Source organism: Mustela erminea, chromosome 5 (genome assembly GCF_009829155.1).
Source record: "Mustela erminea isolate mMusErm1 chromosome 5, mMusErm1.Pri, whole genome shotgun sequence".
Taxonomy (NCBI): Eukaryota; Metazoa; Chordata; class Mammalia; order Carnivora; family Mustelidae; genus Mustela; species Mustela erminea.
The window spans coordinates 135,767,389-135,896,020 of record NC_045618.1 but is presented as its reverse complement, the minus strand read 5'-3'; the positions used below and the strand labels follow the sequence as shown (position 1 = coordinate 135,896,020).

The 128,632-nt window shown below is 49.4% G+C and overlaps 1 protein-coding gene across 3 annotated transcripts; it reads right to left on the bottom strand.

Annotated features, from left to right (window-relative positions):
- Nucleotides 1–43,624: 43,624 nt before the first annotated feature.
- Nucleotides 43,625–117,620, bottom strand: MAP3K9 (mitogen-activated protein kinase kinase kinase 9). Of its 3 annotated transcripts, none has more exons than XM_032345084.1 (12): nt 116,877–117,620; nt 109,113–109,526; nt 74,456–74,636; nt 64,732–64,880; nt 63,655–63,830; nt 60,480–60,720; nt 58,941–59,063; nt 57,223–57,376; nt 54,559–54,627; nt 53,032–53,144; nt 51,301–52,104; nt 43,625–49,971 (listed from the first exon to the last, which is right to left on the bottom strand). In XM_032345084.1, the coding sequence occupies exons 1-12, from the start codon at nt 117,277–117,279 to the stop codon at nt 49,487–49,489; spliced, it is 3,312 nt and encodes a 1,103-aa protein (XP_032200975.1). In that variant the 5' UTR covers nt 117,280–117,620; the 3' UTR covers nt 43,625–49,486. The 3 variants fall into 3 exon arrangements, with proteins under 3 accessions (XP_032200975.1, XP_032200977.1, XP_032200976.1); XM_032345086.1 differs by lacking the exon at nt 116,877–117,620 and adding an exon at nt 116,197–116,765; XM_032345085.1 differs by lacking the exon at nt 54,559–54,627 and having other exon boundaries at nt 116,877–117,619.
- Nucleotides 117,621–128,632: the final 11,012 nt, after the last annotated feature.

The window sequence follows — 128,632 nt, the reverse complement described above, 5'->3', positions numbered from 1 at the left end:
ACAAACGCCAGAAGCATCAGGTTAAGCCAACAGACCGGGCATTTGTACACTGGGTTCCCCCCACCCCCCACCCCAGCCACCTCAGCCCCTGCCTCCCTCCACTTGTTGTCTCGGCCTGGCTTTCTCCTCCCCCACCCCCTCGGGGATCTGAGACTGCCAGGATTCACATGCCTCTGAAACCCACTCTCAGTGCCCTCGGGTGACCACACATACCATTCTCCCATACTCCCACCCAGCAGGCCGCTGTGACAGCAGAGGGACAGGGTGAGGAGGGCCACAGGCTGAGCACGTAGGTGACGGAGGGGAGGGGAGATGACCTCTAGGGGAAGGAGCATTGTCTAGCCTGCGGCGTCGAACTGTGGACTCAGTCAGTGTAAATAAAAATAAATTCACAGGCAACAGCTCCTGTCATTTCTGTTGGAAGCAGCCCACTCCCTCGCTGTCACTCCCTCCCCCAACTCTGAGTCAGAGCTACTTACAGCTTCCCCCAAAGCGAGGGCCCGTTTGTCCAGGGGTAAACAATGTTGGCTGCCGCCTCTGTGCGTTGGCGTGGGCTGGCCTTGCGGAGACTGGCCGGGGACTTGGCCTTGTGGGAACTTGTAGAGCCTCCTTTTGATGAAATTATCTGGACTCAATATCTAGCACCTAGAATGTGTTCAACAAATATTTGTTGAATGAATAAATTATGACTGCAGACTAGCTCTCCTGCCTTAAACTAATTTTAGCCCAGCCTAGTCTCCTGATATCTATGCTCTTTACGCTCTGCCGTGTTGCTTTAGTCAAATAAGAAACATTTACTGAGGGCTTATCATTTGCCGATCATTGTGCAATATGCCGTGGGACGGAGGACACCGTCCCGGTCTTTAAGGGGATGGAAGAGTTGAGAAATACTCGTATGAGATTACCACCAATGACACCTTTGATTTATATGATGCTTTAAATTTTTCAAAGCACTTTCGTGTATTTTTTTGTGTGATTAGTGAGACAAGATTGTACAAATTAAAATATATACAGATGCAATAATGTTAATAGTTAGCATTTATTAAATGCACTATCCTCAGACATTTGCATGTATAATCTCATTTCTTTCCTGCAATTACCCTCTGAGATACTATTCCCATTAGGTGGGTAAGGAAACTTAAAATCCAGAAACATTCCCTCCCCCAAGGTGATAGGGCCTTAAGTGAAGTGGCTAGGATCTGAACCAGGTCTGTCTACCCAGAGCTCTAAATGCTAACTACTCTAGTTAGCTGCTCTCTACGAAGTAGTCTATCGAGCTGTTACGACCATTAGGGAGCAGGACAGTGCGTATTCCGTTGAAAAGCCTTACTAGGCCAATGATGGTATGTGGGCTGCCTCTGTATTTAGCCCAAGGTTTAAAAAGGTCCCTAACGCCGACTCCCTAGTGGTCAAGGCAGTGACAGGCCAGAAAAGACAGCTGAGACCTAGCAGTTACTTCTGTGTATGATTCATTGTACTTTCTGATGTCAGCGCATATCCAAACCCACCCTCCATTCCTCCAGCCTTGGGGAAGGTTCACAATTATAGGTAGAGATGGAAAGGAAACACAAAGTTAATTATGGGTTCTTTGTTCAATCAGAGACTCCACCCCTGCAGGATCCAATCACTGCTGAGAGGCCCAGAAGCCAGCAGTCCAGGTTATAGTCCCATAGCTGCTGAAAGCCTTCCAACAGCGGTGTTAAGAAGGTGCAAGAAATACCCAGGGGCCCGCAGTTGCCTGTCTATAGCTCACTTCTGGGGAAGAGGAAAAGGAAAATGCTGGTATCGCTGCCACATTCTCCCCCCACTCCCCACCAGATCCTTCCCTCTGCCCTTTTCTTCCAGAACGGGTTCACATTTACCCAACTCAGAACCATCCTGCGTCAGACACAGCATAGGCATATGTGCAAGTCTCCCCCGTTCCCAAGCCTCCAGCCCAGGAAGCTTGTGAGTTGGCAAACTGCTTGTCAGGGTCTGAAGGATGCGGGTGATTTCAGAGAGGGGAGGCAGAACCGGTTCAAACCAGCAGGGTCTTCCTTTCATCTTCTTGCCATCAGGAAGGACTCAGACTAACTATCTCCAAACCAGAGCAGGAGAGAGGTCTTGCCTCAGTGAGTAAGTTGGGGCAGAGCTGGACAGATGTGGACAAGATCGTCGCCATCCTTCTAAAGAAGAAGGTGGAAACCCGGAACTAGATGAGCACATCCCTGGGCACAGATCCCCTGCCTGTCTGGTGGGTTTGCGTACACTTGCTTACTGGAATCCGTTCAACTGTGACCCAACGTTAAGTGATTCCCAAAGTAAAAATTTGCCTGGGAGTGTTGTCCGATGTTTGGGGTGGAGGGATTGAAATTGCTGTGCATTTTGTCTGACAACAATTTCAGAAAGCTGTTAAGCAAGATCAGGTCTATTCACCTTAGATGACCTTCAGCTTCCTGCCCCCCATCCCTCTTCAAAACACAGACTGTGATTTCAAGACACCCTTTGTTTGCAGACGTCACTGCTGACCTGGAGACTAATCCTGGATCTGACCTGCTGTGTCATCTCCTGCTTGGACTTTTGTGATAGACTCTTTGGGGAAAAAAATTATACTTTCCTTGTTATTGTTATGAAAGCCTCACATGTGTATTATAGAAATTTAGCGGGGGTGGGGGGTGGGTAGTCCTCCTACTACCCAAGACAAACATGACTGTCCTTTTAGACTTATCTTTCAGTTCTTTGGGGTATAAATGTACACAGGCACAGGCAGGGTTTGTTTGTTTGTTTTTAACAAAAACTGGATTACACTGTAAATACTCTTTAGTAACTTACTTTTCAAAATGTGTATTTATATTTTAGAATATGTAAGACACACACAGGTAATGAAATTCAAAAAGGACACAAAGCTCTAGAGTAAGAAATAAATCTCCTTCCCACCCTGTCTGCCAGCATCTAGTTTCCCTCCAAATACTTGTACTGTATATTCTTTCAGAAACATTGAAGCTTTTTCGAATATATGTGTATATATTCTTTTGTCACAAATGGTAGCCTATCAGACACACCTTTTTGCCTCTTGTGCTATTTCACTTACTCGATCATGAACGAAACGTTTTGGGTGGGTGTCACTCGGACTTTTTCAACAGCATCTTCATTATACGGACGGACTCTCACGTGGTAGCCTGTCTCTTTACACGGATTATTTCATTCGTTCCCATTCTTTATTGTAAATAATGTTGCAGCAGACATTCCTGTCGCTAAATTTTGCACACACCTATGGCTGTTTCCTTGGGATAAAATCCAAGAAGGAAACTGCTTGGCTCTCTTTAAGAATTTTGATATATGTTGCCAACTGCCCTGAGAAAAGTTTGTACTAAACTTCGCCCCCTCCTCTTTGCGGGCTTGAGATCGCCCTGTTCCCTGCACCCTCACTAACGGTGGATATAGTCACTTACCAAACCTTTACCAGCCCGGTAGGGAAATAATAGTATGTCAGTGTCACTGGAACTCACACTTCTTTGATTATGAGTGAATAACGTCTTCAAACGCCAATTGACCCTTTGTACTTGTTTCCTTGTGATTTTCTGTTTATTTGATATTGGTATGTTTACCTTTATTCCCAATATGTAATTTTATTAAGAATATTAATTTTGTCAAGAAACATTGCAAATATGCTTTCCAAGTGTTTTGCTTTTGAATTTTGTTTATGGTGCTTTTGGACACACATAAATTCTTAATTCTGCAATTAATTTGGATCTCTGTTGCCAGCTCCTTCTACCTATGGGTCACCCTCTCATTGCTGTCACAGCTCCCCCTCTCAACACAGTCTGATTCTGTCACTCCACGTCTTAAATATCTTTAATGGCTCCTCACCACTTTTAGGATAAAGGCCAAACTCAGCATAACACACAAGGTCCTCCATGTAATTTCTCCCGCGGACTCTTCCTGGCTTCCCTCCTGGTCCTCTTCCAAAGGTACCCTACATTTCACCATTGTTCAGCTCCTTGTGAATCCCCAAACCCACCTCTCTGGGTCTCTGGGTCTTTCCATGAGGTTCCCTCTGCCTAGCAGGCCAAGCCTCACCCCTCCGACCCCCTCTTTGCCTTGCTAACTCCTATGGGACTCGACCAAGGAATCACTGCTCCAAAGCTTAGCTTGACCCCATGGTTTGTACTCCTAAAGCAACATGAGCCTGCCTCTGCATAGCATTTGCTCCAAGGAATTGGAACTTCCTATTTATGTTTGTCTCCCCCACTAGCTGACCGTTCCTTGAGGCAGGCACTGGGGTTTACTCATTCTTTGCAGCCAGCATCTTGAGCACAGTGTCTGGCACATAGTAAGTACCTGATAAATGCCACTGAGCCCTGAATCTGAAACGAATGAATAATGGCAAATGAACAGCAGCAAATGCTACTTGGGGAAAATGCAGGGTTGGACTGGATCTGTGCTTCTGAGAACCGAGAAACCCTAGGAGACTCGGTGTGGAAGAGAAGCCACGTGCTCCAGTGTTGTGCTTTCCAGAACATCAGAATCACTTGGAGTGGCTTTTTAAAAATACACAATCTCAGCCCCTGCCTTAGACCCATTGGTTCAGACTCTCAAGACATTATAGTTTTTTTTTTTTTTAAGATTTCATTTATTTATTTGACAGACAGAGATCACAAATAGGCAGAGAGACAGGGAGAGAGAGAGAGAGAGAGAGGGAAGCAGGCTCCCCGCTGAGCAGAGGCCCGATGCGGGACCTGATCCCAGGACTCTTGAGATCATGACCTGAGCTGAAGGCAGCAGCCCAACCCACTGAGCCACCCAGGCACCCAACACTATAGTTTTTTAAATGTCCTGAAGTGTTTCTGATGACCAACCAGGTGAAAGAGTGCGGTGAGGTAGACCAGCACACAGTGCAGAGCACCCGGCATTTCTAACCATGTGATTTCTAGGAGTGGACTGATAGAGCTTTGTTTGAATACCAGCTCTGACATCCACTAGCTGTGTGACCTTGAGGCTGTTGCATGACTTTTCTGATCCTCATTTTCCTCCCTTATATATGAGGATAATTTTATATTCTTTAATGGGCTATTGGGAGGATTAGGGAATAACTTGGTTCCTAGCTCAGTACTCGGCACCGAGGAGGCATGAAGTAAACATTCATTTCCTTCCCCGCCCCCGTCTCCTGAGCCCCCAGTTCCTCAGTTACACTAAAGGTAATACCTTGACATTCATCCTCCGTTTTCCCACCCTGCACTCTAGAAGGAAGGACCTTCCAACAGGCCTGCGAATTACTCTCTCATCAAACAGGACAAGGACTTGGTTGGGGGGGAGGGGCAGAGGAAGCCACATACTCTCTCACGTGTCTTCTCCCAACATGTCAGAGACTTCCCAACAATCATTTGGAAAAGTTCTGTTGGTTGGCAGAACCAAGTGTTTTCTAGTCGCATCCAAAGATCAACCTAGTTTTCCTCCTGTGGTAGCACACAGAGGCCAGTGCCTTCTGTGCTGCAAGAGGAAGGCGTCCATCAGGAAACAGAGCAGCCATTGCCAGCTTCTTCCCAATGCCCTGGGATCCTACTCACCTGCCTCAGGGCAGGAAAGACGAAACTGGCTGTAAGGCAGAAATAGCTGATTTGCACTTGCTCTGATTAAGGTGCCCCTGTGTCCTGCTCCCAATATCTACTTGCCCTCTCCCCCCAGCCCAGAGCGGACCACACAGACAGGGAAAGAGCATTCAGCCCATCAGGCATGACAGAGTTCAAATTACCAAGTCAGCATGAAAAGGCCCACTCTAAATGGACTGAAATTGGATTCTATTAAAAACCACACTCAGTGAGGCCCTTGGCTATTAATATTTGTGAAGACAGGGAGGAGGGGGAGAAGGCAGAGGCCCCTGCAAAAGGTTGGGGATCTCAGCTGTTCAGTTGAATTGCTTGTCTGGAAGCAAGCCCACAGCTGAAAGCCAGTTTGCCCTGTTTTCAGCATCTCACGGCGTATTAGGACCAGGAGGAACCTGAAAGCTCACCAGTTTAACCTTTCATCTTACAGCTGAGGGATCAAGTCCAGAGAAGGTGAGTGTTCAAGGTCACATAGCTCATCACTAATAAAGACAGAACTGGAATTGGGTCAGTTTTCTGACAACAAATGTAATATTCTGTCTACAGAGCCAAAATACACTTACACAGCACCTGTCTTTAAAAAAATAAAAATTGGGGCGCCTGGGTGGCTCAGTGGGTTAAGCCACTGCCTTCGGCTCGGGTCATGATCTCAGGGTCCTGGGATCGAGCCCCGCGTTGGGCTCTCTGCTCGTTGGGGAGCCTGCTTCCTCCTCTCTCTCTGCCTCCCTCTCTGCCTGCCTCTCTCCCTGCTTGTCATCTCTCTCTGTCAAATAAATAAATAAAATCTTAAAAAAAATAAAATAAAATAAAATAAAAAAGTTAAAAATTAAAAAAAATAAAAATAAAAAAGTAGTGCTGTGAAGTTATTATCTTCTAGAGAAAGAAGGAACAGAGCACACATTCATTCATTTATTCCTTCACTCGGCATTGATCATTCCCCTCACTTCATTATAGGTGGTTCCAAGGTCAACGAAGTATTTTTCTTGCTTGAGAAACTTCGAGTCTGTAAAGAAGAAAGGAAAATAGAGAGACAACTCTGAATCTGTGTATGCCAAGGGCATACATGGAAGAGGCATCTGTACCAATCCTAGGAACAGTGAAGATTTTCCTGAGGGGGTATCGGCTAGGAGAGCAGAACAGATGAGAGATGAGTGAACTTCAGGGTCAATGGCAAGGCTCTACTGCTCCTTTTCTTGGATATACTATGAAAGGATTTGAGACAGTCATCACACGCTATCTTTTCTCACCCTTTTCCCAGTGTTCCAAGCCTGGGCTCATGTCGCCCTCGGCCCGCAAGGACGACAATGAGCCTGGTATGGTGTTAATGCTTCATTTCAGTTTATTTAATCAACTTCCTTAGCTTATATACAGCAGGGTGACCAATAAGGGGCCAAGCAATGGGGAGAGCCAATGAGAGTCCTGTTACTATGCTGATTAAATTTGATACAGCCAATAACTATGTCCTCCTTTAGGCGGGCTTCACCAGAAAGTTCATTGTATACTTGCAGTGTATTTTGCTAGCAGTGAGCCAAGCACCTTCTTGTAATGGCGGGGACTTTCCCGGCTGGAGGCAGTCCCCGACAGGCTCAGTCAATGTCACTTTTACCACCTGAGTAAGCCCAAGGGCTGAGAAGTCACAGAAGACCTTACAGGTTGTATCTGATTAAATCCCCTCTGTGCAGAACAGGGATGAGAGGCTGCATATGCTATCTGTGATTACAGTCCGAAGCTCCTCAAGACTTGTGGCTTCCATAACAGGCAGAAATTCTACATCACGTTTCACAAATGTACCTCCAGAGGCATATATCATGGGTGCCCTGGGTATACTCCATTGTCCTGTGTTCTTTCCTTTCCTCTGATCTCAGCCTCTTATTCTACAGCAGTGCTGTCTGTGCAAAATGAAATGTGAGCCACCTAAGTAATTCTAAGTTTTCTAGCAGCCGCATTTAAAAAAGCAAAAGAAGGCAGAAAAATTACTTTTAATAATATACCCTGAACAAAAATAAAGTTAAGAAAATAACCAGAAAGAATAAAACACTCAGACACTGAAAAAAATAAAGTTAAATTTAAAAAAATACTCAGGAATAAATTTAGCAAAAGAAGTACAAAGCTTAAACTCTGAAGACAAAATACTGTCGAAAGAAATTAAAGACTTGACTATATGGAAAGATAGCCCATGTTCATAAATTGAAGATTTGACATTGTTAAGATGTTAACCTCACAAACTGATCTACAGATTCAACACAATCTTTATCAATGTCCTACTTGACCTCTTTACAGAAATTTACAAACTATTCTTAAATGCTGTATGGAAATGCAAGGGACCCAGAATAGCCAAAACAATCTTAAAAAAGGAGCAAAGTTGGAGGACCCTCAATTCCTAATTACAAAAGCTTACTTACTACAAACCTATGGTAATCAAGACCGTGTGGTGTTAGCATAAAGGTAAATAATGGACCAATGGAACAGAAACGATAGTTCAGGAATAAGCTCTCATATTTTTTTTTTTAAGATTTTGTTTACTTATTTGACAGACAGAGATCACAAGTAGGCAGAGAGGCAGGCAGAGAGAGAGGGGGAAGCAGGCTCCCTGCCAAGCAGATAGCCCGATGTGGGGCTCAATCCCAGGACCCTGGGATCATGACCTGAGCCAAAGGAAGAGGCTTTAACCCAGTGAGCCACCCAGGCGCCCCAAGCTCTCACCTTTATGGCAGATTGATTTTCAAGGATACTAAGATATTTCAATGGAGGAAGAAAGTGTCTTTTCAACCAATGGTGTTGAGACAGTGGGGTAGCCACATGCCAAAGAATGAAGGTTGACCACTACCTTACATCATACACACAAAAAATTTACTCAAATGGATTAAAGACCTAAATGTATAAGCTAAAACTTTCTAACTCTTAGAAGAGAACGGAGGTGTAAATCCTTGTGATTTGGGGTTAGGTGATGTTTTCTTGGACGTGAAACCAAAAGCACAAATACAATTTTTTCTTTTTTTAAAAGACAAAATAGATAAAACTAACTTTTTTTCTATTAAAATGAAAAACTTTGGTGCTTCAAAGGACACCATTGAGCAACCCACACTATGGGAGAGAATCTCCCACTTTTGCAGTCATATATCTGATATTTGTATCTAGACTCTATTAAGACCTGTTTGTTGGTCTTCCTGGCTAAGCGGGGTGCAAAGCCAGTAGAGGTCATGTCAGAAGTGTCTCCAAAGAGGGAGGTAGACATGGGGATGGAATCCTAGCTGTTGCACATGACCATGGCCAGGTTGTGCAGGTACAGTGTGGTGCTCACCCACAGGAAGAGCGAGTCCGTCAGTCCCATGACAAGGAAGTGGACGACTTCAGTCTTGCACTGAAGTTATGCCAGGCGATGTCCCCACCTGTGGAGGCTTGCGCCCCTCCGTGCCGCCCAGGCAGGCCCCATCCCACAAGTGCGGAGACCCAGCCCTGCTGCCATTGGCTGCGGGGCCTCACCCAAACAAGCCTGGAACCCACCTTCTTATATTGGGCTAGAACCTGTCTTGCAGTAGTTTCCATCCAGGACCTGCCTTTGGCCCTCTTCAGTGCCAGCCAGGTCTTCCCTCCAAAATGACATTCCCCCATCTGGACTCTTTCTAACGTCTTCTATTTTCTGGCCTCTATGTTCCAGTTCCTTCAACTATTCTTCCCTCACGGGCTGTCCAGCACCAGCCCTTGCTTTTCCGTCTATTCGTGTTCCTCTTAAAATGCGACACGCAAAACCATACTGGCCAGCAGGAGAACAGGGGACCCTCACTGTCTCTCTACATCTGGACTGCAAAGGTGCCTAGCTTTTTATCAGGTCACTTCACAGCTGGCTAGTGGTACACACGTGGCCCCATCTTCTCATTACACCACTGATTTCAAAATTTTTTGTTATCGAGTTATAATTCTGTATATAAAATGCACAGATCTCAAGTGTCAGTTGTTACATCCTAAAAATAAATACACTCCTGCAACCAGCACGATAATCATAATATAGAACATTGCCTTCACCCTAGAAAGTTCTCTCGTGCGCTATTCCCAACAGTCTCCTTCCTGAAACCCTGGAGGTAACTGCTATTCTGACACTAGCCCTATAGATAAGTTTTGAAAACACAAAACTTGTTTTTGAAATTCATATAAATGGAATAATATAGTATTGTGACATTGTATTTTTATCTTTACGCACAGTTTTATTCCTACTCAGTTTAACTACATTGATTTCCGTCTGTCCTTTCCAACTTGTAATGTGTGCTTTCATCATGATTCTGTCACCCGTATCTGCTGATTTCCCCAATTTCATGCCATGTACAGATTTGACAACAATTCCTCTGTCCTGAATCTGGCATAAAACCAGAACAAAGATGGAGAGTGCAGCAGCACACAACTAGAACCCTCCCTTCAATTTTCAAGCTTAGGAGATTGACCACAAAGTGGGAGCAATGGCCAACAGGAGGCATGGGGAGATGATTCATGTGGGTGGGGAGGATTGCATTGGAATGCATTGAAAGAGGGAGTTGGGGGGAAAAAAAAAAGAGGGAGGTGGGGCACTGGGGTGAGTGGATTGGTTAAGCATCTTCCTTAGCCTCAGGTCATGATCTCAGGGTTTCAGATTGAGTCCCACAGGGAGCTCTCCGCTCCCTTTCCCTCTCCTCTCTCTGGAGTCTGCCTCTCCCTCTCACTCTCTGTCTGTGTTCTCCCTGTCTCTGTCTCAAGTAAATAAAATCTTTTAAAAAAAAAAAAAAAAAAAAGGAGGTGGCCACAGGACATTCTAGTGGCATATGTGTTGGGAGGGGGCAAAGATGCCGAGGAAGGTCTGAGGTCACATGCATAGCTGGGACCACTGAGGTGAGGGGGAAGATAAGAGCTCCCAGGGAGGCCATCCCAGGGCCTGGTCAGTCACCTGGAGTTAGAGGGCCATGAAGTGAAATTTCCGTGGTTGCCTCAGGAGTCCTGAGCTAAGGTTATCGGTAGGTCTGTTTTTATGTTTTGTTTTGTTTGTTTGGTAAGTCCTAAGTGGAGTCTGCCAGCTCACAAAGAAAATGATTTTCTCGGATTTAGAATCTGCCACGATTGTTAAATGGCAGGGAACTCTTCATCTCTCCTCTCGCTCCCTCACCTCGAAAGCAGTGAGCGAGGCCTTGGGTCCAGGCTGAGTGTAAGGCGGAGGGTTGGGGCTATTGACACATGGTGGCTCTTCTCATCTTCCAGCCAGGGCATGATTCTGCCACAATGATGTTCACCTTACCAAGATGCCGCTTGCATTTTTATTTTTTGATTACTTTGGATTCAGCATGATAGGATGAGACACACACGTGTGCTGGGCAACACAGAGAAGCACAGAGCTGTGAATAAGGAGGCCTGACCCACACGGGATCTGCCTTCACGGGCTGCAGGGCCCTGAGTCTGCGGTGCGCTTCCACTACCTCATTCCCATCTATAAATGGGTGGAGGTGGGTCAGAAATCTCTCTGAGTCTCCAAATCACCCCGCCAGCATTTTCAAAAATACAGATAGTGGGGTTCAGGAAATGGCTTTTTTTTTTTTTTTAAAGATTTTATTTATTTATTTGACAGACAGAGACCACAAGCAGGCAGAGAGGCAGGGAGAGAGAGAAGGGGGAAGCAGGCTTCTTGCTGAGCAGAGAGCCCGATGTGGGGCTCGATCCCAGGATCCTGAGATCATGACTGGAGCTGAAGGCAGAGGCTTAACCCACTGAGCCACCCAGGCGCCCCCAGGAAATGGCATTTTTTAAAAGCTAAAATTCTGTTACCTGTTCAGAGACTGATAATTGGGAATCACGCAATTGTGTTAGAAGTCTATAAATATGTAGCAGGATATCTTCGCTGATCCCACACAGAATTGGCCCTTTCTGATCCATGCACTTATTTCATGTATTTGCTTGAGTTAATAAACATATTAACAAAAGATAAGAAAGCCTTTTTTTTTTTTTTTTTTTGGAGAAGCTTTAGAGAAAATCGAGGGGCAGAAATAAAGACACTGGGGTGTCTGACCATCAGGCATGGTAGAAATTTCTATGATAAGGGAATGAAGAAATTAAAAAAGCATTACCAGCATCCCTATTTGGCACACAATTCAGTGTAAGGAAGGTACCAACACCTCATCACTAGTGGCCTGGATTATGTAACCCCTGGGCAACCTAGGGCTCTCAGGTACTATGAGAACTGACCTTGAGCTTGTAGGAGGACAAAATTCCTTTGCTTCCTCCATTTCCCTTCCATCACCTCGAGACCACAGCTACCTTTTGAGCCACTAAGCCCTGCTGTCCTGGCCTGGGTCTCATCCTGCACTTGCTTGGGCTTCTACCAGCTTCTAGTTAAAAGAACCTGACGTCTTAGTTGAATCATGTCCTGAGATCCAAAAAAGGAAGCACAAAAAGAAAGAGGTGAAGGAGCTGAGAGCTGTTCGATGAGCCCTCTTTGTCAATCATCTTGATCATTTTGCCGGCGAGAAACTGAGGCACAGAGCAGTGATGTGTCCAAGGAGCCACGATTGCCAGCCTGGCCTTCACTCCGTCAGGGATTCACTGCACAGAGACCTCAAGATCTCCCTTCAGGGTTGCTGGAGGTTGCTTGAATTGATTTCCTGTATCCCCTGGCAGGTGGCAATAGGTGAATTTTAAATAAGACTATTTATAGAAGTTATCCATTAGGGAATGTCTAGTGAATCCACTAATAGAGAAATTATGTCTTGTGTTTTTTTTTTTTTTTAAGAAAAGCTCATACTGAATATTGCTGATGTTAACTTGAGTCTATAAGCCAAGGCAGGAATATTTGATATGCCAAAGGCATATCGGTGATGTGGTTCCCTCTTGCCATTGGTCTATCTACAAAGACTTTATTTAAAGATGAGCCCACTAAAGTATAAAGTTAATTTACAGTTAATTTAAATTTAGAATGGAATCTGGTTCTTAGCATCACATGATGGTGCTCTGTGCTGGAACAAAGAGATTTAAAATCCCAGCAGCTCACACAGCTTGCCGTGGGACAGTCTGGGACTGAGCTGGGTGATTGGGAATACTAGTACTTCTCACACTGTCACGGGCCCACAAATCAACTGGGAATCTTGCTAACAGGCAGATTCTGATTCAGTAGGTCTGGAGCAGCGCCCCAGATTCTGCCTTTTGAATAAGATTCCAGGAGAAGCTATGCAGCCGGAGCATGGACCACGGTCTGAGTAGGGAGAGAACAGCACAGTCTGATTCCTGAGCAGAGGCAGCCAGTCTGCAGAGTCAACTAGTTGACCCTGTGTTCAGATACCCGTTCTGACCATATGTTTATCCAGCCACATATTATTTACAAATAAACCACCTTATTCTTAAGTGTTACTGAGACTTTTGAGTACTCCCACTTCTCCAAACGTCTTGAGAACCAGGAAAGGACTCCACGGTCCACCTCTACCTCCAACCCCTTCTGCTAACCCCGAAGTCCTTCTTTTGCACAGGCACCCCCAATCCATCTCTTATAATTCATACTTCCAAATTGCTTCAGTCTCATTTTCCTCCCTCCAAAATAATCGCATGCTGTACTGAGCATCTTTGGCACGTGAGAAGTTGGCTACAGTGATCTCTGACACCTCTAGCCTCTCCTTCCTCAGCCTGCCCGCTACCTTCCTTGGGGCCACCTTAGAGCCCCCTCCTCTACTCTCTTCAGGAGCTTCTGTCTCCTTTTGTTCTCTAACCTCCTTTCCTTCCACTTCAAAAGTGGCTTTTAGGGAAAGATCTGAAAGCACTTATTAGTGACCCCACATGCATGAGTTTTTTGAGGCAGTTTTAATCAAGGGAGAGAAGTCTCAGGGAACTTAGGTCTGAAGGATAATGATTGCTTATCAGGCCTTGGCTGGAAAGGGAAGTAGGAGAAGGAAAGGGATTCTGGGCAGGGGGACCTATGCTTGCATGTTGTTGTTACTCAGTAAATGTCCATTGATGACACACTGAGGAGGAAAAGGACACGTTTAGGTCCCCTGGGATCAGAGAGAGATGTCCCTGCAAGAACCCTAGTTTATCCTCGTGAGTTTTTTGTCCAAATCTAAGAGAAAGGGCTGGACAAAGAAGGTTTAATATATAGTGTCTTCCCTGTGCACCTGGCCGTGCAGGTTGATTTTTCCTGAAATGAGTATTCTAAAAGTAAAAATAATAATCCCACCAGATACCACTTAAAGAAGAGGGAATCTATGACTTCCAACTTTGGCAGAACCAGTTGGCATGGCTTCCCTTCCCCCTCCCCCCACCAGCTCTTTTGGTTACTTAGGCCCCCATACAGTTTCTCCTTCTGGGATTGCTGCATAGTCATTCGGAATCTGGCCTCTGATCTCTGGGGCACTGTCAGGAAAGGGAACCCAAACCTAGAGCTCTACTGGGGAGGCCACACGTCAACCCAATGTGTGACCTGGCAGCTCCACCCATTTTCTTTGTGTGGATCACAAAGAAATGCTCTTCACTCTCCAACTCCTTGGCTTATCAGAGTTATGGGGACCTGGGCTGCTCCTCTAAGAGAGAAGCAAGCAAGAAGTCAGTTGCAAATTCAGCTCTGGGGCAAATTTCAGGCAGCTAGAGGGATCCAGGATGAGTTTATGCTTTTTACCTTTGAGTAGAAGTATCTTAGATGAGATAGAATAGAAAGGAGACGTGTGAGGGCTGGGAACCTGGGGGGTGCCTTAGAATCATAGGTATGGGCCAAGGAATAAGAGCCCAGACAAAGAGCCAGTTCCCTTCTTATCATCTTCTGAAACATCTCCCTGTTATCTCTTTGGTTGGGAACCAGAGCTGCCTCACCAGTAAGAGCCTATGTATAAGAACAAAGAGCAAAAAAAAGTGTTAGCACAGACATTTAGAAGGAAAAGCCTGACCGAGTGGGATAAGAGCATCATAAGTATGTGAACCAAGTCTTTTAACCAGCTGAGCATCTTGCCAGATAAACAAAAGCAAGGTTCTCATGCACAGAAGGTTTAGACAATGGCCAAAGAACTAGCTATCCTAGGGGCAGCTGGGTGGTTGAATGGTTGAATGGCCAGCTCTGGATTTCCACTCTGGTCATCCTCTCGGGGTCCTGAGATCGAGTCCATGTTGGGCCCCGTGCTCCGCAGGGAGTCTGTTTGAGATTCTCTCTCTCCCTCTGCCCTCTCCCCACCACCAAAATTAATAAATAAAATCTTAAAAAAAAAAAAAAAAGGAATATGTGTTTTCTCATCACTGGCTTGAAGGAATATAGCTCCCATGCTGGCTTCAAGACATCTGACAGGCCCCGTGTTGCCACAGAGCAGAGATTCACACCCCACCCCTATCGAAGTGAGGAGAGCTCCAATTCTTTTTCTACAGCCCCTCCTGCTATGCTAATGGCTCCCAGCAGAGCTAGTGAGGGGATGTGATGCCCAAGAAACGGAGGGGTCTGCATCTTGGCAACCGAAAGCCGTTCTTCTGTTGCCTAGATGTCATGCATACAGCCCTGGAGCTTACAGAGAAGTTTCATTTGCTTTCCGAAAGACAACTCAGGAGAAACATGAGAATAAAGACAAGTGGGAATGCGGAAACTAAACTCTGCAGGTGTCACCTTCTCTCACCCCTCATTTCTGCTGACTCACTCCTTCTCCCTTCAGAGATGAGTATGTTTAGCTCAGGCTCCCGAGCGAGGCCCACTGGCAGGAGGGTGATGAGCTTTTCAGGGCTTAGCCTGGTCACCCAGTTCAAAGGCATCCTCTCTGTCATCAGGCCGTTTTGCAAAAATGTCATTCACTTATCTCTCTTGATTTATAGTAAGTGAAACTTAAAAGAATGAGGACTTGGAGAAGCCAAATCCAGAGAAGTAAATATCTCCGATAGCAAAATGCTTGCACTGCATGAATTTCACAGGCCTTCAGAGCTCGAAAGGAGCTGAACATGTCTGTGGAGACACGCATTGGAAGGACTGGCTGGCAGGAAGAAGGCCCATGTGCCAAGGGACGTTCTGGGGCCCGGAATTGGAATTTATGTCACTGTTGGCAGAACAAAGCAGTAGTTAAGCCGGGCAAATCCTGTCAGTGATACTTGCAAAATATATATGGACTCTGACCACTTCTTTCCAGTCCTGTTATGACCACTCTCATCTAAGACATGAACTCTACTCCCCTAGCAATACTTGAACTAGACGCGCTACCTCTGTCCTTGACCTCTTCAGTCAATTCCAAAGTGTCTCTGTTAAAACTTGGTTCTCGGGACGCCTGGGTGGCTCAGTGGGTTAAAGCCTCTGCCTTCGGCTCAGGTCATGATCCCAGGGTCCTGGGATCAAACACCGCATCAGGCTCTCTGCTCAGCGGGGAGCCTGCTTCCTCCTCTCTCTCTCTGCCTGCCTCTCTGCCTACTTGTGATCTCTGTCTGTCAAATAAGTAAATAAAACCTTTAAAAAAAAATTAAACAGTGCTCACTTCGGCAGCACATATACTTAAAAAAAAAAAAATTAAACCAAAAAAGACAAAAAACTTGATTCTCCTCTGCTTAGAACCCTCTAATGGCTTCCCTCTCACTCAGAGTAAAAGCTGAAGTCCTTACTATGAACTACATAATCCAGGAAGATCTGGTCCTCGAATCCTCTGACTTCATCGCTACCATTCTCCATCTGTTCCAGTGATACTAGCCTCTCTCCGATTCATTCCCTCGTGGTGGCAGGCAGATTCCCACATCAGGGCCTTTGCACTGGCTGCTCCCTCTGTCTAGGATCCTCTCCCCCGTCTCATAACATGGCTAGCACTATAGCTTCGTTCAAGGTTAATCAAAAGACACCTCTTAGTGAAGCCCTCCTTGACTACCTCCATTTCAAATGTCAACACTCACCCCACCGGCCTGACGTCTCACAAACCCTTTCCCATTTTATTTTTTCTCTTTAGCACTTGCCTATAACCTATGACATGTTCAATTTACTTATCTTACTCATTGCCTTTTTCTCCCACTGACCGCAAATACCACGAGGGATCACTGCCCTACCTCCAGCAACCAGCACGGTACCTGGTACACAGTAGGTGTTCCACGGACATTGATTAAATGAAAGAATGAATGAAAGCACAGTTTGAGTGCTTAAGGCCCCTGACATAGTTGCACTCACTTGCCCTCCAGCTGGGAATCAGGAGTCAGGCTTCCTAAAACAAGAACATGCGAATATTCCCATCCCCAGGCTTGCTGCAACTCTGTCTCCCCAAATAAGGGATGAATGGGGACGCCTTCCCCATACTCAACGCCCTCAGCCCATCCCTTCTGAGCTTCCCTCCCCACCCAGACCCAGCCCCGCTCAGAGACCCTCCACCCAAGTTTAGAGAACCTTACCTTGAATAAGAGCAATTGTTCAGCAAGTGACAGAACTTCCCGTGTGTCAGCATGACTCTAAGGGTTCTACACAGAGTGCTTCAACCTTATGACGTCGGCAACATTATTCCCATTATCACATGACAAAACTGATGCTAAGAGACCACAACCCTACTTTTTCTCTTCTCTGAGAACCTTCCATCTCCCCAGGAGCATGGGCTCCCACTGGCATGTTGTTCCTAAGCACACACCAGCAACTCCTCAGGCCAGGGGGCCTAGGGGAGAAATCTGTCCCCTGGGGAGGGTTTCTTTTCCCAGACTTGGGAATTTGGACATAGAGACGCTTGTCCTCACTGTCAGGTCTCTCTAAAGGTGGGATGGGGGTGTGCACCATGAAGGCCAATTAAGACAGAAGAAGGAGGGGTGCCTGGCTGGCTCAGTCGGTGACTCTTGAGCTCAGGATTGGTAAGTCCGAGCCCCATGGTGGGTGTAGAGATTACTTAAAAACAAAATCTTGAAAAGAAGAAGAGGAGGGGGAGGGGAGAAGAAGGAAGCAGGGGAGGAAAGAGGAAGAGGCAGAATCAGATCAGATGTGCTGAGACGAGCAGGAGCCTGGACCGTCACAACTCCAGAGAAGGAGGGAGAGGTCATGCTGTGGCCCGCAGTGGCTCCTCCACCAGCGCCCAGCTTTTCTGGAAATCCGTCCTAGTCTTCCAACTGAGCACTCCATTTCAATTAAGACAAGCCAACTGGTGTTCAATTATTCATAACCAAAGGGACTCAGAGAAGTTAAATAACTTTCCCGATGCTCCAGGGCTCCAAAAGGGTGCCGCCAGAGCTCCAGAGCCTGGACGCTTCTGTACCTGCAAAACCACCCGGACCCCATCTCCCTCCCAGAGGCGGGAAGGGCAGACAGAGGGGCACTCCCTGCCAGGTCACGCTGTGTCCTTGTCCCTCCTTTCACACCCAATACATTTTGCCCAAAGAAAAGTGAGGTCACAGTAACCTCCAGGGCAGCCTCAAGTGGGGAAGGAAGTCCCTCAGTGATCTGAATGGAGGCAAAGAAGAGAAGGCCGGCACCATTTTGGTGGGTAGGGATGGGGCATCTTGGTTAACCTTATGTTCTTGTCCAGTCTCCGCTCTTTGAGGGAGCAGGGGGAGCCCTGTCCTTCACTCCAGGAGCCCCAGCAAAGCCAGCGGCTGGGAGACAGAGGCCAGGAAGGAGTAGGGGCATCGCTGAGCGTTACAGTGGGGATCTTGTCCATGAGACCTCCGGGCCCAAATCCCTCATCAAGCGACTGCATTTAGACTTGCCCCGAGTACACAGTCAAGCCAGGTGAAGCCCAAAGGAAAGTGGGTCAAAAGCTTCTCTGGGCAAATCCATTCGAGGTAGCCGCTCCCTTGGAGCCACTTGAAGCCTGCAGCTCCCGGGCCTCTGCTTATTGACTCTGTTTATTTCTCTAATTTGTCAAGGACTGTCTGCAAGCTCGAGCTTCGGCCTCCTAAGTGCTCAGCTTCTATCCTGCCTCGCAGGCTTCCCCAATTTGATTAGCGTCCTCTGCTCTCCGTCTTTGGAGTCATTAATGAAAACACTGATGAGTACTGGGCACGTGTCAGAGCCCTGCGAGGCCTCCCTGGGCTGCAGAATCCTCTTCCCAGGCCAGCAAACGGGCAGGGATGGCCCCGCTGCTCGGGCTGCCTTGGCCCCGCCAGTCGAGAGTTGTGTCCCCTCTCTTCATTCACTCATTTGTTCCATCACTCATTCGCTGGGAGTGCCAGGGCTGGAGACTTCCCACGGTTCCTGGCAAACACAGATTCCTGGAAAATGCTTAACTGAATGTCATCTGTCACTTCTGGGAGGTGCTACGGGGAAACGAATGCACGGACAGTCCCCAGCCCCCAAAGCAGGAACGGGAGTAAGAGTCACAGCTGCCACTTACAGAGGCTCACAGGTGCGGAGCTGAGTGTCCCACAGATATTGCCCCATCTGCGCTGCTCGCCCTTCTCTCTTGAGGGGCAGGGGTTGGCAATGGTGAGGAGTAAAGATCCCGAAGACCAAGTTCTTCTGGCTCTTCCGCTTACTGGCTTAAACCTTCTTAGCCTTGGATTCTCCTGCTATAAACGACCCCCCACCACCACCACCGTGGGGTTGTTATAAGGTTTTTGTTTCTTTTTTTAAGATTTTATTTATTTATTGGACAGACAGAGATCACAAGCAGGCAGAGAGGCAGGCAGAGAGTGGCGGGGGTGGTGGTGGGGGGAAGCAGTCTCCCTGCTGAGCAGAGAGCCGGATTCGGGGCTTGATCCCAGGACGCTGGGATCATGACCTGAGCTGTAGGCAGAGGCTTAATCCACTGAGCCACCCAGGTGCCGCTGTTATAAGGATTTAAATTATGAAGGGGTTTGGAGCAGCACGGCCCAGCACATGATAATCATTCGGCAAATGCTCGTTGTGAGCATTATTATTTCAGGCGCTACAATGACCCGACGTGAAAAACTACTGTCCCCATGCAAGCCGGGAGGGAGAGACGTAAAGCCGTTTGCCCAAAGGCCTGACCCCCTTAACAGAACTGGGTCCAAGCCCAAGTCCGTCAGATCCTGAATCCCACTTGCTTTATGATGACAACTTAGAAAGGAAGAAAATGCAGTAACCATTTGACAAGATGGAAAAGCAAACGGCGATGGGAAACACGGACGATTTCCTGACACACAGCAGACCATCCGCAAATGCTATCACACGATGGCGAGATTGTAAGTGCCGTCCTGAAGTTTCAGAAAAAGGAGCTTTAGGGTGTCACGGAGGAGAGAAGTCATTTCTGAATGAGGGGATAGCCGGAGCCTTTCGTGAAGACGGGGCCGTGGGGGCAGCTTCAGCAGGTGGGTGTGAGCTGGACACAGTGAGAAAAGAGAAAGAGGCCTCCCAGGTCGGGGAATGTGGAGTGAGGGGCCCCTGGGTGGCCCAGGCGGTGAAGCCTGTGCCTTCTGCTCAGGTCACTATCCTAGGGTCCTGGGATCGCGTCCTGAATCAGGCTCCCTGCTCAGCGGGGAGTCTGCTTCTCTCTCTGCCTCTCCCCGCCTCATGCTCTCTTTCTCAAATAAATAAAATCTAAATACATACATACATGCATTCATAGGGGCACCTGGATGACGCAGTCAGTTGAGAGTCTGACTCTTGACTTCGGCTCACGTTGTGGTCTCAGAGTCGTGAGGTAGAGACCATGCTGGGCGTGGAGCCTCCTTGAGATTCTCGGTTTCCCACCCCCCACCCCTCCCTCATGTGCACCCTCACTCTCTCTCTCTTTCTTCTAAAAAAAAATTTAAAAAAAGGAAAGTAGAAGAGCAAAGCCATAAAGATAAGGATGTTTAGGATATGTGTGAAGAAAAAAAAATAGAATTCCATTTAGACCGTGTGTGGCACAGGAGAGGAAATAGTTGGGAATGAGCTAGAAAAGAAAGAGACACGCTGGCTTTGACAAATGAGGCCTTCACCAAAAAACCAGCCAAAGCAGAGAGACGTCCCACACTCTGAGAGTCTCTGGAAACTCACACTAGGGAAAGAACCATAGGAAGGACTTGGAAACGCGGAATAGGATTTCTTTAATATTCAGGCATGAGTAACTTCCAGAACTCCTGCGCAGTTGGGTGCACGTTTGAGGTAGGAGCGAGGCAGGGCTGTCATTCAGCCAACACCTGTGCACAGATCCACAGGATTAAAATATTAACGTGCTTTGAGCCTCGAGGACATTGTGCTAGGCAAAATAAGCCAGTCACAAAAAGACAAACACTGCGTATTCTACTCCCATAAACTATCTAAAGTAATCAAAAACACACAAATAGAAAGCAGAACGGTGGTTGCCAAGGGCTGAGGAGAGGGAGACGGGGATCTTATGCTCAGTGGGTATGGAGTTTCAGTTTTGCAAGATAAGAAAGTTCTAGAGATCTGTTATACAACAATGTGAAATATACTTAACACTACTGAACCCGTACTCTTAAGAAAAAAGTTAAGATGGTAAATGTAATGTTATATGTTTTGTATAGTCAAGTTAAAAAAAAAAAAAAGTGAACACTACGCTACCACCCTGAATATGATAAAGGTGTGTTCCTTAGAGCTGGTACATGTCGCTGCCCTGAGCCACGGGAGACCCCTTCCCTGGACCCCTGAACCTCCCTGACACGCTATGAAATGATTAATGTTTGGCACTCTTGAACATCACCCCGGGGCTGGAGGTCTTGGCTTTAAGATGCTTTTGCATACATTTTTTTTTTTTTTAAGATGGAAAAACACAAGGACTGTATGGGTACATGGGGAAGGCGGGCAGGGTGGTTGCTGGAGAGCGTTAAAAAGCCAGCGGACCACCCCCCCCCCCAACCCCATGACACGCGCTGGCCTCAGATCTTCCTCAGGGCGGGATCCCTGCAGAGGAGAGTAAGCCTTGCCCCTTGCCCAGACAGACTCCGGCCTTGCTGAGTCATGGGGCCCCAGGCCCGCCCAGCGGTCTGGCTGGGTGATTTGGGAGTCTGGATGTACAGATCCTATAAGAATCCCGTCCTGAGTCAGGGAGACTGCAAGGTTCCACACTGGGACATTGGGCACTGCCATCACACAGGCACGCACATGTCTGCTTGCCTTGCGGCACCCCCACACCCGTTTTCCTCTTCCTTCTAGCATCGGATGTCCTTGATCCCTCCATTAGCCTGGCAATGCCGTGGAAGGTGCCAGAAAAAACAGTCCTAAAGAGTCAGTTCTTGGCAGCTTTGGCCCAGTCATTTCTCTTCCTAAGGAGCCAGCGGAGAGCCCGTTTTGTTGTATCATTGTTCCTTGGTCCACTCCCAATTCATCATGTGCAAGGCAGGTCAGCTCCCCCCAAAGCAGGAGGTGAGAGGGGGCGAGAAGCTGAGGCTGGCTCCCTGCTCTGCGGCAACGTTTCTTCTTTTCGCCCTAAACATCATGTCTCTCAGCCCCACGGTTCAATCTGATTTCTCCCGTTCCCTGCAATCCCCTTCCCTGTCCCCAGCCCTGAGTTCACAAGAAAGAGCCAAGAACAGGGAACAAGAGATCAGGGTCCCTGATTAGAGAGGGTCCACGGGCGGGCGACTCCAGCTGTGGGACATGAGGGGCGCTCCAGGATGAGTGCGGAGCCCTGTGCCCCGGGGCTGCTCCTCACTGGGGAGACGCCCTGCCCTTGAGCCTGGAGCTGTGGGCAGGGGCTCCTGGACGTCCACCACCTGCCCTCCTGCTGGGTGATGATACTGTTTCTTGAACAAACACCAGAGCCTGCCAAATGGAAAATACTTAGAAGAGGCACAGACCACCTTAGCTCATTTCCCCTCAGGGGTGGCTGCTATCAGAGGCTTTTCCAAGGGGCCTCTCCCAGGAGAAGAAAGGAGAGACGGTGAATGTGAGCATGGGAGGAAGCGCGCAGGAGGGGGAAGGGGGGATGGTGACCATTACAACGGCCTTTACTGGCCTCCAGATGCAGTGGGTCCTGCCTACTCGTACCCAGTGGGTTCCTGGGGAAGCATTTCCATTTTAGCCATTTGGGTCCCTCAGCTGCAAAGACAAGGGCTCCCTGCTCTGATCGCTGGCCTGATGCTCATCCCGGCCCCCTGCCCGTCCCTGGAATGATGGCGGCCCGCCACTTGCTGTCCCTACCTCCACTCCTCTTCTGCACACGGGCCGGAGGCTCGGGCCCACTGTGCTAACAGGAGATTGGACTCAGCCCATCCTGGGCACTGGCGAGTGCTCGCCCGGCCTCTCCCATGGCGTACTCACCCAGGATGGCCCTCAGTCCAGCTCGCCATGGCTGGAAGGGGAGGCCTGTCCTACATGCAGAACTCTTACTGAGCGACAGAACACCAACCTGTATTCCAGAAGGATAGCAACACCTAATTTCCATAAAACTTCTCAGGTACCAGGTGCCTTCTGAAGTGTTTACCCGCCGCATTTACTGAGCTCTCGCAACCCCTTGAGGTTGGTGCTACCCTTAGCTCCGACTTCCGGACTGAAGGATCCAGAACAGAAGTTTAGTGACGCACGCAGAGCTGCGTGTGAGGAGCAGAGCCCGGGTTCCAGGCCAGGCTGGCGGGGGTCTCCCGGCCAGCTCCCACGGTGCTTCTCGGGGCGGCTCTCGGTTCAGCCCGTGTGCTTTCCTCGCCCCTACGCCCCCTCTGCTCTCCCTCCTTCTGCTTTCCTGGCTTCCTGTCCTCCCAGCCGCAGCCCCTTCTGCCAGCAGAACCAGGGTCAGAACGGAACCAGCTCAGCCCTCAGGACAGCTTCCAGCGAGGGGGCGCTCCTCCCTACTCCCCTCTTCCCTGTCTCCCCAGCCACACACGTCTGGCCGCCAGCACATCCTTACTCCGTGAGAGAGGAGTCTGGGGTGGGGCAGGGCCTGCTCGCTTCACCCCAGGAGGCCAACCCTCTCCCCAGGTCTAGGACATTTTTGGGGAAAAAAAAAATGGGGGCTTCCCTTCTCCCCTGGATCCTCTTCAGTTCAGCCAGATGTTTCCTATGTACATGTTTTCTTCTGCCTGTTCATTTTGGTGGCCGGCCTTTCCTCTCTCTGCCACCACCCCTGCCCTATCCCGGTCAGCCCCTGGCCTCCAGCCCTTGGGAACAGCTTCGGGGGCAGGGGGTGGTCCCTGGGTCTCCCCTCATCTTCTTCTTTCTTTCTGGTGGTTGTCGCTTTAGCTGGCTGGATTGCTTTTTAACACTGCATCAAAGGTTTCTTAAATAAAGTGGGTTTTTTGTTTTGTTTTGTTTTTGTTTTTTTATTTAAAAAAGGACAAACCTAAAGAGGGCAGTTCTCTTGAGCCCCTAGTGCTGACCCCTCTGTCTGGATGACGGATTCTGGCCTGGCCCATCAGCCTCCGACGTTAGCTGTAAGGCCTGAACGTGAGTAAGGGCCGGGTGGGGCCAGGTTCAGAGAGATGGGTAGGTGGCTACGTGATCAGGCTCACTGAAAATTCCAGAAATGCTGAGGCAAAGGAAACCAGAGATAAGGGACTAGAACCAGACCACCTCACTTGTCTTAAACATCAGAGATGAGATACTCGAAGAAGTAATCACGGTGCTCTTCCTGGTGATGTCAAGAAGGTCTCAGTTCCCTGGTCAGGCTTCCATAAAAGCCTGACCATAAAAGACCTCAGTAGCAACCCGCTGGCTCAGGATCCCTCTCACTCTGGAGAGCTTTCTGTCTGTGCTCACCTTTGCTCAATAAATTACCACCTCGCCCTTTTGTGTCCACGAGATTCATTCTTTGACCCCATGAGTCGAGAGCCTGTGACTAAAGCCTTCAGGTCGTCAGGGCAGCCTTCTTCCTGACCAAGGCTTCCAAACGCGAGAGATGCCAGTGACCTCTCCACAGGGCTCCCCAAGGCCTGGGGAAGAGAAGGCCAGGGAAGCAGACCCAGAGAGCAGACACTAAAGCTTCTGCCAGCAGGGCTCCAGGCCTGCGGGGCGGTCCCCTGGCCCTGAAGCAGGCAGCAGCTTGCTGGCACAGGCACAGGCCAGGGGTGAGGAAGAGGAGGAAAACCATCCCAAGCCCCTCAGAATATCTTGTCAGCAGGCCCGTTGTTTTTGAAAAACACTCCCGGGAAAACAGCAAAAAAACGAGACAAAGGATTTCCTTCCTCCTCTGGCATGTCAGAAATTCCCTTGGGGGTCTTTTCAGGAGCCATGTGTCTGTCCTTACAACCATCCTAGACACTGGTCCAATTTTTCAACCCACCCTGCAAACAGGAAATGGTGAAGGAAGCAAGACTGAGATGCGTCAGTCTGTCCCTGTCACCGCAGGAGCTTGCCGGTTCGAGGGGGATACGCTGAGGAAATACAGATCTTTCCGCATTGTACCTGATGGAGGGGGGAGCTTGGACCCACAGCTTAGAACTGGGGGTCAGGGGAAAACAGAGTACACGGCTAGAGAAAGGGGCCAGTGGGAAGGAAGAGGGAGAGAAACAGAGGCAGTTGGGGGAGGAGACTAGGAAGAAGAGAGGGAAGGAAGGAGAAGGGGGGGAGGGGTAGGAGGAGGAAGGGGTGGGTGAGATGGGCAAGGAGGGGAGGCGGGGAGGGGAAGGCAGGGAGGAGTGGAATCGTCCTTGACCAGCCCTTCCTTTCCCCCTGCCTCTCCCATTCTCTAGATGCTCCTGGTGAGCGGGTTCTGGCATGGACACTTAGATGATCTTCCCTCTGTGAGCCTTACCCCAGTCCCTCAAGCCCTACCCCTCGCCTGGACCAGGTCAGGGGGGGCCCCCTGGTGTCCTCGGCTTCTGTGTCCCTCAGCTCGGCTCTTCTCAGTTTCATCAGTTCCCCCAACTCATCTCTTCACCCCTCTAGGTTGGGTCCCCCAAATAATGCTTCCATGCCTTTCTTCTCCTCCCTTATCAGCTTTTCATAACCTCTCTCTAACTCCCGCCCCCCAGTCTGGTCTAATGGAAAGAACATGAAGCTTTTGTAGAACACGCCTCAGGGGTTCTCACCCTTGGTGCTATGAACATTTTGGGGAGATAATTTTTTATGGGGGGGGTGGTCTTGTGCGTTGTAAGATGCTGGAGACACAACCCTACCCACCCCCACAGCACCACTCATGACAGGAAAACATTTCTCCAGCCAAATGTCTTCTGGGGAACAACATTGCCTCTGGTTAAGAACCACTGACCCAGATTCAAATCGTGACTCTGTCACCTACTCATTGTGTTCCCCTGGAGAAGTGACATAACTTCTCTGAACCTTAGTTTCCTGCACATTAACAAAGGACTAGTAATACCTACCTTATAGAGCCATCATAAGAATTATACAATAACTGTAACACATAACACATACTTAGCCCATGATAACACAATACCTAGCCCATGATAAGCACTCGGTAAATATTTATTCCTTTCCCTAATCTCTATTTCTTCATCCATAAGGTAATTACCATTGCATATGGTGCAAAGCAGAGGTTCCACTGTAAGTATTAGTTAGAATATCTCTTTGTCATAGTAAGGGATAAAATAATGATGGGTTAAACAAGACAGGAATAGCTCTCAAATAACAGGCCAAATAAAGGCCATCCGGGGCTAATGTGGTGGCCACATGTTGTCAATGTCCAAGGGAGAAGGAAAGAAAGGTGACGGGGGAGAACACACCTCTCTCTTATACGGGCACAGGGGGAAGTTGTTGGCGTCACTCTGACTCCCATTCTATTGGCTGGAACCTAGTCACATGACCACACCTAGTGTTCAAGGTGGAATATGTGACACTCTTGGCTGCCCCAGAACAAAAGAAAGGAAAAACAACGGGTTAACTGATGGAGATGACAGTCATGTAGGACATGAGTTTCCCTCAGTTTGCAACTGTCTTAATGATTTACAAGAGAAAAGCCATGTCCAGAAGCCTATAGATTCGATCTTGGAGCCCTAACATCACCATCCCCTCCCTGGGATAGAAAATCTTACATAATCATCCTCACAACCCCAATGCTGTGCTTCCTGTCCGCGGGTCCTATCCCTGTGCTTTAACTAAACTACCTTTTTTCAGAGACGTCTCAAGAATTCTTTCTTGGCCATTGGCTCCGAACCCCAACACCTCAAACCACATCCAGTTGACTTTGGGGCACTCTCCGCTCTCACTTAGATCACAAAAATAACCTTCTTTCCAATCCTCCTACCTTTAATACACTCTCCTCTCTTCAACCGAAGTGATTTTCGAGAACAAGTAACCATGACATCACTTCCTGATTAAAACCTTTTTTAAAATTTTAAAAAAGATTTTATTTATTTATTTATTTGACAGAAAGAGATCATAAGCAGGCAGAGAGGCAGGCAGAGAGAGGAGGAAGCAGGCTCCCTGCTGAGCAGAGAGCCTGATGCGGGGCTTGATCCCAGGACCCTGAGATCATGACCTGAGCTGAAGGCAGAGGCTTAACCCACTGAGCCACCCAGGTGCCCCCCGATTAAAACCTTTTAAGGCCTGGGCACCTGGGTGGGTGGGTTAAGCCGCTGCCTTCAGCTCAGGTCATGATCTCAGGGTCCTGGGATCAAGTCCCGAATCGGGCTCTCTGCTCGGCAGAGAGCCTGCTTCCTCCTCTCTCTCTCTCTGCCTGCCTCTCTGCCTACTTGTGATCTCTCTCTGTCAAATAAATAAATAAAATCTTTAAAAAAAAAAAAAAAAAAACCTTTTAAGGCTTTACCACTGGCCTTCCAAATTCCTTAATCTGGCAAAAAAAATTCTTCATGCACTGAGCCCTTCTTTGTTCAGCCTCCTGCCTCACCTGTCCTCCAAACGCTACTATATTACATTACGTTATTATATCACGTTACTCACAGTTCCCCAAAGAGTTCTACACTCTTCCAGCCTCAGCTTTCACACGTGTCTCCCTCTGCCTCAACTCTGTTACTTCCTCCGCTTCTCCTCCTTAATTCTTGTTCACATTTCAGGTCTCCGTGTAGACATTCCTTCCTCCAAGAAAACTGATCTTCCTTTGAGAAACAACTCCTCCACACTTCCTTCCCAGGAACCAATTGCCTTCCCAACCTACGAACACACGAACACCCTCCCTAGCAGAGATCTTTCCTATATCCTAACCCCTGAATTCTTCTTGTACTTTGTTCATAGCGTATCAAAGCATTTATCAGGCTGTAATCTACTTTTGTATTCCTGTCTTTCCTACTAGTACATAAGCTCCTTGAGGACACAGGCTGTGTCTGATTTCTGTCCTAGACGTGTGTTTGTCCTTCGTGCTAGACGTGTGTTTGTCCTTCTCTGCTCTGCTGTGTGAGCCCCAAGGGGCTGGCCCATCCCAACTACATCAGTGGAATTCAGCCAATGGAGAGAAGAGAGGGAGACGAAGATGTTTGTTCACCAGCTGGATACATCTGTTAATCAAAGGTCACAGAGCTCCTGCCAAAGAGCCCTATCCACTAGGCTCTCTCCTGGATTCTGGAAATTTTCCTACTCTTATCCCCGCAGCCCAGGACTGATAATCTCTTCCTGCTGTTGCCAGCAACCACGTACGCCTCTATCCCTCGCTTTCCTGTACTCTATCCTCACTGTTGAACATAGTCTCTTTCTTAGACGCTCCTCAAATTACAAGTTACCCAATTTAAGTTTGCCACAACGTGACTAATTTGCTCTTTGAATCCCTAGCAAAAAGTCTATCACATAAATATTGAATAAATGAATGAATGAATGAATGAATGAAATGAGAAAAATGACCCAAGCCACTGGCTAGCTCAGCTTCCTCCACTTCACCCCCATTTCACAAGGAGGGGGACAGATTCCTAGCTTAGAAGTTGGAACTGACGTGAGGCAGTTTCGGGGTTGGCAAATTAATGGGATGGTCGGGACTCCTTTGGCAGGAAGTGCGGTAGGAATTGGAAGGGGCTGTTGGACAGATGCCCGCTTACATACGCAGTCCCCCCGCCCTTCCGCAGAGTTTCCAGAGGGCCGGGGAGGTCTCCCCTGTGACCACCCCAGCAAGAGAGGTCTGTTTACTGCAGTGACCGTCCCTGGTTGGGTGGGAAAGCTCTCAAGTCTTCCTTATCTTTCTCTTGGTCTTGCCCCTAGAGAAGTGCTTAGAAAAATCACTGGAAATGCTGCCTCCTATGGCCTCCCACTCAAATCCAGCAGCCTGAAACCCAAGCTCCAGAGCTGTGGGAAGGGCAAGGAGGGTAGTCATCAAAGCCGGATAGACTGCATTATTAAGCAGAGTGAGGTCAAGGCTACAGCCTGGGGGCAGGATCCCTGAGATGATTCATACACCGCACAACCCGGTGGTGTCCTCCCTGGGTCCAAGGCTATTACGGTACCAGAATCTAGGTCCCCCGGAAAACAAACCTACCATCTCATTGTAAATGCAACACAACACCTTTTTCTTTTTTCGTTTCACATCTTTATTTAAATTCCAGTTAGTTGGGGCGTCTGGCTGGCTCAGTGGGTTAAGCCTCTGCCTTGGGCTCAGGTCATGATCTCAGGGTCCTGGGATCGAGCCCCACATCAGGCTCTCTGCTGAGCAGGGAGCCTGCTCCCCCGCCCCTGCCTCTCTGCCTACTTGTGATTTCTGTCAAATAAATAAAATCTTTAAAAAATAAACAAACAAATAAATAAATACCAGTTAGTTAACATACAGTGTAATATTAGTTTCAGGTGTAGAATTTAGTGAGTCATCACTTACGTACAACACCCGGCACTCATCACAAGGGCCCTCCTTAATTCCCATCCCCCATTTAACCCATCCCCCACCCATGTCCTTCCAGCAATGCTGTTTGTTCTCGGTAGTTAAGAGTCTCTTTCTTGGTTTGGCTCCCTCTTCTTTTTCTCCCTATCTTCATTTGTTTTGTTTCTTAAATTCCACGTATAAGTGAAATCATATGGTGTTTGTCTTTCTCTGACAGACTTGTTTCTCTTAGCATAATACCCTCTAGCTCCATCCACTTTGGTGCAAATGGCAAGATTTCATTCTTTTTTATGGCTGAGTAATATTCCACGGTATATATAGACCACATCTTCTTTATCCATTCATCAGTTGATGGTCATTTGGGCTCTTCCCGTAATTTGGCTATTGTTGATCATGCTTCTGTAAACATCAGGGTGTGTGTATCCCTTCAAATCGGTACTTTTGTATTCTGTGGGTAAATACCCAGATTACTGGATTGTAGAGTAGTTCTATTTTTAACTTTTTGAGGAAGCTCCGTATGGTTTTTCAGAGTGGCTACGCCAGTTTGCATTCCTACCAACAGCATAAGAGGGCTGCCCTTTCTCTTCACCCTCACCAACATCTGTTGTTTCCTGTGTTATCTTAGCCATTCTGACAGGTGTGAGTTGACATTTCATTATAGTTTTGATTTGTATTTCCTTAATGAGGAGTGATGCTGAGCATCTTTTCATGTCTGTAGCCATCTGTATGTCTTCTTTGGAAAAATGTCTATCTGTTCATGTTCTTCTGCCCACTTTTTAACTGGATTATTTGTTTTTGGGGTGTTGAGTTTGATTAGTTCTTTATATATTTTGGATACTAGTGCTTTATCAGATATGTCATTTGCAAATATCTTCTCCCACTCTGTAGGCTGCCTTTTAGTTTTGTTGGTTGTTTTCTTTGCCGTGTAGAAGCTTTTTACCTTGGTGAAGTCCCAATAGTTCATTTTTGTTTTTGTTTCCCTTGCCTTAGGAGATGAATATAGTAAGAAGTCGCTACAGCCAATGTCAAAGTTATTGCCTGTGTTCTCCTCCAGGATTTTGATGGTTTCTGCCTCACATTTAGGTCTTTCATCCATTTTGGATTAATTTTTGTGTATGGAGTAAAAAAGTGGTTCAGTATCATTCTCTTGCATGTTGCTGTCCAATTTTCCCAACACCATTTGTTGAATAGAGTGTCTTTTTTCCACTGGAAATTCTTCCCTGCTCTGTCGAAGATTATTTGACCTTACAGTTGTGGGTCCATCTCTGGGTTTTCTATTCTGTTCCATTGATCTATGTGTCTGTTTTTATGCCAATACCATTCTGTCTTGATGGCTACAGCTTTGTAATGTATCTTAAAGTCAAGAATTGTGATGCCTCCAGCTTTGCTTTCTTTTTTAAGACTGCTTTGGCTATTCAGCCTCTTTGTGGTTCCATACAAATTTTTGGATTGTTTGTTCTAGCCCTCTGAAAAATACTGGTTGTGTTTTGATAGGGATCACATTAAATGTGCAGATTTCTTTGAGTAGTATAAACATTAAAATTATTTTTTAATTTATTCATCTGAGGGAGAGAGAGAGCATGAGCAGGGGTAAAGGGCACAGGGAGAGGGGGAAGCAGACTCCCCCCGACACAGGGCCAGTCCTAGGACCCCAGGATCACAACCTGAGCCAAAGGCAGACACTTAACTGACAGAGCCACCCAGGCACCCCTAGCATTTTAAAAATGTTTATTCTTTTGATCCATGAGCATGGAATGTTTTTTTCCATTTCTCTGTGTCTTCCTTAATTTCTTTCATAAATGTTATATGGTTTTCAGAGTACAGATCCTTTATGGCTTTGGTTAGGTTTATTCCTAGATATCTTATGGTTTGGGGTGCCATTGCAAATGGGATTGATTCTTTGATTTCTCTTTCTGCTGCTTCATTGTTGGTACGTAGGATATGCAACAGAGTTCCGTATGTTGATTTTGTATCCTGCAACTTTACTGAACTTGCGTAGCAGTTCTAACGATTTTTTGGTGAAGTTTTTCAGGTTTTCTACTTAGAGTACCATGTTGTCTGCAAATAGTGAAAGTTTGACTTCTTCCTTGCCAATCTGGATGCTTTCTGTTTCTTTATTGTCTGATTGCTGAGGCTAGGACTTCCGGTATTTGTTAAATAATAGCACCACTTTGGGATGCCTGGGTGGTTCAGTCGGTTAAGTGGCTGCCTTCAGCTTGGCTCATGATCCCGGGGTCCTGAGATCGAGTCCCACGTCAGGCTCCTTGCTCACTGGGGAGCCCACTTCTCCCTCTGCCTCTGCCTGCCGCTCTGCCTGCTTGTGCTCTCTCTCTGACAAATAAATACAATCATTAATAATAATAATAATAATAATAATAGCAACACATTGTCTCCTGAGGACAGAAGATACTTCTGTATCAGGCTTCAGGGGAAGGGACTGTGTGTCCTTCAGTGGAAGGTTCACACACACACACAGACACAGACAGACACACACTCACGAAGAGCAGACTACCACAGGTGTCACTCCCTGAGTGATTTGGAGAAGAGAATTAGCGCTGGTGGAGCTGTGGCTGCGAACAGGCCCTGGGCACCGTGTTGGCACGGTTGAGTCCTGGCTTATGGCTCAGACAAATGTGGACATGAATCTTGTGTGGCTCTGGGGAGGTGACACAACTTCTCTAAGCCCCAGGATCCTCTTCTGTAAAAGGAAGATAAACAGAATTCCTCACAGGACTTGGGAGAGGATTAGATAAAATAATCCATGTGTAATAGTGAGCACCTGGAACATTTGAGCTCGGGCACTGAGAAAGATGTAAGCTAGCTTGGCTGTTATTTTTATCGACAGCAGTTGTCTTATTTAATCCGTCACACCTTCCTTCCAAGAGAGGGAGGACACAGGCACGGCGTGGTAGGTAACTTGCTCAGGTTTCTGTCTTCACGCAGTCATTAAGCTCCTGCCAAGGACCAGACACTGTTCTAGATGCTGGGCGTATCCCCGTGACCAAAGCTGATGAAAATCCCCGCCCTCGTGGGGCTTCCGTTGTGGCTGGGAGAAGATAGACAATAAACAAAAGTGCGCACTCTGCTCGGCGGCCACAGGCGCTGTGGAGGGTAAAAGTGAAGATGGAGACGGGGTATGAGCGTGGAGGACGGCACAGTTAGGGACTGGCCGTGAAGTCCTCCACCCGACACCGACCAGACGTTTGAAGAAGGCAGAGTAGAGGCATGTGGGTCTCTGGGAGAAGAATTCCGGGGCAAGGGAAGCGCAAATGCAAAGGCCCTGAGGCAGGCACCAAGTAGTAGAGGGACACACTGGGTAGTGCTCAGAAGCAGAGGAGTCCAGGGAAGAGAAGTAAGAGCTACAGTTAGAAAACGCCGTAAATCATGGTGCTAAACCCATGCTCACACACACACACACACACACACGCACACACGCACGCACACACACACACACGCACGCACGCACACACGCACACACGCACACCCTGCCTTGCTGGGCCCCATCACAGGCTCCCTCGAGGACTGGCTGGTACGATTGGGAGCAGGGGGACACAGGCAGCAGGGTGGATTCTATTCTTTCCAGAGAGGGCTTTGTGGGGTTCAAAGTCAGACACCAGAAGGGGACAAAGAATTCCATTTCCAAACAACCTCTCTATCTTCAGAACTCCAAATCAGAATATAAGTTTCAATAAATCCATGAATGTAATAAAGAAGGTAGGATGGAGATCTGAGATCAGGGCACCCACGACTCCCAGGAACACGGTCACCTTACACAAAAAGCACCAACGCTCTTTCATCCCCGAGAGCCCCGGCCGTTTCCCTTCCATCCATCCCTAATAAGGAGCACCAGCCACACTCCTCCTGCACTGGCCTGGGGAGCGGAAAACTGGAACTCCCTTGAAGGCTCCATCTGCGACAGTAACAGCAAGGTCCAAAAGGACAGAGTGTGGGAAGGCAGGCCGGGGGGGAGGCCGGGGAGGTCGGGGGGCCGGCCGGGTCCTGACTTCTCGTCAGTCTCAGCAGTGCCTTTCTCTTTCCTCTGCCTGAGGGACTTGCTAAGAAAGGATCAGAGAGAACTTCTTGAAAGGGCTGGCCCTCCCCCCGGTGATTGCCAGGTAAGCACGGGGTGTCTTCATTATGTGAGGGGGCCTGTGCCGGCCCCGGCCCCGAGGAATGGAGGAAACGGCTCCCCGTGGGGAAGGGCAAAAACTCTGCAGACCCTCACGGCCCACTGGGAGGGTCGCCTTTGCCAAGGTGCAGTGGTCCCCTCGACACGAAAAGTGACCACTGGACCATTTCACAAAGCATTTCTGTTACCTGGCTCGTCCGTTCCTCTCCTTTCTCGGTCAGACCCGGCAGCCGAGTCACCACGCTCCAGGCACCAAGACGCGGAAAACTGGACTCACGTGTCAGAGGGCGGGAGTTCACGGCCAAGGACAAGAGCCCGCGCTGGAGTCACAGAGGGCCTCCGGGCCACCTCAGAGAGGACCCTGTGCGGGTTCCGTCCTGCTCATGTTCTGATCACGCCCACCAGCTGAGCAGCCTGGAACAAGTCCGCTCCCCACCCTGGCCCTCAGATTTCTCATCTATACAGTGTGAAGATAAAGGCGAAGTTCACTTTGGGCTCTAAAACGCTGTTGGTTTTAAAGCCGAAGAAGAGACGGCGGGGCATTGGTCATGCGTGGGATGGCTCGTGATTGAGCTGAGAGGCTGCACCTTTGTTTCAGGTCCAGAAACCCTTTCAGCTGAGGGTCATGGCCGCAGGCCAGACTGAGACCTAGGTGGGGAGGTTCACACGGGCCGCCCACAAAACCCAAAAACATTAAAGGGGCTGGTCCTTTTCAGCTGGAGCTTGGAAGCCCCAAGGAAAAACAGCAAATAGGGCACACACACAGCCCCTGCATTTTAATATCAGAAGATCACTCTCATAAGCTGCCTCAACAACTTGGTATCCCAGTTGGTACCCACTAAGCCATCTCGCTTAATTACATGCCTAGAGCACTACCATTGAAAATCCTGGCAACCACGTGCTATGCAATTAAAAACAAACGAACAAACAGCCTCCTGATATTTTGTTAGAATTTCTCCCTGCCCATCTCCCACTTCCCTGGGAACACTAAGGCTGGTCACCCAACAGTCCCTTGTCCCCTAATGCCTGTCCATCACCCTCCAACTTCCGCCAAGAGGCCCTCCTTGGTCAGCTGCCATTCACACCAAAAGTTTTCCTTGCTTCCAACCTGCGCTTCCTGCTCCCGGGTCTATCAGTTTTCCCGACGGAGAAATGCAAGATTCCTGGAGTGCCTTGTGGCTACGAAAGGGACTTTTGCATCATCACTGGCTTTGAAAGTTGAGAGTAAGAACAGTCTTGATGACTTCTCATTTAGAAATCAGCTCTGCTTCTTCTGCCTTTCCAGTTTTATGAGCAAAAATTGGTGCCTACGGGATGTAGCCCCCAGAATAACAGGGGACAGGGAACCCGAACCCACTGCCCTCACGTTTGCCCATCATCCCAAAAGAATGTTAGCATCAACTACACATTCTTTTTTTTTTTTTTTAATTTATTTGAGAGAGAGAGCATGTGCTTGCACACCAGTGAGGGGTGGGGAGGGGCAGAGAGAGAGGGAGAAGCAGATTTTCCACTGAACAGGGAGTCCTTTGTGGGGCTCCATCCCAAGATCCTGGGACCATGACCTGAGCCAAAGGCAGACGCTTAACCAACTGAGCCCCCCCTCCAAGGCGCCCCCATGACACATTCTTATGAGAGCTGGAAGCAGCTGTATGGGCAGGATTCTCCTTGCCCCCTTCCCCCCTACAAATGCTTACCACTTCGCCCAGAGCAAAGAAAGCTCCACAGGAATGCTTAGGGTTGGAGTCTCCACATCATGCGGTCAGCAACCGGGGTGTTGCACCTCAAAGATGGTGAATGTTTGTCTCCCTCTCTCAACTTCGAGGTCATCACCCCAGTCCAGATGACCCTCTCTTCCTGGGTATCAGGCGGACAAGCCTTCCAGGCTCCTTTGACAGTCATGACCTTTCTCGTCCTCCAGGCAATCCTTTCTCCACTCCACAGCCTGAATGATCTTTTCGAAATTCAAAGTGGATTATGTCACCCGTGATTGAAGGCCTTGGTTTCTTTCCACTTAGAATAAAATCCAAACTCTTTCCTATGGTCTGAAAGCGCCCCAGGGCAGCCCCTCTTGATGGGTTCCTCATCTTTCAGGTCTCAGCTTCAAGCAATGGTTCTCAGCCCGGGAGTAATTTTGGCTCCCAAGGGACTTTTGACAATGCCCAGAGACTTTTCTGGTTGTCATGAATGGGGGTGAGAGGTGCAACCAACATCCGGTGTGCAGAGGTCAGGCATGCCTGCTAGACTTTCTACAGCGTGTAGGATGGCCACTGCAGCAAGGAGCTGTCTGGCCCAAAATGTCAGTAATGCCAAAGGTGAGAAATCTTGGCTTAAATTCACTTCTGTAGAGAGGCCTTCCCTGACCATCTCTGTCTACAGTGATTCCCAACCCCCGTCCTTCCCATGGCTCACTACAATCTGTAAATATATTCTTGTTTACACACTCGTCATGTACTCTGCCAGGTTGGAGACGGAGCATGGCTTGCTCAGCTTTGTTGCCTCAGCACCATCACATAGTAGGTGCTCAATAAATATCTGTGGCAAGAAGGGCAGGAAGGAAAGGAAGGCGTGGAGGAGAAAGGGAAATCAAGTTCAAATAGCACCCACTGGAGCGCCTGGGTGGCCCAGTCGGTGGAGTGTCCGACTCTTGGTTTCAGCTCGGGTCATGATCTCAGGGTCATGAGTTCAAGCCCCACATCGGGCTCCAAGCTCAGCTTGAAATCCTCTGTCTCCCTCTCCCTCTGCCCCTCCCCTTCTCACGTGTTCCCTCTCTAAATAAATAAATAAAATCTTAAAAAAAAAAATAGCACCCCACCCACTCTTTCTGAGCTGTATAATGCCCAGCTCCATCTTCACAAGGAAAATCGACCATCCAGCTTGGTGGATTGCACTAATTGGTTTTCCTAGAGAACAAGTTGAGTGGACTTTCAAACATTTTAAGAAGTCTGTGGTGGTGGTGGTGGTGACATGAGGCTGTCAAGATTCCTTCAGTTGTGACTTGTTTTTTCAAACAAATCCTCCTGAGGGTATGAACCATGTCTGTTTCAGCCTCCCCTGTAGACCCAGCACGTGGCATGGTGCCTAGCACCCAGAGGGAGCAGGTTCCGACCGATGTGGAAATGAGTCAATGAATGAATGAATGAATGAATGTCAGAAGATACATGTAAACCCCCAGCCTAGTGGGGAAGGAGAGTTGATACCACAGTACACCCACTTCTCTAGCAGCTGACACAACCATTCAGAAAGCCGCCCCGGTTTAGGCTCTACTCCTTTTGTTGGGGACCCTTAAAAGAGCGCTGCCATTAAGACTTCAACTCTGGAAGAGGCTTCTGTCCTTTGTCGGCTATCTCACACTGCCCTTGAAAGGAAAATAAATTTGGCTTCAAGTTTTCCCAATGCCCATTTATAGTTCCTGACACAAAGCCCGGACGTCTGTACTATTTTGTCACCAGAGGCCACTTAAGTCCCTCGGGGTGACCTTCTGTCCGCCCTCACCCCAACTACCTCCTCCACTCAGGGCTTTCAGGGACTATGAGAAGACGCAGCGGGCTGTAAGGCTCCCTCCACACAGCGCTCTTTGCTGGAAGGAATCTGCCTCAACTTCACTCTTAAACCCCCGAGATTAATGTTATCTTATTAGCAACACAAAATGGAAAAGACTGAGCTCTTTCAGTATAATCTGCTTAGTTTCCCGGGGTTGCAGGGAGCTTCTCCAAGGAATGTGCTTGGCTTTTGTTAGGGGACGTAAAAAAAAAAAAAAAAAAAAAAAAACCACTTCTAACTCATGGTTTGGCATAAATCTGCCTATCTAATTTAGATTGTGAAAACCCACTGATGAAGTCCTGGGCCTTTTTCCTACGGAGTCTACAAATATCAGTGTTATTGGGAAATCTCATACAATGAAACTCGCTACTGCAGATCCCACTTTAAATCTCTCCGTCCCTCTATCTTTTTCTCCCTCCTCCCCTCTCTCCTCTCCTTGCCCCCAACTTTCTCCTTAGTCTCATTAGCGCCATCTGGTGGGCATTCGAGTCCTCTCCTCCTTTCAGACCCCAAAGAGTGCCTGCCTACGTACGCATATTACACCTACAGTATTTATCTTATTTGAAAGTAAAACCAAGAAAAAAAGTTTTGATTTGTTAATTCATCTTAAGGTGAAAATAATTATCCTATTAAATGTTTCCCATAAATAACATATTTTAATGAAAAATAACCATATTTTCCCAAACAAAAATATTCTATGAACAGAGTGTTGATACTCACATTTTTGCACATCTCTTTAATGTCTGGCTTAATAAAAGACAGCCAAACTCTCTCTCTCTCTGCTTTTGCATTCAATCTGTTGCAATATCTTGTTTTGGTTGAAACATATGAAGAAAATCTGGTCTCAGACAGATATGTAGTTGGAAAAAGGAGTGTTTTAATAGCTTTTTCAGATAATTGTGGTCATTCTTTTTTGCTACTACACCAACACTCAACAAGTTATGGTTTTTTAAAGGTTAGTTGAGTTGTGAAATCTGAAATCATATCCATAAACTTTTGTAAGATGCTATATGAAAATCCATTGGTCTAGGGGCACCTGGGTGGCTCAGTTGGCTAAGCGTTTGCCTTCAGCTCTGGTCATGATCCCAGGGTCCTGGGATCGATGGACTCCCTGTTCAGTGGGGAGTCTGCTTCTTCCTATCCCTCTGCTCTTTCCCCCGCTTGTGCTCTCTCTCTCTCTTCACTGTGTCAAGTAAATAAATACAATCTTAAAAAAAAAAAATTTCCATTGGTCTATCTTGGACTTTGAATAGATTTTTGATGCATGATTTTATAACTTCATTGTCATATGGAGACTATCAGTTTATGAGTTATGGAGAACTTCCAAATGTTGACACATTACATTATAGAACATCAAGAAAAAATACCCTACATTCATTAATATCACTACTGATCTCATTAGAAAATTTCTTTAAGTGTGGGGAAGCTGTCAAGCTTATGACAGACTCAAGTTTCCTAAAATCATAATTTTCACTTGAAAGCTTGAATTTTGTCGTCGGGAAAAATAACATCTCCTGTTTTCTCTGAATAGTCCCACTTCCTTCATTTTCGGAAAAATATCTGCCAAGCAGTCAAGCCCGAATAACTATAGTTTGCTTGACAATCAGTCTTTCGAGTAAAAACAGCATTCTATGGAAAAAACAGCAGCTCATTCAGCAGACAATCCTACCCCTGCTTTCCCTCGAGATAACCCTGGGATTTCCGTCTGCCACAGAAGGGCTTTCCATGAACTTTACATTTCTTCCCATAGGGTGTTAAAAAGATGGACTCCTGAATCAAGATGCAAAATAATTAATGTTTCCTGTTTTATGAAGAACATCGTTCAGTGAAACTGGCATTTCTGTTCTTGTGCATGCGTGGTGGGGACTGTCTAGGTTGGTGTCCCCACCCGTGATAGGAGCAGGTTCTGGGAGTTCATGCACTGCTGTTTTGCACCCCTGGTGCCAGCATAAACACAGCGAAGGGGTAAATAACAGTTTAATATCATTGGGAAAATGGGTTTGACCTTGAAGATCCCCAGGGGTCTATGGACCACGCTTTGAAGATCAATGCTCTACCTCCCGACATGGGCTGCCCGAGGAAGGAAGGAGGGGCTGTTATCACATGTCTTTATTATCATTTATTGGGAGATGGGGTCAAATAAAAGACCCCCCGTGCCCCAAACCCCTCCCCGCATATGCTATTCTCCCCTGCCCGCACCCTTTCCTGGTTCTCCACAGAGAGCCTCTTCCCAGACACACCGTCCCCCTCACCGTCCCCCTCACTCCAGCGCAGACTAGACAGCACGGGGGATCCCAGCCGGAAGGACCCAGTCCTCCTCACACCTGTGCTAAAACTTACCTGTGCTGCTTCTGGCCTGGTGATCACCTAAGCCCAACACTTACGATAAAGAAAAGGCTACAAGAACAGAATGCCCTGTGAGGGGAGGAATGTGGACTGGCAGACGATGGAAAGCCCCCTTTGCAGGGGCTGCTCCATGAACCAGACGGGAAACAGCACATGCTGGCGAGGATGTGGAGAAAGGGAAACCCTTTTGCGGTTTTTGCAAAACAAAACCCTGTTTTGTTGGTGGGAATGAAAGCTGGTGCAGCCACTCTGCAAAATAGTACGGAGGTTGCTCAAGAAATAAAAAACAGAGCTGCCCTATGACCCAGCAATTGCACTACTGGGTATTTACCCCAAAGATACAGATGTAGTAAAAAGAAGGGGCACCTGCACATTGATGTTCATAGCAGCAATGTCCACAATAGCCAAACAGTGGAAAGATCCAAGATGCCCTTCAACAGAAGAATGAATAAAGAAGATTGGGGCACCTGGGTGGCTCAGTGGGTTAGGCCTCTGCCTTCGGCTCAGGTCATGATCTCAGGGTCCTGGGATCGAACCTCACGTCCCTCTCTCTGCTCAGCAGGGAGCCTGCTTCCTCCTCTCTCTCTCTGCCTGCTTCGCTGCCTACTTGTGATCTCTGTCTGTCAACTAAATAAATACAATCTTAAAAAAAAAAAAAAAAAGAAGAAGAAGAAGAAGAAGATGTGGTCCAGAGGTGCCTGGGTGGCTCAGTGAGTTAAGGCCTCTGCCTTTGGCTCAGGTCATGATCTCTAGGTCCTGGGATCAAGTCCTGCATCAGGCTCTCTGCTCGGCAGGGAGCCTGCTTCCTCCTCTCTCTCTCTCTCTGTCTTGCCTGTCCGCCTACTTGTGATCTCTGTCTGTCAAATAAGTAAATAAAATCTTTAAAAAAAAGAAGAAGAAGATATGGTCCATATATGCGATGGAATATTATTCAGCCATTAGAAAGGATGAATCCTCAGGTTTTGCATCAACATGGATGGAACTGGATGGGTTTATGCGGAGTGAAGTAAGACAAGCAGAGACACACAACTGTCATATGGTTTCACTCAGATGTGGAACATAAGGAATAGCATGGGGGACCACAGGGCAAGGGAGGGAAGCTGAATGGGAAGAAATCAGAGAGGGAGACAAACGGGGTTCCAGAAGGGAGAGGGGCCGGGGGATGGGGGAGCCGGGGGACGGGCATTAAGGAGGGCACGTGTCGTGATGAGCACTGGGTGTTCTACGCAACGAAGGAATCATTGAACACCACATCAAAAACTAATGTTGGCTAATTGAATTTTAATTAAAAACAAAAAAAACAAGGGCTGCTGGAATAATCCTTGGGATCCCAGCTGCCATCACCACCTAGGGACTCGGTCGGCCTTCCTCCCGCTTAGACATGGCTTCCCCCCTCTCCCCCATCCCCCCATCCTGGAGTACCCCCCGCCCCCCCCCCCCCCGTGCCCTTCTTGTGATTTTCCCCAGTGCACTGTGAATTCCTAAAAAGGCAGCAGCTCTTTTCTGTCTTGTCCTTTCACTCTCAACAAGTTTAAAGCACAGAGGGGATGTGTTCATGCGCTCTTTTATTAAGTGGTTGCCCTCAGGCGGGGCAGGCCTCTCCGTCCACCGCTGACCCCTACCACATCCCCACCATCTCAAGAACGCGTCCCTCCTTGACCTGCCGGGGCCCGAACAGAACTGGAATTTGCTGGTCACACTGCGTCGCAGGCCCGAGTAGGCCCTCTGTCATTATGTGTCCCAAGGATGACTTCTCTTTCCAGGTTGGGTAAAGCCCACAACAAGATGGGAGTCGGGGTCTCTTTAACTGGCTGCTGCTCGCTGACCGTGGCCCCCAGAACTGCCTTTGTCACAGGAGTCCTGCTGTGCTTGGTAACCTGCATCAGAGCGCCCCGGTATCTTCTGTCTTCCGTCTCTCCAGGGAATGCGTGGCCTTCCCGAAGGCAGGGTCCTGTCTCGCTTCCTTTCTTCTCTTTCCCTCCTTCTCTGGCCTAAGGATCCCTGGCATTCTCCCACCGCAAATTCAAGCCCTTCACTTGCCAACCCCTTCATCAGGCTACAGTCCGCTTAGACACCTGGGGAAGTAGCAGAGCCCCTGCTCAGAAAGAAGATAATGGTCCCTCCAGCAGGAGGCCTCGGCTGGAAGATCAAATCTTAGGGAAACCCAGAGGGGTACAGTCTTAGATGAGGCGAAGCTGTGGGCAGGGAAATTGCGCTAGGAGCTTGGGAAGGGAGTCTGGGACCAGATCGTTGAGTGCCCTCAAGGCTGTGCTGAAGAAGGTGGGTCTCTTCCTACAGATATTGGGATGTAACGTGACCAGACCTGGGTTCCCTGAGCACATCTCCTTGGGCTGATCTGTCCCTACGTCCCCTTTTCCCTTGCTTACAAAGGACCCTCCAGCATCTCCCTTTTGAGACTGTGCGACAGGCTCTCCTGATTGGGTGGCCACCGTATGACCAGTGTCTGAGGGGAGGAGCAGGGCTGAGCAGCAGACAACCCCCAACTCCACCCACCTGGGCCAAAACATGTTCCCCAGCCTGAGCTGGTCAGACTAGACTGGGTGGGGACTGCAAGGAGGGGATTAGCACAGGGTCGCAGCCTTGAATGAAGCACATTCCACAGTCAAGTCAACAGGGTGTGGTTGTACCCAACCCCCGCCCAACTCTGGGCACCAACGGTTGTGTGCCTGTGTTGCAAATGTCAGCACACCGTGTGTGTCAGCCCGGGACCTGGCATTCCTCACCAGCTATGCCTTCTAGGACACTTCCGTGCTATTTCCTTCCAGAACTTTCTCTGTTCATGTGTCCTCACTAGATTCTGCTTGCAATTTGCAGGTGACTCACCATTTCAGCATCATTGCCCAGTTGGGAGGAAGTAATGAGAAGAGGGGTCAGGGGAGATTCCATTAGGACCTGGAAGCTTGTCCTGGTCCTGGCTCTGTCCTGCAGTCACCTTGCTCTATCACCCAGGTCAGGCAGCAGCCCTAAAGCAATTGGCCTAGACTTCTGGAACATCTGCAGGAGAACCCGGTATCTGGGAATACACCCCAAACTTCGGAATTCACCATTCTTTCACTGCACGTAGAAGTAACATATATTCACCATAAGAAAAAAATTCTAAAAATTCCAAAATTAAGGAACACTTTTTTTTTTTTTTTTAAGATTTATTTAAGAGAGAGAGTGAGCAGGGGGAGGAGCAGAGGAGAGGGAGACAAGCAGACTCCCCGCTGAGCCGGGAGCCGATGGGGGCTCAATCTCACGACCCTGAGATGGTGACCTGAGCCAAAATCAAGAGTCAGCCGCTTAACCACCTGAGCCACCCAGGCACCCCACAAAGTGATACAAGCAGGGATGCTAGACTCGGAAAAAAAATCCCAGCTCCCCTATTTGATAGCTGGTGGCCTTGAGTGTGTTACTTGACTCTGGTCCTCATTTGTCTCGATGTATAATGGAGATAAAACGGGCTCTGCTCTTAAGGATGTTGAGATGTTGTGAATAGAACATAGGTCAAGTCTTCACCCACATTGGCACACTGTAGCTGGTGTTAATGACTAAATGCAATTTCTCGGCCCCTCTTATGGAATTAATGTCGCATGGCCAAACTGCTTTCCAGAGACGTGGAGCGAGTGCCACGCCTTGCACAGGGCATCTGGTCTCTTTCATGGCATCTTCTCCAGCAAGGAGTTTGGTCATTTTTTCATCGTTGCTCAATCTGCCTTCCGAAGATGACGTAGGCCCTGGGCAAACCTCCCTCGATGTCCTCTTTCTTCTCCGCCTCAGCATCAAGCACAGAAGCCCGCCTCCGTCAGCCCTCCTGGGTTGCAGATGATGGAAGTCACAGCATTAAAGCGGGAGAGTGTCCGTATCGAAGTTTCACAGGCCGTCTTCCGCGTGCAGCTGAATGGCGAAAAAGGGGACTAAGGTGGTGGACGGTAGCCCCCATGTGCGCCGCCGCCCCTCCCCCATGTGCGCCGCCGCCCCTCCCCCATCTGCTCCTACCCTCATCCCCACCCAGTTTGTAATCCTGGAAGCGAAAGCACAAAGGCAGCTGGGCGATCAGCTTTTTCCATGAGAGGCCCAGAGAGGTGAAGTGGCTTGTCCAAGGGCACACAGCTGGCCAAGTGCCCCTGAGAGTATCAAGACAGTGAAGAACCCAAGATTCCCCTCACAGCCACACACCCCTTTTACTTCTCTTGGCCCCATTTACGGCTTCACCAGGAACATCAGAGGGGAGGGGCATAGGGCTGGGAGAGGGCACAGGGGGCTCTGAAGGTCCAAATCCGTGGCCCCTGCGAAAGTCACCTATGAGAAGAGACTGAATCATCTGGGCGGTGCTGTTCTCAGTGCCACCTGCCGGAAGTGCCCCTGTAGTCCACGGGGGGGGGTGCGTGGGGGGGTGCGGGAGGGGCACCAGGGAACCTCCTCACCCACCTCCTTTTTCCTGCACCATAGACATAGCTTTTATTTTTTTTACGTACAGAAATTCCCCAGAAAGAGCCAGTTCCCTGGACATACTGTTTAATTAAAAAGAGGTTGGAAAGGATAAGCTTACAAAGTACAGGGCAAACCAGAGGTCATTGTTGTAACAGTTTTATTCAAGTCTGTGTGTGCTCTGGTGGCGGGACCAGGCTGAATCAGCATTACACTGTAATACGGTAAGAGGTTTAGCCATTGAACCAAGCCTGCTTGGCATCCCTAGTTAACAACTTACAGTACCTTGAAAAAAAAAAAAAAAGCCAAAGAAAAGAACCTGGTAAGTTTCCTTCTGGGCTTTTCTAGTCTTAAATATTGTTGACAAATTACAATAACTTAAATCCCAAAGCAGAATGGGAATTCAAGGACACAGGGTCAGGACGTGTGGACAAGACACTGGAGCCTAGGGATGAAAACGAATAGCTAATTCCAGAGAAACAAAACGAACACAAATGTGAACTTTCACTTTTTTCACCTAGACTCAAAGGCTTGAACAGGGAGGAAAGTCCCAAAGAAGGCATTTCTGCAAACCAAGTAAAACCCATCACCAACCTCTTTCCTTAATCCTCCAGAAAATTCGGTTTAAATCTGTGTGCAAGCATGTGAGTGTGCGAGTCTGTGTGTTTAGGGTGGACAGTGAGAAGACTCAGAGGAGAAAGAGGACGAGTTCGTCACCTCCCTTCTTTGCTACAGCTGGGGACCGAGGGCGTGTAACTCACTGCAAGGGCTTTTCTCTGGTCTCACTGCAGCGGGGACCGAGGGACCCAGAGCAAGGCTACAGGCGGGGAATGCAGGGAGCCACAGGCAGGAAGCATCAGGAAGGCCAGTCCTCCTGGCTCTAAGTTAAGGAAGGAGCCCAACCTTCAGAACGACTATCCCTAGGGCTCCCTGAGCAGCCTGGGGGGACATGGTGCTTCCAGGGCCCAAGACAGGAAAAGAACAAAGGAGGGAGTTGCTGCCGGACCGGGACGAATCGGAAATAGTCATTAGGCGGAGAGGCTGATGAGAGGCTCCCCCGGCCTGCACAGCCAACCAGACGCCCAGAGCGGGGTCAGCTTAACTAGGAACCTAAATCCCGGGACTTCGCTTCATTAGCCAGGACTCGGGTCTCTGCGTCCTGCCTTCAACACCAGTGCCCACGAAGGCGAGCGCCCAGGGCGCCAGGCAGGGGAGGAGCTAGGGACCGAGGACTCCCAGCACGGCAGCGCGTTTTCCTTTCTGGTGTGGATTTTCACTAATCTGAATTCCTGACCTAAGAAAGCAAGGATTCGTCTGAAAGAAGAGAGCATTTGGGATTGTGTGCGAGTAATAAAAGTAGCCTGACAAGAACTCATCCCCAGGCCTGAAGCCAAGGAGAGAGGCAGGTGGCCCAGTATGCTGAACCAAAGGGAACTGCCAAGATTCGACTGGTTTTGACCTACAACCACACACACACACGCGCACGCACACACACGCACACACGCACACGCACACACACACACACACGCACATATTTTCTCCGCAAAGAGAAGCGATCCAGCAAGGGGAGGCTCATCCGTGCTGGACCCTGGGTTCCAGAATCACATATTTTGAAGTTAAAGGGCTTTTTCGTGCTTCGGGTAGGGAAGGTAGCATCCGGCTTAGTTCATGGTTGGGCTCGGAGGTCCAGAGAGGGGAAGAAACATTTGCAACTCCACACAGCTAGTACGGAGACAGCTCAGGTCAGCATTAGTCTGCCACTTCTGCCACGACGGTCACCTGGGACCACAACGTGATGTGGGCTGCTCTCACCTCTGATCCAGGGCACCACAGACTCCGGCAGAGCTTTCTGGAAAAGCCTGGCACTACAGCAAGGACATCTGCTTCTTCCCCAAAATCCTTCAAGAGGCAACGGAGTGTTTCTCACCTGCCTGAGGGGGGCCCTCACCTACCTGAGTCAAAAGCACAGGCTAAATAAACACGGGAGAAAAGGTCAAGGCTCCCTGAAGCATCCCCTTCACAGCCGTCCGGACTTCAGAGTCCGCTGCTCTCTGCTTTTGTGAAACGTGTGCTGGAAGAGTTAGCAATGCTCGGCGCTGTCTCCCGCTTGCAGGGGGACGGAGGGAGGAGGGGGCCTCCACTGTGGGAACTGAGGAGCAAGAGTGTGGACCATAAGCCACACCTGGGTACCCTTGGGGTGTCTTGTCGTGTCCCTGAGCAACCGTGGCCGGAGGGAATAGGGGCTTTGTAAAGAGCCTCACGCCGGAACATGGATCTTAAGGGCCGGCGGACCTTCTCACAAATTTTCTTCCAGGAACTGGTCTGATTTCAGTCTCTGAACAAAGCAGACTCTGGGAATGACGCCTAAAAAAATCTGAGACCCCAAACTGTCATTCTGACGCTGCCTCCAGCCTCCCCATCTCCTCGGTCCTCCTTCCTTAGATGGTGACAGTGAGGACCAGCAGGACAAGTGAAGGGGGCGGGGAGTAGAAAGGGCGCTTACAAACACCAGGTGCCACATAAATGCAGAAGAACACACCCCTGACCATGGCCCCCAGACTAAGCCAACTCCAAAGCACTACTCTTCCAGAAACCAAAGGAACAGGAGGCAAGACCCTCAGAGGCAGAAATGGTGAGAACCACACTGCTGACGCCAGCAGTCCGTCCCGATGGTCGGCAGGGAGTGGTGGGCTTCGCTGACCAGCTGGGATACGTGTCTTCAAAGCCTTGTCACAGAAGCGGGTAACGGTGGCTTTTACAGGAAGGGAATGTGAGAGGAGCAAAAGACCAAGCCCAAGGCCAGAGAGCAAAGCAGAAAGCGGGAGAGAGACACCTCGCTCAGGGCTCAAGAGCTCGGTGCCCAACTCAGCAGCCAGCCCAAGCAGCTTTTCAATTTCTCTTCCCTTGAATGTCTTCCTCCTGAAGCACTTCCTCTTCTGTACCAGCAAGTGTATCAGGAGGACAATGATGCAAGTTTGTAGAAAGGTTAGCATCATTCCGACTGGACCCTTGTGAGTTATCGTCACCATCACCCCTGGACCCAGGGGTACTACAGGATGCGAGGTGAAGACCACCTCCAGAGCCTCTCAGAAATAACACTTGGGGACAATGGGGACATCCACTCAGGCCCTGGCAGTGGCCTGGATCCCCAAGGGGGTAAATAGAGGATAATCCTGTTTAGAATCCGTGGAAGGATCTGGGGAGAAGGAGCAGAGAGCAGGACCTGCTTCCCGTCACCGCATTCTAGGTAGTGAGCACCTGCCAAGAGCAGAGGGTAAGTGTTCCTGAGGAAAGAGAAGGAAAGAGAACGGGAGATGCTGGCTAATGCCACGGCCGGGGCTGACCCCAGCTTCAAGGCCTGCTCCTGACCGCGGCCACAGAGGCCGGGGAGCCGAGGAGGACAGAAAGCAACTCAAACCCATTACTACACAGGATCCTTATTCAACCGAGCCTTGCCTCACAGAGAGAGAGTGTGTGTGGGCAGCAGGCAGAGGCCCATCAGAGACAGGGTTTGGAGGAGCTGAGAAGGAACTCCTCTGTCTCCCCGGACAAGCTCCCCGAAGCCACTTCAGACTAAACCTGCTTCTGCCTCTCGCAAGTGCAATTCTACCCTCAGCGGACCCAGGCGTCCCCTGTTTTCCTTCCGGGCGGGGAGTAAGAAACAGGTTCCACCTCTCACTCAAGGCCAAGTGGCCACCATTCAGCCGGCACTGCAACAGTCACGCTACCACTCCCAAAGGAGTTGGCTGCCTCCCCAAGAAACAACGAAAAGTAGAGAACGGTCAGTTTCCAGTTGCCTCACCGTGCAGAGCAGCCAGAGCCAGAGGTTTTGGATCTTGCTGTAGGCTGCGCCCCACTGAGGGGTCATTCAGCGGAGCCAAGGGTTTGCAAATGCGTTAGTGACCTAGGACTTAGTTAGTGACTTAGGGGCTATGGAGAGTCCCGGGGAAGGGCAAGGAAGAGACCACCTGCGGCCCTCTCCCCATCAAGAACAAAGGGGAGTCACTTGGTGGGCTGGAACTGTGGAGAGGTTTCACATTTTTCCCCCTTCTGAACAAGGAGTGGGGGGGATGGGGACAAAAATGGTCTCTCACAGTCTTTGCTGCACAAAGGAGAGATGACACAGGACAGCCAAGTCCCGGGGCAACACACCGAGGGCGCCTCCCACCCGAGATGAGGTGGCACTCTTGAGCCAGAGCACCACTGAGCTCACCAAACAAGGAGCCATTTGGAAGCTAAGGTCACCCCTTCCTTCACTCCCAGGTTGGGACTTTATCAGTTACAGGGAGAGACGGAGCAGGGACCAAAGTCATCACCTGAGCCAGCTTTGTTGCTCCCCCGCTCCCCCCACTTCCTGGCCCCCAGGCAGCAAACACAGGAAGCCCACGGGCTGTCCGGCAGCATCTCCAGGGAACTGTTCTGTGAGAGAGGACAGTGAAGCAACGTTTGGAGAGTCTGGAGGGGAGAGGGGCATGACCTAAGGCTCTGCTCCCCATCAAGTTCATGTATGCGTCCCGCACAAGACAACTGTTCACAGTTGACACAGGAGGCCTCAGGGTAAGCGGAGAAGTGAAGGTACACAGGAGAAAGCTCTAGAAGCAACTCAACATTCAAGTCAAGGAAACGAACTCCAGGAAAGTAGGGGTTGGCCTCTGCTCTCCTTCCAACCCCGTGCAGGGTCCAGAGCCCAGCATCGGGGCCACCTGTGTACAGTGACAAGGGACCGTGGTCAGCCTGCGGAGCCCGGGGCTCGAAGCTTGGGGCACAATCATTAGGGGCTCACTGAGCACCTTACAAACATCATGGCCTCACCGTGTCCGTTTGCGGAAGGTACCACTAAGGCTCCGTTTTCCTTCAAGGGCATCCCGGAACGGACGGCCTGGCTGAGAAGATATCCCCCCAGTGCCGGCTCCCAGTGTCCAGGAGCCCCCACTCTGCCCCCACCAATAAGCTCTTCTGGAGCGGCACAAAGTCTCTACCAACCACACACACAACCCAAAGTCCACTGATCCCAGGATGGGAGGAAAGGTCAAGGGATGGGCGGGCATCACACATAAAGGTCAAACAACAAAATGGACAAGCGCAGGAACTTCGTCTCTGGCTTCAGAACTGGCACCGGTGAGTGAGTCTCCCAAGAAATGATCCCTGGGATGAGCATGTTTGGGGCAGAAACTGGTCTGGCCACGTCCAGACCCCAGGTAGGAGATGGATGCCATCAACGGTGCTGGTTTCTGCCCTTATTTGCATGTTTCCAAAAGGAACAAGGACAGACTCTGTGACCCTCTTGGCTGCCACTCAACTCTGGGTTTCCGAACTCCTCCCCCTCCCCCCAGTTCTCACTGAGGCAGGTCCCCTCACCCCTGCGAGGCTCAAATAAATGCAGGGAGGGGGCACCTGGAAGCACAGGCAGGTCAGTGCCGGGTCTGGCAACTCCTGTGCCCCACGCCGGGGCACCATGCCCTCGGTCCTCCGGCTGGCACATAACGGCTGAGGACCCGGAAAAGCTCCTGTTTCACCCCAGCTGAGATGCGGATTCATGGGTGTTGGGGAAGGATGTGGAAGAGGAGCAAAAATCAATCACAGAACATCCAATACTGGTGTTTGGGAACTCAGGGCTAATACGAGGGCTCCAGGACAGGCTCTGGGCTTACCCAGGGGACTCAGGAGAGGGAGCAGCAGACAGATTTGGCTGAGTGACCCTGCAGGGACACCCGAAAGGCGAGGAAGACTGTGGAGGATGGGGGACATGCACGCACCCCTCTCTCCCCTACACAGCCAGAGCTGATGGCCACAGCCCCTTCCAGTGGACGTGGGTAGAAAGGCCCTACAGGGCAGGGGACCCTCTGAAGTGGCCCTGCTTCCACCCCTTCCATCGTCAAAGTGCATTATCAGTGCAAGAAGTAGGGCTGGATTTCAGGGGGGTCCAACTCTGAGAAAGGGCTGTGCCAACCAGCTCCCCCGATCTCCTCCGGCTTCCCCCTTGGCCGCCCCCAACCCATTTCACGCTAAGACCAGAACTCTTGCTGAATCTCATAAGGGGCAGGCCTGTGTGTGTTCAGTTCAGCTCTGCACAGCGGCACGGTGCTGTCCTGACTCTGGCCCTCCGCGTCCAGATCCAGAAGCGTCCGCTCGGCGGGGGGCAGCGGCCCCGCCTGGAACGGCAGCAGGGCCGGAAGTGCAGGCCGTTCCTCCACAGTGCTGCTGCTGCTAGCAAAGCAGGAGTCCAGGTTGCTGGGCGTCTCCGTGCTGGAGCTGTTGGCTGGGGAGGTGCTACGGGCGTGGCTGGGGGACACAAACCACCAAGGGTCCAGACGTTGCCGGTTGGCAGAAGGACGTGGCCGAGGCAGAAACTCCAGAGTCTTGGGTCTCTCCAAGGTGGAGTCCTGCTGTGTGTTCCAGCGTCTTGGGGTTGGGGGAAAGACCACATTGGGGTCTGGGAGACGGGGGAATTCACCTGGGTCTCGGCTGGGGCTGGGGGTTTTCAACATTCCTGGTCAAAGAGATAAAGGGAGAAGCATCAGATGACAACACCACATTCCTGGGCCGGCTAGACACTGGCTGGACACTACTCCCTCCCCACAGCTGTCATAGCCTTAGTCACTTGGACTAACCCGAGTAACAGATAGTTAATGAACACCAGTGACCTGCCAGGCAGTGTGCTGGGAGGCACTGGGGATACAGTAGTGAACCAGAAGGCCGTGATCACTGTATCTGATTAGAACAGTAATCATGGGACATAAGGAGGTGACATCTGTAATGAAAGAGCTTAAGGCAGAACTATGCCCCATGGACCACCCTCTGTTGGCAAATAAAGGTTCAGTGTAACACAGCCACGTCTACTGCTCGCTCTCCCACTACAGCAGCAGCGTTGAGTAGTTACAACAAACACCACAGGACCCACAAAGCCTCAAATATTTACTCTCTCGCCCTTTACCAAGAAAGTTCGCTGACCCTGACTTAAGGAAAGATCTGCTTATTCTCAGTTCATTCGGTGAATAAACACGTGAGGCAGGAACAAATCAAGGTAACCAAACTCTACAGAGGAGGCATAAGGTCTCTCCCCAAAGAGGACACACATCTGCACAGCAAAAATAAAATCTAAAGAGGGGAGGGGGCGAGCGGAAAGGAAAATAACTGTCGTTTACACTCAAGTATCACTCAAATCTCAGTCACCATCTCCTCGTCTTCTGCAGGGTGAGGGGGGTTTCAGAGTCAGATTCAGGTCCCCAGGGGGTTGGGGGCTGCTGGTGGGAACGACATGAGATTAGGATGGCCAGGTGGCTCGGTGTGAGACGGAGGAGGCAGACACATGCTGGGCCCAGTGGTTCACCGGGATCCCTCTCCACGCCCAGGGAGTCAGCCACGAGTAAGGGATGACTGATGCAGGGCAGGACGCCCAGGAGGAAGCTTGCCTGTGAGCAAGACTGCACCAGCGCAATAAAGGCAGGCCGGAGCCCAGCCACGTGGCACCAGATGCCCCTCCTGGGGCAGCACGCCATTCCTTCCGGGAACTTCCGTCTCCGCTTCTGGGCACAAGCAGAGCTAGGCTCCCGCCCCACCCGTACCCTGCAAGCACCGCACGGTGCACTCCAAGACGCAGGGCCTGAGTATCTCCCGGAGCCCCGGGTCTGATCCTGCCTAGAACCTTTCTGTCTCTCCTGCACGAGAGAGGGCAGCCGGCCGGGCCACCCCCCCAGCTAAGGGCAGCATGTCCTGGTGAGCGGGACAGAGGAGGAAGGACACCAATACGGCCACTCTTGGCGGGGGCAGGAGGGGCACAGAGGCAGGAAAGAGGCAAGAGGAGGAGGGCCGGGCTCACCTGCTCCAGGGCTGGGGCTCAGCCCATTGCTGGAGGGGCTCCTGCTGGCGAGGAGAGCCGCTGGCTTGAGCGCCCCGTCGGAAGGAGTCCGCCGGTGGCCGCTGGGCTGCGCGGGGGCCGTGAGGGTGACGTGGGTGGGAGTCAGGGACTGGTTGGGGTCCCGCTTGAAGCGCTCCACGCGGACGTTGACCAGGGGGTTGCGGGTGCAGGGGCTCAGGGGCGGGGCCTCGGCCGGACTGACGGGCATCTCGTACACCACCATCTCGTCGCTGTCAGAGCGCAGCAGCGAGCGGGTGGAGTTGCACTCGGAGATGGACGAGAGCGACAGCAGCGTCAGGGAGGCGGAGGGGTCTCCCAGCAGCAGCGTGGGCTCCTCCTTCTTGAAGAGCTTCCGGGAGGGGGGGCTGGTGCTCCGACGAGGCCGGCTGGCCCTCTGGAAAAGACCCTCGCGCCTCTTCTTCTCCTCCCGGGCTGGGGGCTCGGGCTCCTCCGGGGGAAGCAGCTGGTACTTGCCGGCTTCCAGCAGGTCGAACCCCAGGCCCGTGGCTGCGAGAACAGCCCCACAGCCGAGCAGGGCCACCTCACAACGGCGGTGGTGGCCGCCGCCCCGCTTGAGGCTGTTGGTGGGCGTCAGCTGCGGGGTACTGGTGGCCGAATTGACCGGGGTGGGCTCCTCGTGGACTGCATCACTGGAGGGGCCCTCTCCGTCCTCTCCACGAGGGAATGGGATACAGAGGTAGGACTGGTTGGGTGGCTGCTGTAGACGACTCTCCCCGCTTCTGGGGCCTTCACTGTCCTCATCCTCTGTGCCAACGAGAGGAAGGGGACACAGGACACAGAGATGAAGCAGCAAGAGAATCTTGTCCTTCTCTCCTACCCCTGCCTCCCGGCGGAGCGTCAGGAATGCAAAGATGGAAGAGCCTAAGGAACCCGGCATTGACCCCCCGGGGTTTCAGCCCTCCACGCTCAACTGTGACCAACCCGAGGAAATCACTCTCCATTCCACAGCCTCCTTTCCTGTTTTCTGAAGAGGTCATCTGCCGCTTTTCTACTCCTTTCATAGGGACCCTCAACACACGAGGTAGAGTGTGAGTGTCCTAGAATAGTGGGTAGAACAGAAACATCCCTCCTTTTTTTGCACCTTAAAATTGGAAGAGACCTTGAATTTCTGGGATGGCCTAGAGGCCGGTCCTTTGACCAGTGTCCTGCAAAGGACCGGAATGCCCTCCACGGGTGAAGGTGCATCTACTGTATGAACTGACCCACTATGACCTTGGAAGTCTTCAGAGAGAACAGCACCTGCTGTCTGAGCAACAGCCTGGAGGAGACCTTACCCAAGCAACTGGAAAGCTTCCCTGGAGAAAGACCACAGTGTCCCCCGCCACCATCTCCTGGTTTGCAGACTCCCCATATTAAGATACAAAGGGAAGCGACCCAGCAAAGGGAAGTGCCTGATTCAAGGCCTCACCCTCTGCACTGCCCTAGGTGACTATACCTGGCTCCCTCGGATGGGAGGCCGCGGCCCCGGGGCAGCAGGAGGAAGAAACTGTGATTGGGGAAGGTTCAACAAAACGGGAGCAGAGCGAGCAAAGAGGGCAGGAGGTGGGGCCTGGGAGTCGGGGAAAGAGGAGATGCCCATGAAGGGGCACCAGGGGTCCTCAAACAGTCCCAGAAGCTTGACCAAAATTTCCCTGAGGGCACAGGGAGGGTCAGAACAAGGGCAGGGCTCACCCATCTCCATAAGGCTGGTGAACCCTGGCAGCGCTGGGCTACTCCTCGGGCCCTTCCCCAGGTTGGGGGCACTGGACGACCACTGTTTGTATCCATCTACCAGGGACTTGAGGCTGATGGGAGGAAACGAGGAAACTGTGAGAACCGGTTACTTCCCTTACTCGACCCTCACCTCCACGGGCCTGTGCAAATGTCTCTCCCTGGGAGCCTATTAATTCCACCAAAGCCCACGAGCCTTGGCGTACAGGCAACAAACCCCGAGTCCCCTCGCATTGCAAACGGAAGTACACATGCTCTCGGGAAAGAAAAGCAGGGCCGTGAACCCACCCCTCCACATGCTGCTATGGAGCGGGGGAAAGATCTAGCAGGCAGGCTGGCAAGAGGGCAGAAGAGCGCGGACTGCCCAGCACTGGCCCGGGTCTTGCCCGAGCCCATCTTCCACAAGAGGCCATCGCTCCGGGACACTGTCTACAGCACAGCGCTGACATCAGGGGACACTGCGATGCCAGGCAAGCCCCGGGCAGGGGAGCTGGCAGACACGGACGGGCCAGCCTGCTCCACTCAGACCGTTTCTCCACTCCTTCCCGGCGAATGGCATGCTCAGGCAACTTTCAAAGCCAGACACTTTTATCAAAAACAAAAACCAGCCAACAAAGCTGCACCAACCCAGTGCACTTTGGGACAGACCTATGTGCAGAGTACATAATGCTATACTGGAGCCCCTGGTTTGTCTGGGAACGGAGAGGAAAAGAGCAGGAGCTCACTTTCAGACCCCTGTGAGGAGCTCACACCTGCAAGCCAGTAACTCAGGGGACCCTGATGGGGGGACCCCTCCAGCCCCCTTATATGATGGGGGAATCAGAGGCCCAGAAGCACTGGTCTTTTCTCTAAAAGACAATAAAAAGGGAAGACTGAGGAAATCTGTGGGTTATTGTTACCTTGGAAATACCAGGATAATAATCAGCGGTGGCTCTCATTTTAGGATCAGAAAAAGCTCCTCAGATTAAGCCCACTCTTCCCAGTCCGTCCCGAGGGAGAGAGAAGGACCAACGTTTCCCCTCATTTCAGACCCGTTTCAAAGTGTTATCAGAAATACCAATGAATTCAAGTACATTCAGCCACCAGTGGTTTCCACTAAAATACACAGCCAGAGATAAGCATGCTACTCAACCCACAGCCTGGGACTTCTGACTGACAATCCTCTAGTATCTTCTGGGTTCAAGGGGATCCGGATTAGCAAAGTCAGAGCCAAGGCTGAAGATGACGAATAGCCTTGTGTCATCCCCCTATAGCTAAGGGTGCCAGAAGAATCCCAACCATGGGGGCGGTCAGGGAAGGGAGGAACGGGAGAGCCAGACCAACACAGGAAGATCCCAGGGTGCACAGGGGTACTGCTTTAAAGGAAAAAAAAGTCAGCACAGCCTTGGCAATAACGAGGCTCGGTTCTACGGGGTGTGCCGTGAGAAGGAGGAAATGGAGGGGAACTGTTACGAACACACTTGATGGAAGGGTGCAGAGGAGACTCACCCCAGGTGGAAATGTGGAGACTCTGATGGGGTACTTAAACCATTAGCTTTCTCACGTCTCTGAGGGGATCTTCAATGAATAAAGAAAATCAGTAGTGGGCGACAGTGGGTACATCCAACTCAGCCTCTCCCACATGGGAGCCCTCGAGGCTGGACTCGATCACGTGGCCAGCCGCCCTCCTCTTGCTTGCTCAGCACAGCCCACACCATGCGGGAATCTTAACGAGGTGACCGTGCTCGAGCTGCCACAGGCCCAGGACCTCCCAATCTGTGGGGCAAAGGTCCCTGAGCCACCACAGCGTAACTGCGGAGACAGCATGAAGCCACATACCCAAGCTATGAGCAAGTATATGTTTCCTATAACATATATACTATTTTTTTTAAAAGGATGGAGATGCAAATTCACTTAACATTACTGAACTTAACATAACTTCTTGCTGTTACATATTTTCTTCCGTTGATAGGGACTAAAATTAGAAATACAGTCATACAGAGCCTCTCAAAAATTTCCGACATTTGACTTGAGAATGAACGGAATATACGTGATTTCTTGACTAGGAATTGAGAATCAATTATAAGTCATATTTTGAACTGTTTTAACAGTTTTGAGGACAAATCTATGGAAGGGAGAAGAAATGCCAAAATAAATATTTTGGAATGTGAAATAAAGTTAATTTACCAGCAAGACAAAAAAAATATATATATCTATAAATGAAACAGAACTATAGAAACTACTGAAATCCACAGCCAACCTGCGAAATCCTGTCAGGCAGGAATCAAATGAAAGTCAGAAATACCAAGGGATTCAGGGCGACTGAGTTTCTCAGACCCACCACAACCCTACTGGACCCCAGGGCTCAAGCGCAACCAGACTGTGGAGCTCTTGCCCCTACAGAACCAACCGCAGCAGAACAATTTACCATTCCTAGAGGGCTCAGGCACTGAACTCTCAGCTTAGGCAGTTGGCCCTACATACCTAAAGTTTCCTGCCTGCCTGCCTTAGTTTCTTCCTTCTCTCCCTCCTCCCCTCCCTTCCCTTTCCCTATTCCAAGGCATCTAGTGATTTCTAAAGCCTGGCTTCAAAGAGTCAATCCTTTATGCACCAAACTGACATTTTCGCCTTCAGCTCAGATCTGACAAGAGAAAACAGACGCTGAACCTGAGATGGTCTAGTAGTCAAACGAATACTAGAGCCAGGGCCAGAGCCAGAGCCAGGGCCAGGGCTAGGGCCAGGGCCAGAGCCAGGGCCAGAGCCAGGGCCAGGGCCAGGGCCAGAGCCAGGCACAAGCTCAGAAAAGTCACTGCAAAGGGAGAAGGGGGTTGCTGCTGCTTCTCACTCAGAAAAGTCAAGAAACGGGATTCTAGGTTTTAACACCAAGAAAAAGAACCATAAACCACGACGCTCATTTTTCAACGGCGACATGGAAACGGCACAAGAGGCGTGCCACGGCACAGCTGTATTTGCGCAGGCTCACCAGGAGCCAGCGAATCCTGCCTGCACGTCCCAAAGAGGAACTTAGTTAATCCTCGTCTCAGCGGGGAGACGAGGGGCTGGGAAGGCCTGGGGTCAGCAGGTGCGCTCGCCGCTGCGGACTGCACCACGGGGCACAGCCTCTGAGGAGCCGGAACCTGAGAGAATCTAACCCGTGAGGCTCAGGAAGACCAGCACGTCCAAGACGCAAAGCCGGGTCTCGTGCTTTGCCCAGAGTGGCTGCTCACACACTCAGTGTGGCCAGGAGGTGGGGCTTAAAGAAGTTCTGGGGGCCCGAGATGTCACAGGCACTGGGTGTTCCAGGAGACTGATGAACCACTGAACTCTATCTTGGAAACTGTTAATTAATTGAATTTAAATAAATTTTTAAAAAAAGTTCTGGGGGCGCCTGGGTGGCTTGGTGGGTTAAAGCCTCTGCCTTCGGCTCAGGTCATGATCCCAGGGTCCTGGGATCAAGCCCTGCATCCGGCTGTCCCCTCAGCAGGGAGCCTGCTTCCCTTCCTCTCTCTCTCTCTGCCTGCCTCTCTGCCTACTTGTGCTCTCTCTCTCTGTGTCAAGTAAATACATAAAATCTTAAAAAAAAAAAAAAAAAGTTCTGGTGGCCATGCTGTTACATCTGAGCGCACAGACTGCCAACTCTGGGTTATTGCAACCACCCTTGCTTCGGGATAAGCCTCCAGGTCAAGAGGGTCCCCTGCCCTTCCTTCTCTTTGCTCTGCGCGGGTGTTTGAAGGGAAAGAGGCAGACGCCGGCACGGCTCGGCACACTCAAACGGGAGGGCTAACTCCCATCCACCGCCTGTGTTGGCGAGTCTTACTGAAAGAACACAGGCGCGCTCCTTCAGTTACGTGTCGCCCGCGGTCTGCGCCTGCTTTGGCGCCGCAACAAAGCAGCGGAGGAGCTGCAAAAGAGAAGACAGGACCCGAAAAGCATAAAATAGATACCAGGACCCGCAAAGCGTTAAATAATTACCATACACAGAAGTAGGCTGAGCCCCTTCCTAGGGGAGGTCCAGGGAGCGAGCATATTGGAAAACCACTGCAAAGATCCACAGGCTTGTAATTTCCCAGCAAGCAATGAAACCCACAACAGGGAGAAAGTATTTCACATCATAGTTCTAAGAGGCAGCACCCGTCTTTAAGCGGAAAGAATCGCCTGCGTTCTGGATCTTACCCTTCATCTCCGGAGGCAAGCTCCTTCTGACCAAGCGTGCTTGGCCCCCACGTCCGTCCTTTCTTCTTGGGGGCTCTCTTCTCCTCCTCCTCCCCTTCCTCTCTCAGGATGACTGAGTTCCGGCCCCAGGTTTTGCTGCTTTCACCCGGTGTCACTGTGAATAACAAAAGTTGGATGGGACCTGGAAAAAAGATAGACAGGGTCCCCCCCAAACTAGCCTCTACCTCACCAGACAGACACAGACACACATACACACACATATGGAGTGGCAGGGGAGAAGTCAAAAACTCTGTGCCCAAGTGGAGCCTTCGAGTCCTCAGGCACCAGTCACCGAGCGCTCTCAAAGCACCCAACACGGGAAACTTCCCCGATTCTCCCAAGTCCGAGGCAAAGCTGGTGCTCAGGCCAGCCGGACACTGGAGTTCCAAACAGATCTCGCTTACGGGACTTGTTTTGTTCCAGTGGAACTGGAGTCAGGGTAGGTAGGGAAGGAGGTAGGTAGGAAGGAAAAAAAAGGTAAGGGTGAAAGGGAAGACTCAGAGGTGCAGAGAATTTTGGTAAGAAGGGAAGACAATGAGGAGGTGGGGACGGAACGGCCTAGAAAATTATAACCGGTAAGAGAGGAGGAACGTTCTTCTAACATTACTGCCTTATAGTAGAAGTTCAAACCCAAATGCCTCAGAGACTAGGCTTGTATCATAAATGAGCAGATGGTTCCAGACACCAAAAATACAGGAGCTGAGGGGACTGAGGTAAAATACAGAGCATATGGAAGTCGCCATTGCTTCCAGCCAACGGTGGCCACATGAAAAAAGGGAATCCACAGATATGAATGGGTTTTTCAAGGAGAGCCAGCCAGAGCTTGTCTTTTGTTTGTTTTTAAATGAAATCTCTATCTTTAAGTTAGGGAAACGACTCCATTCATACACACACGCGTGTGTGGAAATTCTTTTTAATAAACACTAAAATTGTAAAAATTTGAAAATTTTTTGTAAATCTTGTAAAATTGTAAGAATATAATTGGTCCAGGGGCGCCTGGATGGCTAAGTGGGTTAAGCCGCTGCCTTCGGCTCGGGTCATGATCTCAGGTTCCTGGGATCGAGCCCCACATCGGGCTCTCTGCTCAGGGGGGAGCCTGCTTCCTCCTCTCTCTGCCTGCCTCTCTGCCTACTTGTGATCTCTCGCTGTCAAATAAATAAATAAAATCTTTAAAAAAAAAAAAAAAGAATATAATTGGTCCAGACTTGACCTATCCCGAAGTATGTGGCCAGTTTCCTTAGGACCTACACTTTGAAAACACCCTTCCCCTGGGGAGCATAAATGATAACAAAAAACAATGATGCCCTGAACACGGCAGAGAGCATACAAGGTCCCCAGGCCAGGGTACCAACCAGCCCAGGCCAGGTCCCAGACTACCTATAGCACACGCCAGTTTCTGAATTGCTCTGTAGTTCACGAAAGATCCCATCAATGCCCACAAACCCCTCTGCTGGTCTCTAAGAGGAGAAGTAGGGGAGGTAGCAGTGTAAAGCTAACGGAGAGAGACAAGAAGGAGCGCTAAGGGTTTGCGTACATATGTGCATGTATATACACATTGCCGAGGAGAGGTGGCAGAAGTTATGGATGGAGCAAGCCTGGGCCAGTCGGTGGCTGGACAGAGCAGGGGACAGAGGCCCCTGGTGTGTTCTGGCCCCAACTAATTTGGGAAACAGTCTCACACTGGATGGCCCGAAGGCGAGGAATGACGGTGGGGCTCGCGGGAGGACTGGAGCGGCTGCTGACGAGACTCTTCCTTTTATCCATGGTGGGGGAGGCCTGAACCGTGAACTTGTGCTGGAAATCTGCTTGGGGAAAGACAGACATGCGTGCGTGTTAGAATTTTCCATGATCCAGTTCCTACGAGAAAAGTGACACTTCCCAGCAGGCTGGAGGGACAGGCCCCAGTTTCCTAAGAAGCAACTTGTTCACCTGGGAAATGCTTTCTCCCCGAAGATGGCAGGACAGCAAGCTGAATGTATGAGAAGGAAAACTCACTCTCCGAGTCAAGCTCATCTGTAGCTCGGGTAGGTGTAGCAACTACAGATTTATAGCAGTTTTCTTAAGATTGTGAGACTTGCTAATTAGTCTAGGAAATCTGACTTAAAATTCGGTTTCTTACAATCGATGAGGAGAGGCCCCCTTTTCTCGGGGACCAAGGCAGGGAGCCAGAAGCTTCTCACTAAGGGCAGGCAGAGCAGAGTAATAAGGACTCATCCTTGGTGGGAACCTAGGGAAGCGAGCGTGATGGGACTAATGGTCCAAACTGTGGTGTTTTCCAAAGGCAGCTATGGTACGGCATAAAGAAGGGAAACCTTACAGCGCTGGTTTTCTAAGTCCCAGTGTCCTCAGCTATCAAAAGGTGTAATAAACAGATGAGTGTCTGCACCGAGGTCCCTTGACTACACGCGATCTCCCTGGAGGTGGGAACTACTGCTTCCCTCCGAGCTTCCCCAGCTCACAGCAGCAGCCACCGCACACAACACGCTCAAGAGGGGCTCACAGACGGTGCTGCCGGCCAGGAAAATGTACGACGAGAACACTAGGAGACACGTCCCACAAATCCAGCCACGGAATTGCACTGGACGAATTCCCGTGCTTGCACTGAAGCCATCATCCCAGGGCTTAAAATCCTCCACTGTGTCCCCCTGATGCTATTTTCCCTCGGTTTCCTCCCACCTCCACTGAGCTTGCTTCCCAGGACCTTGTAGACATAGAATACAACAAACCCGCAGTGAGCACCGCCTCCCTCCATGGGTCCATTACAACCTACAAAGATTCTAACTCGTGGTTTTGTGTTGATTTGCATTTTCCCAAGGCTGAACATAGTACAGATGTACCTCTCCTCAACCAAAGTGCTTCTGAAAGGTTGTGTGCAACTCAAATTCCTACCCGTGAATCCTACTCTCCACTGCGGCCAGAGAACTGGTTATTCAAAGAAACCCTGAGAGGAGTGATTCCGCAGGGCCCTGAGTCCTCTACGGGAGCCACGAGGCTGCTGGCTGCTGGACGGGGTCGGTCAGGTGTGCCCGCGACCCGCCTGTCCTCCCCGCGGTCTGTTTAGTCACACTCAGAACCTCCCCTGGGGTGGGCCAGCTTGGCCGCGGGCCAGTGTCCCCCCGAATGGCCAGCCCACTTCGAGCCCACCCCGATCTGAGACCCACAGCGTCCTGCCTCGCGGAGCTGGGTCCCCGGCTCCCCGCAGGGCCCCGGCCACTGACCGGAAGGGAGGCTGATGCGGTTCCCGTCCTTGAGCTTCAGCCGGCTCTTCCGGAACTTGCCCTTGCGCTTCTTCACCCGGGGCTTCTCCTGGCACAGCTGGTGGATGATGATGTTGAGCTCCCGCTCCAGGATGTCGATCTCCCGCTCGGCCAGCTCCTGCTCGCGGCGCCGCAGCAGCTCCTCCTGGGTCTTCTGCTGGAGTGCGGCCCGCGTCAGCTCCTCCTCCCAGGTGCGCAGCTCCTGCAGGGGCGGAAGCACGGCGGAGAAGCCGGGGTGCTCCGGCTTGGAGGGGAGGCCGAGGGCCCTCGAGGGCCGGTGCCTCCATACTCCAGGTCCCAGACGGGGCGCGGGTCTCCCAGGGGGCTGGTAAAGGAATCGCTGACCACCCCAGGAACTGAATGCCTGGGAGGGGCAGGCTCAGCTCAGCCACCCGTGGACAGAGCCATGGTAGCCCTGGAGATGGGGGCTGAGGGTTCCTAGATTACTGATTAAAATTGCCTGTGACTGGAAAAACATGGGCGTTTGGGTAGAAAATATTATCATGTACTTAAATTTTACAGACTTGGTTGTATTTTCATTTTTTCCCATTCTATAAAGGATGTGACTTAAACGGTGCCCACTATAAATGAATCGGCCTCCAGGTATCACCTAATAGTCAAATAAAAATGTATTTCCAGAGCGATTGCTCAAAAGGCAGTGAGGCGTGTCTTCTGCACCTCTGTTCAGTTGGTGAGTGACTCCACAGAGGCATGTGGTTTCCACTCTCATCTTGAAGGAAAACGCTGTGCTCCAGAAGGATCGTGGCAGGACAGCAAAGAGAAGAGAAAATATTTCCCAGTCTTTGCCAGACGCTTGCTCTGGTACCACGGCTGTATTAGATGGGCAGAACCTGCTCTCATCTACGGGATGGTGTGGGTTGTAGCCCCTTCCTTGGAGGGAACTCAGACCCCAGTCCAGAGACAAATCCATCATTGCTATACTGGAAACAGTAAGTTGAGACAAGCTGGGAATGAGCTGACTCATACGAGAAACCAGGACACTTACGGAATACTGGCCAACGGCACCATAAATCCCCAGCCTCTCAAACATGGTGAGTGTCCTCCTTCTTGTGAAGCACCGGTCTGGGGAGCAGCCTCGTCTGGGGAGCAGCCTCATCTGGGGGGCAGCCTCGTCTGGGGAGCAGCCTCGTCGTATGCAAATCCCCTCACTGCACACAATGACTTAGGAGGCGTCTCCCCGGAGAGAAAGCTCATTATCCATCCCTCACCCTCACTTGCCCCACTAGGAGTCTTACCATGGACAGGCGTCAGGGCGCCGTGGTTAAGAGCAAGGACTCTGGAACAAACTGCCTTATAAGTACCATGGAGTTAACTGCACTGACATCACAGTTGTTTACATAAGACAATTATTATCTTATTATGTGAGACTATATAAGGATTCCTATAAATCGCTTTGCAACAGAGCATAGCACGTAGTACGTGCTCTACGAATGCGGGCTGCTACGAGAATTGGTTTGGCTTCTCCTAATAACTACCTGTGACAATTTCCCACTTCCATTTTTCGTACTGGCAGATACCCTTATAATTTCACCAACCGAAAGCAAGAAAACCATGAATCAAGTGATTCGACAACCTCAAGAGCCAGCAACACAAGGTTCTTCTACTCAGAACATCACTAGTAACAGGAGCACCTCCTCTTCTTTTTCTTTTTTTAAGATTTCATTTATTTATTCATTTGAGAGAGAGAGAACATGAGTAGGGGGACAGGGAGAGGGACAAGCAGACTCCCTGCCGAGTGGGGGGGGCTCGCTGTGGGGCTCCGTCCTCCTGAAACCATGACCTGAGCCAAAGTCAGATGTTTAACTGACTGAGCTGCCCGGGGGCCAGAGGAATGGCCTTTTTCAATCATTCAGTCAGTGCTGGTCCCTTCCCCGCACCCAGGGCCCAAATGATCTGTCATGACCTCGGTCCATTCCCCTGTGGAACACTCACTGACTTGCCAAGTAGTACCAGGTTGGGAAGTGCTATGTGGCATAAGAAGAGGTTAATCTCTTCAAATGAGCTTCAGAAATTATTTTTAAGTCATTTGTTGAGGTAAACAATGATACTGGAGAGAAGATGGCTTTGGAATCAGATGACCCAGGAGGAAGATTCTGCTTCCCCGCTTACTGGCTATGTGACTGCAGACAAGTCACCGACCCTTTGCCCTGGATGAGAAAGACAGTGACACCTGCCTACATGCTGAGGGGGTAGGGGTCACAAGACTGCAGGATAAAAAGGATGAAAGGTTCTTCCATCAACACATCTTTCAAGGGAAAGAACTGAGAAGCCATAAAGATGTACATAATTTCAGCTCCTCTTATCATGTTGCTTCCCAAATGCCCTGAGCGGGCAACGAGGAGGGAAAAAAGAAATTCGCCAGGAGACACGTGGCTGTTGCTCGTGTCCCTGGCTGTAGCCCTTAGATCCAGCCCAGCCCAAGCAGAAGCAACATAAGCGCTTGCTCCCCCACCCCCACCCGCCGTGGACGCGAACCGCTCCTCAGACACTGGGGGCCCAGAGAGGAGCCACATAAGGAATGGCCACCAAAACGCATGGCAGATCTCTAGTAAGCTAAGAATATCTGAACTCCTCAGTCAGTTCACGCTTTAGCCTTTTTCATAAAAACATGCAGAACACCCAATCATTTCAGAACCATAGTATTTTCAGCCCATCTTTTGTTTCTGACTCTGATACCAAAGACAGTCGTAGGATGTACTGATGACTATGTTCAGTGTTGAAGCGTCCCTGTCTCCAAGTAACCCCCACTCTGGAAGTCCACTATGGAACCAAAAAAGGTTTTTAGAACCCTCTCTGATTTCCTGCTGGTGCCTGCCCAGTGGCGCTCTTCCTCTGGTTTGGACAGTGGAATAGGTACTCCACGTGGAGAACTTTGGGCTCACGACGCCCAACTGGTTTCTGCCAAATCCCAGAAAGAAAGGAACCATCTCTACCACTTCGGGACACACCTGAGGCCTGGAAAACTCTGTGTAATGTCGGGAAGAAAAAGGTGCTGTTACCTCAAACTAAGCAGGAAGGTGCTTGTGTCAGAATCGGTCCAGAGGCCCCAGTGGAGAAGGCCCAGTGGGGAAGGCCCACTTGATTCAACGCGTGCCTTTTTTCTTGTTTTATTTACCTTTTCTTTGGCCCTGAGTTGGTCAAACATCTCCTGAATCTCGTGTTTCCAGTCATCCTGCAGGCAGTGGAAGGAGTCCTTGGGCATTTCAAAGAAGCCAGACTCCTCTATGGTAGTTAGCTGGTCCAGGATATTTGTGAAAGATGGTCGTGAATGAGGGTCCGGATTCCAGCAGTCTGTGTGGGACACGGAGCAGACAGGAAGCACCAATGGACAGAGACAGGAGTGAGACAGAATATGACGTGACCTTATTTACCAGGAAACTGTCTCACAATTTTCCTTCCAGAAACAGAAACACGGGGATTTCGGCAACCACACACAGGGCCAGGGAAAGCAAGCTGCCCACGCTCACGACCAGAGTGAACGTGGAAACAGATGCAGCAGTTCTGCCCCCAACCAACTCTGCCTGCCGACTTAGCATCAGAAAAGCAAGTCCAAGGGGTTTGCTGGCGCAAGGCTCGACAGCCAGGACTTACCACGTTCCTACACAATTCCAGTCCTGACAGTGGTAACTGGACTTCGGACCTCAGTTTCCCACCAATAAATGAGCCAGCCTTCCCCACGCCACTGGGATGATGATGAGGCAAAGATAAAAAGGCCTGGACTGGGTGTCGGGAAGGGTGAACGCTACGTCTTCTCGGCTCACAACTAGCTAACGGAGTGCACTCTGTCTCTCTCAGCTTCGGATTTCTCGCTCAGGGAATTACAGGGTTTGAGCAGGTGACTCCTAGAGATCTCTTCTAGGGCGTTCTTTGTTTCTAGATGTAATACACTCGGAGGTCTTAAAAACAGAAGCTGCCAAGTCTTCTCATTTTGTATTAGATGATAAAATACTGAAGTGCTGGGTAGTGGGTTTTAGTTACTAAGGGGAGTTCTACAGTCCCTGGGGATGGACAGAGGCGTACCTGTGACAGCAACGCAGCAGGTGCCTCATCATCTGAAAGTGGCTCTTCCAACCACCCACGGGATTCCTCCCTGACGTGTACTTCCTCCCCTCTCTCCATGACGGACCCGGCCGAATCGTCCGACATCTACCCAAGCGCTGCTCTAGTTTTGTTCCAGTCAGCGGTCACTCACCTTCCATGAGTTTGGCAAAAGGTTCTGGGCACGTAGAAGGAATGGGCAGGGCGAGCTTGTTCATGGCCACTCCGTAAGCCACGGCTAAGCCGTCGATTCCTCGGAAGGGCACCTCGCCGGTCAAGAGCTCCCAAAGCAGCACCCCGTAGCTGAGGAGAGGAAGAAGACAGAAGCCATCTCAGACGGCCACAGATGCGATCTCACCGATGGAGCTCTCCGAGGCCTTTCTGAGCTAGCCACACTCTCCCTGGCACGGAGGGAGACCAGCAGAGCAGATGCACTAATGGGACACAGACAGGAGACCAGGAGGCCTGCCTTCTAGAAGCAAAAGCCCTGGAGTCGGGCACACTTAGTTTCAGAGTCCTGTTCCTCAAACTCCTCATCTACAAAGTGCAAACAACACCACCAGTCTCACAAGGAGGCAGTGAGAGTCTCTGAGCCACTCGGAGGGTTTAAATCAGCACTCGCCGGCCATACTCTTCGGTCGTTACTACTGCTGACATAATTAATACTCTGGAAGAAGAGACCACATCCCAAGAACACATTTTTTTCCTATTTTAAGAAAACTTTAGCTTTCGTCACAGATACATTTTTTCAGCTTTAGAAACGTGGAGAGCTGACCACCTACGACAAACAGATTTTCCTCCAGTCACAGGATCCTTTTCAATGCCCCCTAGGATGGATAGATTCCTGCCCCCGATCAGTTAACTGAGACAGTTAACTGAGGGGTGATCCCAGGACAAGCAACCATAAGGCCATGGACAGTTTGAACAGTGGCTCTCCTTGTATTTTCAGCACAAATCTCAAATTTCAAAAAAATACTCATCAGTAATTTCCAATTAACAGAGTCATGTTATTTTATTTTACTTTAAAAGATTTGACTTACTTATCTGACAGTGAGAGAGAGAGAGAGCACAAGCAGGGGGAGCAGCAGGCAGAGGCAGAGGGAGAAGCAGGCTTCTGCTGAGCAGAGAACCCGTTGTGGGGTGTGGTCCCAGGACTCTGGGATCATGATCTGAGCCGAAGGCAAATGCTTAACTGACTAAGCCACCCAGGTGCCCCAAAGTCATGTTATTTTAAAGCAAAATATGGCTCAGTTGATGTAGCTGATGACTCTTGATGTCAGGGTCATGAGTTCCAAGTCCCACGTTGGGCACAGAGATTACTTAATTTAAAAAAAAGTAAGCCCAATACCTATTTCATCATGGTACATTGTATGCAGGAGGAGCTACGACATTTATAACATCATCTTGAATCTCTACTATGAAACTGCAAGATAAATATTATAGCCATTCTGCAGATGAAAAAAGCAAGTTTCAGATAAGTTTAGGGCCTACATGGAATAAGTAAGTCATGATGGACCCTGGACCAAGTCTCAGTTCCTTCTCTCTAGATCCCCAGCTACCATTTTTCTGCTTGATAAACTCTGTCTTTCAAGATCAAATTCAGATGCACCACCATGCATTCCTTTCACACATCTACTAAAGATTTACTATGCATCAAGGTCAAGGCTGGGCACTAGGATGCTGGATACAGATCTTGTCCATAAAGAGACCAGTGAGAGGAACAGAAAAAATGTCAATTAGAACACAAAGATGAGTCACAAGAGAAATACCATGAGTGCACAAAGAGCAGATGGGCTCCTGGCCAGACCCGAACGGGGGCAGGAGACAGCTGAACCTTGACTGTTAGATAAGGAAAGACAGAGATCCGGAAACAGGGGTCAGCAATGCACAGGGCATGTCTTGCCCTCAAAGAATCCCAAATGGCCTGGTCTGGCTCCTAAGAAGAGCAGCAGGCCAGTCACTGCCCCGGAAGATCCCTGCACACGGCCCGCCAGGTGGCCTGGCCAGTGTCCTTGGACAATGGCTTTCCCTCGGTGAGTCCTCCAAATACCACCACTTTCTTCATGTATCTCAACCACCAAAAAAAGCCTGATAGACGGTTGCAGGTCTTGTCTTGACAGGGAGCTGGGTTTTACTCTGAGGTTGATGGCAGCCATGCTGGGCACTCGAGGAAGCCTTCCCTGACACTCGCAGGTGTTACTTAACCCTTGTGTGGGCAGCCGTGTACAGCAATTACCTGTGTGCCAGCCTATGCGCTCTTCCGGGGCAGGGACAGTAGTTTAATCTCTGCACTCAGAGGGCCGCGGACACAGCAGGCGCTCACACAGTAAAGGGCTTGGGGGGTGGGTGTGGGGAAAAGTGCGCGGTCGGACCGGCCTGCAGGCTGCACTGCGCACCGGAGAGTCAGCCGTGGATACAGAGAACTGCGCTGTTATTCTTCCTGCCAAACCGTTACTGGGACTCGTCCAGATGGCGGTGGTGCTGGGTAGCCGCTACCGAGGGACTCTGAGAGCCCTTAGCGCTGCCGACAAGACTGCGAGCTCACGGTGACAATCATCTCCTGCTGTCTGCTCCTGGCATTCCCGCCAGCCTCCACTCTGGGCAATTAAAACCCAAAGTCCCAGAACCCCACTCCTCTATCGAGGCTAAGATGACGGGTATTGGAGCCCTAACTACCTGGAAAGGCAGTAGAGTATTTCAAAGATCTAAACAGGTGTCCTCTTTCTGTCCTCTTCATGTCCTTGCACGGGCTCTGGGACGGTGTCCGTGGAGCTGTCCCAGGCCACCTGGAAGCGGGAGAAGCCAGGGACTCCTCCCCTCTCGGCTTCAAGGACGGTAACTCTGCTCTCACATGGCTTCTTTGTTCTTCTGCATTTTGCTCCACGTGAAAGGCCCCACAACTAAGAGGAGCTGGTTGAACGCTGCTCAGGGAAGATTCGGACAGACTTGAGTCAATGTCTGCTTTGCCACTCATGGCCATGGGGCCCTGGGAAAGGAAGTTCCTCCATGCTCCCCACCTGGGCAACGAAGACAGCACTTCCCACCTCACAGAATAGCGGCAAGGGATAAATAACACAACTACTACTTCTCCAGAAGCTTCTATGTACAGCTAGTAAACGCTGTATGTAAATGCTGTATGAAGCCTCAGCGGTGGGGGAGGAGGGGGATTCAGGAAAAGGCCGCAGTGTCGGCTGAGAGCCTGAGGGACACCAGCATTCAGGCAAGAAGCCTTTCTGGGAATGAGTGAACAGTAAGTCCTCCTCTGCCAATGTTCCTCTATTTCTGTAACCGAAGGTGGCAACAGAAGAGAAGCCTTGGCGTTCCTTTGGCAGGAATACAGTCCAAGCAAGGAACTAAAGAATTACACGTTGGAGGGGTCTGAGCCCCAGCGAGAGGGGCCAGAACAAGTCCACATGATTTACCTCAGGTCTGACCTACGCTGAAGCCCTCCCAGAGTTGACAGAAGGTCAAGAGGCCCTTTCAAGACCACTTCCAAGCAGCCTGGAAGTACCGGCTCAGCTGAAACTCCGCCCCAGCCCCTCCCCTTGCAGAGCCGCCAGCCCCCACAGTGCTGTCAGCGGTTTCCCAGGAGTCCTTGCAACCTCGCCCCAAACCCTGGGGAATGCACCCCGTGTCGATAATTAACCACCTCCGGGGGTATGGAAATCCCTTCCATCACTTGGTGGGGTCACAGGTCAGCAAGGGGTGCTCCATGTTTTCAAAGTGAGGAAAAGCATCAGAGTGGCCGGCGGCCGGCTGAAGGCACAGCAAACCCAGGCCTGAGCTGGACTGGGATGAGCTTTCTTACTAACCGGCCTCGTCTCTAAGACACACACCCTGAAAGGAGAAGGTGTTCCTCAAACAGGCTTCTGCACTTGGTAATCAGCTGTGACCCCACATTCCAGAAACCACACTGTTCAGTAATCTTTCACACAGGGGCCCCTGGGTCGTACAGTTGGTTAAGCATCTGACTCCTGATTCTGGCTCCTGAGATGGAGCCCCAAGTCAGGCTCCATGCTCAGCACGGAGTCTGCTGGAGACTCTCTCTCCCTCTCCCTCTGCACCCCTCCCCTCCCCTCCACTCTCTCTTTCTCTGTGTCAAACAAATAAACCAATCTTTTAAAAAAATTTCTTGGGCAGGGCACTTGGGTGGCTCAGTGGGCTAAGCATCTGCCTTCAGCTCAAGCCATGGTCTCAGGGTCCTGGGATCGAGCCCCGCATCAGGCTCTCTGCTCAGTGGGAAGCCTGCTTCCCTCTCCCCGCCACCGCCTGCTTCTCTGTCTACTTGTGATCTCTGTCTGTCAAATAAATAAATAAAATCTTTAAAAAAAAAACAATCTCTTGGGCAAAGTTAGTTGAACAACCACATGAGAAAGCACTCTGTAAACTGTAAAGTAACATAAAACTATTCTTGTTAACTAGACCTCATTCAAAATGATGATTTATTAACATATACATGAATATATTGACACAATAAATACTTACTGATATGGTAATATGCTCATGCTATATTGTATTCCAAAAGCAGTTTATGAAACAGAATGATCCCATTTTAAGGGATGGGCAGATAAAAATGTAAACAGAAATAAAGGCACCAAAATATTAATAGAGGTTATCTTTACAAGTGGGTAAAGGGTGACTTCTTTTTCCCTTTTTTTTTTTTTATCCACATTTTCTAATTTTCTTCGATGGTGAACATATGAACATATTTTACTTCTGCAATTTTAAAAACTTAAAATGCCTCCAATCATCCCACAGACACCAGGCAAGAAGTCTTTACAGGAGACCACCAACCACTGTGCTCCCTACACAGCACAACCAGAGGGAAAGTTTTTGTCCACTACCCTTCCTGAGGCGGTCTGAGTCCAAGCAGATGAGGAAACGCGTGAAGCTGAGGACCTGGGCCGTTACCAACATAGCCTCCGTCACAGCATGTGGAAGAGGCCCAGGGAACCACATGCTTGACAAGCACTAAGACTCAGCTGGCCTTGGGCACCTAGCAAAAGCAGAGGCCGAAAGGCCCCAGACCCCAGGGAGTTCCAGGAGGGGTGGGGGACAGATACAGGCTCAGCCAAGTACCTGGCACAAAGTTAGTTTTCAACAAATGATTCCTAAATGAGTAAATGGATTATAAGTCCATCTGGGAATGAGCTTTGTCCAACTTCCTAGGCATGCTTGGGCCCGCTCTGGGACATCCTGCTGGGCGCCAGGCACGGCGGACCAGTCATCTGGAGGAGCCCGCCCAAAGTACAGGAACAAGAGTATATGGATGGCAGCAGGGCTACAAGCACAAAGTTTAAGAACATATCTAGTTCTTTTTTTTTTTTTAAGATTTTATTTATTTATTAGACAGAGAGTGAGAGAACACAAGCAGGGGGAACAGCAGAGGGAGAGGGAGAAGCAGACTCCCTGCTGAGCCCAGAGCCTGACGTGAGGCTCGATCCCAGGACCCTGGGATCATGACTTGAGTTGAAGGCAGACACTTAACTGACTCAGCCACCCAGGTACCCAGAGACATCTCTAGTTCTAATCATAGCTTTGCTTCTACCACCTGGCTGAAAAGTCCCTTAAACCATCTCAGCCTCTGTCACCTCATCTGTAAAAGAGAAGTAATATCCTCTACTTTGGGGGTTCTTGTGAGATTATTAAAGAGGCAGAGCATTTAGCTCATAAGCACGTGTATAGGTGGTAAATATCGTTCCCAGAGTATGCATGTTGTACCTACAGCAACGGGCACAAGACTGACTCTGCTAAAGGCACAAGATCCTTTGGAGCCACTTAGATAAGTAGGCTCAAGGGAGGTGGGATTAAAGGCCCATCTATCGGGTTCCCATACATCGATGCTTGCAGGAAATGCGGCAGCTGGGAAGCTGAGTGTGGCAAATGGCTGACTATCCCCCAGATCCATTCCCCCTTCTTCCTTAATAAGAGTTTTAGCTGGACAGACAGTTATCCTGTTTGCCTCCCTCCCTAGGAGCCAGGTGTGCCCACGTAACCAAGAGCCCGCAATGGGGTGTGTACAGAAGAGATGTGCACAACTTCCGGGCTGTCTCCAAATTAAGGCCAAGCTGCTTGCAGTGAATAAGCTCTTTCTCTGTTTCTGCAGAATATAAACGCTGAAGTAAGTCACTCACATGTAACCGTTCAGTCAAGAAAATACACTGAGGGACCCAGAAAGAACCTTGGTTTCTTTTCCTTTTTTTAAGGAGCGAGAGTGAGCACAAGCAGGGAAGGGGCAAAGAGAGAGGGAGAGAGAGAATCTCAACTAGATTCCATGCTCAGTTCAGAGCCTGACAAAGGCTCGATCTCACAACCCTGACAACATGACCCAAGCCAAAACCAAGAGCCGGATGCTGAACAGACTGAGTCACCCAGGGGACTGGCTCAGTGGGTTAAGCCTCTGCCTTTGGCTCAGGTCGTGATCTCAGGGTCCTGGGATCGAGTCCCGCATCAGGCTCTCTGCTTGGCGGGGAGCCTGCTTCCTCCTCTCTCTCTCTGCCTGCCTCTCTGCCTACTTATGATCTCACTCTGTCAAATAAATAAAGAAAAGAAAAAAAAGAAAAAAAAAAAAAGAACCTGGGTTTCTGAATGCTCTCATGGGCACAGCTAACCTACAGTCTGGACTCTTTAGAAAAGAAAGACACTTCTACCTCAAGTGCATCTATAGATCTCTTCGTAATAATAGCTAAGATTAATTAAATTATTAACTATTCTCATCAGCCTATAGACAAGTAATGAAAGTGTTAGATTGAAGCCTATGAAGTTGCTGTTTTCGTAGGTCGAAAATACTGGAATATTCCTACCCAGTTCAACCTAATGAAATCTGGTCAGATACTTTAAGGAAGGAAAACTCTTTTCTTCATAATAGTTACTTCACCCTGTAATGAATGTGTGGAAAAATAAAATAAGATGTAGTATACAGAAGCTATAAAACATCACTAAAAGAAACTGGAAAAGGCCCACATAAACAGGAAGATATCCCATGTTCATGAATTGGAAGACTTACTGTTGTTAAGATGGCAATACCCCCCAAAATGATCTACAGATTTAACACAATCCCTATCAAAATCTCAGCTGCCTATTTTGGAGAAATTAACAAAATGCTCCTAAAATTCATTTGGACATACAAAGCACCCAGAACGGCCAAAATCATCTTGCAGAACAACGACAAAGTTGGAGGACTCTCTACATTGTAATTTCAGAACTTACTACAAAGCTACAGTAATTAGAACAATGGTACTGGCATAAGGAGAGATACATAAACCAGTGGAGTATAACTGAGTCCAGAAAAGACCCTTACTTTTATGGCAAATTACTCTTTGACAAGGGTGACAATTTAATTGGGAGAACGGCCTTTTCAACAAATGAGACTAGATGCAGGAGTCCCCGCTTATCCATGGGAGATACATTTCAAAACCCTCACTGGATGCCTGAAGCAGCAGGTAGCACAGAACCCTATATATTTTTTCCTATACATACATACCTACCTATGATAAAGTTTAATTTGTAAATTAAACATAGTAAGAAATGAACAATAACTACTAATAAAAGGGAATAATTATAATAATATACTATAATAGAAGTTATATAAATATGCTCTCTCTCTCAAAATCTTATTGTTCTATATTCACCCTTCTTCTTGTTTTGCCTTTTTTTTTTTCAAAGATTTTATTTACTTATTGGAGAGTGACAGAGAGAGCACAAGCAGGGTGAAGGGCAGAGGAAAAAGCAGATTCCTCACTAAAGCAGGGAGCCCGATGTGGGACTCAATCCCAGGACTCCTGGATCATGACCAGAGCCAGACACAGGTGCTTAGCTGACTGAACCACCCAGGTGCCCTCACCCTTCTTTTTGCAGTGATGTGAGATGATAAAAAGCTGACGTGATTAAGATGAAGTGAGGTGAATGACGTAGGCATTGTGATACGGCGTTAGGTATACTGATGACAGATCTGACCTTCCAGACCACAGGTGACCATGAATAAATGAAACCATAAAAAAGCAAAATTACTCATAAGGAGGGACTACTATGGTCACAGGCAGAAGAATGAAGTTAAATCCCTTACCTCACACCACATATAAAAATTAACTCAAAACAGAACAGAGACCTAAATGTAAAAGCTAAGTTTTATAACTCTTAGAAGATAACATAGGTACAAATATTCATAATCTTGCACCAAAAGCACAAGCAACCAGAAGAAAAAGCAGATAAATTGGACCTCATCAAAATTAAAAATGTTTGTGTTTCAAAGAACACCATCAAGAAAGCAATAAGAAAGAGACCCACAGAAAGGGAGAAAATATTTGCAGACCATGTACCTGATAAGGGACGTGTTAAGGATATATAAGTAACTCTTTCAACTTAAAAATAAGAAGACAAGTAGCCCAATTTTAAAATCTGTAAAGGATGTCAATAGACCTTTACTAATAGGCACCGGGATTCTGATACAAATATTGCAGAAACCGGTAGCAGTTGTAGTGGTTGGAATGGCAGCCCTAAAATGGTAGGTCCATGTCCTAATATCCAGAATCCTTATGTGGAACAGAATCTCCCCTAAAGTCTCTGGAGGGAGTGGAGCCCTTCTCATATTGATTTCAGACTTGTGGCCTCCAGACGACACATGTCTATGGTTTAAACCACCAGGTCTGTGGTAATTTGTTACAGTGGCCCTAGCAATTAGACAATGGTCATTGGAACAAATTTGGTAAATTTACTAAAAAGCACTGACTTATACATTTTCAAGGGTGAACTCTGTCATATGTGTATACAATTTCAATAAAGCTGTTATTTAAAATACACATACTCAGGGCGGCTGGGGGGCTCAGTCAGTTAAACATCCGACTCTCAATTTTGGCTCAGGCCATGATCTCAGGGTCGTGAGACTGAGCCCCGTATCGGGCTCCGTGCTCAGCGCAGAGTCTGCTTGGGATTTTCTCCCCCTTCCTTTCCCTCCCCTTCTGCTCCCTTCTCGTGCATGCTTTCTCTCTCTCTCTCTCTCAGATAAATAAAATCTTTAAAAAAATAATACGTATATTCATCATACACACACACAAGCTCACTTTACTACTCATCGGGAAGAAACAAATTCATGGACTAAGTACATGATCACCTATAGTCCTTCCTTTTGGTATACCGTGCTGACGCTACTGTCTCACAGCCATGAGGACGCATACTCCGTAGAAGCTCATCTTCCCATCAGCAAGAACAAGATCCATGTATAAAATATTTATTTGTTTGTTTATTTTTGAGGACAAGATTTTTTTTGACCCATGTGTCCTTATGACCTATTGGCTGATATTTACTGGGGGGGGGGCGGGGGTTGGTCTAATCTGTAAGTCTGCAGTTCTGGGTAATTGCTTGAGACCCATCTTCTCCCATTTCTGTATCACTGTTCAACCGAGAGAGCCCCAACTAAAAGGTTAACCAGACAACTAGAAATTTCCAACCCACCAAAATAAGAGATCACATAAAGAATACTCATTAGCAGAAGAGCCTGCAGTGGGGACAGGTCCAGCAGTACACAGCCACAGGGGCTAAGGCAGCCAGGATGACCCTGGGGAAGGTTCCCAGGAATGAGCGGGTACACTCACCACCCTACCATCAGAGATGGGCGTGCACACTGACCCTGGGATCTACTGGTCTTTCCTACAGAGCAATCACCAAGAGGTGGTACTGCCACAGCACTAAAGGGACTTTGGGTAGGTGAAGGCATCAGAAATGGTCCCAACCTGTGAATTCCTGGAGATTGCTTGGAAGGGGTCACTTAGACCTATTTGGGGTGCCTAGAAGTCTACATATCCTCAGTTCTCCAAGTCCTAAAACGTGTGTGCACCCAAAATAAACCTGGGGAGCACGGACCCTGAGCCTCTGGATCTTACCTCCACACGTCACTGCCTTTGGAAAACATGGAGGCACGAATGACTTCAGGTGCCATCCAAGCATATGTCCCCGCTGCGCTCATCTTTGTGGTTCGGTGCCACTCTCGAGCCAGGCCGAAGTCAGTGATCTTCAGAATCTTGTTGCTCAGGTCTCCATTCTCCACCTTCTGAAGGATCAATACTGGGCGAGAAAAAGACATGGAAGAAACCAGAAAGTCTGCATCAATCACAGGAAAACCAGCGAATACAGAGCCCTCCTGCCAGACTCTTGTCCTTTCCTCCAGGCTCCCTGGGCAGCTACCCTAGCCTGATGGTATGAACCACCGTTTTTGGTAAGACGCCCCTACAATGCATCCATTGTTGTGCCAAGTCTTTAATAGGCATTACCTTTAACTCACAACAACCTTATGAGGTAGGTACCACTGCCATATCCTTTCCACAAGATGAGGAAACTGAGATACCAACTAATAAGCCAGGACTGAAACGCAGGCAGTCGGACACAAAAGCCCTTTTTCACCCTAATGGCGTACAGCCCATTCACACCCTATGAAAGGAGCCACGAGGTCACAGCCAACCCTTCTGAGGAGAGCCTACTTGGGCTTCCCGTCTGTCCGGGCACCCCGGGCCATAACCACTCTCAGACTACAAGGAATGGCGGTGATGGTGGATTTCCAAGGTTTCAGACTGTGTCTGAGCAGTTTCCATGAACCTCTACAAGTTACTTAAGCCTGTAAGAAAAGATGTCTTGGGGCACAGAGGCTTCCCTTTGACCTGGGAACTCACCCCCAGGCACTGAGAACTGGCTGACAAGTTACAGAAGTCAAAGGGCACACACATGTTTACACCCACAAAGCTTTCTGTGGATATGACCCAAGAAGAAAGAACTGATGCGCCCAACCAGTTACACTCTGGGCCTGTCCCCCGGCTTCTAACACCAAAGCACCCCTGTGCGGAGCCATCTTAGTCCTCCTAGGATGGTAGCTGAGGTAGCCACCTCCAGGGGGTTCCAGGGATATGTGTCCCCTTGCAGGGGCCAATCTTCCTAAAAAAAGAAAAAGCACTAATTGACTAATGTCCTAGAAGCTAAGCCAAGGAACTCTGAGAGAGCAGTGGCCGCATGGAAGCCAGAACTCCATGTCCACAAGCAGGATGGCTCTGAAGGCGCCACGTGAGCACAGCCTCCTGTGGGCCGGACGCTGAACGGCCCAGAATTCAGAGCTCTCTATGCAGGATTTCAGAGAAGGAAGGAGCCTTTCCCCAGCCCTGCTGTTCAAGTCCAAGTGGAGAGAGTGGGGAAAGGAATCCATCGAAGAGAGAATAAAAACTAAAAAAAGGTTGACTAAGTTCCTCCAGCCACTCTGTCTAGGTAAACACTGAAAACATGAGTTCTGAGCCCTACTCGGGTGGGGTTACCCTTCCTGGGTTGGTTCTCCACGGACTCCCACTGAGGGGCTCTTAAGAAGGCTCTAACTCGGGGTGCCTGGGTGGCTCAGTGGGTTAAAGCCTCTGCCTTCGGCTCAGGTCATGGTCCCAGGGTCCTGGGATCGAGCCCCACATCGGGCTCTCTGCTCAGCAGGGAGCCTGCTTCCTCCTCTCTCTGCGCCTGCCTCTCTGCTTACTTGTGATCTGTCTGTCAAATAAATAAAAATAAAATCTTTAAGAAAAAAAAAAAAAAAGAAGGCTCTAACTCTACCTCTCTGAGAGGTCTTTGCAATTTAAGATTCCCTGACAGCTCAAACTCTTTCGCTATCTAAAGAAAGGGTCCATGGTGGTGGTACTCTGGGTACCAAGGAGGGGCTCGGAGGTGACTCTGAGGGCAAAGACCCATCAGCCACACGCTGTAATTTTCTCTTCCTGCCCCCAGCCTGTCCGAACCGTTACGTATTGGAAGGACATGGGCCACAGGTCTGTGTCCTACGTGCTTCTCAAAAAACCAGCCGTGGAGAGGGATGACGAGGAGCTGCAGCGCTGGAAACACAGAGAAAACTGTGCCAGCCCCTCCCTGATCTAATGGGCTCGGTGTCCTTCCTCCACACCCTCTCTGAGGCCCCGGACACACTCCTCCCCACTCTGAGCTGAACGCATCCACACCTCTAAAGGCTTGGACAGATTTTTTTAAAATATATGTTCTCCATCTCATCAAATAACAGAACTCTTTCCAGATTCTTCTGTGCCCCTCTCCCCATCTCTGCCGGCAGAGATAACAGACAAATACGCACTCAAACTCTGGGCCAGTGGCACTAAAGAAACTCACCGTTCCCTGTACGAGGCAGCCCCCAGCCACGGACCATTTCTAAGCCGCCCTGAAACCAAAGATTCAGAGTGAGCCCATCCGCTCACCCAGCCAGTGGGGTCTGGTCCTGTAACAGCCGCCCCCCCGACCCCCCAACGCCAGGTGCTGGGACGGGGTGAGTGGGAAGAGGGTAACAGTTCCCTGGCACATATGGAACCTGCTAAGCGTCACAGATTCTAGGCTGGGGAGCAAAGACATCTAGGTTCTGTGACAGGAAGTGGATTTTTAGGCGATGAATGGCGTGATTTAAGAGGATGCCGGATGGCTTAAGACGGACGGCAGGTTGGAGATGCGGCAAGAATCAGCCCAGGAAAGATCTGCCGGAATACGAATGCCTTTAGGTAGTGTCGGTCCCGCCCAGGTCCACCGAGTCCCCACTGCTCTCTGCTGCCTTAAATCCAGCGACTGCAAACAAGTGTCCCCACAGGCTGGACCCCTGACGGCATCGGAGTTAGAAATCCCTGGTCTTCGGGCTCTGACCTCAACAAAGGGGAGAGGCTGTAGTTAGAAGCCAGCTAGTAATTCTGGCTCTGTCTCTAGATTTCTGTCTAGTCCCAGAACATTTTTCACCACCCGCCGAAGGAAATCCACCCTGGCAGCCGCCATTCCCCATTCTCTCCCCTCTCCAGCCCCTCGCAGCCGCCAATGTGCTATCTCTATGGATTTACCTATTGTGGCTATTTTATACAAATGGACAGGTGACAGGTGACACATCTGGTAATTTCACGTAGTATAATGTTCTCCAGGCTCCTCTGTATTATAGCTTGTAGCCACACGGCACGCCTTCTTATGGTTGAGTAATATTCCTTCGTACGCATAGACCACAATTTGTTTATCCATCTGTCCACGACAGACATTTGAGCTGTTTCCACTTTGTACTTACTGTGAGGAAGCGCGGCTATGCACACATAGGTCCGTCTATTTGTTTCGAACCTGTTCTCCGTCCTTGGGGATATGCACCGAGGAGCGGAATCACTACATTGAGATGGTAACTCCATGTTTGCTGCTTCCCACAGCAGCCGCCCCATTTTACATCCCCACCAGCAGTGGGAGAGGGTTCCAATTTCTCCACATCCTCAACGCACCATTTTCCCTTTTATTTACTTTTAAAAAAAGAAAAATTACAGCCATCCTAGAGGATGCGGAGTGGTATCTCATTGGGATTTTTTGACTTGCATTTTCCTACTGACCAGTGATGCTGGGCATATATCCATGTGCTTGTTTGCCATTTGTGTATCTCTTTTTAAGAAATGTCTCTTTGCTCTTAATCTCAGGAGACAAACTGAGGGTTTCTGGGGGGGTGGGTGGGATGGAGTGGCTCGATTATGGACATTGGGGAGGGTATGCGCTATGGTGGTCACTGTGAATTGTGTAAGACTGATGAATCACACAACTGTACCCCTGAAACAAATAATACATTATATGTTATCTTAAAAATGCAGGAAAAAAAGAGAAACGTCTTTTTGTTTTGAGTTACAAGACTTCTTTCTATGGGGCACCTGGGTGGCTCAGTGGGTTAAGCCTCTGCCTTCAGCTCAGGTCGTGGTCTCAGGGTCCTGGGATCAAGCCCCGCATCGGGCTCTCTGCTCAGCGGGGAGCCTGCTTCCCTCTCTCTCTCTCTGCCTGCCTCTCTGCCTACTTGTGATCTCTCTTTCTCTGTCAAATAAATAAATAAAATTTTTTTTAAAAAGACTTCGTTCTATAGATTCCATGCACTAAACCCTTACCAAATAGATGACTTGCAGATATTTTCCCCTTCTGTAGGCTGTCTTTTCACTTACGTGACAATGTCCTTGGATGCACAAAAGCTTTTAACTTACATGAAGTCCACTTTACCTGTTTTTCATTTTGTTGGTCATGCTTTTGATGAAATATCAAGGATTCCATTGCCAAATCCAAGTTCATGAAGACCTGCCTCTATGTTTTCTTTTACTAGTTTAACGGGTTCAGCTCTTATAACGAGGTCACCGATCCATTCTTAGTTCATTTTTGTGTATCACAAGAGGGCGTTCAACCTCACTGGTTGGCATATGACTATCCAATTGTCCCGTTTGTTAAAGAAAAAGACTTTACTTTTAAAAACAGAATGGAGTAGTTCCCTCCCAGTACACTTTCCCTGGGGAAAGGAAAGTTAGAATCACAGCAGCTTATCTCCCGTACCCTTGAAGTTAGACCCTTCTGAACTTCTACCACCAACAAACAGCCACAGCAAGAACAAATTATTGTGCTTTACTTAGAAAATTTAAGAATGCTTTATCAAAATCTAACAACGTCCATCCAAGTATTGTGTAAAGCTCACCTCTCACAGGTAGGGCAGTGGAACAAATGCTGAAAACAAGTCCAGCCTAAGTCAATGTGGGGGTGGGGGTCTGGCCAGGTAGGAGGGCTCAGAGAGGAAAAGGTCCATCTGAACGAAAAGTCTTACTGATTAACCTGACAGAGAGGTTGGATGGAGAAGGGGGAGGGTCCCAGCCCTTCAGATGCGGGTGACAAGTAGAATGGTGGCATCCTTGATTGAAGTTGAAAGGCAAAGCCCTTTGAGGAAGCCAAGTTCAATTTGGGATGACGAAATGGGTATAGGGCAACGGTAACAAGAGTCAGTATGGATCAGAAAAAGCCCAAAAAGCAGATCATTTAAATCCCAGCCTTGACACTCTACATGTGACCCTGGACAAGTTTCATAAACTCTGCGCTTCTACTCTCACTTCTATAATACCGGGATAAAGATTAAAGGCAACGTAGTAACGAAGCACTTAGCAGAGGCACCCAAACAGGGACTCGGGACACCACAGCCATTAGTGTTACTCTGATGATTCAGTGTCTCATGCGTAAGTGCAAGCCAGGGGACTCAGCAGCCAACGTACTGAAGACACTGGTAGGAAACCTGGGAGTCACTGACAAATGGTAACTCAACAATAATGTTTTGCTGTAGAAATAAATGGAATGGTTGATAAATTAATAACGCTAGCTATCCATTATTGATCCCTTGCTATGTAATGGCACGATGCTCTTTGCATACAATGCCTGAGTTAATCCTTAAACCAACTCTATAAAGTAGGTACAAATATTTTCCCAATTTTACCCATACTGAAACAGACACAGAATGGTTAAGTCAGTTGCCCACGGTACAGAAGAACGGAGACGGGCTCCAAAGCCAGACCTCTCTCCATGTGCTGTGCCACCCAGAGGATAGAAAGGAATCCTAGTGCCTTTCAGGCTTATTTCAATTCCTGCCAGATGCCTAGACCAGTCTTTACCACACTCCCTTTTTCTGAATTATTCCTTCAGCACCCAAAACCACTATCATACAATTTCACACTATGCGCTTCTTTTAAATCATTCCCCAGGACTGCAGGCAGGTGTGTCCCACCATCTCCTCCAGAGGGTGATGGGCAGGACTCCTCGTGGGCAAAAACCCCATTCTCTGTCTTCCGGAATCCATACTACTCTCACTCCAGGTACCAGCACAGAACCGGACTCTACGAAAGAAGTGACCCCTTGCTGGTCATTTATTTCACTAAATAAGTAGCTTGTGCATTTCTCAGACTACCACCCTGTGGATGCCCGGAACAGGGGGGAAGTGGACATCCCCCCGGTGCCATCCATCCCTGAGGCATGAAGGGGAGCCAGCGTGTACGAGGCAAGAAAATGAGACTGAGAGAGAGGACCACTACAGCCACGGTTCACTGGGGACTACAACATCTAGCTGCCACCAGGTCGGGTGGGGGGACGCAGGAAAGAGAAGCGACTGATTCTGCCCTTAAGGGCCTTCCATACATACTACATGGAAAGATACAAGACAAAATTGAATATTAGGTGAAGACAAAGTGTACATCAACAGGGGCCAACGTTTTGCTACAATCTGGAAGATAGGCAGTTTTCCAAACCTCCGTAACCCACGGACAGAATTCACGATTATTTCCAGATCAGGAACCAACTATACATCACTTACTTAGTATTTTTCTTTACACTGACTTTTTAAAAATTACTAAAAGAAATTTTGTATTATTATAAACGAAAAACAGAAATATTCTAATATCAGTTAACCTGTACAAATAAAATGAAAACAAAAATAACCGTAGATCCTGTCACGGGTCAAACCCTGAGCCTAGGGCCTTCAGTCTGTTAGAAAGAAACATTTAGAAATGTTGAAAGGAGGGACGCCTGAGTGGCTCAGTTGGTTAAGCAGCTGCCTTCGGCTCAGGTCATGATCCCAGGGTCCTGGGATCGAGTCCCACATCCGGCTCCTTGCTCGGCAGGGAGCCTGCTTCTCCCTCTGCCTCTGCCTGCCTCTTTGTCTGTCTGTGCTCACTCGCTCTCTCTCCCTCTGTCTCTGACAAATAAATAAATAAATAAAATCTTTAAAAAAAAAAAAAAGAAATGTTGAAAGGAATAAAGGAAAACTGGGACAAAATGAATGTCGAACCTGCATGAATACAGAGGGAGGAGTGACTTTTCTACGGGATTCAGTGGCATTTCATACAGACCCTCTGAAAGGCCAGATCCTGTTAGGTTATTAGAAGCAGAAATAATTCAGATGGGGATGGCCACAGAGGGCTCAGTGTCTGACCTAATACCATTTAGCTGGAGGCCAGGCACTCAAAACTTGGCATAACTGAGGAGACACTCCCATATGTCGTAATGGTAAATTTAGCTTTGGTTGATGATTTATCATTTTGAGATTTCTTATTTATTATTCATCTCCATTAGCACGAGGGGCTCTGATCTGCTAAACGCTCACCTTGGCGCCAGGACTCCCGTCCCCCAGACCTTCATTTAGTTTGAATGAATCAGCACCATCTCTCCCAGACTGGGCAACTGGTCTACCTCTTGAGGGTTGTGCTCTGCTTGGTTGAGTCTCTTCCCCTCCCCCAATTTATTGTCCAATGTATATACAAACAGAAGAGTGTGTGTATGGTTTAAAGAACAGGAGATGAAAACTCCTGTACCCCACCCAGTCCCTTAGAAGCTCCCTGTGTCCCTCCCTCATCACATCCCTTTCCCAACTTCTGCCATTCATTCCTTTCCTTCTTTTTATATTTTACCACCTATGTAAGCATTCTTAAATAAGTTACTGTTTAGTTCGGAAAGAGCGAGGGGCAGGTATGTATGGAGCTAGGCATACTAGTTTTCTGGGGCTGCCACAACATGACTACCACAAACGTGGTGGCTTACAACAGCAACTTATTCTCTCTCTGTTCTGGAGACTAGACTTCTAGTCCAAAGTCAAGGTGTGGCCAGGCCTCTGCTCCCTTCAAAGGCTCTTGGGAAGGAAGAATCCTTCCCTTCCTCCTCTAGCTGCTAGTGGCTTCCAGCAATTCTTGGCACTCCTTGGCTCAAGGCAGCATTAACTCCAACGTCTTCATCTGGCTCTGTGCCCTGTGTATGTCTGTCTTTGTGTCTTCGCATGGCCTTCTCATCTCTGTGTGTTCGTATCCAAATTTCCCTCTTCTTATCCAGAAACCAGTCTCTGGATTGGAGCCAGTCTTCATCTAACACAGCCTCGTCCTGACTTGGTATCTACAAAGACTCAGTTTCCAAATAAGGTCACATACACAGGCGTGAGCGCCTCCGTATTTCCTTGCTCTGAATTCACCTTGGCCTACCTCTGGTTCCTGGGTTGGGCAAAGCAAACACTCATCAATCCAGGAAGCGGGGCAAGGAGCTTCATCAGCACATGAGCAAGACAGCCAAGTGCAGATAAGAATCTGCACCAGGCTCCCCCAGGCAGTGAGTCCTCAGGTTAAATCAATGGAACACCACCAGCAGCTGAGTTGGCCATGACAGCCCTGAGTCACACTGCCGGATGTCAACTGTCCAATCTCCAGGTCTCAGCCATGCTCCTGGAGACCCCCCTTCCCAATTTGTGGGGCTTTTCCCCTCATTCCTCTCCTGTCCCTGTGTCCCGCACCCCACTTTTTCTCTTTGCTGGCTTCTTCTCTTGCTTTGGTGGTATGCCTTCTCCAGTAGCTCCTTAGAAAAGAATGCATGGAAGGTTCTTTTTTGTTGTTGTTGGAAAATGTCTCTTTTCCATCCCTATACTTGGTACAAAAATGATGAGAGATTTACCTTCATAATTCTGAAGACATTATGCATCATTTTCTCGCTTTCGACACTGCTGTTAAAAAGTCTCAAGCCATTTTGTTTCCTGATACTCTGTAAGTGATGCGTCTTTTTCCTTTGGGAAATTTCTACTCTCTTCTTGGTCCCCTGTGGTCTGAAATCTTAGAGGGATGTGGCTTGAGGTGAGAACTTAGTGAGTACTTTGAAATCTACACAATCATGTCTTTCAGTTACAGAGAATTTTCTTGAAGTATTTTCCTGTTAATTTCCTCGCCTAGATTTCTGTTGTCTCTCTCTATAGAATGGAATCCATTATTCAGATATTGGGCTTTCTAGACTGGTCCTTCAATTTCCTGATCTTGTCTCCTCTATTTTTCCCATCTTTGTATCTTTTTTCCTCTTCTTTCGGAGGTATCATCACTTTACCTTCGAACACTTCTATTGGGTTTTTCATTTTCCTTATCATGGTTTTAATTACTCTTTTTCCTTCTCCGAATTTTTTCTTTTTGGGGGGACTGACGCTGATGTATTTGTGTAACAGCTGTTTTTGTAACATGGGCACAGTCTTTTCTTCTGAGGGTATCACTGATGGTTCTTTTTTACTTTGTTTTCTCCCAGCGCAGTTTGCTTGAGCTGCTTTTCCTGTTTGTGCTTTGGTCTCTGAGGCGATTTTGCTCAGGGTCCCAGCAATCCTTGGTTGTCTGCTCACGACGGAGAGCCAAATTGTGCTTCGGTTTTAAAAAGGAGTCCTTGTAGTTTAAAGTACCTACTGAAATATTTACCAATAATATGAAATGATTCATATTTCATTGGAATTTCCCTTGACACATTCCCTTCAAAATAATCAAGGCTGGGGAGTGAGTGAAATGACAGAAGAAAGACGATCTCCCACGAGTTGGCCAGTGTCGACATTAGTGAGTACACGGGCACGCGTGTGGATGCTCCTTCCTTGTGACCCTTCCATGGTAAGTACGCAGGGTGAGGTCTGAGGGACCCAAAGCGGACTAGAACCTCCTAGCGCACAGGAGGAGTCTGTCAACCTTGAGCTTGACGGTGGGGAGATCCAGGCCAACCTAGGTCAGAATATCTCCAAACAGCTCGGGTAAGCAAGTCCTGGCCACCAGGGTGCTGGGAAGCCCATCACAAGGAGGGCCGAGGCGATCTCGGAATGCAGGCATCAGCCCCGAGACACTCACTTCATCTCTCCTTTTCCTATAAAGCACCTATACCTTCCACTGTACCCAGACCCCACCCAGAAATGGTTTACCCCCCCAACCCCAAAAGGAGAAGCGGTCAGGCGGCATGGAATGGAGAAGACAGGCCCACAGAACTGCAGGGCGTGCCGAACCACTGCTGCCCAGTCTTGGTTACTCGGGGACCCTGCTTCGCCCCAGCTGCCTCCTGCTGCCGTGTGCTGGGCTTTTCAGGCATCTGTGATTACAAACTGACTGACGGGTTCTTTGCTTTCCTCACAGTCAGCTTGAAATGATCTTTCTCAATTTCCTAAGACTTCTTCAATTTCCTAGGTCGGCTAGTTACCTGTTTCCCACCTTCCCAAACTAGGCTGCCGTGGCCTCCTCTCCTGCCGCCTCGGGAGTTCCTGCGGTTTCCCGGGATTCTGAGAACCGAGCGCCAGCAGACGCAGTCCGTGCCCGTGTCCAATCTGCCAGCCTGGCCCAGGGTCCTGCCTCGATTTTGGTTATTTTCTTGGTATAGGGAGAAGCCAACTGGTATGGTCTGTACCCAAGGGCGCCCTGCAAGGGAACTTTCCTTGGCTTAGTTCTTCCACCTCTCCAGTGACACAAAACCAAGGCTCCTGCTCGTTCCTGCCACAGCGCAGTCCAGCCACCAGCTCCCCGCCACGTCGTCCCCTCCCTCCCGCTGCGCAGGAACAATGTCTGAGCTGCAACGAGGCAGAAAGAAAAGAGCAGGAGCCGAAAGCCTAGAACGTCTCGTTCCAGCTCAACCACTGGGCAACCTGCACTGGGCCCCTGCTCCCCACTTCTGACCTTCTCGGAATCTGTAACTCCCTGAAAGCAGAGCCCCCTGGAAGGGCCTGCCTCACGGACCACTAGCGTGCAGTGGGAGCGTGGCCAGCCGGCGTCTCCTGGCCTCTCCTGGCCCCTGGTCCTCTGCCACTCCAGCCCTCCAGGCAGGAACAGGAGAGATCAGACTTGCTTACGAAGGCAAATGATCCCCCACCTAGACTCCCGGACTCCCCGCCTCAGCAGGTGCGGTGCAGGCGGGAGACGGCCCGGAGACGCAGCCGGCAAGGCTCCAGCCGGCCCGGCAAGGTCAGCAGAGTTCCACCAGGTTCCATGGGCACAGCCAGCCACGCCGAGCTTCCTGGCGACACTCGGCATGGGCAGCCAGAAGGCCCCGTCGGAAGAGCCATGTAAGGGTGAGAGAACGGGGTGGGCTTAGGATCACTCTCTCTGGGTGTGGAAGAGGAAACCAAAGGAAACCACTGGGTGTGTGAAAGCGCTCCGGGCGCAGCCGAAGGGCACTCAGCACAGTGACCTTGTGTGACCCACCTCTGGTGACCCAGAGCTGGAGCACAACCGAACCGCGATGGCCTCCCTTTCCACGCCGCTCACCCGAGGAGGCTGGCGACAAAGGTCTCTGATCGAATCCGTTTAGACAGTGCTCCCCAAACCTGTCGGAGGGCTGGCGACATCAGAATCACCAAAGGAGCTACAGCAGTGATTCCCGACCTCTTGAAATAGGTCCTTCCAGCTTTCAAGCAAATGCTACTCTGGCGGTCAATGTACTTTCAGGGTTAAGAAGGAAACCGTCACCAGAGCTAATGTTTCTGGGAGCTTCAGGGCTTGCTGTGCACCAGGCTAAGTGATCTGCTAAGTGATTTCCGTAATTGGAACTCTCTCAGTAAGCCAGGAAGGCACTATCAGATGTGGAACCACAGTTCAGAGGCTGGTCCACAGGTGCTAAGAGGCAGAGCCAGGACATAGCCCAGGGTTGAATGAAATCCTAGTCAGTGCCCGACCACCCCACCATATTAAAATACCCACGGAGAAAGACCCACTTTCAATCCAATTTGTATTGATCAACACGACAGCATCTACATTTGAAAAACAGACATTCGAATACTTACACTCTCTGCCAACACACTTAGATTCAGAAAGACCTTGCAGCAGCCCCACCCCTCGAGGTCTGCAGCCACCCCTGGGAGCCAGTGATGCCGATAATACAACCGGAAGCTGGACAGGCAGAAAGCAGAAGGCTACTGCCCTTGATGAAAAAGTCTACCTGTCGGCCATCAGCTCACATCCAGGCCGGCGTCTCAAATCCTCCAGCTCCAGAGGAGTGGATGGGAGAGAAATCTCCAAGGAAGGGTTAAAACAGAAGGACAGAGTCAGCAGCGTTCCATGAGGAAGAGAAAACAAATTGAAAACACAGCAGAAAAGAATTGCTACGTTAGCAATCCTGGCAACATATCATGGAAGGACTAACAAGGGATTAATGATAGGAAAAGGGCCTGAAAGCTGTGACCCAGACTGAGAGTCGCCCTTCCGTGGTTATTTGCCCCTCATCCCATAGTGACAGAACCCTCATGTGCAGGAGGGGCGCCTGGCCACATGTCACGTTAACTATGTTTCCCGTCCTTCCTGTCCCAAAGCACAACCCGGTAGCTTAGAAGTATCGAGTTCTCAGTTCACGGCCTTTGGACCTTCTTCATCCCTCCCTCCACTGTGCTACCTGGAACACAGATGTGATGGCTGCAGATCTAGCCGCCACCTTGGGCCTCGAGGGTAAGATCCTGCCCCAACGTAGGCAGAGCTGTGAATGGGAAAGGGTCTAGGGCTTGTGGAAGGGAGCTACCCTGCTAATCATGGGCTGTCTCCCGCCAGACTTTGACATACAAAAGGAAAAAAAAAAAAAGACTTCTTTCAGCCATTGTTATTTTGGGGATCTTTTTTCTCATTAGCTAACCTAATCTAACAGATACAAAGCTCAATTCCACTCCTACAACATTTCTTGGAGCAAAAAGACATATTAAAATTGAAAATCTAAACCAAAAGCAACATCCCAGTCAATAAAATCTCCATACGATGCGGCCAAGGATTTGGACAGCCTCTCCAAGCGTCTATAAAATGAATCAACTTGACACGTTTCAGCTGCATGTTTTTTAAGGAGTATGTCATGTTCTATAATAAGTGTTGACTTAAATCTGTTTTTTCTTTTCTTTAAAGAGCCCCCTGTTAAGAGAGCCCATATGCACAGTGCTAAGTACAGGGTGTTCAAATATAAATTAAACTAGCACCTCCCTTCAAGAAGATCACTGGCCAGAAGGAAGACTCAGGGAGTAAGACAGGATAGAGCAGGAAACCTTTGTTTTATATTCTAAACCTTGTGATATGATTTGGCTTGTTAATAGATATTATACATGCACTTTAAAATACATATATAAAAAAGATGTAGCAGGCAAAATTTAATATATGTGAATATATTTTAGTAAAACATTAGTATGTAAAAACACATAGTTTGATCAGATTTCTTTTTCTTTTTTTTTTTCAGATTTTTTTTTTTTTTTTCCTTAAGAATATGCTGTCTAGGGGCGCCTGGGTGGCTCAGTGGGCTAAAGCCTCTGCCTTCAGCTCAGGTCATGATCCCAGGATCCTGGGATTGAGGCCCACATCGGTCTCCCTGCTCGGCGGGAACCTGCTTCTCCCTCTCCCACTCTCCCAGCTCGTGTTCCCTCTCTCGCTGTCTCTCTCGCTGTGTCAAATAAATAAATGAAATCTTCAAAAAAAAAAAAAAAAAAAGAATTAGTGGGGAGTTTTGCTTAGAGTTGGCAGGCTGGACTCTGCAAACCCAGGATAGCACTGGTCACCTTCGAGTCACACCCCCCCAGAAGGAACAGCAGTGAAGTCATGGGGAGAGCGCACTTCATGTTCAGTGGTCAAACGTATGAGGATAAGCACTAGGAAAACGGAGGAATCCCAGGACCTTAAGTCCTGCTCTCTCCATTGGACCTTCACCTTCAAAACAGGTGTGTATTCGGTGCTGAGCAGTAGTAGGAAGGTCCAATCCAGCTGTTCTGTGGAGCCCAACACAGGATGATCTTAATCCAAGATCTCTGCTTGGACTCACGGAATCCTTTCCCATCGGCCCTTCATGAAAAACCCTGGACTGACCGTCTCCAATTTCCCATCCGTCATCAGGGCCCCGTCACTTGGTCCAATGCTTCAGTCCTATCCCTTTCGCTGCAGAATCTTCCCTCCCTGTCTGCACCCACACCACATCCACACCTCTTTTTCCTGTTCTAAAATGTGTGTCTACCAGGCTAGTACGAAGGGCCTCCAGAGAGGGGGGAGAGAAAGGTCGAGGTTCACAAATCGGACATGCAAAGAACAAGGTCAACTCCAAAAGCTCCGTACCTCAGCTGCCCGGTTCACCGGGAGCCACAGTCAACCATGGGAGAGACATCGCTCACTGCTCATGCGCCCCAGGAGGGACCATTCTCTCCATCCCTAGGTGGAGGGAAGGGTTAGTTTAGAGAAGATTCTCTTTGCTCCATCACAGCCCAGGGGCCAGAAAGTCAGCCCTGGGAGACTAGCCTGATGCTCTTCAAAGTGGTCAGGACCCCGGGTGGAGTTCTGAGGAAGAAGGGTCAGCCCTTCACGGGAGGGTCCCAGCAGGTCAACTCTTACTTATGATGCTGGGCTCGGCCCACAGACCATGACGTCCCACCCTGACTGTCACATCACACCATGGGTGGAAAGGGGTGATCCAAAGCCTCTAAAACACAGCTAACATCCAGGATCAGAAGAGTCACCAGGAGAGAATCCAGGCTGTTACCCAAGAAAGCAAGACTCCTCCCTGTTAACATTCCTGCCTGGGAATCTACTGACTTTGCCCACTTAAGGACACAACTGCTTTGGTTACTGGAAAAGGCCAACAGGTCCCCACACGGGCAAAAGGGGGAGGGGGAGGGAGGGATGAAGAGATGCTCCTACAGGGGAAAACAGGACGGAACGCCCCTCATTCTCACATCCCCGCTCTGGTCGTAAGTCTACCCTTGTAGCCACTGCTCGTACTTATGGGGCACTAACGACACGCCAGGCTCTGTGCTAAGCATTCGGCATGCGCCAAGCCCATCAAAAACCTCAAGCAATGGGCACTGTTTCATCACTACCTAGAGATGAAGACACGGTAGCCAACTGAAGTGAGGATATTCCTCTGAGTTACGCAGCCAGTAAGTGGCAGAGTTGGGATGATGAGCTTCTGCTCCCATGCTCTTTTATTTTTTTTTAAGATTTATTGATCTATTTGAGAGACAGGGAGGGAGGGAGAGCGCACAAGCACGGGGAGGGGCAGAGGGAGAGGGAGGGAAATCCTCAAGCAGACTCTGAGCTGCATGCGGAGCCTGATGAGGAGCCTGATCCCAGGACCCTGAGATCATGACTGGAGATGAAATCAAGAACTGGACGCCTAACCGGCGGAGCCACCCGGCGCCCCTTACTCCCATGCTCTCGATGACGACCTTATTCTACTCCACCCACCCATCCTGTTTAACCATCTACTATGGAGAATTACGGAAACAGGAGCTGTAGAGAGGAAAAAATTAGAAGGGGGGGGGGTCAGAGAACACACAGGGAAGAATCAGAAGGCCATTCTCAGCAGGAGGGAAGAACGTGGTTTCAGGCCAAAGGGGGGAAAAAATCCCTGACATGCCAGAGGCAAGAGAAAATAGTCCCTTGTAGCGGAACCTTCACAAAAGGAAAAGGGAGACGACGGAGCAGCCCTGAAGGGCCAGGGCCGGACCGCAGGGCTGCAGGCCAGGCGGAGACGCTTGGAATCTACCTGGGAGTGACCGGCAGCTTCGAAGCAGGGACGTGGTGTGGCTGCAGTCAGACATGCAAGGACACAGCAGTCACCTCTACGATCAGGGGCCCAGGGGAGGTGGTGAAGAATGAACCACGGTATTGGGCTGGGGGTGATGGGGGCAGGGAGAAGGAGCGATTGATCACATGAACAGGGAGAAGGGGCAGTCAGGGGTCCTAGGAACTCTCTCTGACTTCACATCACCCAGTCGCTTCAGCTGGGGACCTGTGTGTCATCAACCTTTTGGGTAGGCATGAGCATTCAGGGAATAGAGGGGCCTTAAATGTTCTGTCCCCCCTACCTCTGTGACAACATACACCCACCAACTCTTGGCTTCCAGCCAGAGCCAAGGCTTCCCACCCCCTTCCAGCTCTCCCTAACCACCTGGGAACACGGTTGCTTCATTTCCAGGTAGAGCCACCAACACACATCACCAGCCGCCACTGTCTGGACCACATGTGGTTCCACAGTCCCGACATGCTGAGGCCAGACACTGGGTGCCAAAGCAGCTCCGTCTTGCATTCATGTGGGACAGCAGGCAAGCCCCAGACCCCGGGGCACGGCGCTGCACCGCGTCCACCAAGGGCTGCAGCAGAGAGCTCCAGGAATGATTCAGGCTAAGCATGAGGTCGGAGAGGACAGCACAGCTAGAGGGGCTCCCCCGGGCTGGCTAGTGCGTTGCTCTGAGAGCCAGTCCTCGGGCCGCTGGGCTGTAAGCACGGTGTTCAGACAGGCTAGTTAACAGCACTGTGGTCCTGGGGCCCCTGTTCAAGCCTGGACAGTGTCCAGGGTTCCAGGCTACTCCCAACTCTGGTTGGCTTTCCGTGAATATGTGTCACAGGGAATGAGGGAAAAGATGTATATGCATACACCGGTACTCAGGAAAAAACTCAAAGCACCAGGATTCGCTGTGCTGGGCCCACCTCTGTGCCTGCGACACGATTCTACAGCATGACGGTTGGATTTCTGCTGCTCTGTTGCACTGGAGGATAGGGGGACAGGACAGCAAACTCGTATTTATAGACTGACAGTGGCTGGTCTCAAGAGACACAGCATAATTCTCAGCCTGCTTCAAGCTATTTTTCAACGACCCTTTTGACCCGCCCTGGCTTCCCACGGCAACTGCATTTTCATCTTTTCCTTGGATGCCGGACCCCCTTCCCACCTCTCTCCTGCTGCTGAGGAAAGCTTCTCCTAGAGCCAAGCTTCTTGTGATTAAAACAGACAGATCGGTGCCTTCTTTCCGGCCAGACTTCCCAGTGTGTGTTTGCAGGACACCTTGCTCTCTCCAACATCCTAAAATAGGACTGTTTCAACGTGGGCACCTACGGCAACTGTCATCTTGGGCAGAGGAGGCTCAGACAGCACGGCTGGGGCTCTCGCCCCGAGCTGGTCCACACACAGATGTCACCACCAGGAAACCAGAAGGCGGAGGCAGACCGTCTGGATCCCCACTTTCCTCACTGAAGAACGTCTCCACAAAGGCCGGCCTGCCCTGCCCAGTCCCACAGCAGGGCCTCACGTCCCTGAGAAGGGCTACCAGGTGTCTGTCATGCCTCAGAAACACCCGGCTACCAACCGAACCCAAAGCATCCACAGAAAGGCAGCACATCACACCTCTGACGGCTGTGTCAACCAACAGTCATTCTTCCTTCTTACGCGAGCTTGGGGTGCTACTATTGCCCGGGCCCTCCACGACCCCGCGTCTCCACGCTCCGCCACCAGAGTTCCCTTGGCAGGCAGGAAAGGTTGCATTGTCAAAACAGCACACCATCTCTGACGTGATCTAGACTCCCCTTCCACTGAGAGGCGGGTCTCTGTCCCCTCTGTACCTCAGCAGGCCTGAGACTCACAGTAAGGACTGGAACGCCGTGTGAATGACATGGCACGACTTCCAAGCCAGATCAGGAAAGACGGTGCAGCTTCTGTCGCATTCGTGGCAACATTCGTGCCTGAAGCCTTGAGCCACCATATAAGAAGACCACGAGCCCCGAGCCAGCCACACTTGGAGGGGTTACATGTGGACACCACCGCCAGCAGCCCTAGCCTTCCTGTCCCCCGAGCCCAGGCACCAGACATAGGCGTGATGAGCCTTTCTGATACTTCCTGCCTCCATCTGCAGCCTCACCCAGAGCCTCCAAGTTGTCCCAGCTGAGAAGCAGGAACTAAGCCACTCCTGCCGAGCCCTTTCCCAATTCCCAGCCTGGTCTCCGTGAGCATAATGAAACGGTTCTCGTGTGGAACGGTTTGTCCTGAAGCACCAGTAATGGAAACCATTGGTAGAGCACTTGTGAGTCTACTTGTGAGTCTACTTACATCTGCTGCTAGCAGGGAAGCAGCTGCTCTCGGAAATGGTATTCTTAAAAAAAGAAACGCTCCCTTTTACTGGGCATTTACTTTGTACCAGGCATTTTGCGAAGGGCTTACGTGCATAATTTCATTTCATGCCCGTGACGATGTTATGAGTAAATACTAGGATTATCCTCATTTTACGGAAGAGGAAATGGGCTCAGAGGTTGAGGACTTTGCCCAAAGCCAGATCTGCCTGACTCAGAGCCTGTAACACTCCACCCCACTCTGCTCCCCAGCCAACTGGAGATGAGAGTTGTTTCTATATGGAAGACTCAAATAGTTGGGGGCAAGGCTTTCCTGTTCAATAGTCCCATGTGGGAAATTCCTAGAGAACCCAAGTGACAGGGGCATGCAGGTGGCTCGGTCGGCTAAGAGTCTGCTTTCAGCTCTGGCCGTGATCCCAGGGTCCTAGGATGGAGCTCCACATCAGGCTGCTGGGTCAGCTCAGCGGGGAGCCTGCTTCTCCCTCTCCCTCTGCCCCTCCCCCTGCTTGGGCACGCACTCTCTCTCTCTCTTTCTCTCTCTCAAATAAATAAACTCTAAAAAACAAAACAAAACAAAACCCGAGCAACAGAGGCACAGCATCAACAGAGGCAAGCATGGATAAACACTTAGCCATGGCTGAACATGGGCACCGCCCTCCCGTGGCCCACCAACCTGCTACTCACTCCCTCTTTAAGACCAAACTCCTCCATCAATGCCTGGCAGAAAATCTGCCCTCTTTGGACACCATCTCATGCACGCTTGGCACGTGATTCCAGACGGCATCACCCTGTTCTGGCTGTTTGGGCATGTTTCCGTAGTATGGCTCTGGAGGATGGAAAGAATGTGCTGGAAGTGATGTCTACCTTACGTATACACTGAAGTGATGTGTTGCATTTCCTACAGCGTCTGCGTAATCACGGGCACGTCACTGTCTCACGAGGACCTGCTGGTTGAGAGTCCTAACCCACGCACAACGCAAACACCCCCGGCTCTACAGCCCGCGCTTCACCCCAGGCATCGCAGAGGAGGAAAGATTTTAGGGTGGAGGAAGAAGCAGCACGACCCACCACAGAAAATCATCACCATCACCTTGCAGGCAAGGAAGCCCAACCACAAAGGCTCAAAACCATGGGAGTTGCCATGTTGAGCCACAGGTCCTTAATAGTCCTGGAAAGCTTAGAAACACACATTAAAGTTTCCTATGAGTCACTCCCTAACCTCCCATCTAAGAGTCGGGAGAGGCCAATCTCAAGGAAGCCTCAGGCTAGGACTAGCTTCGCTCTGACTCACGGGCTTCCCGTCCGTGCTATGGCTGCCTTTCTGACTCCCTTCCTTCTACCTCCATGCCCCTGGGATGGGCGAGACGAGGATTGTGCCTGTACCTTCCTGGCCTACCTCCAAAGATGACCCTACAGATCCTACCCCCTGCCATGGAGCCGAGGATCTTCCCGTGGTCAGGCAAACTCAGAACCACAGAGATTCTCAAGGCCGTCCACCTCCGTTTCCAGAGGGCAGCCAGTCCCCAGAAAGTTGTGATGAGGGAGCACAAGGCAAAGTGAGGACAAAGCACCAGGGGACCCCCCCACAACCATCCCCGCCCTGGCCGCGGGATCTGAGTGACATTCCTCAGGCACCCATGACCACCCTAAAACAAAGGGAAAAACCAACGGTTAACAGATACAGGTCACAGTCCTGCACGACATGAGTGTCCATCCGGGGTACCCGTGTCTGAGTGATTGACAGGGGAAAAGCGTTCTTACCAATAGCCTGGCTTTCAGAGAGCCATAACTCAATTTCCTGGAGCCCTCACATCACTCTCCCGTCCATGAGTGATGCGGGAACCAGAGGCAGAAGGGAGAGTAAACAAGATTAAATTTCTTAATGACCTGCAGCCCATCGACAAGGACCTGAGACAGGCAGTATAACACTCCTCCAGAAAGCTCCCAACTGTCTTAATGCTAGTGCCTTACTAGAAGGAAAAACACTTTAATAGAACAACAGTCAGCCCTCCGGTATCCCATAAATCTTCCTGGACACATGAAAGTCCTTTTGGACACCTCCCTTTTTCCTTACCTCCCCAACTCCCAAGTACACAATCCGCCACTCCTCACAACCCCAGTGCAGCGGCTCTTTCTGCCCCTGGGTCCTATCCCGTGCTTTAATAAAACCACCCCTTTCGCACCAAAGAAGTCTCAAGAATTCTTTCTTGGCACCAGACCTCACCAACATTTCAAAACTACAACAGGCAGGCATAATGGGCACACCCAGAAACTGCTGGAATGCCTTCTTTCCTGCCCTCAGGAAACCTCCCAGTGGGGCAAGGTCTTAGAATATGTCCCTCTTCCTGAGGAGGGACATTCATACTCTTCCTACAAGGTTACTATCAGTGACCTTCCCATTCCCAGACTCTCCTCCAATATACTACATATCAAATCAAGCACCAAAAAAGCTTATGAGGACCCCAAAATTGGCCAGATTCATCGTCCATATGACCTAGAACCTTGCACACAAAGCCAGCCTTACATGTAAAGATCATAGGGCAGAAATGTATCCAATGGGGGGGTGGTGGTACTGGCAGCCTCTGAAAGTAAGTCAAATTAGTTGGACTTTCTACTTATTTTGCCAGACACCAGAGGGCTCATATGCTCCACAGAAACTTCTGCAAATGCCCCATTTCTCTTCTGTTTGTTGATCTCACGTAAAGAAACTTGTGAATTTCCTGCTGAAAATGCCTTTCCGAAAAACATTTCTGTCAGCATGAATTTGCACGATTCCTCTCCTGTCCCCTCTGCTTTCCTCCTGTCACCACACCTCAAAAATCCTGGTGGCAACAAAGTCAAAATTCTCTTCGAAAGGCGGGACAAGGGAACAGCTGGGAAGCTTCACTCATAATGGTCTGGGGGCTGTTCCATAAGCCATCGATTCGACTCGGAGCACTAAGGGATGAAGGATGGAAAGTCAAATTTCTCCGTCGTGACATTAATCTAAAAATAGAAGTGGGCACTCCTAGTGTGCCTAGCCGTTTTCCATTGGGGGAGGGGGGCAGTGCGATTACCACGCTGGTCCGACCTAGTCCATCTGGTTGCAAACAAGGCTGCAGAGGCAACACCCCTGGGGGGCCTGCTCACCCCCAAGAGGACAGGCAGCTGAGAGTCATAACATCCGAATAAACCACAAGGGGCTTGGATATTAACAAGTCTGTGCAAACCCTTTCTGAATGTTTACATTACTTTCCTGGTTAAGAATTTTAAAATTCCATGGGGGTGCCTGGATGGCTCCGTCCGTTGGACGTCTGACTCTCGGTTTCTGCTCAGGTCATGATCTCGGGGTCATGGGATTGAGCCCTGCGTCGGGCTGCACACAAGGTGCAGAGTATGCTTGAGATTCTCTCTCCTCTTCCTCTGCCCCTCTCCCTACTCACGCACTCTCTCTCTCTCTAAACTAAAACTTAAAAAACTTTAATTCCATAAATAAGCATCTGTGAATTTACCTGAAATCTATTCATAGTTCCCTTGTTTAAACGAAAGCAAAACCACAATATCAACATAAGCAAAAATAAGAGTCAAATAATGTGGAAACTTCTGTCACAGGCCAACTTTTGGACAGCTGTATACAAGCATGGTTTAGGTTCCCAAGGAACACTAACAAGAGGCAAGGCTGAGGCTACAGAATGATGGCTAAGATTCACGTTGTGCTTTTGGAGGGGCCCTGGGGTGAGAGGAAACGAGACAGTAGCCTTCAGCTCCTGTGCATCTGAGAACAGCCAGGCCCCTGGGTTGGAAGAGTGAAGGATACCCTCCCTTTGATTCCAGATTTGGGGATGATCCGGCCCACAAAGGCCTTGAGACCAGGTTTCAAAAGCCAGGGTTGTCTCTGTTAGTCACAGGGTAATCCTACAGAACAAGGTGCTAGAATAGAGTCTCCTACTACAATCTGTTCCTAAAAAACAGAGAAGACCAGTAACGAGTGTCGGAGAACATGGACTTGACTTTAGGACCCACTAATTTCTAAAGCTGTGTTTTCTCAGGCAACGCATTAAACCTCTCTGAGACTCAGCTTCCTCTCCTGTATAGTGGGGCTCCCGCCACCTCTGTCTGCAACGGCTTAGATAAATACTGCTCCAAATACAATTCTATAGCACCAAGCACAAAATAAGATTATTCCTCATCCCATCTCTAGGAATCCTGGGGGAGAGAAAAGGGAAGGCCATATATTGCTGTCACCATGAGTAATAAGCTAAGAAGAAAAATCAGATAATGCCACTAATAATCTTAAGTCATCTTCTTTTGGAAACATTTAAGTTGATTTTTCATTACCATCCATGGGACTGGATGGGTCACCCTTCTTTGTCACCAACTGCCATGCACTTGGGAAAGACAATAATTTATGATTAATTTTATGAGTTTGAGGGAGAGAGGAGAACTGACAATGACAGAGAGATGGTTCCTGATACACCATGGGATTCCTATCCCTAAGCACAGAGAGCAAGGCGCTAACTACTCAATATCACTAATCATCAGGGAGATGCAAATCAAAAGCACAATGAGCTATCACCTCCCATCTGCTAGGATAGTGATTACCAAAAAGTAGGAGATAATGTGTTAGTGAGGATGTAAAGAAAAGGGAATCTTTGTGCACTGTTGGTACAAATGTAAACTACTGTGGCCACTATGGAGAACAGTATGGAGGTGCCTCAAAAAATTAAAAGTAGAGGGGCGCCTGGGTGGCTCAGTCATTAAGCATCTGCCTTCAGCTCAGGTCATGATCCCCGGCTCATGGGATCAAGCTCTGCTTCAGGCTCCCTCCTCACCAGAGAGCCTGCTTCTCCCTCTCCCTCTCCCCCGCCTGTGTTCCCTCTCTCGCTGTGTCTCTGTCAAATAAATAAATAAAATCTTTAAAAGAAAAATTTAAAGTAGAATTACCATATGATTCAGCAATCCCCCTTCTGGGTATATATGCAAATGAAATGAAATCCTATCTCCAAGACATATCTGCATCCCCAAGTTCAACGCAGCCAAGATACAGTAACAATCCAAGCGTCCATCTATGGAGGAATAGATAAAGTCGTGTTGTATATACACATATAATGAAGTATGAGTCCTAAAAAAGAAGGAAATCCTGCCATTTATGACAAATGGATGGACCTTGAGGACATTATGCCAAGTAGAATAAGTCAGACTCAGAAAGACACATACAGTGTGATCTCACTTACATGGGGAAGCCAAAAAAGGCAAACACAGAAACAGAGCAGAATGGTGTTGCTAGGGGTTGAAGGGTAGGGGAAATGGAGAGATGCTGGCCAAAGAGTAACAAACTTCCCATTAAAAGATGAGTGAGTTCTGGGGGGCCTAACATACAATACGGTGACTAACCATAGTGAACAACACTGTACTGGGTGCCTGGCTGGCTGTGACTCTTGATCTTGGGGGTATGAGTTCAAGCCCCGTGTTGGCTGCAGAGATTACCTAAAAATAAAATGTTAAGGGTTCCGGGGTGGCTCAGTCATTAAGCATTGGCCTTTGGCTCACGTCATGATCCCAGAATCCTGGGATCGAGCCCCAACTTGGGAGCAGGGAGCCTGCTTCTTCTCCCTCTGTCCCTCACCCCCACCCCCACTTTCTATCTCTCTCACATAAATAAATATAATTTTTAAAAAATAAATAAAATAAAATCATTAGGAAAACCCTATCCTGTATTATAGACTTTAAAACTGCCAATAAGAATAAATCTTAAATCTTCTCCTAGCACCAAAAAGTGGTAACTATGTGAGGTGACAGATGTTGACTAAGCCTGCTGTGGTAACCATCTTGTAATGTATACATGAATCAAATCACATACCTTAAACTCAGAGTGTACGTGTCAATCAACTCTCAGTACAGCTGGGGGGAGGGGTGGGGCGTCTCTACGGTTTCTTCTTCCCGGGAACTAGACACCTGGCAGAGCCTGAACTCTCGGCTAGACACCCCAGGGAAGAAACTTCAAGACACAGCCTTGGCTGCTCAGCCGTGACCTCGAGGCCATGAGCCAGGCATCCCTGACTCCTCGGGGGGATGTGGAGATCCTCACTCCGCTGTCGTCCACAGTCCTGGGGACCCAGCTGGGAAACGCGACAGAGTTAACAGGTCCCCACTGTCAGGGGCTGGGGGCGCCTGAAAGGCAGGACGCTGTCACGAAACCAGGCATCCCAACAGCCCAACTTCTGGCAAATCACTCAACGTCTCGTGGTCACGGCTCTAAGGGTCCTTTAAGCTCCAACCTTACCCACAAACACAAAAGGGAGTTATGGAACTGGAAACTGAAGATTATTGTTGTTTCCCCCAACTACAATCTTTTTCTCCTCCTTCTTGGATTCTGAAGGTTACCAGAATGCAGAAACAAACAAAAATAAAATGTATCCAGATGGACTGAAATGGCAGGAGAAGACGAGGTACGCAGACAGGAATAGGCAAATCGCGTAGACGGAAAAAGCAGTCGCATCTGCGCTATGCAATCTGGGATAACTTCTTCTTTTTTCACTGATACTTTTTCCTGTTACGTGGCCTTATCGGGCACATCAGGCAGCAAGCAGTCACGGGGATCTGCAGAAACAGGTCTGGATTACAAGAGCAGCCAGTTCCAGGGTCCCACGGCCCCATGGGTATGCTTCGGGTCCCCGCTACAGAGTCAGAGCCTCCCCGGCTGGCAAAATGCCAGAGGCAGATATTAGGCTTCTGACTATCTGAGGTCCAAGGAACACCTTCCAGTTTGTTCAGTAGAGGAGTTTGAGTCCATCCAGAAAGAGACTAGGGATAGAAAATGCAAGATTTCAGGGTGCCTGGGTGGTTCGGTGGGTTAAGCATCTGACTCTTGATTTCAGCTCAGGTCATGATCTCAGGGTTGTGAGATCAAGCCCCATGTCAGGCTCTGCCCAGAGCATGGAGCCTGCTTAAGATTCTCACTTTCCCTCTCCCTCTGTCCCTCCTCCTGCTCTCTCTATAAAGGGAAGAAGAAGGAGAAGGAGAAGAAGAAAAGGCAAGATTTCATAGAAACAGAGAATTGCTGCCGAACATTGGGAATGCTACATGCAAAGTCCTATACTGCCCGTGATTTGTGGAAGAGGGTGGCAGGGGGCAGAAGTGGGAAGACGACAAATTCTGTTGTCCAGAATTCTACTGGGATTTCTGTGTTTTTACAGAATAAAAATTATCTAAGGAGACAAAACAAAACAAAACAAAACAGAACCCCATATCTTAATTTCACTTGCTTCTAAGACGTCAGCTCAGGGTTTAGGGTAAAGGAGAGCAACTTTGCTTTGTAGCTCAACGTCGAACTCTTCTCACGTTATGTATACATCGCACTTTGAATTTTAAGTACCTACAGCACAATCGGAGAGAACAGGACTAAGACACTGAGAATGCAAGCACAAGACGATTTATACTCGAAAGTACAGGATCACAAATTGTGGATGTAAAGGCTGAGGGGAAAATGCAGCCTCTGGAATTATGATCAACATACCAAGCACTTAGCATGTGCCAGGCAGGGCTGAGAGCGTCATCTAGATTATTTCACTGAATCCTCCCCTCTACCCTATAAAATGAGGTGGGTGGAATTATAATTATTCCCATTTAACATTAACAAAAATGAAAGCACAAAGAGTCTGTCGTTTGCGCAAGGTCCCAGCTAGCAAGTAATAGAGCCAAGACACAAGGCACATCTCACCCAGAGCTCACATGGGCTCATCTCCAATGAGAGAGAGGGTTCACATCCTAAATGCGGGCTCTAAAGGAGAGTTTGGGCACTGTTTAGATATTGCCTTGGATTGGGGGGAGAGGTTAATGCATGGGAAGACGGACGATGCTGGAACTCATGATGACCAAACCCACCAGCACTTCCTGAGTACCTACGCGGTGCTGTGCCCAGCCAGATCTGAACAGCGACAGCAATAAAGCTGCTACGTGGAGATGGAAAAGGGGCAGCCATGCTCCCCCATCCTGCCAAAGGAGGACCACAGAACTCGACATAGAATCTCTTTGGCTCACCCTGAGAAGTCGTAGAAAAGATTGTGCAACAAGAATGCTAAGTGGGTTTGGGGAAGCCAGGAGTGGGAGTGGAAAAGGCATTCCCTTTGACCTTGGCCGTAGACCGGTGCAGCAGAGAAAGGAGAAATACATTGCCTTCCTCCTGGGGCAAAAGCATTTTAATTGTCAGCTGAGAGGCCAGCAGAGCCATAAAACTGGCCAGCTGTCCCATTCAATCAGGCCAAAGGCCGTAACAAACAAGGCAGCATTTCGCAGGGGGCCGAGCACTGTGAGTTAACACAGGTCCAGCAGGAGCGAGAAACACCGGCCTTTTCCATAAGAAGCCCAGACACAGTTGGAAGGGGTTGGGAGCTATAGACCCCCAAGAAACCCAGATACAGTTGGAAGGGGCTGAGGGCTATCAACCCCCCTCTGTGGCTTTGGCTGACATAAATCTGCCCGGGTTCGGTAGGAGAGGTAAAGCTACCTCCGGCCAACTGGGCAAAGGGCAGCTCAGGGCCGCCTAAAATCCTCATACTACCTTTTTTTTTTTTTTTAAAGATTTTATTTATTTATTTGACACAGAGAGAGAGAGCACAAGTAGGCAGAACAGCAAGCAGAGAGAGAGGGGGAAGCAGGCTCCCCAGCGAGCAGAGAGCCCTGAGAACCCTGGGATCATGACCCGAGCTGAAGGTAGAGGCTTTAACCCACTGAGCCACCCAGGCGCCCCTCTCATGCTACTTTAAAAAGGGAAACCCAACTATATCCTGTATACACCTAAAATACCAAGTAATAGCGAGAAGTTTCTCCTACTCCTTGGAAAGAGGAAAGAAGTGCAGCGTCAGTCATGAATGTGGTTCCAATGGGACACGTGGCACACACAGTTTCATACCATCTTTAGACAACACTCCTGTATTGTCCACGTTTTACAGACAAGGATTCTGGAACCCCCAGAGGCTAGCCACACGCTCAATGTCAGGGCTCAGGATTCCCAAAGCCAAGCTTCAGGGGAAATGCTTTCTTCTCAGATCAGAACCTCCATGTATCCTGCAGACAGCACAAATCCCAGGGATGAGCAAGCCTCGGCTTTAATGTGTCTCATTCTAGACCTTGCTGTCACACTCCGGTGCCCGCACAAGCACGGTCTTCCTGCGGCTCTGCTGGGCAGGGGGACTGGGGCACACAAACACTTAAGTGGTCCCCATCCCACCTGAAAAAGCCCTAAGTGGGGGGGGGGGGGGATGGCTAGAGCAAAGCTCTGAGGCCTTGGAATGCCCCGCGTTCAGCCCCAAGGGCAGAGGTGGCGTTTGACTGTGTCCCGTCTCCAGGATGAAGGCTGCCCTTGGTTTACTGTGACTCTCCCTCCTGATTCATCTTCTCATCTGTCGTGCCCTGGGCAGCCAAGGGGAAGGGGTGCACCCGGGAGCTCCTGTCAACTGTCTTCTCCCTACACCTCTCAGAGAATGCTCCCTCACTGGGAGCTTTAGCCCCTGCAACCAGAAGCCGGAAAGCGGGGAACCTGGACACGTGATGGCCTGATGCACAGACAGACCACGCAGTCGCCACCTTCTCCCAAACACACGCATGTGCATAACGTCAGTCCTGGAAGCGCCCCTGGAAGGGACCCCCTCATCCAAACCTTTCACGTCACATGTGAGGGGTCCGTGTATCAGCAAGCACAAGATGTGCCCAAGGCAACCCGGCCCGGCAAAGCCACGGGTGGCAGGTGGGCCGGTGTTCTTCTATGCCACCAAGTCTCCTGTCACCCAGACGACCGGTTTTAGAAGTTCTCTATAACAGTGTTGATGCACAACCTTCTCCGAGTCTTCGATTAGTCAGAGTAACAACCCTGTCCCCAAAACGGACATGCACACATTCTGCACAGATGCCAAGGGGTTCAATGGTGACATGTTAGCAGCCTTTCCTAATAAGAGGGACAAGTATGGCTCTACAAGGAGCTGCTGGCTCTACAGGTAAGGGGATTCCGAGGTGAGGAGATGAGGGACCTGGAGACGAAGCCACATTTTTTCTGGATTAACAAGACCACCCACACCGTCACCTTGTGTCTCACTTTCTCTCCCCACAAGCAGCCCTGAGCTAGCTCGCGGGAATGAAGTAGAATACCAAGTTAGGAACTGAAATGCTGGGGCGCCTGGGTGGCTCAGTGGGTTAAGCCGCTGCCTTTGGCTCAGGTCATGGTCTCAGGGACCTGGGATCAAGTCCCGCATCGGGCTCTCTGCTCAGTGGGGAGCCTGCTTCCTCCTCTCTCTCTCTGCCTGCCTCTCCATCTACTTGTGATTTCTCTCTGTCAAATAAATAAATAAAATCTTTAAAAAAAAAAATAAAAAATAATTTAAAAAAAAAAAAAGGAACTGAAATGCTTCCAAGAGATAAGGAGGAAAGGAGAGACAGGCGGGCTCTTGTCTCCTTAAAGATCCTGAAGCACAGACCGTGACCCTGAGCAATGACAGAGCCACAGACCGGCTGCAAAAGGAGGAGGATGTCACTACTTAGTTGTTACCAAGTGTGCCCGGGGAGACACGCGGAGGAGAGAAGACATCGCGATCCAACCTTCACGGCAAAAGCGGCTCAAATCGGAGAAAACAAACAAAGGGGAAGACACTAAGGCATCATCTGGAATCAGAGCCCACACACCTTAAATGTCCTCCTGGCCCTGAACCTGCCCCCGCACTGAGGCTGTTTTCCCCAAGATAACGGCTCAGGGTCCAGAATATTTCCCAAGATCCTTCATCTCCTGCTACAACTGCAACATGGACTTTACAGGTGCCGGACTGTTGCCCAGGGCCCCAAGCCACCTCCTACACACCTGAGTAAGCCGCAGGGAAGCCCCTCCACCCCCAGCCCCGAGCTCCCAGAGATGCAGGAAGGCACTCCAGAGCAAGCTTGAGGAAAGCATGGCACATCTGCCACAAAGAGACCAATGTCCTTCCTGATCCTTCTCAGTGGCCCCTGAGCCCCAGCAAGCACAGGAAAGGACCCCGTCAAGGGCATCACCTGCCTCCTGGGGGGCCATGCTCCCACTGGGCATTTGAGTCTGAGACTCCCAATTGAGTCTGCCGGTCTCCCTGCCTGGAGCGTCCAAGACCCCACCTACCCTCATGGCTTCCCATGAACTCCTTTGCTCCCTCAGGAAATTCTCAGGCAGGTCCCTTTATTGTCATTCTCTTATTGTCATTCTTGTGGTACCAACATCTTCCCTCCACAGCGTGCACCATAGTCCTGACTTAGGTCGTTGCCTGCGACCCCACAGGGAACTCGTTAAGGGCATGGCAGGTGTCTGGTATCGCTTACAGTCAGATCCTCAACACCAAGCAGTCAAACTAACACACAAAGGAGAACCATCTTTGTGCGGGAGATGGCCACACCCAAGGGAAAAGGGAAAAGCGCGGTTGGCCAGCAACATGAATGAACTGGGAGCTGCAACCAGACCTCCAGCTCAGACCGCCAGGCCTCACCAGGTTCGATGGTTTGCTTCATTTCAGCTTTATTTACTTATGTCTTTATTTGACTTGCAGAACATGCATCTGTGTTCATGCAGAATGCTACCCATCAACTGAACAGAATCGTCTGGTATATGCCCAGTGGCTGCTGGCTAACCTTAGGTATTGCCTCCTACAACCAAAATGATCCAATTTGTTGAGCACTTGTATGCTTTTGCCAGGAAAAATCCTTAAGACATGTCCATCACTCTCCAACTCCGAAGGAAGGAACCTGTAGCAAACAAAGAACCACAAAGCCCAGAAGTGGGACGGAAAATGGGCAGAGAGATCTGGCAGTACCTAAGCCAGGTACTGTTGGAAGTGTCTCACTTGGGGATGGCTTCATGGGACATAAAAAGTCACTTAAGTAACTCTTACAAAGGACTAGGAATTGGGTTCTCTGGCCAATACTTTGCTCCCTCCCAGTTCCATCCTGGGAATGTTTTACAGTTTCTTTAATTCTCCTATAGGAAAAACTGCTGTGATGGCTACTCCTCAAGCTTTTCTAGGCAAGTCCTTCCTGCCGCATTGCTCTTGGCCAGGATCCCCGAGCTCTAGGTGCTTCCTGCATTCATTCATTCCTGCACGTAGGAAATCTGCTTGACCTCAGGGTCCCGGAAGAAAGACACCAGCAAGTGGGACCCAGTGGGGTCCACAGCACACTCTCAGCCCGGAGAAACCCCCCCCCAGAAAACACAGTCAGGGTCTGTGGCCAGTGTCCAGTCCAGGTATACTCCAGGGCTGAGAATGTTACAGCCCGCCTGAGGTCAAGGGCACGACGGAAGCTGGGTCCTCCTTCCACTTCCAAGAAAGCGAGGCTTCTGCTTCTTTATCTTGTGAAAAGGGCACAAAGCACAAGTGAGCGCAGAAACGGGAGGCAGGGCACTACTCAGCCCCTAGCTGCCAAGAGGAGCCGCCAATCAAACAAGCCCACGAAGGGAGACCGAGGGCCGCAGCAGGGAACTCACAGGGAGGGAACACGCAGCCAAGGCGGGGGGTTGGCCTGCTCCCGCAGCACCTCGCAGCCCTCTGGCTGGCTGCAGGGGACACGCTGCCAGGGAGGTATTTGGGGCCGGCATCCAGGAAGGGTGCAGAGAAAAAAGAGGGCAGAGGCCTTGGAGGTTGGTAACAAATACACTGTGACAATACCAGCCTCGGCACCCGAAACGTTGGCGAACTCGGACATTAGGACTGGGACAAGGGTCTGGAGGTTATAGAGGATGAAAAGGCACAGGCTCAAAAGTCCCGGAGGACACAGGACATCCTCTGATGAGAGAAGGGGGGGCTGCACACTTGGCGACCCCATGAGCAGACCAGTTCAAGGGATCCTGTGTTGGCTCATTCGCCCATTCACTCGTGCCCCTGGAAGTTAACGACACAGAACCTATTTGGAGGCCTCAGGGATGCTCCTGAAATCCCGGCCAACAAGAGGCGGCCAGGGGGATGCAGCTGGCAGGCTGCGGCAGGCCGGCGTGCTTTGTCCCATCTTCCCACGGCCCGCGCCCGAGGGAGCGCACACTCGCCTCCCCATCACTCCTCCCGAGCCCTACAGCTTCCCCCCAGCGGCTTCGCAAACACACCGACCCCGACCCCAGAAGATACCTGGGGTCGACCCCTGGCCGAGCGGCTCTAGTCCCTTGTCACCCGACTGTTCTCCTACGTGCTCTCAGGCAGCGTGTGCCCAGCCTGAGATGACCGCTCAGCACTGACCACGGTGCCAGGCTGTCGGGAGGGAACCGCCGGGTTCACGCCGAGCACAGGAACGTGGGTAGGGTTTGGACAGGCAGGGGCCGAGGCAAGAGCACCCCTGAAAGCCAGATTATTCCTGCCGCGAGGGGGACGGTGCTGAGGGCCTCGTGGCTGGGAGGCACAGAGGGTATTCCAGAGGAAAGAGGAAACCAGCCCGGCATGCGGGGGCAGTGCCTTTAGAGGAAGAGGGAGTCAAGGCAGCAAAGACCTCACGTCAGTTTCCACTGACGCCCACACCAAAGAAGGCAGGTGCCACCAGTCCCAACCACGGGGAGTTCCCACTCACCTCTGCGCTGCAGCTATGAAACAAGAGTGAGTCGATCAGACCTTAAGGAAATGTGGATTCTGGGGCTCTGTGAGCGGGATAATGTTATTCCCAATCCTATAAAACCAAAGTGCTACAGGCCACGGGAAATAATGCCGTGAACGCCCCGGCCGCCCAGCAGCTGGGTGCCGCCAACGGCCTGGTGACTGGGAGCACAGGCAGAGGGGTCAGACCGGGCCACGAAGTCCGCCCTCAGGACTGGCGGGGAGACTTTGGAGAAATGGCTAACCCCTTCTGAGCCTCAGTTTCCTCCTTTGTAAAATAAACACACTCATAGTCTTTACTCAGCAGGGCTGCTACGGGAATGAAAGAGAAGGGCCGTGAAATGCTTCGTGCCTAACATAAAGAGAGCACTTCATTAGAATCAGTTGTATTATTATTATTATTACTATTATTATTATTATTATTATTACTATTATTATTATTATTATTGTCATATACGGGTTTGGTTTCGTTAACAGAGTATATCTAAGTAGTGGAATCTGTGCGACCTTTAAATATCTTGCGGTCGAAGACTATTTATTTACATAACAAGTCACAATATGTGGACGGGTCTGGGGGCACGGAGGCACACTACAAGCAGCACAGTTACTAGGACTTCCCGTGCAATATTCTGGGTAAAAAGAAGTATCCATAAACACAAAAACTGCAGAAACACACTGCTTTTACCTCTCTGTTTTTCTATGTTCTCTAAGAGGAGGAAAGAAGTTATTTAATAATAAAATAAAAGTAATAACACAACCTTCACTTTGGGCAAGGCTTTTCCTTTTCCAAAGCTTTTTCATACGATCTAGTTTTTACACTAATTTAACTTCTAATGACGGCGATTGAACTGTTATTCTGCCAAATGCCTTTAAGCCCAAATCCTGAAATCATCTAGCTAAGCCCCAAAAGGACAATGTTTCCACTAAGACCATCTTTTGTGGACACCTTTGCTAACAATATCAAGTAGCTGGCTTTTCCCAGTTAACAGAGCAGAGACACTAATCCATTATTCAAGCCAGGGCTTTCTGCAAGTAGTTTTAAGAAGTGATGTTTGGGCTAATGATGCAATGTGGCAAAGGAGTAGAAGCCATTCGTTAAATCAGGGGTCAGAGCCACATGCCCCAAGGCCTGGCTAACCTTGCTTGGCCAAATGATGCTAAACATCTGAAATAAACAGTTCTTCCCAATGCATGTCCCACATGAAGATCCCATGGGAAGATTGCCAGCTGCTGCCCCCACCAGCCCTGCTCTTCCTCTTCCTCGGTAATAGCCCCTGATGATCAGCTGGGCTCACGGCCACCCAGATTAGGGTCCTGCACCTCCCAGGCTCCCCTGCGCCAGCCGCGACTCTGTGATGACGTTCTGGCCGATGACTGCGAGCGGATGCACTTGGGTGGACTTTTGGAAGGATGACAGGAGCCAACTCGGCTCCAGGAGCACCTTTTTCTGTGCTGCTGCTTTTCCTCCTCCTTCAGGCCGGTTACTTGGACCAAATAACTGGCATTTCCGCTGCCATTGAAGACCACAAGGCAAGCCTGAGGGCACGAGCCACGCACTGGGACTGGACTGATGGCACTGGGATGCCCGAAGCCCTGCAGACTACTTGTCAAAGACAACTGAACATACACCTTGTTTTAGCCACTATTATTTTGGTCTTTAGGTTATGTGCAGTCAAATCTGACCTTACTGAGGATTGTATGTCAACACAGGATGCTGTATGTGTTCCACTGCCGGTGACAGCACGTGACTTTTTAAAGCAGGATAGTAGAGCACTTTAGTCACCTTTCCACGGAGCCTTTTGTAACAGTTAGATGTTTATCACCAACTACTTTCTTTTTTCCACAAAGACAACCGCCTGTATACGTACTCTTTTCGCTGGTGGATCAATGAACACATATGATTCCTAGAATTCTGTCCTCACATGACAGCGACCAAATCCAACTAGCCAGAACCCTAATAAAAACCAAGAAGGGGCACCTGGGTGGCTCAGTCAGTTGGGCGTCTGCCTTCGGCTCAGGTCGTGATCCCAGGATCCTGGATGGAGCCTCCCATCGCGCTCTCTGCTCGTTGGGGAGCCTGCTTCCTCCCCTCCCCACACGTGCCCACCTGCGCTCTCTCTCTCTCTCTCTCTCTCAAATAAATAAAATATTGAACAAACAAGAAAACCCAAGGGAAGCAGGCCAGCATCCCCTGGTCTGCGAAACACAGTGAAGTTGTGACTCTCCAACGGGTGGGTAAAAACGAGCATAACATTTCCAAAACGATTTTTTAAGTCACACACACAGAACACAGGAGCGGATATGCGGAATGTAATAGTTATACGCCCTGAAGGAAAACATTACTGGTTACCTTCTCTTTTTTATCTACACTGCCCAATTTTTGTATAAGCATCTACTTAAATAATTTTAAAATGTATTTTTCCCCTGAAACAAACACTACATTATATGTTAATAATAAAAAAAATTAAATTTTAAGGAATAATAAAATAAAAATAATTACAACTGTCCAAGAAAAAACCAACAGCAAAACAACAACAACAACGTATTTTTAAAAGTAAATGTTCATAGTAGTGTCAACAGAAAATAAACCACATCTGGAACCTCTCAGAACAAAATAAAATCTGAAGGAATTCTGGGCTCAATGCGGAAGGAGACAGACAGTGAAGTTCCGCGACCCACACCACCTCCCCCAAACCTGAACGCCCTCCTCTCCAGAAAGGGTGCTTGAAACGATTTTAAGCATTTCCAATTAAACAAATGTCATCCTTTCGATCACACAGTTCAGGCAACAGAGGGCACAAATTACGACACAAAAGCAGCAGAGTCCCAGCGCCTGCAGTTTCCTCCAAGGAAAGAGACTGGTTTCCACCAACTCACCATGTAATTATGTCTAACACCTGCTTTACAATCCAGTTTATGGATCTTGGATGTTTAATAAACAGTTACTTCTCAGTTCCCTGCTATTAAAAACTAAGTAGTTACAACAATTAATTAATAAGACCCGTAGGCTATCAGGAGTCCACAATACTACCAGCCAGGTCATACTCTCCCAGGGCACTTTGTCACCCAAATCGGCCCCACAGCTTAGATGACATGCCCCTTTCTTCCTTATAGACCCTTCTCTGGGGGTACCTCAAGCTGGGGTGGTCAGGCAGAATGCAAAGAGGCTTTGTAGTTACCTGGTGTTCCACCAAAGACGGAAAGCCCTTCTGTAATGACAGGCTTGCTTCCCTAAAGTGGAAAAATCTATGTATCTATCTTTCTACATATGTGTGGATATACACTGCACAGCGCATCAGAATTACACACTGCCACCCCTGCCTGCTAATATGAGCTTAGGATTATTCCAAACCCCTCGGCTGCCTCATTCTTCTCTTTCTAAACCAATTTTCCCTGGCACTCATTTCATCCCTACATCTCAACTCAAGGATGGAATGGTTTTACATAAGGAGTTTCCCTGTTTCACTGCCCACTGAGATTCCTTCGGAATCCACTCCCACCGAAGCCACTGACTGAGTAGAGAATTACTCGTGAGCCCTCCAGTCCCATCACTTCATACTCACTGTTACTGGACTTAAGGTCGCGGTGGATGATGGGGACAATTGCCTCATCATGTAAGTAGTTCATCCCTCTGGCAATCTGCACAGCCCAGTTCACCAGGATGTCTGGGGGAATCCTTTTCCCAGATAACACTCTATTCAAAGGCCCTCCACGTGCAAACTCCATGACCAAGCAGAGGTTGGGTTCCTTCAGACACACCCCCCTAAGGGCAATGATGTTGGGATGCTTCAGCATGGCGAAGAGCTTGGCCTCTTGGCGAACATTCTCTATAGTCTGGCTGATGTCCTCATCGGGGTCATGGCGAGCTGCTTTCACGGCAACCTCATCCCCTATCCAGAAAGCACGATAGACCTTCCCAAAGCCCCCGATGCCAATAATCTCTTCCAGGGTTAGCTCCGCAAAATCAATCTCTAACACTGAGAAAGAGAAGAAAAAAAGAAGTCAAAAACATTCTGAAAACACCATGGAATCACCCATTTACCTACAGGTAAACATAGCAAGTTATACTCCCTTGGCTTTTTTGTCTCCCCTCTATAAGGTAAGCTCCATCAAGGCAAGAAATGTGGCTAACCTACTTTCTGTTACATTAATCTTAACGACTAGCACATAGTGGGCATTCAATAACTATTCATGTGATAATTTCTACTTGGAACATCACGCAGGATGTCATACCATGACACACCATTTTAATACAAGGTAACATAGAGGGAGATCATTTTTGGGAGACTTCTTCGTTTTTCTGTGTACTCGATGGTGAGAAGCACACAGTCCAGTGACAAGCCAGACACACAACAAAACCACAGTGTGAAAAGAGCCTTCAGAGCCGTATGACCAGATTAGGAAACCACCAACTCCCACTGCAGGACAGGATTGAGAGGGTGAGTGGGAAGGGCTTCTCAGGGAAGTGAACCCGCAGGGAATGTGTCCTAAAGAATGAGTGGGAGGGAGGGTGCCTGGCTGGCTCGTTGGGAGAGCATGCAACTTCGGATTTCGGGGTTGTGAGTTTCAGCTCCATGTTGGGTGTAGAGATTACTTAAAAATAAAATCTTAAAAAAAAGAGAAATGAGTGGGAGGGATCTCATCAGGCAGCAAAGATCAGGACGGAGAAAGACAATCCAGGCAAAGGGAAGGTCATGAGCAAGAACAAGAGGTATGAGAATATATCACATATTAAGAAGTTCAAGGAGCGCAGTGTGGCTGGATTATATGTACCGGGATAGGAGATGAGGCTCAAGGTCTTGTTGGGGTCAGCTAGGTTGTGAAATGGTTTAGAGTCATTCTGAGTGGCTTAAATTTCACACTGTGAATGACAGGACTCATGCGTTTGTTGTTGTTTTTTTTAAGATTTTATTTATTTATTTATTTGACACAGAGAGAGAGAGATCACAAGCAGGCAGAGCAGCAAGCAGGGAGAGAGAGGGGGAAGGAAGCATGCTCCCTGCTGAGCAGGGAGCCCAATGTGGGTCTCGATCCCAGGACCCTGAGACCATGACCTGAGCCGAAGGCAGAGGCTTAACCCAACGAGCCACCCAGGCTCCCCAGAACTCATGCATTTTTAAGTAGGGGAGTGCTAGTAGACTGTAACTTAGAGAGGACATTAATTGTGGCAGCCATGGGGCATCTAACCTGGAGGCCAGGGAGCCTTCTGCAAGAGGAACCACAAAGGAGCCACTGAAATAAGGCAGACATGCAGGCACAGGGTGCAAACACGAGCAGCAGGAAAGACGGAGGGTGGGAAAAAAATTGGGAGGATATTTTCCAAACATGGTTCTACCAGGAGCTGGTGACTAAGACGTGCAGAGAGGAGCCTCCCAGGGGACATCTCACTGCAGAAGTCACCTGCGTCATAGCTCCATCCCTGATGTCCCCGAGTACCACACCCAACCACTCATCTCCTTTCCAATGCAGAGGATGAACCTAAGAGGACGAACCTGATTACATCTTCAGCACCATTTGGAAAGGGATCCATGGCCAGATCACAATGGCCATCAGTGATTAGAAAACTCAGGCTAGATAAGGCGTTGCTATAGGAGTAAAGTGCTATGTTAGGTTTCTCTCGTGAAAACCCTGTGCTCCGTCTTCTCAGTCTCTTTGTCTTTACCTGGCTGACTCATACCCAACCCTCAGGTCTCAGCTGAAACAAAATCTCCTAGAGGAACTTTTCCTAACCCCCGCCTAAATGAGGTCAGGCCCCCATCAAACACGTCCATAACAGTCTGTTTGGCAAGACCCAACAAGGTTTAATAACCTGTTCAGTGCCTGCCGTCCTGCGAGATTGCGCGATCCACAAGGGTAGACTCTGCCTGCTTTACTCGTCACTGTACTCACCCTGCTGAACATTCAGCAGGTAAGCGGCAGTCAAGTAAAAGGGGGGGGGGGGGGATCTATCTCAGTAGGAAATAAACCAAACTCAGATCTGAACTTTTTTTTTTTTTAAATGCACTGGACCTCCTGAAACAGAAAGAATATAGTCAGCTCGCTAAAAAAAAAAAAAAAAAAAAAAAAAAAAAAAACCAAAAAAAAACTAAGAAAACAAAGATATATTTCTGAACGTTTGGCAAAACCAAAAGAGGAAGTGCCCACTGCTGGCTGTTCTCTTCCTTCCGCAGCCGGCTCCAGGATATCTCCAACCACCACTCACATGCTGGCGGTGCTCAAAACTCTATTCTTTCTTAATTAGAGTATGTCCGTCCTGTCTAGGACTAATATTCATTAGTCTTTTACAATGCAAGTGGCAGTATGCACAAAAGAATACAAAAAGTCTAGCCCATCTTGACCCCCAAAGTTCCAACTGTTCAAGCTTTTACCTCATGTGCCACTCCTCTTAAAAAATAAATGTTTTGGCTGGTCCTGCAGACTCACCATCAAACCCACTCTAAAATCCTCTAGTATATCGTGCCGTACAAAGGCCAGAAAGCTAGGAACTACATTTCCCAGACTCTCTGACTGCTACAGGTCTGCTTCTGCCAATTAGATGCACAAGAGAAGGAAGGCAGAAGTGGGATGGATACCATCTTCTTGCCGCTTCTCCAGCCAAGCATGACTTTGGACAAGTGGGGTTTTCCTGCATGTCAGTGTCCAATCACTAGCTCTGGGCAGATGTAGAAAGGAATGCTGCAAGGCCAAGTGGTTGCCCAAGCTGGACAGCAGCGACAACAGGGTGTTCTTCAAATCGACAGCTTCAACGCCAACTCCTGATTCTGTATGTTTATGTTTCCAGTTAGAGAAGTAGTAGCTTCCTGGGTGGGCCAGGTCTGCAGTGTTCCGGGAGTCGTTCTCACGGGTCCAGCTAAAAGCCCCTTCTCCCTGCCCTTCCACCAATTCTGTAAGCACCCAGTTTCCTGTGCCTAAAATTTCCTCTGCTTAAAATAGCCTCAGTGCATCTGGGTTCTAAAATGAATCCTGATTACTAATTCTTATCTTGTCTATATGAATTTAAAAGACAATGTGTATACTAAGGAGTGATAAGAAACCCTCTTGGAGAAATATGTAAACTATGTTAGGCGTCTCCTTGGTCAAGGAACATTCACTTTTTCTAATAGCTTTTACACTGATGAAAAGATATCTGTCTCTTTAACAAGTTTCCATTCACACATCTCATTTCCTCAACTGAATATCCGATTTTTCCTTAACGGAATTAACTGTTGTATTTTCTCTTCTACCTTTTCCTCTTTTCCTCTGGTCTGAAGCATAGTTGTGAACACACAAGACGTGCTAAGATTTTTAAATGTATAAGGATTTAAAAGAAGTGATTCCGAACTTGGGTGCTGAAGGGACAGCTCCTTTGATGGCATTTCAGAGAAGACAGAAAACCTCTGCCGGGAAGGGACAGCAATAAACTCTCTCGACGTAGAAATGAACCTCTCAGGTTCTTGCTAACTAGTTAAGGAAATATTATGACCGGCCTTCAAGAAAGGCATAGAACACAGCTTGCAAGTGGAGAGAAGACAGATGAGCAGGGCCTGGGGGAAGGTACTTTATTTTCCCTTCCCTGTGAAGAAGTCCCTTTGGGGAGGAACTAGACCTTCAGCTGCAGCTAAGAGAATGTGGGACTCTCCTTTCCCACTGCAGTCAAGACCTGGTTTTAAGTAAGAATCAGGTCAAGTCACATTCAGCACAGGTTTCAGTTTCTGTGGATGGATATTTCCAGGAATATCAGGAATGAAACCTTACTTCTTTCATTTTGGCAGTCAAGATGTTATTCTCTCTCAGCTGTATTCTTGAAAACTAGACACATTCCGGTAGGTTTTGGGTAAGTGAATGGCACGTACTTCACTCATTTAAAAATCCCAAGTACAGGGGCGCTTGGGGGGCTCAGTGGGTTAAAGCCTCTGCCTTCTGCTCAGGTCATGATCCCGGGGTCCTGGGATCGAGCCCCACATTGGGCTCTCTGCTCAGCGGGAGCCTGCTTCCTCCACTCTCTCTCTCTCTCTGCCTGCCTTTCTGTCTTATGACCTCTGTCAAATAAATAAATTTTTTAAAAATCCCAAGTACACCTGAAAATATATCCTTAGATTTGCAGTGGATGCAAGAAAAAAAAATGTTAATTAGTAATAATCTTAATTTATGCCCTGCTTGAAAACAGACACAATTCTCCTGTAACAGAAATTTTTTTTTTAATACCCAGGACTGTATATGTCCCAAGATGATAAATTTGGAACTGTACATTTTCCCTCTTTCACTAAAAAAAAAAAAAAAAGATGACTGAGCTCCTATGTTATTTATATTTGTCAGCCCCACGGAGAGCTAAGCTTTCATTATCCACACGGGAGGGCATAAAGGCACTATATAAATATCAGATGATTTCTGAATATCTATTATATTTCCTGTTTGTCACAAAATTTGGTAATTTCCCCCTCTTCTATTTTGAGTAAAGTTTGAAACAAAATTTTCTATCTGAAAAGCATTATTTAAAACTAAAACATTCTTACTTAACTGACAGTCTGCTATTCATAATCTAATGTCACAATTCATGCCCCAGAAGAGAAGTTCAAAAGGGTAACTGGGGAAAAGCTGTCAGTGGCTCAATTTCATTCCAAGTCTCTGGAGACAAGGTTTTCAATCACTTTATTTTCCAAGTGACACTAACTGAAATGGTGGACATAGGACACCCATCAGAGTACCTGTTAGCAATTTCCCGAGTTCATCTTTATCAAAGCATTGTGCCAACATGGTGTATTTATATCACCAATCCCCCTCAGGTGTGACTTATAAGCACCCCCTTATCTTATCATTCCTTTATCTCCTGGGTTTTTTTTTTTTTAAGTTTTATTTATTTAAATAATCTCTATACCCCATGGCAGGGCTCAAACTCACGATCCTGAGCTCAAGAGTTGCATGTTCCATCAACTCAACCACCTAGGCTCCCCTATCTCCTGGAATTTAATCCAGTATCTATCTTTTGCTAGGCACTCAAATTGATTTTTGAATGGAATTAAATTTTCTGAATTATCAAGAATTAATTCCAGTCAAGTTCCGAACTTCTTTTTTTTTTTTTTTAAGATTTTTTTTTAATTTTTTATTTTTTATAAACATATGTTTTTATCCCCAGGGGTACAGGTCTGTGAATCACCAGGTTTACACACTTCACAGCACTCACCAAAGCACATACCCTCCCCAGTGTCCATAATCCCACCCCCTTCTCCCAAACCCCCTCCCCCCAGCAACCCTCAGTTTTTTTGTGAGATTAAGAGTCACTTATGGTTTGTCTCCCTCCCAATCCCATCTTGTTTCATTTATTCTTCTCCTACCCACTGAAGCCCCCATGTTGCTTCTGATGAGACTACATAAAATAACTTACCAGGGCCTTCGCCTGTCACGTGCAAGTCAATTCTTTTCACAAGCACAAAGTACTTCCTACTTTCTTATCTGAGTTCTAGAATCAGGAATCTAGCCTATCGAAGGTAACTTTTGTGACAATAAAGATTAAGTCCTGGGTACCTAAGGGAGAAAGAGTTCCTAACGTAGCACACCCTGGCCACGGCTGGTATTCTGCAGGTGAGTTTTTCCAGCCCAAGTCATATTCACACCGACTGCTCTGATAGCTGGGGGCACAGAGATGGAAGAAACAGAGTTCCTGCTCATAAGCCTCACACACCTCTCCCACTCTGACATTAGCTGCACAGAAAAAAAAAAAAAAAAAATCACAAAATTTAACCCATAAAGAACCTCAAACCTTTGACTTATGCATAAAAAAATTGCACTGTGTCTAATATGCCAGACCATTCTTCCAGTATTTCTTTCAGTATGTGACCAAGTTCAGCACCATGTAATACACTAGGACCCTTAGTCTTCACCTTCCCAGTACTAGAGCCAAAAAGAATTAACACCCAGAAACCATTTAAAATCATTTGTTCCCTCCAGGCATTATAAAGGTCAAGATGTAGAAACAGGAAGTTTTACACTGAATGTGAGGGAGACAGAAACAAAGGGAACTAAGGATTTGAACACCAATTTGATGGTCAAAACACCAATAAAGAAGGTGAATAGAAATATAAGGAAAGAAGTTATGCTTTTCTTATTAAGTGATAGTATTTAAAGAAAACATCTTAAATAAAGTAACACAACTGTCCAGGTGAAAGTAAGTTACAGGACCGAAAGATAAATGTTACAAATGAAATTTAAAAACTAAATGCCTAAAAGTTGGTGCTTGGTAACGATTTTCTTTAATTAACTAAAATGCAAAGTAGACAAAATACTGAGTAAACAATAATAAATACGTATTAAAAATAGTTTTTAGCAGGGAAGAAATTGTGGGAATAATCAAATATAAGTGTCAACTGCACGAGAAGATATTTACATCTCCTAAAGCCATCCAGCAGAACTGATTCAGGGATTCCAATGGCAATTTGACTGCTTTGAAAAAAAACAAAGGAAATATCATTGCAGGGTGTGGAACAGGGGGCTCCTGGGAAACTGGTGAAAACCAGGACACTGGAAGAAAGGCCCTGGGAGGGACCCGTGGGCATGATCCCCTTGAGATTTGGCAAATACCAAATATAGGCAAGGATCTAGGGTGAGAAGAAAGGAGAAAATGTTGTATCTGAACAGCTTGGGTGTCAAGGGACTGGGATTTAGCCACTGTACCTTGTGCTCCTGATCTCTCACGGGGGAAGGACATACTTTTCCCTCTCCAATCATTTCTGCACCCATCACCACCGGCTTCTTCACACACTCGCACCCTGCTCAGCACATCACTCACTAAGACTCCTAAAGGTACAACTTCTGAGATACAAGACTGCGATCCGAGAAATCAACACGACATTTCAAAGACACTTCAGCCTTGAGTTCGCACGGGCTTCCGGGACTTGAGAGCCAGCCCAGCCAGCCCTGCGGGAGACACCCCCATCCGCTTCAAAGCAAATGCCTTGAAGGGGCGGGGACAGGCCGTAGAAGAGGTCGGGAAGGTCCCTGATTTGGGGACTAAGGTTATGACAGAAACTACCAGCTGGCCTGAAACCCTTCCAGATTTGGGGAAGCCGGGAGTGCGACATGGGGAGATTCTCGTGCTGGGGCTCCAGGATGTGGAAAGCAGCTGAGGTGGTCAGATGAAGGTTAAGAAGCCCAAGCGCCTGAGGTTCCTGGCAAGGCCTGCGGCGTCTCTATCTCACCCAGCGCACCCACCAAAGCAGACCCTGCAGCCCGAGCGCGCGCGCACACACCCACCCCCCGGGCAATCGTTCCCCACCCGCTCTGCGACCCCCCCCCCCCCAGTCCTCCAGCTCCCCCCTTCCCCGCCCGGCTCGGCGGCCCCGCCTTCGCCTTACACTGAATGGGCGGGTAGCAACTGGGGTCCTCGCCGCCGTGCTGGCAACGACTGGAGAAGGCGCTGCGCGGGGTCACGTAGTTGCTGGGGAAGATGCCCACCCGCTGGTTCAGCTGCCCGGTCCACCAGCCCTCGTCGCCGGACACCTGCGAGTCCTTGGACAGCACCTCCACCACGTCGCCCAGCCGCAGGGTCAGCTCGTCCTCGCCGGCCGCCTCGTACTCGAACACTGCCGTCCAGTAGGGCAGCGGTGCATCGGAACCCAGCTCCCCCGGGGCCGCCGCCGCCGCCTCCTCCTCCTCTTCCTCCTCCTCCTCGGCCCCGGCACCCGCTCCATCCTCCCCCGGCGGGGCGGCAGCGGCGGCGCTCGCCAGGCAGCCGAGAAGCGCTCTGGAGGGCTCCATGGAGCGGCCGATCCATAGGGTGCGGGGCTGCCGCCGCCCGCAGGAGCCGCCGCCGCCTATTGTTCATGCGGCTCCGCAGAGCTGGGGGACCCCCCTCCCCCGACGGCGGCCGCAGGTAGGGCCCGGGCTGGCGGGGCGGGGAGAGCCGGCTCGCTGGGGCTGGCGCGGCGACAAGTGCGCCGAGCGGGAGCGCTCACCGCGGCATGGGGGCGCGGCGGGCCGGGGCCCCCGCCTTCGTGCTCGCCCCCCGGGGGCGGCCTGGCCACCTCCGCCGCGGGTACCTGCTCGCGCAGCCCGAGCCCGCCGCCGCCCGCCGGCCGCCGCTCCCCTCTCCGCGCCGCGCCCCGCCCCCAGCACCGCCCGCACGCCCGGGACCACCTGACGCGGGCCTGGCTCCGCCCCAGCCCTGCGGACCTGAAGGGGCGGAGCCTCCCGGCGCCGGGCCCCCCCCCCCCCACGCCAACCCGCCCTCCCATTGGCCGCTGCCGGCCGTCCGCAGGTTCCTATCTCCGCGGCTGGGGCTGCCCCGCCAGCCACCGACCCGCCCCTCTCCACCCCCTGCGCCTACGTGTCTTGCCCCCGGGCCCCGCCCCCTCTTGCGGGCTCCCCCTCTCAACCCCAGGTCGACCCATTTCCCTCTCCCATTGGCCCGCGGCAGCTCCAACCATTGGTCGGTGGTACCTGTCCATTTCCTGCGAGAGTTCAGCACCTCCTGGCAGGAGGAGGCTGCGGCCCCATTGGATGGGCGCCCGAGAAGGGATGGGTGGGTCCTCGAAGGTAAGGCCGAGCCTCCTTTCGGACCGAGAAGGCTGGACGAGGCCGCGCCCTTTGTTTGCTCTGGTAGCGCGGGGGCCCGTTGGGCAGCACCTGTGCTCTTGATCCCGAGGTGAGCCTTTGAGAGTGAGCCGAGGAGAAGGGAGCTCGTACCTCCCCCGCCAGCGCCCTCTCTTCTGCGGCTCCCTCTTACAGTTGGCTTCTCCCCGCTCTTGGGTGGCCCTCTGCCCCCGTACAACCAGGTGGATCCGCTTCCACTCCGGCCCCACTCCCACCCAGGAAACTTTTCATCTCCGTAAGGCCCTCCTTGGGCCCATGGGAATGTTCTTCAGAAGCACTCGCCCTTTCACAGAGCTCCCTCGTTGCTGGCTTCCTGTGAAAGGAGATCCCATACCGTCCCTTTCCAGAACTCGGAGAGAACCAGAGACCGCCTTTCTGGGGCTTCAAACGGAGGCCGGAAAGCTCAGCTTAAAAGCTGTCCGTGAAGAGGGCTTGGTCTCCCAGAACAGACCCAGTTTTCCTACAGTTGTGAGTTTCTTTTGCTTGAGTGAATTGCTGCTCGGACCGTGGTGACCTCCAGAAATCAGATAAGAACCAAGATGCCATATGCTTACAAGCCAATGCTACAGTTCATGATGAAGGGCCAATCTTTCCTACATCCTTTTGTTATCCTCGTTTCTCAAACATTAAGAACGAATGACAGGGCGCCTGGGTGGCTCAGTCGGCCAAGTGTCTGCCTCAGACTCAGGTCCTCATCCCCCCGGTCCTGGAATGGAGCCCCACTTTAGACTCCCTGCTCCGCGGAGGTCTGCTGCTCCCTCTCTGCTCTCTCTCAAGTATAAATGAAAAAATTTTCAAAAAGAATGAGATAAGTGGGCCCTAATATTTCTTCTTTGTTTTAATCCTATCATAGTAATGTAAATTTCCAAGGAGAAAGTTTTCTGACCTATTCACAACAGGTCAGGGCTGGGGGATCTAACCCAGTCTCTACCGAACTGTGTTGCCTTTTCCCCTTCAGTGGTAGGAACAAACACGATTTGGTTAGCAAGAGTTAGGGCTTCCCTGAGTATTTTCTGTTTCATTTTAGTTTGAGGTTGATCGTTAGACAAACTGGGGACCGTCAATTTGTAAAAATAATTGGGGCTGGCATCTTCGGCCCTGCCCCCACCAGCTGCGCGATCTTGGGCAAGACTTAGCCCTGTTCATTCTGCTCCCCCTTTATGTGAGGGGTGCAGACTGGAAGATCCGAGTTCTTGCAGGCCCCACCTTGCATGGTTTGCATAAAAGTCTGGCGTCCGGAGGCATCCCACACCTTTGGAGTAGGTAAGAGTACTGCTCTGGAGAACATCCAATGTAGGTTTCGAGAAAGGACTTCTGAGTAAATGCCCTAAAACTAATGGCCAGATTCTTATTGTACACAGGATCAGTGAGCTGGAAAAGTTATGGATGAGTCTTTAAGTAAATTCTCTAGGTTTCATTCAATCCAACCCTAAGCAGAAGAGCAGGTAAGTGGGGGTAGAGTTACTCCATTTTAAAAGAGACCATAAAAAATAATAATAATAAGATTTTCTTTTCTTTTTAAGGTTTTTTGTTTGTTTGTTTGTTTTTTGAGAGAGAGAGAGAGCACGACCAGCAGGAGGGGCAGAGGGAGGAGAGGGAGAAGCAGACCCTCCCCCCACTGAGCAGGGAGGGGGAGGGCTCAATCCCAGGCCCCTGAAATCATGATCTGAGCCAAAGGCAGACCATCCAGGCACCCCGTGAAAAAAGATTTTCTTGATAAAATTTTAATTAGGAGGAAAAAGGAACTCCTCCTAAACACACACACACACACACAGAAATAGAAACAGAAACAAAAAAGTAGGAAGGTAGAAAGTTGTCAGTGGTAGATATCTTTCAAGTAGTAGGATTATGAGTAATTAGGCCATTTTTATTGTCACTTTGCTTATTAGTAATTTCCTATGGTTCACTGTAGCTTTTCTCTTCTTTTTTTTTTTTTTAAGATTTTATTTATTTATTTATTTGACAGAGAGAGAATGGGAAAGAGCACAAGTAGGGAGAGAGGCAGGCAGAGGGAGAGACAGAAGCAGGCTCTCTGCTGAGCAGGGAGCCAGAGTGGGACTCAATCCTACTATCCTGGAATCATGACCTGAGCCAAAAGCAGACGCTTAACTGATTGAACCAGCCAGGCGCCCCTCACTGTAGCTTTTCTGATCTCCACTCCTTTCCCACCCAGGGAAGAAGAGGGAAAAAATCCTCCATCCCTCTCAGTAGGGAAAGTCCAACTCCTCATACAACGTAAATCTTTAAGACCATAGCATGTGTTTAGGACTTCCTGGAGAGTCAAGTCATCAAACATTTCAAGAAGTCATTCAGTAAATGCTTGTCTGATGGATAAGCACTAGGGATTCAAATGAGGGAAGATCCTTTGGGCAAAAGTTGTCTAACAGGGTTTCATGGAAGAGGCAGAACCAAAGCTGGCCCTTAAGGGCTTAGGGGGTGGAGGAGGGAAGAATCTGCCTGAAGGGAAAAAGGGAGAGCGTGAGCACAGCCATCGAGGTGGGTCGGAATGAGCAGGCTCGTCTGAATGGAAGGAAGGACGAGGAGGAACTGAACAGAGGTTGAGACCAGATTCTAGAGGGCCTCGTAATTGCTTGAATCATACTAATAATTGTTGAGTTGATTATTTGTAATTATTTAATGCCCAGTCTGTTCACCATAAGGGTAGAAACCTGTCTGTCTGGTTCTCTACAATTCTACCAGCACCCAGAGAGTGCCTAGCACCTTACTTGCTCTTGGTACACGTTTATATACCAAGCTAAGACGCCTGGCTTTTGTTTAGCAGATAAAAGGTCATCACTGAAAACTTTTGCACAGGGCTGTGGGGTAATGAAATATCTCTGTCACCTAGGACCAGAGGAGATGAGGGATGCACAGAGAGGTGCTTACACTGGGCATTGAAGGACGGATGTCACTCACGGAGTGGAGACTAGAAAGGTGCACATGGAAATTAATGTGAGCGCGGTGACAGGAGTACCGGCCTGCAAAGAGGAGAGAGTGTTGGAAGGGAGTCATTTATAGACTAAATAAAAGAAGGGTCAGTAGCAAAAGACTTTGAAAATCAGAGGGAATTACCAAGATTTTACCACGGTTGAGTTCTTGGCCAGTGGTTGACAAATATCACCCAAAAAAGGCCGTTTTGTCTACCACACTAAAGTCTGGCATCAGCGGTACAGCTGCACACTAGACTTTTACACCAGATCATGATTTATCCTGGCTCTGTTCATTAAGACAGACTTTGGGGGTGTCTGGCTGGCATTGTTGGCTGAGTGTCCAATTCCTGGGTCCAGCTCAGGTCATGATCTCAGGGTCATAAGATCGAGCCCTGTGTCGGGGGGCTCCCTGCTCAGTGCAGAGTTTGCCTGAGACTCTCTCTCTCTCCTTCTGCCCCTCTTGTTCAGGCTCTCTCTTTAAAATAAATAAATCTTTTGAAAAAAGAAACAAAGTGTGCAACTTTGGCAAGGTGCCTGTTTAAGCCTCAGTTTCCTCATTGCTTAAATAGGCACAGCAATCGAAACTCCTTTTCCTAGAGGTTTGTAGGGTTCCATGACGCAAGTCATCCAGAAGCTCCCAGCGTGCAGCTTAGCACCCGCTACAGTCAACGCATTCACTTGCTTCTTAACGGGGCTCGTCAGTGTCAGAAACAGCCTTCATCACACCCTAGAAAGCTGCAGAGGCTTCTTGACCGGGAGAACTGGGAGGTCCACTATGGTCTTTCTCTCTAGAAGACAGAAGGGAGGGAGAAAGGAGGAGGCAAGGCAGACAAGAAGGGAGTTAGGATGGAGACCTAGGGTTGACGACCCGAGTCTGGTTCTGTTTCCACAGCAAATAGAAAGAGCTCCACCCAGTGGCCACTAAGGGTACTCTCGGCACTTCGAGCGTAAAATTCGCTTCCATACCCCTCACCACCACACGGTGGCGCAGTTGTCTACCACCGTCTCTAAGAGGGCGTTGCCATGCCATTCCCGACGGGAACAGCCCGCCTGCTGGGCGCTGTATTTCTCCTGCACAACTGTGAGAGCCGCTCATGCATCACCTCTCTCTGGTTTGTTTCAATAACAAATAACGAAAATCATTAAATTGACTTAATGAAGCAAGGAGAAGGGAAAAGAAGCAGACCGGTGGTTAGGTCTGGAACCTTGGAACCCTGAACCCTGGACAAAATCCATACTCGCTGATGGCCTTTACGCAGGGCAACCCCCTGGTGTCCCAGACCCTCTTTAGGAAGCTGGGAATACTAATACGTGTCCTCCTGGCCTCCTGGAATGATTACAGGACCCGATGTCTAGTACGTGCTCAGCACAGAGTCTACCAAAGAGTGGTTACCGTCATTTCTGCTTGAGCCTAACATAGGCCTTGGTAAGTGTACATCATGCTCCCCTCGGTTCTTCTGGGAAATACAGGAGTAACCGCCCCCATGTCGGGTGCTGCTTTCTGCAGCGTTGGCTGCCCATGGCCAAGAGGAGCAGGCGTTCATGTGACTTTTATTACAGTATCTTGTTATAATCGTTACATTATTACTGTTCATCTTACTGCCTAATGTATAAATTAAACGTTATCACAGGTATGCATGTGTAGGAAAAACACAATATACAGAGGATTCAGTACGATCTGTGGTTTCAGGCCTCCATGGGGGTCCTGAAACATATCCCCTGCAGATAAAGGGAACTTTTTTTTTTTTTTTTTTTTTTGAGAGAGAGAGAGAGAGAGAATGAGCAAGAGAACACAAGCCAGGACCAGAGGCAGAGGAGGAAGCAGACTCCCCACTGAGCAGGGAGCCTGATTTGAGGCTCCATCCCAAGGACCCCAAAATCATGACCTGAAGGCAGATACTCAACTGACTGAGGCACCCAGGCACCCCAGGGGGACTCTTGAGTTATAGATTAGTACTTTGGCCCCCAAATCCCTCAGGCGGACATGGAGGTTTTCTGAACCAGGCTCCCCCCCTCACCTCTCACCATCTGAGGAGAGGAGCCCTCGTTCCTGCCTCGTAAGCTCCATCTGCACTAAATATGGTTTTCAGGAAATGCCTTGGGAAGGTGTGTGATGGGGCTGCTGAGACAGAAGTTTCAGAGCCAAACACTTGGGTTCCCATCCTGGATCAACCAGGGACTATAGACAAAGTGTTGCATTTCTCTGAGCCTCTGTTTCATCCCTTGTTGTGTAAAAGGAGTTGGATGTGAGATCAGATGAAGTAAGGACCATTCCCAGCAGGACCTCATGCATACTCAGTAGTGAATGTTCTTACCTTAACCGATAGTATTTAAATTCCTATCTTCTGAGAGTTAATGGGGCTTGAAACACTGAAACATGGTAAGAAATTTTCCTCCCTTCTATGAAATCTCGAAGCAGAAGCCAACTCTACTAAGTAAGGCAGCTGTTTAGAATGTCGTGTGGGGGCGCCTGGGTGGCTCAGTGGGTTAAGCCTCTGCCTTTGGTTCAGGTCATGATCCCAGGGTCCTGGGATCGAGCCCTACATCGGGCTTTCTGCTCAGCAGGGAGCCTGCTTCCCCCCCCCTTCTCTCTGCCTGCCTCTCTGCCTACTTGTAATCTCTATCTGTCAAATAAATACATAAAATCTTTTAAAAAATTAAAAAATAGGATGTCATGTGTCTGGAGAGCAAGTTACAGTGTTAACAATGAGCAGAGCCTTGACTCAAGGAATGAAGGTCAAGCAGAATTCTGCTCCATTCAGCCTAGTGCAGGCCTAGCCCATGGAACAGCCCTCGTGAAATTACACCTCTTATGACCATGCCATGGCTCTGCAAGGATTCCACTTAAGCATTTTTTTAATTTTTGTTTTATTTATTTGGGGGGGCATGCAGAGGGAGAAGCAGACTTCTCCCTGAGTAAGCTGGGTGGGGAGCCCAGCATGGTGCTAGATCCCAGGACCTGGAGATCATGACCTGAGCCACTGAGCCATCCAGGTGCCCGCCACTTAAGTATTTTAGTCAGGGGCCCCAAACAATCAAAACAAGAGAGAAATTAAAGAGCAAAATCATCCCTGTGACTGGGGTTTTGAAGAACATATAATGACAGGAAAAAATGATCACATAAAATTAAAAAAAGACAGGAAAATTATTGTAATCTAAAAATAATTTTAAAATAAGTTAATCAAGAGAAAGAATCTTATATGTAATATATTCCTGATTTTATGGAAAATATATTTGCATGAATATTATTGAAAGAAAGATATCAAAATATGAATAATTATCTCAGTCTGGATGATGGGATTAGGAATGATTTCTTCTTTATCTTTGTCCTGTACGCTTCAGTATTTTCTACCACTAGAATGTACTCATTTGTAATCAAAGAAGTGTATTATGATCAACGATGATTAATGATGATGTGGTAATGTGCTTAGTATAATGATAAATGAAAAATTAATGGGAAAAAAGCCTTTATACTGTTAAAAACAACACAACAGGCCCCAAATGGAGGAACTTATGCTAAACCCCATGTCACCAAATTGAGATTTATTTACAGTTTCAGCCTCTCGCAGAAATGGAGTCTTAACCGGGTCACTCAGGAATCACCTCGTCAGGGCTAGTGAGGTCACCTGCCGAATAGACCCCGGCCATGCCCTAAAGGAGAGTGATCTTGCCGTAACCAGTTCACTCGTTGCCCAATTAACTTCCCTGTTCCTGCTCTTCTGCCTGCAAGAGCCCTTCATTTTGTACAGCTCCCCGGAGCTCCTTTCTGTCTGCTAGCTGGGATGTGGCCCAATTCGTGAATCGCTGGATAAAGGCAATAGATCATCAAAATTTACTCAGTTGAATTTTGTTTTTCACCAATACAGTGTGACCACAAACGTGTGTGCGTGCGGGTGCATCTGGGGCATATCAAAGCCTTTCCGTTACTTCTGCACTGAGTGGTGGAACATGCGCAGTTTGTAACCAGAATAAAGAATCACAAAGTCATTTTTATTTGTTGTAATCGAAAGTAATTTTCAAGCCAAAAGCGTTATTGTTCATCGGAGAGGTGGTAGAACTAGAATCCAGCGATATTAATGACTGCTATGAATTTAGGGCTTATTGTGTGCCACGAACTGTTCACAGTCTGTTTTATTATATTATTTATTATTTATAAGGAGGAGTCTTTAATGGCTGTTTCAGCAAACAAAAAGGTTCTGAGATAAATAATCCAGTTCCTCCCCAGCCTCCCTACCTCCTAGAGGGGACGTTCTTGGTTATATGCAAGCAAATACACAGCTACTTACTTTTAGAATTAATGTAGTGGGGCGCATGGTGGCTCAGTGGTGGCTCTGCCTTCGGCTCAGGTCATGGTCTCAGAGTCCTGGGATCGAGCCCCGAGTCAGGCTCTCTGCTCAGCAGGGAGCCTGCTCCCCCCCCACCCCGCCCCACCCCTGCCTGCCTCTCTGCCTACTTGTGATCTCTGTCTGTCAGATAAATAAATAAATAAATCTTAAAAAAAAAAAGAAAGAAAGAAAGAAAGAAAAAGAACTAATGTAGTATAGAGCTGGGCCTCACCTGACACTGGCATTGATTCCCTTTGTTTTCCAGCTTTTCCACTTGGTCTTTAAATAACGCTGGTGACAAAGATTTCGCTGAAATTTCCACTCACTTGCTTTTGAGATTTATGCCTTCTTCTCTGAAAAAAAAATCAACTTAATGATTTTCGTTATTTATTATAATAACGTTATTTATTTATTATAACAAACCAGAGAGAGGTGATGAATGAGCAGCTCTCACAGGTGTGCAGGAGAAATACAGCGCCCAGCAGGCGGGCTGTTCCCCGTCGGGATTGGCATGGCAACGCCCTCTTAGAGACGGTGGTAGACAACTGCGCCGCCGTGTGGTGGTGAGGGGTATGGAGGCAAATTTTACGCTCGAAGTGCCGAGAGTACCCTTAGTGGCCACTGGGTGGAGCTCTTTCTATTTGCTGTGGAAAGAGACCCAGTCAAGTGTTACCAACCCGGGCCTTGAACCCAAATATTCAGGCCCTCTTCCGACCCTCGCTTGCCACAAAGCTGCTTCCAGTTCCAGGTGTTAACCTGGAAGTCTCTTCGGTGACCCTAGCAAGAGATAACAGCAGGTTGGACAAGGGAGGTGACCACGGGTATGGCACAATGTGGCCCCAGTTTTAAAAAAATCTATTTCATGGGTAGGAGGAAATTTGCTGAGGGACCAGGAGTATGGAAGAGCGGAGATGAGGCAGACGCCAAGGTTTGGGGCATGAGTGTTACCATTCCGGGAGACTGGGGGGAGTCTCCGTTAGACCTGCTGAAGTGTGAGCTCCCTAGTCCACACCACAGTGGAGAGGTCGGGCCCGCGGTTGACTGTGTAGGTCTGGAGTTCAGCCAAGGCCCATTAAATAGGAACACTCAGTGAAAACATAGCCTCCGTCAAGTGACTAAGAACACCCTAATGACTAGAAAACAGCCAGGCCCCAGTGATAAAATACTTCCTGTTTTAGCCTTGGGCTTTCCCGATTTCTCTACCCAAAGAGCCCTTTTAAAGCGGCTCTGCCTTACATAGTGGAAAGCTGTTAACCTTTTGCTCACAGACATGAGACATGAGTCCCCCCGCACTGGTTAGACGTTCAGGAGGACGGCTGCGTGTTTCCTGGATTTTGGGATGGAGCCCGCGTGAGGTCGGTGGGAGCCCCAGAGGGCAGCCCGCCAGGCCTGTGGAACATCAGGGAAACTGCCCTGGGCTTCCTGTCTTACCAGGGGTAGAGGAGACCCCCGTCTGAGGACTTCCCTTCTTTGCTTCCTTGGATTTTGTGGATGCCCGGGACAGGTGCAATTGCTTACAGCTGTGTGATCTCTTCATTATTTTATTTCCTGCACTCGACATGCCTCACAATATCTCTGTCCCTGGTGGAACTGACATTCCTTCTTTTGCATCATGTCCTCTCTGGGGGACAAGAACAAGGGATGGCAGCGGGACTGAGCGCTTGCTGAGTACCGGGCAGTAGTTTAGGAACCGATCCACATGCCCTCACTCGTTACACAAAGACAGTGCCACTGACCTACCAGCCGTGCCACTGAGTAGAACCACAACTGACCTCTACACAGTGGTTTGCAGTCCCAAAGACACTTTTACAGGTAAGCCCTGGTGCACCGATTAAACGGGGAGATTCTGAAGCCAGACTGCCTGGGTTTGAGTCCCACTTCTGCTATGTCTTGCTGTTGGTCTGCGAGAATTAAACTCTCCGCTAAGCCTCAGTTTCTTCAACCGCAAAATGGGGAGAAAAAAATCATGCCTACCTTGTAAAGTGTTTTAAAAGCTTCACGGTGGTATAATATACGCAGAACTGCATCCCTCCAATGTGTACAATTTGATCAGTTTGCATATATGCACCCCCCCCAGGTCTAAAGTGATTTTGAGGATTCAGTGGGCTGATACATGGGAAACACTAAAATCAGCGCCCTGAGGGGCACCTAGGCGGCTCAGTGGGTTAAGCGTCAGCCTTTAGCTTGGGTCACGATGCCAGGGTCCTGGGATCGAGTCCCACATTGAGCTCTGCTCCCTGGGGAACCTGCTTCTCCCTCTGCTCCTACCCCCACCACTCTTCCCTCCCCCATCCCCGTTGTGTGCCTGTGCTCTCTCTGTCAAATGAGATCTTTAAAAATAAAATCAATGCGTAGGATATAGCAGCCCTCATAAAGGCAGAAGTGATTATGTCACCTCTTTGGGCCCTCAAAAAAGTCCTGTAAGTGGATATTCTTTTTTAGCCAACTTTACCAATAAGGAAACTGAGGCTCCGACAGGCTGTTCAGTGTGATGATGCCGTAGGAAGTGGCAGAAACACCAGACCCAGTCGTGAGTCTTCCCGTGGATTCCCAAGCTTTTCCCACTCGGAATCTCTCTTTCCCAGGTTGACACCTTGGGCAGCCCATTCACCCATTATCCCCTCGCTTTCCTTTCTTCCTCCCGAATTCAGAGACTGAGCCCAGGCATCCAAGCTGGGGGGGTGGGGGCAGGCTGAACCCCCTGCGTATATTATACCCCCAACTTCAGATGCAGCCCAGCCTCCCCGCAGAGAATCCCTAGCCCAGAGGTTCTGACCCGGCACGGAGGACCGACTGGGGACCTGTGTGTTTGGGCCCGAGGACAGCGCAGAGGCTGTCAGGTTCAGACTCAGACCCCCATGGTGTTTGGGAACTCGCAGCCCTCGGAGCCATCCTCCTGCGCCAGGGTTGGGGCTTGTCCCTGGCCTCTGGACGTTGACATTCCCATACTCCACCTCGGGGCCTCTGGCAGGTTGTGAGTAGACGCTTTCTCTCCTGGAGAAATGGAACAATTTCCCCATTCAGACGCGGGCTGGATGCGGAGGGATCGAAAACCTCCAGGAGGCTTGGCCTGAGCTTCGGTTTTTGATGTTTGCAACCCGGTGTCTTGTTTTCCCTCCCTCCTCCCTTCCTTTAGAGAGCGGTGCTCCGTGCTGGACTGCTTGTGCCCCGGGGGCAAGCAAGGGGAGATCTCGAAGATCTCCCTACTTTGGAGAATGGGCCGCCTGCTCACGGACCTGGGTGAGCCGGGGGAAGCATGACCAC

Excerpts from the sequence above, each read along its gene's own strand:
- MAP3K9 (XM_032345084.1), bottom strand. The coding sequence starts at position 117,279 with ATGGAGCCCTCCAGAGCGCTTCTCGGCTGCCTGGCGAGCGCCGCCGCT. Across the intron at positions 57,377-58,940 it reads TCGCCTTCGGGCCATCCAGT|TGACACCGGGTGAAAGCAGC; the intron begins GTGAGACTGTTT and ends TGTTATTCACAG. Across the intron at positions 49,972-51,300 it reads GAGCCCCAGCCCTGGAGCAG|GAATGTTGAAAACCCCCAGC; the intron begins GTGAGCCCGGCC and ends CTCTTTGACCAG.